The 110,058-nt window shown below is 54.0% G+C and overlaps 3 protein-coding genes and 1 long non-coding RNA gene across 6 annotated transcripts; 2 read left to right on the top strand and 2 right to left on the bottom strand.

Annotated features, from left to right (window-relative positions):
- Positions 1-6,332: 6,332 nt before the first annotated feature.
- COL5A3 (collagen type V alpha 3 chain) lies at positions 6,333-45,498 on the bottom strand. 2 transcript variants are annotated; one of them, XM_036459678.2, is made up of 67 exons: positions 45,219-45,498; positions 41,563-41,721; positions 41,274-41,463; positions 41,043-41,199; positions 40,001-40,105; positions 39,574-39,726; positions 38,430-38,543; positions 38,186-38,332; positions 36,908-36,955; positions 36,793-36,834; positions 36,417-36,479; positions 34,978-35,052; positions 34,814-34,897; positions 34,523-34,579; positions 34,381-34,434; positions 34,135-34,188; positions 33,521-33,574; positions 33,387-33,440; positions 33,110-33,163; positions 32,410-32,454; positions 32,260-32,313; positions 32,043-32,087; positions 31,846-31,899; positions 31,622-31,666; positions 30,714-30,767; positions 30,566-30,610; positions 30,365-30,418; positions 28,735-28,779; positions 28,576-28,629; positions 28,325-28,432; positions 27,860-27,913; positions 24,501-24,554; positions 23,568-23,612; positions 23,309-23,362; positions 23,154-23,198; positions 22,694-22,747; positions 22,548-22,601; positions 22,400-22,453; positions 22,156-22,263; positions 21,906-21,995; positions 21,598-21,651; positions 20,587-20,694; positions 20,394-20,501; positions 20,256-20,309; positions 19,611-19,664; positions 18,868-18,975; positions 18,738-18,791; positions 18,481-18,534; positions 18,308-18,361; positions 18,151-18,204; positions 17,568-17,675; positions 16,450-16,503; positions 16,116-16,169; positions 15,784-15,837; positions 15,503-15,556; positions 15,201-15,308; positions 14,981-15,034; positions 14,485-14,538; positions 14,223-14,330; positions 13,913-13,966; positions 13,801-13,836; positions 13,305-13,358; positions 11,936-12,149; positions 11,747-11,859; positions 10,295-10,363; positions 7,599-7,838; positions 6,333-7,506 (listed from the first exon to the last, which is right to left on the bottom strand). In XM_036459678.2, the coding sequence occupies exons 1-67, from the start codon at positions 45,304-45,306 to the stop codon at positions 7,360-7,362; spliced, it is 5,244 nt and encodes a 1,747-aa protein (XP_036315571.1). In that variant the 5' UTR covers positions 45,307-45,498; the 3' UTR covers positions 6,333-7,359. The 2 variants fall into 2 exon arrangements, with proteins under 2 accessions (XP_036315571.1, XP_036315570.1); XM_036459677.2 differs by having other exon boundaries at positions 41,563-41,724.
- A 1,428-nt stretch (positions 45,499-46,926) lies between these two features.
- Positions 46,927-54,333, top strand: RDH8 (retinol dehydrogenase 8). The gene is made up of 6 exons (XM_036459419.2): positions 46,927-47,249; positions 51,049-51,210; positions 51,816-51,995; positions 52,942-53,035; positions 53,258-53,441; positions 53,535-54,333. The coding sequence occupies exons 1-6, from the start codon at positions 47,147-47,149 to the stop codon at positions 53,748-53,750; spliced, it is 939 nt and encodes a 312-aa protein (XP_036315312.1). The 5' UTR covers positions 46,927-47,146; the 3' UTR covers positions 53,751-54,333.
- Positions 54,334-60,901: 6,568 nt separating this feature from the next.
- LOC123653319 lies at positions 60,902-76,241 on the bottom strand. The gene is made up of 3 exons (XR_006743050.1): positions 76,107-76,241; positions 61,140-61,146; positions 60,902-60,912 (listed from the first exon to the last, which is right to left on the bottom strand). It is a non-coding gene; the product is annotated as an uncharacterized LOC123653319 (long non-coding RNA).
- On the top strand, positions 66,523-96,251 carry LOC118731142 (complement C3-like). 2 transcript variants are annotated; one of them, XM_036459395.2, is made up of 42 exons: positions 66,523-66,661; positions 66,782-66,989; positions 67,589-67,763; positions 67,937-68,007; positions 68,113-68,201; positions 68,300-68,382; positions 68,622-68,709; positions 69,523-69,625; positions 69,733-69,853; positions 70,126-70,241; positions 70,883-71,023; positions 71,104-71,313; positions 71,519-71,728; positions 72,313-72,474; positions 72,740-72,869; positions 73,976-74,053; positions 75,813-76,010; positions 76,158-76,269; positions 76,596-76,687; positions 76,790-76,929; positions 77,783-77,989; positions 78,829-78,880; positions 79,054-79,140; positions 79,353-79,556; positions 81,118-81,193; positions 81,451-81,619; positions 84,535-84,630; positions 84,787-84,940; positions 85,798-85,970; positions 86,117-86,275; positions 87,875-87,934; positions 88,834-88,924; positions 90,810-90,855; positions 92,404-92,491; positions 92,790-92,876; positions 93,087-93,192; positions 93,669-93,758; positions 94,028-94,114; positions 94,198-94,287; positions 94,373-94,511; positions 94,924-95,395; positions 96,061-96,251. In XM_036459395.2, exons 1-41 carry the CDS (start codon positions 66,591-66,593, stop codon positions 95,054-95,056), a joined length of 4,992 nt encoding a protein of 1,663 aa, XP_036315288.1. In that variant the 5' UTR covers positions 66,523-66,590; the 3' UTR covers positions 95,057-95,395; positions 96,061-96,251. The 2 variants fall into 2 exon arrangements, with proteins under 2 accessions (XP_036315288.1, XP_045445147.1); XM_045589191.1 differs by lacking the exons at positions 92,790-92,876; positions 93,087-93,192; positions 93,669-93,758; ... (3 more) ...; positions 94,924-95,395; positions 96,061-96,251 and having other exon boundaries at positions 88,854-88,924; positions 92,404-92,497.
- Positions 96,252-110,058: the final 13,807 nt, after the last annotated feature.

The following is a 110,058-nucleotide window of genomic DNA, read 5'->3' on the forward strand; positions in this document are numbered from 1 at the left end:
TTTCCCATGGTGCCACCCGACATCGCCTGTGTCGGCTTACTGCCTATCAGCCCCACTGGAGTGTTCATTCCAGGACAGGCACCTTTGTTTTGTTCACTGCGGGATCCCCTGAGCCTAGACAGCCCCTGGCACATAGTAGGTGCCCAGTAAACCTTTGTTGGATGAGTGTGTGTGTGTGTGTGTGTGTGTGTGTGGAGAGGGGGCAGGGATCTCGGAGATGGTCATGTCGAGTTCACCTGGGGTCTGTGGCTTGTGTGTTGGTGGCTTGTCTCTGTGCAGGGCTGTGTCCCTCTGCATTCCTGGCGTGTCACCCTGTGGTGACAATGGGTGTCTCCCTGCAGATGTGGCTCCGTCCCTGGGTGCGAGTTTGTGAACACACTTGTTTGTGTGTATGTGTGTGAGAGGGCTCTGGATGTGTGTCCAGGCACAAATGGGTGTGTGCCACTGTGTGTGTGGCCTGCTATGTGTGTCAATGTGTCTGATCTGGCTGCGGGAGTAGGGGTGTGTATAACATGGCCTGCCCCCTGGGAGGCTGCTTGTGGGCCCTGGATGTGGCCTGCAGCTGTGGCCGGGGAGTAGGGAAGTGCGTGACAAGATGAAGGTCTGGTTCCCGGGCTCTTGGTCCGTGTGTATGTGTGTGTAAAATCTGCAACTCCACACACTCCCCTCCCCCTGCCCAACCATGTCTGTACAAAGCTACAGATGCCTCCAAACTGGCTGCCTCACCCAGCTCCGTGCTGGGAACAGTGGGTGTAATTGCTCTGGAAGCACAAGCAGTGATTAATTGTGGCCGCTGAATATGCAAATCAGCTGGGGGCTTTCCCAGCAGCGCCGGGGCTGGCTGTGCTTCTGAGTAAGTACACGGGGAGCTGAAGGAGCTGAGCCTGGGAGGTTGAGAAGTCCCTCCTTACACCTTCGTCAATTACACTTTCATGTAGCAGCACCCCGCTTTCTTAGTTCTTTAATGAGCTTTTAGCTAATTAAAGAGTTCTTATGACACTATTAATTGTTCCTCCCTCCAAAATACCTGCACCAGGGTGAGACTGGAATTACAAAAGGTAATGCCAGCTGCTCTGTATTCAAACCCTGGGCGGTGTATTTAGATGTATATTAATATACATAAATATATGTGCTTTTCATCCTCACCTGGGGATATATGTTTATTGATATTATTTTAGAGAGAGAGAGAGAAAGAGATGTGAAAGAAAACAGGGATCGGTTGCCTCCCATACCTGCCCTGACCAACTGGGGATGTATTCTGACCGGAAATCAAATACAGCTCTAACCAACTGACCACCCAGCCAGGGCAGATGTCATTTTTAAAATGACAGGGAAGAATTCTATCAAAGGAGATGATGGGTTTTTGTTGAGCAAAATTTCTCCACCTCTTTGTTCCTCAGTTTTCTCCTCTGCAAAATGGGGATAGTAACAGCAACTTCCTTTAAGGTTGCGATGAGGAACAAGTACATCCACCCAGGGAACACATGTGATGAACAGTGTTTGGCATGTACATGCTCAGACATTATCATTATCATTATCAACAGTGTCAGTTGAACTAATCATGGATCCTGTGGGCGTGAAGATATGGTCTGTAAGAAGGGCTGAGTGAATGGTTTTTCATAAGAAAGTGAGAAAGATCTGCGTGTAGACAGCCTTAGAGGAAGGGGATGAAGTGGGTAGGCGGGGAGAGATGTTGGGAGGGAGAGATGAGAGAGGGAAGCAGAATGGCAGGAAATGCAGACTTGGTGAAAGCACATCTCCAGTGACAAATTCACAATGACGGGCAGTTTTGAGAAAAAGGATATTCCATATTAAATTTTAACTTGTTAATTGTCTTGCAATGATACCTCCTGGTTCACACCCATGTTCACATGCTGACCTTCAGTAAATGTCAGATGCATTCACTGTAGCAGGATAATTAATGTTAGCTGCTATAACAAGCAACCCTTAGAAAACTCAAAGGCTTGGCCCTGGCCAGTGTTGCTCAGTGGGTTGGCGCATTATCCCATGTACCAAAGGGTCTCAGGTTCAATTCCTGGTCAGGGCACATATCCAGGTGTCAGGTTTGATCCTGATTAGGGTGAACAATCAATGCTTCTCTCTCACTTAGATGTTTCTCTCTTTCTCTTTCTCCCTTCCTCTCCAGAATCAATGAAAAACATATTCTCAGGTGAGGATTAAATATATATATATATGTATCTCAAGGGCTTAAAACTGTTGGGAGCCAGCAGAGTTGAGGCAAGCAACTCAGTCTTAAGGAAATAGAATTAAGTTCCTTCTAGCAGAAGTTATGCGGTGCCCTGAGGGCTTGGCCAGAAGATAAGATTAACCTGCCGCTTAGCATCTTCCTGCCGCTTCCCCTTCCTGATCCTCCCCCCTAGATAGCCCAGCCTTGGAATGTTGCACCTTGGAATGTTATGCAAAGACCCCTCTGCATAAGCAACCCTGCCCCCCTTTGTTTCTGCTGTATAAATACAGCCATTTCAGAGAATAAAATTGAGGCTTGATCAGAACCTTGTCTTGCCTCCATTCTTCCGCGTTCCTTGTTTGCTTCATTCTCTTAGGTGGTTCCTGCGTGCCCCCGTTGTTGCCCCGCGGGCCGGGACATAAAACAAATTATTTCTTGGTCATATCTGATGGAGGTCTCCTTGGTAGCATTCCTCCAAGCAGTTATGCAGGGAAACAGGCTCCTTTCTAGTTTTGTAACTGACACCTCCGTCCTACATATTTATGGGATCTCCAAAGTCACTATGGAGTCACCATGGAATGGGGAGAAAGATCATGGAGGACTATGGACAACTATGTAGGAAGTTTTATCGCTACCCACACCCCCATTAGCCCAAACTCAGTCACATGGCCCAAATCTAACTGCAAGGGAAGATGGAAAAGGTGTTTGTTCTCACGTGTACTCAGGAAGAGAAATAACACACAGTGTTGGTGCTACCATATACATTCTTGAGGTAGAGATGTTTAGGAGAGCCCTAGCCAGTCTGGCTCCGTGGATAGAGCATCAGCCTGCAGACTGAAAGGTCCCAGGTTCCATTCCAGTCAAGGGCACATGCCCGGGTTGCGGGCTCGATCCCCAGTGGGGGGCATGCGGGAGGCAGCCAATCAATGATTTTCTCCCATCACTGATGGTTTTCTATCTCTCTCTCTCCCTCTTCCTTCCTCTCTGAAATTAAAAATATATGTTTTTTAAAAAGATGTTTGTGAGATAAACTGAAAGGAAAGCAAGTCCAGTCTACATTTGGGTTGACAGAAGAAAGCACGGGGTGAAGAAATCAGCAAAAGCAACAAATCAGGAGAAGAGGTGACCAAGAGAAACGGCATCCCTTCAAGAGCCTTCATTGGTATTGGAGGGTTTCTGGGTTCTTCACTGTGTGTGGAATACTTCCTCAAGAAGCCATAGACTCTACACGGCTCTCCCCTCACATCCTACATGCCTCCACTCAAGTGTCACCTCCTCAATGAAGCCTCTCTAGCTGCCCACCCCATCACTCCCTAGCCATGCAACCTGTTTGACTTTCCTTCACAACAACCACTACTTGAGACCACATTTATATAGAACTATCATCTCCTTCAGGAGTAACATTCTGAGGGCAGCAACCACATTGCTCTTCTATTCCCAGCATCTGGAACAGTGCCTGGTACTGACTAAACACTCAATAGAATGAAACAAATAAATGTGTGATGAGTGAACTCATCAATCAGCCTCTGGACATCAACACTCTACATGGTGGTAAGATTCTTAGTGACATTTATTGAATAAAGGAATCCAAGACAATTATTCAGGTGACTTTAGGGGGTCTGGTGGCAGGAGAAGTAGGGTAAGTTCCTGGTTTGGTGAAAGCATTCACTCCAACCTACAACCTCTACCCACCCAACCTCATTTGACCCAATTCAACACACATGCTCTCCATCACTCCTACCTCAACTCAGTAATCTCCATTAACTGGTGAATGGGTAGACAAAATGTTGTCTATCCAGACAATGAAATATTATCTATATATATAAAAGCCTAAGTGAGTGAACAACTGGTCGATCAGTTACTATGACACACATTGACCACCCTGAGGGCAAATACTCAACATAGGAGCTGCCCCCTGGTGGTCAGTGCATTCCCACAGCCAACCTCCTGCAGCCAGCCAACCTCCCACAGCTGGCCAACCTCCAGAAGTCCCCTCCCCCTCCACCAGCAGCCCAAATTGGCCCCGATCGCCAGCCAGGCCGAGGTATCCCACCCATGCACAAATTCGTGCACCGGCCTCTCATTCAACAATAAAAGGAATGGCCGAAACCGGTTTGGCTCAGTGGATAGAGCATCAGCCTGCGGACTGAAGGGTCCTAGGTTCGATTCTGGTCAGGGGCATGTACATTGGTGGGGAGTGTGCAGGAGGCAGCTAGTCGATGATTCTCTCTCATCGACGTTTCTAACTCTCTATCCCTCTCCCTTCCTATCTGTGGAAAATCAATAAAATATATTTTTAAATAAATAAATAAATAAATAAATAAATAAATAAAAATAAAAGGAATGAAGTATTGATGTATACTACAGCATACGCCTTAAAACAATTAGATACAAAGGACCACATAGTGTAAGATTCCATTTATATGACATGTCCAAAATAGGCAAATCCATAGAGACAGAAGATGAGTGGTTGCCTACTGCTGAGAGGTTTGGAGTGACTGCTAATGGATATAGGATTTCTTTTTGAGGTGAGGAAAATGTTCTAAAATTGATTGTGGTGATGGTTTCACTAGTGTGTGAATGTACTAAAAAACCATTAATTGTATACTTCAAATGAGTGAATTATATGGTATTGAATTACATCTCAATAAATAACTCAACCCAACATCTAATCCCCAATTCAAGCCACCTCAAACTCAACTCTCATCTTAACTGATCCAATCTTGACTTACCAAACTGACAATTCCCACCCCCTACCCATAGCAACTGCTACGTACCTCTACTCGGTTCATCCTACATCTCAAAGCAACCCTAATTTAATTTAATCCAACATCCATTTCCAATCCCTGAACTCAATCCACTCATTGTCCAACCTCCACCTCAACAGATATCATTAATTCACAATCCCAAACTCATTCAACTCACTCCAAACCCACCTCCAATTCAACTCATCTTCAACCCATTTTCAACCCCTAAATTCCAGCCCCAAACTCACTTCAAGGCTCAACTCCTAACTAGGTTCTCTTCACTTCCAACTCATCCCCCGACTTTCTACCCAGACCTTTGACATCTAGTCCTTTCATTTCAAATCAAAACCACATCCCATGTCATCTCTCCATGAATCCCCTCAGCTTAGCCAGTGTCTCCTGGCCTAATCAAGATTAACATGGAGATCTGGCTGTCTTTTATTTCTTTCTCTTTCTCTTTCTCTTTCTCTCTCTCTCTCTCTCTCTTTCTTTCTTCCTTCCTTCCTTCCTTCCTTCCTTCCTTCCTTTCTTTCTTTCTTTCTTTCTTTCTTTCTTTCTTTCTTTCTTTCCTTCCTTCTTTCCTTCCTTCCATTCTCCCTCCCTTTCTTCCTTCTCTCCTTCCCTCCCTCCTTCTCTTTCTTCTTTTCCTTCTTTTTTCAAGTTTGATGCCTTCTTAATGGGTTCACATTTTTTCCAGCTTTACTGAGATGTAATTGACATATCCTACCTAATAAAAGAGTAATATGCAAATTGACCATCACTCCAACACACAAGATGGCCAATCCATGTGGTCAAAGATGGTGACCCCCATGTGGACACAAGATGGCCACCACAAGATGGTCAGCAGCGAAGGGCAGTTGGGGGCGACCAGGCCTGCAGGGGAGGGAAGTTGGGGTGGACAAGACTTGCAGGGGAGGGCAGTTGGGGGGGACCAGGCCTTCAGGGGAGGGCAGTCGGGGGGACCAGGCCTGTAGGGGAGGGCACTTGCGGGGGACCAGGCCTGCAGGAGAGGACAGTTGGGGGCAACCGGTCTGGCAAGGGAGGGCAGTTAAGGGTGACGGGGCTGGCAGGGGAGGGCACTTAGGAGTGACCAGGCCATCAGGGGAGGGCATTTAGGGGCGATCAGGCTGGCAGGGGAGCAGTTAGGCATCGATCAGGCTGGCAGTGGAGTGGTTAGGGGGTGATCAGGCTGACAGGCAGGCGAGCAGTTGGGAGCCAGCAGTCCTGGATTGTGAGAGGGATCCCAGAGGGTGCAGGCTGGGCTGAGGGGACCTCCCCCACCATGCATGAATTTTGTGCACTGGGCCTCTAGTATAACATGTAAGATGCAAGTCTAAGGGTACAATGTGGTGATTTGATCTCCATATATATTGCAAAATGATTCACTAACACCTGTATTACATCACATAATTATTCTTTATTTTTTTGTGGTGAGGAAAGTTAAGATCTACTCTCTTAGAGATCTAGTATTTTCAACTTTTCCTGAGTTAACGAACAGGCCCACCACCTCCAGTGAGTCCCATTATAGCTGGGTTCCCCCGCCCACCTCCACCTAACCACCTCCACCTAATAACACAGTTAAGATGGGTGGTGATACAATAGACAGACCCTAAGGAAGATGCGGGCAGCACCAGATGAAGGACACAGACAGGGACACAGTTCAGTGGTTTATTCTCAGACTTGAGATGCCAATTGTGCCCTGGGGAAAAGGGTGGGGGGTGGGAATGGGGGCGTCATGCTAGAATCTCTTTCATCATATCCCAGCCTTCTGTAAGGAGGAAGCAGATTAAATATATAACAGAGGGGGGTTTTCCCTTTTAATGTAGATCCCGGTATAAATAGGACAGCACCATCAGGATCCTGATTTACCCCGCACCTTGGTCCCCAAACCATCTGGCATAGTGGGCAATGAGGGGGCCTGTGTTCAGAGCTGGGCCTAGGCAGCGTCCTTCTCTCTGAACCCACCTGAAGAGAGGAACGAGGGGAGGGGCCCAGACTGGGATCAGGAGAGGTCCAGTGCTTAACTAGTGGGGAGGGTAGCACCAAAGGGTGTTGGGGTACTGCCTGGGAAGGGAAAGACAGGGGCGGAGGGCACTCATCAGCTCTGGACTAGAAGTTCATTGCGTGGGGGATCAGGCGTGGGAGTTGCAGGAGGAATGGGCACAGAGGGTAGAAAGCCTGCATCACTCCAGCAAGGGTGAGGAAGGGAATAGGAAAAGGGGGGGAGGCTGGACTCCTGGGCCAGGGGAGTCCAGCCCGCAGCCCCCAGAGAGTGGAGCAGGGACATTGCTTGACCATGACGAGCAGACTTCCCTCTGAGTCCACAGGCACCGGAGAGACGATAAATATGGTGGCTTCAAAGCCTCAGCACCAGTGTGCCCCACCTGGGGCTCCCTCGTGGCCCCGTCCACCCCCTCCAGACGCTCAGCTGCTGAAGCAGACAGGGCCCAGTTCAAACCCGAACTTCTGGTTCGTCTGGCCAAAATCGACGGCGGCCATGTCCCACAGGGGCAGAAACCCCACCCGGGAAGAGCTGAACTCCAGGAGGGTTTTCTCCTGTCCCTTCCGGAGCTGGCGGTGGGAAGACACAGGCGGGGAGTCAGGTGGGATGGGGGATCGGGGCCTCCCCTCCCTGCCCGGCCAGCCCCTGCCCTCTCCCTGACCTGGCAGCCGTCGTAGGGGACAGTGACGGTGGCCAGGGCCGTCTGGTTGAAGGTCAGCTCTTCTCCGTTGGTCCCCAGGAAGCGAAGGGAGCGGCTGTGGTCCCCGGCGGCCGCATCCAGCCAGGCGGCGGCGTTCTGGCAGGAGAAGGTGAAGCTCTGGCGGGCGCTGGCACTCAGCAGCTTCAGGAAGGTCAACTGCACCACGCTCACCGGGGCCCCATCGGCGTCCACGTAGGAGAACTGGGGTGGGGCAGAGCAGCAGGTGAGGACGCCCCCTTCGCCCTTCATCACTCTCTTGTGAGCCCTTGGGCACGGTGGCTACTGAGCACTTAAAATGTGGCTGATGAGCCCTGGCCAGGGTGCTCAGTGGTTAGAGCACAGGCCCATGCCCTGAAGGGTCTCAGGGTTGGATTCCTGGTCAAGGGCATGTACCTGGGTTGCAGGTTCGCTCCCCACCTCCCCAGTCAAGGAGAGATGGCGGAGGCAACGTGCAGAAGGCAACCACTCCATGTGTCTCTCTCATCCACGTTTCTCTCTCTCTCTTTCTCCCCCTCCCGTTCTCCCTCCCACTGTCTCTGAAAAGCAATGGAAGAAATATCCTCAGGGCCTAACCGGTTTGGCTCAGTGGATAGAGCATCAGCCTAGGAACTCAAGGGTCCCAGGTTCGATCGATCCCGGTCAAGGGCATGTACCTTGATTGAGGGCACATCCCCAGTACGGGGTGTGCAGGAGGCAGCTGATCGATATTTCTCTCTTGTCCGATGTTTCTAACTCTCTCTCCCTCTCCCTTCCTCTCTATAAAAAATCAATTTTATATATATATATATATATATATATATATATATATATATATATATATTTTTTTTTTTTTTTTTTAAGAAGAAAAAAAAGAAATATCCTCAGGTGAGGAGTAACCCAGAAGAAAAATGTGGCTGATGAGACTGAGAAACTATTTTTTGACTTTGTTTCATTTTAAATTTTTTATTTAATTATTTAATTCAAATTCTTCACTTAAATTCCTAACTCTTCACTTAGCCTCCACCCAGGTATCTGAAAACTTAGGCTTGGAACAAACTGAGTATGGAGATCTACTTTCCCAACTGCAGGTTTTATGAAAGCTAAGTACGGATCAAGCATTTCCGATGAAATTTAACTTCCAGATTACAATGTCCTGTGAAGGTAAAAAATGCACAAGACTCTGAAGAACTTCTATGAAAAGAAAAGGAAAAAAAAGTAAAATGCCTCCATGATCTTCATATTGCTCTGCCAATAATCCGGATACATTGGGTTAAATAAAGTATATTAAGAACGTCTCACTGGCTTGAGACAATGCGCCCGTAATGCATCGTTTGACTTCCTTCTCTTTCCTGTCTTATATCCACTTTCCCCGGCTGATATTTTCTGGAATCACCTCCTCGATTTGAGAGGAATCCAAACCAAGACACCGACTTACATTATACCACAGCTTTATTTGTTTCCTTGGGCCGTCTGTTTCCTTGGTTATATTCCCAGGAGAATATCAACTTCATGAAGTCAAGAACTGTGTTTAATTTGCTGCTATGTTTCTAGTGCCCAGCATATAAATATACATTACATAAAGGAGTCCCAAACTGAACCCAAGGTCCCTGGCCCCTTAAACCTGGTCTTCTCACGTATCTCAGCATCTCAGCAGACACCATATTCCCCAATTGGGAACCAGGCCATACCTGTCTCCTCCCGCCCCTGCAGCTCATCAATTACTAGGTCCTATTAGCCTGCCCTCCTGGATATTGTTCCAAGTCACGCCCTCCTCTCTGTCCCCATAGCACCAGCCCCGGCCTAGAGCCCCTCCTCCCTCTCCTGGATCAGCACATCTGCCTCTTCCTGGTCTTCCAGGCTCCAGTCTCAACAACCACCAGCAGCAGCAGCCCCAGAGGCATTTTGCTAAAACGGAGATTTGCTCTGGGCCCCTCCCTCTTTCAAACATGTCCTAGGACTCCCTCCTGCCCACGGGTCTTTCTGGGGAGGCGGGCCTCGCCTTTCCCTACCTCCCAGCCTCTACTCTAACCACATCCCCCCTTGCCCTCTCTGAAGCAGAGCACGTAGCTTCTTCTTCTTTTAAAAAAATATATTTTATTGATTTTTTTACAGAGAGAAAGAGAGAGGGATAGAGAGTTAGAAACATGGATGAGAGAGAATCATCGATCAGTTGCCTCTTGCACACCCCCTATGGGAAATGTGGCCGCAACCAAGGTACATGCCCTTGACCGGAATCGAACCCGGGACCTTTCAGTCCGCAGGCTGATGCTCTATCCACTGAGCCAAACCGGTTTTGGCGGCTTCTTCTTCTTTAATTTCACCAGACCCCCTCTTGACTCTGGGCTTTTGCACATGCTGTCCCCGTGCCTGCAACACTTTTTCTCGTTGTCCTGAACTCACCAACCCAGCTCACTCTTTCGGCCTCAGCTGAGCTGTGGCTCCGCCCAGGGAGCCGCAGGTCCTTCCAGCACTGACTCCGGGTTTCCGCCATGCCCTGGGCTTCCCCCACCACACATCGGATGCCGCCCCACTCACCTCCCTCCCCAGCCTACAGCTCACCCACAAGGCAGAGGCAAGTCTGTCCTGTTCCCCTCTCCCCTCGAACCCCCTCTCCCGACACCACACACTGGTTCCCACACTTTTCATACCATCTGCCCCCTCAGCCTTCAGCAACTCACCTTCCTCCCTCGACGGAACGTGCTATACCAGCTTCCCGGCGTTTCCCTGGACCAGGAGGCCAGTTTCACCTGGGAAAGGGCGGGAGAGTCAGTAGCAGGCACCCACCATGTCCTTTCTGCATCTACCTCCCATCCAGGAGGGCTGCAGCTTGTAAGTATCTGGGACGGTGGGGCCGTGGTCTGGCCATGGGAGTGGGCTTGGCTGGTGCACAGGGCAAGGCCCAACTGGTGACTGACAAGAGGGGAAGAGGTGGTGGCTGGATGCCCCGGCTCCCTCTCTGCCCGGGTGGGACAGCGTCCAGGTGCTTGCTCTCCACGTTTCCCAGAAGTCCTCAATACCCGCTGCCTCTCTCGATCCTTCCCGCATCCTCCTCTCCCCTCCTGCTGCCTCCTAGGATCGCCTCCTCAATAAATGACTTGCCCAAAGTCTGGGCAACCCAAACCTAGACCCTTCCTCACTCCCTCTCCAGCTTCTCTCTGTCTGAGCAGGAAGATGGTGAGCTGGAGTGGGAGCAGTCCTGGGATGTCAGCAACTGTTTAGCGATCAAGTCCTGCCTTCCAGCCCCTGTGCCTAGGAGGTCTGAGTGCCACACACCCAGGACTCCGACAGTTAAAAATAATAACACATCAGAAGAGCATTGCCATGCATTTTTGCAGGATCTATGCTGGCTGCGTGTTTTACTTGCGGTAGAGGTATTAGTGCCAAGTCGGTGTTTCATGAGTATCTCCTGATATGTGCATCAGTACTGCGATTGCACAACCACCCTGTGCGGTAGGTACTTGCTTAGGCCCATTTTACAGATTAAAACACCGAGGCGACAGGCTTGGATTCCAATCCAGGCGGTCCAGAGCTGGTGCTGCTCGCCCTCCTCTAAGCCTGGTGCTGGGTGTGAGAGGTGGTTAGGCTCAGGGCTGCCTGATGGAGGAGCCCGGCATTTCTGGGGTCCAGCGGATGTCACCTCTCAGCCTGCAGCCTGGAGGACAGTGAGCCCACGGGGCCTATAAGATACCAGGTCGGAGGAGGCAGTAGCCTAGTAGTTAAGGGCTGGGACTCCGGAGCCAGACTGTCATGGGTAGCCTGGCCTCCTCCCTGTGCCTTGGTTTCCCTGTCTGGGGGGATGAAGACAGAACTAGCACATCTGGTGGTTAGGGCTCAGTAAGTGAAGGCACCTAAATGATTAGAATGGGTCTGACACATGTCAGCATTGCTTAAAGGTTTGCCTCCATTCGTGATCTCTCTGCTGGGTGTCCTTGCCTGTCTTCCTCCGAGAAGGCAAACTCCATAAAAGTGGGGAGGTGGGGGGGGGGGGGGGAGTTTTATTCTCCGTTGTAGCCCCAGCGCTTGGTGCACACTAGATGCTCAATAGACCTTGGTTGAAGGAAGGCAAAGTCGGGGGGCGGGCGGGACCAGTCCCGGTTCCTCCGCCCACGATCGCCCCCAAGGGCACTCACGGTCTCGAACTTCTTGTCGGGGTACAGGCAGGTCTCTCCTCCAGCCGTGAAGTTGCAGAAAACCCTGAGAGCGTCTCGCACGCAGCCCTGGTTGGGGTCAATCCAGTATTCCCCTGCGGCAGACCCGGGGCCGGTGAGGGGGCGCCCCGACGGCTCCCGCCCGCCCGCCCCGGGAGGGCAGGACCTCACCGTCCGGCAGGTGCGGGTGGTTGCGGTGCAGCTCGCCGCACACAAGGCCCGGGCGCTGGGCAGTGCCGGGAGGGCGCCGCAGCTGCTCCAGCTCCAGCTCCAGCGACGTGAGCGAGGCCAGGACCTCCTCCAGGCCGCCCTCCGGGGCCTCCAGGGCCCGCGGGCTGCGGACCGAGCGGCGCCGGCGCAGCCCGTGCAGCTCCGAGGGCGGACCCTGAGCAGAGGTGGGGATGGAGAGCAGGGCAGGAAGGGAGAGACAGGGAGAGAGCCGGCAGAAATGGAAGAGGCATGGGAGGCAGAGACACAAGGGCGGGCGAGATGAGAAAGGTGAGGGGGAGAGTCAGAGGAGGGTCAGACAGAACAGGGACAGGAGAGTTGGGAGAGATAGAAGTAGGGGGTGGGGGAGGGAGAGAGGGAGAGAGGGAAATGGAGAAAGGGAGAGAGGAAGGAGAAAGAGAGAGAGAGAGAGAGAGAGAGAGAGAGAGAGAGAGAGAGAGAGAGAGAGAGAGAGAGAGAGAGAGAGAGAGAGATGGTAAAATAATGGAACAAGTATTTGAGACAAAGACAGAGAGGCAGGCAAGACAGAAGAGTTGGAGAAAGAGACAGGGAGGAAGGATGGATTGGAGAGAAGACTCAGTCAGCATTCCATGGATATCCCCCTAATCTCTCCACACACACACACACACACACACACACAGCCCAGATCCCTCTTCAGCTTTCAGAGCACCTGCCTCTCTGAACATCTGGTATGTGCCCTGACTCCTCTGAACATCTGGTGTGTGCCCTGACTCCTCTGAACATCTGGTGGGTGCCCTGCCTCCTCTGAACATCTGGTATGTGCCCTGACTCCTCTGAACATCTGGTGTGTGCCCTGACTCCTCTGAACATCTGGTGTGTGCCCTGCCTCCTCTGAACATCTGGTGTGTGCCCTGCCTCCTCTGAACATCTGGTGTGTGCCCTGACTCCTCTGAACATCTGGTGGGTGCCCTGACTCCTCTGAACATCTGGTGGGTGCCCTGACTCCTCTGAACATCTGGTGGGTGCCCTGACTCCTCTGAACATCTGGTGGGTGCCCTGACTCCTCTGAACATCTGGTGGGTGCCCTGACTCCTCTGAACATCTGGTGGGTGCCCTGCCTTCCCTGAACATCTGGTGGGTGCCCTGCCTCCTCTGAACATCTGGTATGTGCCCTGACTCCTCTGAACATCTGGTGTGTGCCCTGACTCCTCTGAACATCTGGTGGGTGCCCTGCCTCCCCTGAACATCTGGTGGGTGCCCTGCCTCCCCTGTACATCTGGGTGCCCCACCTGGTTCTGAGCACTGGGAGAACTAGTGGGTACACTCCAACCCTCATCCCTGGGGAACTTACCGGGGGACCTGGGGGGCCTGGAGGGCCAGTGTCTCCACGGGGGCCGAGAGAACCCTGTAGGGAGAAAACTGTTTATGGAGACCCCTTCCTGACAACACATGCATGTATGCGCACGCACACGCACACGCGCACGCGCGCGCGCGCACACACACACATACACACACACAGAGCCCTGGGGTAGGGACATGCAACTTTTAGCACCAAGAATAAAGCACACATTTTCCTTTCATGTTTCAACATCTCTGAAATCAGCATCTTAACATCTCTGGCAAGTCATAGTTCTTTGGCAGAATTGTTCTCGTCTATAGCAGTTTATAAAATAATGGTGTATTTTGCAACTGATGGCAGCTTAGATTTGATGAAATACAATGGTACGTGCTGAATGTGTGACAGTGACTAAACAAATGGATGAATGCACAGGAATTATTGAGGGTTCTGGCGCAGTGGAGGGGTGGGGACCTGAAATGTGGGAGCCCAAGGGAGAGGGCGTACTTACCGGCCCCCCCTTGGAGCCCTTCTGTCCCAGAGGGCCCTGCGGGCAGAGACAGAGATGGAGTCCCGGCTGGATCAGTGTGGTGACCCCCACCTCACAGACCCTTCATACTCACTGCCACGCCTGGGGGTCCGGGGGGGCCCAGAGAGCCACTGGGACCTGGGAGACCCTGGAGAAAGGACACCAGGGTCATCGCTGACAGGGCTCATCTCTCCATGTTCCAGAAAAGCCTCCAGTTCCCTCAAGACACAGCCTCCAGCCTTCAGGTTCCCAGGTAGGACCCCATTTTCCCCAGACACAACCCCTATCGTTCCAGACTCGGGCTTCCCTCACCCCCACGGCCCACAAACAAGCCCATCTCTGCCTCCCCAATCATCCCCTCCTTTCAACACATTCTTCCCACTTGGGGCAGGACATTCACTCACCGGTTCTCCCTTGGGGCCAGGAGGGCCCTGCACGCCTGGCAGCCCCTGGTCCCCTTTCTCGCCAGCCTCCCCAGGAGGGCCAATGAGGCCGATTAACCCGATGTGGCCCTGGAGGACAGAGGAGGCGTGTGAGGAGGAAGAAAAGGGGTGCTGGGAGGTTTTTCTCCTAGAGCCTTGGGGTAATGCATTCTGGGAACAGAGGAGACCCCAATGGGAATAGAGGTGCATGAGGGAAGGAAATAATGGAAGGAGGAATTCTTACCTTTTCCCCCTTGAGGCCAGCATCTCCCTTCAGCCCTGGGAGGCCAGAGGGCCCCTGGATAGAGAAGGAGCATCCGTTGATGAGACTCACACATTAAATCTTAAGATCCATGTGGGTGACTGGGGGTGGTCAAATGGGAAATTTCCCGGACTTCAAGGGGAATTGCTAGGGAATGTGATCATGGGGATGGTCAGGAGGGAGGAGGAATGACAAGGAGTAATGAAGGGACTGGCTGGAGGGTGACCAATATGGATGCTCAGTGGTGGAGATCAGCGTGGTGGCCGTGTAGACTATCAAGATGGATGGTCACATTGGCCTATAAAGACGGAGGGGCACTGTGGTCATGTAGACCATCAAGATAAGTGGTCAGGGTAGATGGTAATCGTGGTCAGGGTAGACCTGCAGATAGTCAGTGAGGGGTCGTCAGCACCATGGTCATTCGCTGGTCACTGAGTGGCTCTTGTGCCAGAGCCTCAGGGACAAGGAAGTCTCTTACCAGGGGACCAGGAGGGCCTGTCTGTCCAGGAGGTCCCAGGAGGCCTGGTTCACCCTGGGATGAAACACAACATGGGGAGCTGCACCGCGCCAGAACCCAGTGTGAATGCCCGACCCCAACCAGGGCCAGCCCCTCCCAACTGCAATGGGAAATTAAAAGTGTGCGCACACAGGGAGGACCTGATCCCACCCCCACCAACCCCTGTTTTCACCCCACTCACCACAGGGCCGGGGATTCCTCGAAGACCCTCAGGCCCAACATGTCCAGGGGGCCCTCGAGCCCCCACGGGGCCTGTCCTCCCTACGGGCCCATCAGGTCCTGGCTCCCCCTAAAATGGATGGGGCAAGGGAGGGGGGCAGAGAGAGTCAGGGTGCAGCTGCCTCCTGACCGCTAACCAATCTTCAGGGCCGGGGGAGGGAATTGGGGCACCTGTGGTGGTCACCAGGCCCCTCCCCATTCTGACGGCCCAATTGCTGGCTGGGGGGTCAGGGCAGGGACCCCTCCCTGGGCAGGTGCACTCACCTTGGCCCCTTTCTCCCCTTCTCTGCCTTCTTGACCCAGGCGGCCAGGAGGACCCTGAGAAGGGAGAGACAGTTATAGGGGGCCCTTTAGGGGTGAGTGGGAGGTTGTGAGAGTGAGTGGGGATCTAAGGGGTGAATGGGGGTCTTTGGAGGTGAGTGGGAGCCTGTGGGGGTAAGTGGGGACTTGTGAGGGTGGGGAGCCTGTGGGGGTGAGTGAGGGACTGAAGGGGTGAGTGGGATAAGGTTGGAGCCAGGGCAGCCAGGAGGCAGGTCATCACTCACCCTCTTTCCAGGGGACCCTGGGGGACCGGGCTCCCCAGAAGCACCAGGCGGACCCTGTGGAGATTACAAAACGAGGAGAGAATTCGCTAACATTGGTTGAGCATGACTACGTTTCAGCATGCCTTTGACCCAAAGACAGCCTTACCCAAACATCACCCAGCACCAGCTTCCTCCCTCAAGCTCCTCACATTCATGGCGAGGCTCCAGAGAGGCAGAGCAGGCACACCTACAGGGGCCCCGGGTATTGCATATCCCACTCCTCTGGCCACCCAATGTGCCTCCTCACCAGCCCTGCCCCTTCTCCCAGCATCACAGCCTGTTCCCTCGCTCACCGGTCCTCCAACATCACCAGGGTCTCCTTTCTCCCCTGGGGGACCATCTAGACCCTGTGGTGGGAGGGAGGGAACAGAGTTGGGAGGGCTCCTGAGGGCACATGAGAATTTGGGGGTGAGGCTTGGAGGATGATGAAGGTTATTTGTTCTAGTGACCTTGAACATCTAGGTCCAAGGGGTGGGGAGACGAAGACACCTGGTCTGTGGGTGTGAGAGGGGGGCCTGTGGGTGTGAACGGGGGCTTATGGGAGTGTGTAGGGGTGAGTGGGAGCCTGTGGGGGTGAGAATTAGGGAACTTGATGGGTTTGGTGGGGACAGGAAGGCTCACACCCACCGACACTCCAGGGTCTCCAGGGGGTCCTGGGTCTCCTGGGAGCCCTCTGGGGCCCTGGAACACAGAATGATGAGTCATCGCCTCTCAGAACCATTGCACATCCATTCATGCATGCATGGACAGATATATGGTGCCAGGCACAGCCCTGGTTGCTGGGGATACATGGTGAACAAAACACAACATTTCCACCCCAGTCGGGAGAACATGCTGGTGTTTAACGGGGGCAGGTGCTGAGCTAAGAACCTGACATGCATCATCTCACTTCATCCTCCCAGCAGGACTCACAGATGGAACTGACCCAGAGGAACACAGTGGGTCGTGGGTGGGGAGATCCAAATGGAGGTCCCACTGACTCTGACGCTCCTCACTGCCCTTCACCCAAGCCGGATACACACACACACACACACACACACACTCGCACACACACACACATACACACTCACACACACACACTCACACACACACACACTCACACACACACACTCACACTCTCACACACACATACACACTCACACACACACTCACACTCTCACACACATACACACTCACACTCTCACACACACACTCACACACATACACACACACTCACACTCACACACTCACACACTCACACACACTCTCTCACACACACACACACTCACACACACTCACACACACACTCACACACACACACATACACACACACTCACACACACTCACACTCTCACACACACACTCACACACACACACTCTCACACACACTCACACACACACACACTCACACACACACACACACACTCACACACACACACACACACACACGCTCTGGCAGGAGGTCTCAGCCTCGGGCTGAGGGCACAGCCCACATCAGCGCCAAGCTTGACCTTGCCGTTCCCAGCACTGTCAGAATGATCCCGTGTGGAAGCAAGTGTCACCCCCACAGTGACATAGAACCACTATATTTTCATGTTGATTCATTCATTCAATCAACCATTGAGCCATTCATCCAGCCACATTCTGGGTTGCTCATGGAATCTGCACACAGGAGGACAGGGCACCTGGCTGGAAGCTGAGGAGCGGGTTTGAGTGAACACGCATGCCCCTCCCCCAGCTGTCCCTCCTCCTCCCCCAGGACTCACCACACTCCCTTTGGCTCCATCTTCTCCAGGGGGGCCCTTCTTGCCTGGGGGTCCTGCAGCCCCAGATGGGCCTGTGTCCCCCTTTTCACCAAATTCTCCCTTGGGCCCCTTTGGAGAAACAGAAGTCAGAAGAGCCTGGACTCTCCAGGGGTCAAGGTTAGCATGCCTGGACTTAGGAATCTGGGCGGTCTGGGATTTTCCTGGAGTCAGGGGTCAGAGTAGCCTAGACTTCCCAAGGGTAGGACGTCAAGGGGATCTAGGACTTAACAGTCCAGTTGCCTAGAGGTCATGGGTAAGGTTGGTCTAGCCCATGTGCCACCCTTTACTGAATTAGAAAAGGGCCCCCCTGTGGGGAGCTCATCCCCAAACCAGGGCTTATGTTAGACCCGGGCCCCATTTACCCCTCAGCCCCACACCCTCGTGCACTGACACCTTCCAAGGCTCTATCATCAAGATAAGCCGAGGTGCCCATGTGTTCCTAAGTGGGTGACTTAGGACTGCCCAGAGGTCAAGGTGGCCTGAGATACCCAGAAAGCAGGGGTTCCCTGGGGTGGGTGCAGGGGCACAGAAAACAGTCACTCACTGGGATGCCTGGGGCTCCGGGGAGTCCTGGGTCTCCAGCCTCCCCTGGCTCACCCTACAGGAGGCAAAGTGAGGGTTCAATGTCCAGAGACAGGCCACCCCCAATCTGAACTGGTTGTGCCTCCCCAACCCTGTGGAGTCCTCTCTCTCTCTCTCACCTTCTCACCCACGGCGCCGGGCTGGCCGACTCCTCCACGCAGCCCTGGAGAGCCCTGAAGGGCCACAAGGGATAGACGTGAGACTGGGATCCCAACCTCCCCTTCTTGAAAAATAGATGCGTGTCTCCTCCCCCCCCCCCCCCGAAGCTCTCCCCCAGCCCCAGAGTCCTCACCTCGGATCCACTCGGGCCATGGGGACCCCGAGGGCCTGGAGCTCCATGGGGACCCTGTGGGACAGTCAGAGCAGCATCAAGTGACCCCCTGCCCCTCCGAAAGGCTCCAGGAACCACAAACACCACCCTTGATGCTTATGACCCCCCTGATCCTTAAAGTGACAATGTGTCTTATGATACCACCCAACATCAATCTAATGGTCACCCTCCCCCTGCCACCTCTCTCCCCCTCCCACCCGCTCCCCCATTATCCATACCATGGACCCCACGTCTCCAACCTCTCCCTTTTCTCCAGGAGGGCCTGGCAGTCCCTGTGGAACAAAGAAGCAAGATTGGGGCATAGGGTGTGGGGAACCAGAGGCCATCCCCTCAAACTCAGACACCCACCTGCAGGCCAGGGGGGCCAATCGCCCCCACGAAGCCTCTCACGCCATCATCTCCTTTCTGCCCAAAGAGGCCTGGGGGTCCCCGGCGTCCCTGAGCTCCGTCTGCTCCCTGGGAGAGGAAGAGGGCCGGGCAACGTTAGGGTCCGGGTCAATGGTTGGAAGTAGGCTCGGGGTCAAAGTCAGGATGGAGGATGATGGTTGGAATCAGGGTTGGGATTAACTGTGGGGAGGGTTAAGGTTAGGTTTGGAGTTAGGGGTGTGGATTAAGGGTCAGAGTTTGGGAATGAGTTCAAGGGTTGAGTCAAAGTTTTGAGATGGACATTGGGTGATGAGTAAGGTTCAGATTAAGGTCAAGATCATGAGCAGGGTTCAAATGGGGTTGAGATGGAATTTCGGGTTGGGTCTGAGGTTGAGGCCAAGGCCAGATTCAGAGTCTGACCTCAGGTTTGAGGTCAGCATTGCCAGGCGGATCGAGGTTGGGGTTTGGGAGGACTGGGTCAGCGCTTGGCTAATGAGGCATTTGAAGACAAGGTGTGAGTTGGGATTGAGGTTAAGGTCTCAAGCAGGGCTGAGATTGGGGCTGAGGTTCTGGATGGAGCCAGGTTCTGGGACGAGTGCATACTGGTTGTCAACATGGAGGAGCAGATTAGGGTTGGAATCGAGTCTGAGCCTGAGTCCAGATGTAGGACACTGTCCCTTCCCCCCAGGGACCCAGTGGATAGTCACAGAGCCAGGAGCACCTACCGGGGGACCTGGGTGTCCCACAGGACCCCGTATCCCTGTTGGTCCAGGTGGGCCCTGGAGGAGGAAGCAGAGTTGAAAATCTCTCAAGATCAAGATTGGGGGGTGGCACTGGAGATGTCAATAATTGTCCCCCACCCACTGCCCCCACCAGGAAGCCATAGCGGCGCACACACCCCAGGCCTGTCTTCCCAGCCACCAGCTGACGGGCTCGGACACAGACATCTATCCTAAGTGTGGCCCTTCAGACTGCTCCCCAGACCTCCCACCAGCACCAGGGAGGTCTTGCAGCGGTGGCTGAAGCCTCAACGGGAAGCTGGGGATGCGCTGCCTCGGAGCCGTGCAGAGTCACAGCCAGAGAGAATGACATGCCCCCAAGGAAAGGCAGAGGAGAGAGGAACTGCCCCCCAAGGAAAGGCAGAGGAGAGAGGAACTGCCCCAGCGCCCGCCCGCCCTCCTGGGGCCCCAGCGACTCTGTTGGCCCCATCACTTCAGGTAGCGTGAGTGGCTTCTGTTACTTGCAGGTGTCAACATGGGACTCAGGGAGGCAGGAAGCTCCATGGCCTCCCCTCCGTCCCCCTACCCTGTCCATCTCCACACGCCTCCCCGCTCCCTGAGGACTCACCCTCAAGCAGGGCTCCCACTTACCGCATCCCCCTTATCGCCTTTGCTCCCCTTGTGGCCAGGGGTGCCCACTTCCCCCTACAAGGAAACAGGATGAGGTAGGACCCCTACCTCGCAGCCCCCCCCCCCTTCTCCTGCCCCTCCCTCTCCATGAACTCTCACCTTGTCGCCTTCCTCGCCCGAAGGCCCGGCAGCTCCAGGGGGACCTGGAAGGCCCAGGGGCCCTGGGATCCCATCTTGGCCAGTGGGGCCAGGGGGACCCCGTTCGCCCTGGTGTGGGAGTACAAGGAGGGGCGTCAGGGCTAGGGCAGGAGTGGGGTCCTGGTGTGCGGAATGGGGTGGGCAGAGCACTTACCGGGGACCCCTTCTCGCCTGCAGGGCCGACAGGGCCTTGGCCTCCACTTTGGCCAGGAAGCCCGATGCCTCCTGTGGGGCCCACAGGCCCACGCTCCCCAGGGGAGCCCTGAAAACAGGGGTCAGGAAAAATAACAATAGTAGTTCTCATTTCTGGAGGTTTTCCAAGCTGCCAAGCACTGAGTTTAAGCGATCACCAGCACTTATCCAATCTGTTCCCCCAAGAGTGGACAGAAGCTGCTGTGAACACCTAAGTCAGGGCAAGTGCCTCCTCAACCATAGCCCTCAAGGCTTCCTCTTCAGTGAGAGAGAGAGAGAGAAAGAGAGAGAGAGAGAGAGAGAGAGAGAGAGAGAGAGAGAGAGAGAGAGAGAGATCCTCCTGGCAGCCCACCAGGTCCTGCACAACTTCCCCCGGACCCCTCCCTGCCCTCATCTCCTCCTACTCTCACCCCAGCTCACCCCCCTCCAGCCACAAGGTCTCCATGCTGTTTTCTCCAATAGGCCAGGCAGGGTCCAGCCTCAGGGCCCTTGCACATGCTGTCCCTCCACCCAGAACGCCTTTCTCTGCACATCCACAGGCTCCTTCCTTACCTCCTCAGGTCCCAACTCAAATTCTCCTTCTCAGGAGGCCTTCCCTGAGCAGCCTGGCTCAGCTGCTCTTCCCCCTCCCTCTGCTGCTTTGTTTTGGGACATTCATCATTGCTCATTGCTCGTCTCCCCAACTAGAGCGGAACCTCCAGGAGAAAGGAGGTTTTATATGTATCTGCCTGGCACACTGGTGAGCATGTGTCAAAGCGATCATCTGGTTGAGTCATCTGATAGCCAATGAGATGGGCTATGTTACAGATGAGGAAACAGAGGCTCAGAGTGACATGACTGCCCCGCCAGTGAGTGACAGAGTTGGATGCGGCCCAGGCCTGTCTGACTCCAAAAATAATGACAACGCCCAGCTTTCCAGACACCCCAAGTTCCTCCACCCTGCTCCCTACCCAGCAGATGGGGTTGCACTTACATTGGCACCGATGGGACCCGGTGGGCCCTTGTCACCCTTCAATCCAGTAGGTCCCTGAGGGAGGAGATGATTCACAGTCAATAGACAACCCACCCCCAGGTACCTCCCAGGTCCTGTCTTCACGTTGGGGGGGCCCACCTCCTTCCAGGCACTGAGGTTCAGGGGGATCAGTCTCCTCCAGGCCCCTCCTGCTGCTATGCCTTTATTTTCACGGTCACCCCCCCCACCAGGATGCCCTGCCCTGAGCCCCCATCTCCTTCTCTGCTTCAGGACTCAGCACCCACAGGAGGGCTCCGGAGGGTACTCACAGGGTCCCCTGGGGCTCCTTGGGGGCCAGGGAAGCCCCGCGGTCCAGGTGGTCCTTCCTTCCCAAGGGGCCCCAGCGGCCCCAGGTCCCCCTGCAGGAGAGCAGAGGAGGAAGGTCAGGCTCAGAGAGGATTGCCGCCCCAATCTGGAGGCCTGCCCTCCCCTGTGGGGCTAATTCTGAGCCCTCAGGAGGCAGGGGGCCCCTGGGGGGCTTTGGGCCCCTCTGCCAGGTCTCCCACAGGCAGGTCTCACCTTGGCCCCCTCTCTGCCTTCCAGCCCCGGGAGACCTTGTTCCCCGGGAGGGCCGGGCGGGCCGGGCGGGCCCCTCTCACCCAGCGGGCCTGCTTCTCCTGTCTTTCCCTGGAGAGGAAGAAGGCGCATCTGGAACGGAGGTGGTCTGGGGTGGGGGGATCTGTCTGAGATCCACTCCCATCCCCCCCAAATACTGCCCCCCAGCTGTCACAACACTGGGGGGACTTGTGGGGTCCCGTCTGACCTGAGGACCCACAACACCGGCTGGACCAGGTGGGCCTGTTTGACCTTGAAAGCCCTGGGAAGAAAAATTAAAAGAAGTCACCGTGGGGGGGCGGGGGGGGCCAAGAAATGGAAAGCCCAGTGGGGTCAGAGGTCAAATCATCACTCACCAATTCTCCTCTCTGTCCAGGGTGCCCAGGTCGCCCGTCTTTCCCCTGGGGGCCCTGAAGGACAAGGTGGGGGAGAGTCGAGGCACAAATAAGGAGGCTCTCCACGCCCAGCTCCCTCCCCACCTCACCAGGGTGAGCTCACTTACAGGGGGACCCTTTGGCCCAGAGAATCCAGGGGGCCCTTGTAGGCCTGGGAGGCCCTGAAATGGAAGCAGAAGTCATTACTCACCCCCCTTGCCCGGCTATCCTCGGCTCCACATAATGACAAGAGCTGGCACCCACTGAGCGCCTTCCGCATGCCGGCACAGGGCCCGGCACACAGAAGTCATTTCATTCACTGCTGCGGCCCTTGGGGTGGGGACTGTGGTTATTCCCATCTTGCAGAGGGGGAAACTGAGGCCCAGAGAGGTTCAGTGATTTGCCCAAGGTCACACAGCAGGTAAGTGGCCAAGGTAGGACTTGAACTCATGGCTCTGACCTCCGAGGCTGTGCTCTTTCCTCTGCGTTGTAATGTCTCCCTACCTCCTGGATTTGTCTCCTCCCCAGAAACACACACACACACACACACACACACACACACACTCACACTCACACTCACACACTCACCTTTTCACCAGGGATCCCAGGAGCCCCGTCCTGGCCCACATCGCCCTAAGACAGAGAGAATGAGATTCAGGCCACAGAACAAACTCAACTGGGAGGAATTTGGAGGGGCTTGGAGGGGCTGGGGAGTCTGGGGAGCCTGATGGCCCACCCCATACCTTGGTGCCTGGTGGCCCTGTGGGACCCGGTTGCCCCCTCTCTCCACGGGATCCCTGAATAGAAAAGAAGCAAAGATTGGAAGTGAGGGGTGGGGGGAGCCGAGGAGATGAGATCAAGTCCTCTGGGTCCCACCCCTCTTGTCCCACCAGGGACACCGACATAACCCTAATGCTCTTCTCCCCAACTCCCCTCTCTAGTCCCTCCTTCCAGCCCTGCCCCCCAAGACCCTGTGGGGTGGGGAGGCTCCCCATTTCTTACAGGCAGTCCCCGCTCTCCCTCCAGTCCTGGCTGCCCGGCCTTCCCCTGGAAGATCAATCAGGTGAGGGGGAGCTGGTTACAGTGAAAACACATGACACCAACACACAAAGGCACCCAGTCACAGACCTAGAAAGATATCTGTCACCATTTATTCACAAGCCTTTCACACACACACACACACACACACACACACACACACACAGAGTCACGCAAAGATCAGGGCATGTATGATTGACCCACGCATATAAGCATGTTTGTCCACGCAAACACCTATTTATCACAGTTGCACACATGTCTTCATGCCATCGTGACAAGCACTGGGTGATCGCAGCCTCAGGCTGAGATGTGAAGCCTGACATGCAATATGTCCCTTGAACACGCGTACACTTAGTGTAAACACATACATGCATGGGTTTATGTGAAGGTGCAGTCCTGATAAGCACAGCACATACATGCACTCATGTACATATACACAATGTCCATTTACTCAGCAACAATGCACACAGAGCAGAGTAATGTGTACAGAGCACGCATGTGTACACAGTCGCTCAATGTACACAGAAATACACACACATGTATATAGTATCCTTTCACACACATATGCATGCCCCTCACACACATGTATGTCCACAATCACACACTGTGCAGGCTCATGCCCCATTCACTCGGTCACAGGCCCACAGGCTGCAGCACCCAGACCTCATCTAATTTGCACTGAGAGACACACGGGACACACGTGCACACATATATGCAGAGGCACCTGTGCCACAATGCCGGGCGGGGTCACCTACATGTGTCCTGCATTGCACATGGGATGAAGTAGGCCCTCAAGTGCTTCCAGGCATAGACACAGACACCCAGCCCCCCCGTCATGCACAGCCACGGATGCTGTCGTCCAGGTAAGCCCTTCCCTCCCTGCCCCTCACGACTCACCCGCCTCCCTTTCTCTCCTATTGGTCCCAGGGGGCCAGGCAGGCCAGTGGATCCCTGAGTGGAGAGAATCAGAGAGAAGAGGTGGGGTGAATGGCCCCTAATCCCATTCAACCACCCCATCCTTTCAGGCCTGTCCAGGCAACTGATTCCAGAAGCTTCTTTGGTCCTCCAGCCCGTCTCCTCCAGAGCAGCCTTCTGCCCTCCACTCCCCTCTCTCTCGCCCTTGCTCACTCCACTGCAGCCACACCGCCTCCTTCTCCGTGCTCCTCAGAGGACACGGATGTGCTCCTGCCCGAGGCCTCTGCACGGCTGCTCCCTTCGCCTCAGATGCTCTTCTCGCCCGTCCCCACGGGGCCGCTGCTCCTCATCCCAAGCCATCATGTGGACGGCTGGCTTCCTGCCACTCTCCTGACCACCACGTCCGCTGAGTCACCCTCCGTCTACCACTTGGCCTACTTTGTTTTCCCCATCATATATGTATGGAAACGACTTCATTCGCTTGCTCGCTTATCCAGCATCTGTTTTCCCCACGAGGACACAGTGCTCCGCTCTTATTCCTGCCGTCTGGCATGCTGTGGGGCCTCCTGGCTGTGTTAGCTAACCCGCTGCAGCCCTTCCTGCTCTGCCCATCTGGAGGCCCATCACAGGCTCTCACGGTGTTTGCAACCCCAGACCCACCGCTGTGCGGCCCTGGGAAAATGGCTTAACTCCCTGGGAATTGGCCTCCTGTAGCCAACCATATCCTCCTCGCAGGGTCCTGGTGAGGCTTAAGCACGGTGAAGTGTAGAAAGTGATTTACACAGTGCTGGGAACACAGTAAGTGCTCAAGCAATGCTAGCTGTCACTGTTGTTATTTCTGATGATTACGGTCCGCTGTGTGCTGTTTAGCCCCCTCAGCATTCACATCTGACGCTCTATCCCCCTGTGGTGGTATTTGCAGGTAAGATCTTTGGGAGGTATGAAGGCATGTCAGTGGAGCCCTCAGGAGGGGATTGTTACCCTTAAAATAAGAGACTAGGCCTCTCTCTCTCTCTCTCTCTCTCTCTCTCTCTCTCTCTCTCTCTCTCTCTCTCTCTCTCTCTCTCTTCTCTCTCTCTTCTCCTCCCCTGACCCTCTCCCTGCCCCACCATGTGAGGATACTAAGAGAAGACAGACGGTCATCTATAAACAAGGAAGAGCCTTCACCAGAATCTAAGCATGCTGGCATTCTGAACTGTAAGAAATGCATTTCTTCCCTGGCTGGTTTGGCTCAGTGGATAGAGCGTCAGCCTGCAGACTGAAGGGTCCCAGGCTCGATTCCGGTCAAGGGCACATGCTCAGGTTGCAAGCTCGATCCCCAGTAGGAGACAGCCAAACAATGATTCCCTCTCATCATTGATGTTTTTATCTCTCTCTCCCTTCCTATCTGAAATCAATAAAAATATATATTTTTAAAAGAAATAAATTTCTGTTGTTTGAATCACCCAGTCTGAGGTGCTTTTGTTGTAGCAGCCTGAGCTAAGACCCTGACCTCAGTTTAACAGACACACCAGGCCTCCTGTGATGTACTCCTCACTGCCCAAGACGGTCTTGGCTTTGCTCTAACTTCCATGAACTCCTTTGACAAGCTGGGTTTTATTCTTAGCTACTAGAATAGTAGGACACAGTGCTCCACTCTTATTCCTGCTGTCTGGCATGCCGTGGGGCCTCTTTGGTACACAAATTTGGGCATGGGTGGGGTCCCTTAGCCTGGCCAGCGATGGGGGCCAATCAGGGTTGGCCAGCCAGTGTGGGGGAGGGACCGTGGGAGGTTGGCTGTGGGAGCGCACTGACCACAGGGGGCAGCTCCTATGTTGAGCAGCTGCTGCCTAGTAGTCAGTGTTTGTCATAGTTTCCGGCCAGTCATCTGGTCTTAACAGTCAGTCTTTTAGGCTTTTATATATATATATATAGTGCCATGAGTTAATTCCCAAACCTAGTTATGTCAGTTGCCCTTGCTATTGGAGTCGTGTGGTTTAAGGAGAGTTTACAAAAATTGATGAAACATAGAAAGGAAAAAAAAGAGGTCTATCAAGTCTAAGTTAAATGGAAAAGACTTGATATAAAGGGGGAAAAAGAAAAGAAAAGAAAAAAAAAAGAAAAGAAAAACACTGTCAGCAAAGCCAGTGTGGCTCATGGTTGAATGTCGACCTATGAACCCATCAGGGCACATGCTCCATGGGGGCTCGATCCCCAGCGGCGGTTAAGAGGGTGCAGAAGACAGCTGATCAATAATTCTCTCTCATCATCGATGTTTCTATCTCTCTCTTCCTCTCTGAAGTCAATAAAAATTGCTGTCGCCAAAACCTGTTTGGCTCAGTGGAAAGAGCGTCGGCCTGCAGACTCAAGGGTCACAGGTTCGATTCTGGTCAAGGGCATGTACCTTGGTTGCGGGCACATCCCCAATAGGGGGTGTGCCAGAGGCAGCTGATCGATGTTTCTAACTCTCTATCCCTTTCTCTTCCTCTGTAAAAAAAAAAAAATCAATAAAATAAAAAAATTTAAAAAAACTTCCCTGAACTTGTGAGAAAAAGAAAAGAAAAAGCTTTTTTTAAAAAATTGCTGTCCGATTACGCATGGGCAGGATAACTGTGCCAGGAGGAGAGGGCAAACGCAAACGCATGGATCTCGGGAAGGATCCTACACTCAGATTTCTTCCCAAGCGTCCTTAAGCGTCTGCTCCACTTCACATAAACAAAAACTATAAATCATTGATGATGCAATATGGGTGTAGCTTTGGCAGAAAGAGGTGTCTAATCAGTAGCCTCATCCATCAAAACACTGGCAAGCCATGTACATTTTTGCATAAGTGCGTTTTATTGTAACTTATAACTAATTCAAGATATGTAAGAAATGTATTTTTTATGATTCTCCTCCTCGTTGACTTTGTTTAAACCGATTTCAATCACACCAAGTAAGAAGGATCTTATAAATTGTTTTATCATAAATTTTGTCACTTTTATATCAAATGGATGAAATAAAGAGCACTGGTATCTCCATTCTGCAACTGGAAAAAATGGGTCAAGAAACTTGCCCAGAGAGCATTTGAGATCTTGCTTCCAGGCAATTGCGAAGTTTGGGCTTCAGTAAATTCTTATAAAAATTCAAAAAGAGAGAAAGAGACTTGCCCAGGGTTACTTAGCAAGTAAGGGGTGACTTGCCCAAGGTCACATAGAGGCTAATGAGTGGGTACTGGAGCCCAACTCTGTTAGTTACCAAAGCCCGTACCTCATGCTGTTTATTCATGGTGGAGAGCTCAACTCCCAGACCACGGCCCAGACCTTATGTTAATCAGCCTCTGGCCCCTGCCCTTGCCCACCCTCAGCCCCTTAGCTCCTTACCTTAGGGCCTGGACGTCCTGGGTAACCTGGGAGACCTGGCACCCCAAGTTTGCCCTACAGAGGAATTATGGAACAAAGTTTAGAAATTGCAACCTGGAGGTCAGGGGGGCAGGGGGGGAGGAGAGGGCAGGATGGCTGGGCATGTAGAAGGCACAGCAGGGTGAGATTCTCTCTCCCCTCTCCCCTTTCCACTCTCCAAAAATCAGTGGGGGAAATGTCCTCAGGCGAGGATTAACCAAAAAAGAAAGCCTGTGGCCTGTGGTGGTTATGGGAACAAAAAGCAGGCAATGCGCATGGCACTGCTCCGCAATGCTGAGCAGAGGAATCAAAGGAGAAGCTTCCTGAGGTTGGAGAGAAAAGGGCAGAGGGCAGAGGGCAGAGGGCAGAAGACAAAAGGCTGGGAACCCGTGACCACAGGATGAAAAGCTGAAGAGCAGACTGGAGGGGTGACCAAGGTCCATTCACCTTCTCCCCAGCTGAGCCTGGGGGCCCCTCCTCACCAGGCAGCCCCTCCTGCCCTTTCAGCCCCTCAGGGCCATCCTCTCCCCGGGGACCTGGGGGTCCCGGGTGGCCCTGGAATAGAAAGGAGAGGCCCTGTTATCAGTTCCTTGTCACTCTTACTCCATGAAGCCCCCAGTCTCAGCCCCAACGCACCCCACCCTGCCCTCCCCAAGCCCCCCAACCCCACAAGACCCTTGACCGGGAGAGCACCTTACCCGGTCTCCTTTAAGCCCCACGTCACCCTTGAAGCCTGGGAAGCCGTCCTCTCCCTGAAGGGAGAGAGTCCAGAGGTCAGAGGGCAGGGTTCAGGGAAAGTTCACAGGCAGAGCCCCAGTATTAGGGCTCCCCTCCCAAGAAATCCCCTCCCTTCTCACCTTCACACCTTTCTCCCCCTGGAGGCCCCGGTTGCCAGAGGTACCCTGAAAAATAAAGAAGCTCTCAGGTCCTTCCCCTGCTTAAGTAAGGAGGGCCCCAAACTCAGTCCCCTGCCCCCCCAAAGCAGGTTCCCCAACGCCAAGAGGACGCTGGGCTGGGGCAGGGTAGGGGCAGCCCACTAGCGTGCTGTGCAGGAAGCGGCCTCTCTCCCGCCCCTTCTCACTGGCAGCCTCCCAAGGTCAGCTGCGTGGGGATGCGCAGGGAAGGCCAGATTTCCAAGTAATTCCTTCCCGTCTCCCGGGGACACTCTGTCCACATTTCCTTCTGGCAGGGGAAGGAGGATGAGCATTCCAGGCCCCGGCCTCGCTCCAAAGGCAGAGGCATGCTCCCCATTGTACTGGCTACAGTGCGACTCTGTGCCTGGCAACAAGGCCAGCCTGTGCTCGGGGACAGCGAGACCGCTCCGCGCGATCCCAGATGCCGCTCAGGCCGCACTCTGGGCTCGGGCCTCAGGGAAAGCTGCGCTTGGCCACAGCGTAACCGAGCTCAGAGGGACAGTGAAGTGACAGCGGGATACCATCTAACCATGTGTCCTGACAGTAGCATGACTGGGTCTCCTTCCACGGAGAGACACCGCGTCACTGAGCTCGGCGACTACAATGAAACTGCACTTGGATGCAATCTCCTGTGTGCTTTGACAACCGCGTGGCCTCCTCCGGGTACAGAGCGATTCACAGAATGACCACAGTGTAACTGAGCTTGCCAACAACTGTCCTCTGGCCCGGGCCACAATGTAACTGGAATCGGCTGCTATCACAAAGGTCTCAACTACATATAACTGCGCCTGCCTACCATGTCACCGAGTGTGGCCACCCACAGGGCGCTGTGGCCTGCTGTAACATAGCCTCCTCCCCGGGGATTGTGTCACCAAAGGTGCCTACGATGCAAAAATGTGAAGAACTAACTCTTGGCTACCACCACACTCCGTTCTTAGACCTCAGGTAGCGTGTGCCTGTACGTGGCTACGGTGTGACTGGGTTTAGCGACCAAATAGATGCGAATCCCAATATCCCTGTGTTCAGTCAATGGGGACCTCTGTTTAGCCACGGCGTGGCTCTCAGATGGTCCCCACGTTGCTGGGCTTGTAGATCGTGTGACTCTGGGCTCGAGCTTTAAAGCCACCTCTGCTTGATGACCGTGTGCTGCCCTGGACTTGGACGTGGCATTGGTGCTCACAGTGAAATGGGCTCGGCCTCGAGTGGACTCAACTGTTCTCAGCGACAAGGCAACGGCTACACTGTAAGGCTGTCCTTTGGCTGTTCAGCTCCGAAGTAATACACACGCTCCTGAATATTGCCGCTCAGACCCAAACCCCACTCTCCCTCTACACTAGGGGTGTCGAACTCAATCAGAGAAGGGGCCAAAATCTAAAATCCAGCCTAAATCGCGGGCCGCATGGTTTACGGAACAGTCATAAACTGTCATTGTGATGGAAACGCAGCGGAGTGCAGTGATGACAGCGCGGTGCGGGCCACACTGCAAGGCCTGGCGGGACGGATTTGGCCCGCGGGCCTTGTGTTTGACACATGTGCTCTACACCGCGCCTGGCCAATGTGATGAATCACCTACCTTCACACCCCGAGGTCCAGGGTATCCCCGAGGGCCTGCAGACCCTGCTGGGCCCTGCGGTGAAGATAAGATTAGTGCCATCCTGTCCTCCCCCCGCCCCCATGTTCTCAGGGCCCTCCCCTCTCTCCTCATAAGGCCCTGACTCCCGGCCCTGACTTACCAACCCTAATCCCCAACCCAGCCTCTCTCCAGATCACTCACCTGGGTCCCCTTCTCTCCTGTGGGGCCCTCGTGGCCTGGGTGACCCTGCGGGGAAAGACGTTCTAAGTTATCAGAGACCCACACGTACCACCCAAATTCCCAAGCCTCCCTTTCTTCTTCCTCCTTCTTTCCAGCATCCAGGTCTCACCGGAGGGCCATCCGATCCCGTGAGGCCTGGAATTCCTGGGTGTCCCGGGGGACCCTGAAAGATAATGAGCAGGAGGAGGAGACAGAGTCCAGATTCCACCAGGAACACGCTGCCGCCACATCAAGATTCCAGAACAAGCGGGTCCCTCGGGCCGGGAAACCTAACCCCAGCTCTGCCCGGACTTGCCTTGTGGCCCTGGCTAAGCCCCCTGGCCGCTCTGAGCCTCAGAAATCCTCTGCCTCTGGGACAGCTGAGCCGGGCCGGGCATGGAGGAACAGTGTGGGAGGAGTGGAAGCGGGGCTCCCTAGCCACACCCTTTTCTTCAGAAGTACCTCCCGCCCACGGCTTCATCTGGAGAGACCAGGGCCTTGGCAGCCAGGAGGTGACTCCCCGCACAGGCAGGCCATGGCCCAGCTAGGACAGTCAGAGTCTCTCCTGAAGTTTACCTGGATTTAGGTAAAGGATCAGCTGGATTGGGGCAAAGAAACTACAAGGTCATAAGGAGTGAATGAGAGCTGGGGAAAGGACACACTGAAACTGAACAACGTGTGGCGAGCGGCGTGCCTGCCGGGGGAGACAGAAACATGTGCAGAGCAGAGCTGGCCGCACAGGGCCCCAGAGAAAGGGCTTTCCTGGCCCATGAGTCTTGGTAATCTTCTCTGTGACTGGCGTCTGAGGGCCCCCTGCACCCCGACAACACCCCCTTGGCTGAGCTAGCTTTGGTGGCTGTCAGTCTCTTGCCGCCTCCCCTTCGCCAACAACGGCACGGTGCCCTCTGGCCTCGTTCAGGAAATGTTGTGCTTTGTCATTATCCAGAGCTCATAAACGGGGCCACAGGAAGCTTTTCCTGCAGACAGCACTGAGCAAGACCTGGGTGGGGGCGGGGGAGGGGCAGAGCTGTCACTCACCTTCTCTCCAGGAGTGCCGATGGGTCCCTGGGGGCCAGGGAGTCCCTGGGGACAGAAAATAAAAAGCACAGAGTGCAAAGGGGGGGCGTGAGAAAGGGGTGGTGAGTGCTGCCGGTGGGAAGGCAGGGGGCTGGGGCCAAGGGGGGGGGAGAGGGAGGGGGGAGGGGCGGTCTGTGGCCTGGGCTGGCCTCACCACCCACATTATTGGGAAAGGTAGCTCAAACCTGGGACCCGGGATTCCCCTGCTGTCCTGGGGGTCCTGGTTCTCCTGGAGGACCCTGGGGAGAAAGGGGGGTTTGTGAAGCCGGAGGGGGTCACGGTGTTGAGGTGTCGGTGAAGCTGGCGCGGGAGGAGGAGCTCATTGGGAGTAGACAACGATAGGGATGGTCCTGGGGTTCGGGTTGGAGGGTAGAACACATACCACGTTTCCTTTGGCACCTGGCGCACCATCAATGCCCACCGCGCCCTGCGGGAGAGAAGCCGTGAGGTGGGGCGACACACCCGCAGGAGCCAGCGCCCGAGACACTGCAAGGTGGGAGGTGCGTGTGGGAGGTGAGCGCGCAGAGAAGGGGGAAGGGAGTGCCATGCAGAGCGAGGTGAGCAGGCAGCACGGATGCGAGAGACAGAGACATTCTCACCGGGCTGCCCAGGAACCCAGGCGAGCCTCTAGGGCCAATCAGTCCTCGGGGGCCCTGCAAGGAAGTAGGAGCATTAGCCCCTCGTCGCTGCTCTGAGGCCCCATGAGTCCTGGGCACCAGGCAAGGGGTCCACGGGTCCCTGATACTCACCGGCTCCCCAGCCTGGCCAGTGGGCCCTGGAGGTCCCTCTGCTCCCTGTGGGAAGGCATCATCACTTGGGGAGGGGGGGAGGGGAGAGGGAGAGAGAGAGGGAGAGGGGGAGGCGAGAAGGGGGAGGGAGAAGGGAAGGGGGGAGGAAGGACCCTAGGAGAACTACCATCCCTCATCTGGGCAGCCCCTCCCAGCAACTGACATGGAGGGCCTCTGACCTGGACCCTCCACCCTGAGTCTCACCTCCTAAATCCTAACGCCAGTGCTAGTCTGCAGCTCTCCCTCTGTCATATATATATATATATATATATATATATATATATATATATATATATATATATATATATATTTTTTTTTCCCCCCCAAGAGGAAGAGAGAGGGAGAGAGAAACATCAATGATGAGAGAGAATCATTGATCGGCTGCCTCCTGCACACTCCCCACTGGGGAATGAGCCTGCAACCTGGGCATGTGCCCTTGACTGGAAACGAACCTGGGACCCTTCAGTCTGCAGGCCGACACTCTATCCACTGAGCCAAACCAGCCAAGGCTCTCCCTCTGGTGTGAGCCTCACTGGGGGGCCTCCGGGCCCTCCAGGTCAGACCCTCACCCCTCATCCTGTCCTGTGAACACGCCCCTCCTCCCTGACTCTCACTGTGGCTTTCCAGACCAAGCCATCTCCTAACTCTCCGATAAACTTACCTTCTGACCATCTTCTCCGGGGGGACCAGGCCGCCCCATAGGGCCAAAGTCACCCTAGGGTGGGACCAGAAGAGAGTTCAGTGTGGAAATGTGGGGGTAGAGATTAACACACACACACACACACACACACACACCCCGTCACCCCCCCAGGGAAGAAGATGGGACGTGAAGAGTGAGGACTCGGAACCAGGGTTAGAGGTTCTCATACTGAGGATGGGGAGGGGCTCATGAATATTGGGAGGAGTTTGGGCACACGGGAGGGACCTCACACACTCACCCTTTGGCCCTGCTCACCAGGCAGCCCTGGAAGGCCATCAAAGCCCCTGTCACCCTGCACAAAGAAACACCAGCTGAGCCTCGAGTCCTTGACCCTGACATCTCCTCAATCCCGGTCCTGGCCCCACCACCTACCTTAGGTCCCGTGTCCCCTGGGAGGCCTCGAGCCCCATCTGCTCCAGAGCGGCCCTGTGGGGGGAGTGACATCCTCAGGATACCCACCACCATTGACTGGGCCCGTTCTCGTGCAGAGTCCTGCGCCGGGAGCTTCTGTGTTAGTCTAACCTCCCACACGTACCTCAAACCCACCCACTACTCTCTACAACCACTGCCCTGTCTCTAGTCCAAGTCACCAGCGTCACAAAGATTAAGAACCCTCAGCTGCAGTCTCCGTCAGCTGGCCTGCTGTGTGTGTCTCCGGGCACTCTGGAGGCATCTTGTTCATTATTTCCTGCCATGCGCCAGACTTCTGTTCTGCACCTGCTGTTTCTTCTCCTGGGATGCCCTTCCTCTCCTGTCTACCTGGTTCTAGCCCAGATTTCAGCTCCACCTGGTTTTCTCTGGCAAGTCCTCCCTGCCTCGGGACCCGGCCAGACTCCTTTGTCACACACGCAGTGGAGCTGCCATCCTTTGCCCTCTATTCTAATCCCACCAGTGACACCAGCACACCCTGGGAGCACAAGGCTGAGGCTCGTGTTGGGTGTTGGGGGGCGGATGCAAGATGACCTGAGGACCTAGGAGTCACTCACCATCTTGCCCTGCCGGCCAGGGGGCCCAACAGGTCCCTGAAGGCCTCGGGGACCCTGGAAGAGAAAGAAAAAGAGAATGGAAAGAAAAATGAGAAGCAGGAAGGACTTGTTTTAAATCATTCCCCAGGGAGGGTAGTCATTGAAGAGTATCCCAGCCCCTTTGTCATTTTCCCCAGCTAGCGCTTTTTCCCGTGGCCCTAAGGGAAGACCCTTCCCATGCAGTCCTGTCCCCACCCCCGATCTTACCTGTGGCCCCATTTCTCCCATCTCTCCTTTCTGACCAGCATACCCAGGGAGGCCCTTGGAGGAAGAGATGGGGAAGTGCCATTAAAGTAGCTTCCCCTTTCCACTGACGTATCTCCCTCTTTCAGGCAGCCTCTATACTCACCACAGGGCCTGGACGTCCAGTGAGGCCTATCGGGCCAGGGGGGCCTTTCATAGAAAGCTGGAAAGACCGAGGGCAACAGACTCCCTTACTCTCTACTCTCCCTTACTCTCTACTCCCTCAACTCTCCCCCAAGACTCCAGCACGCCCACCCCACCCACCACACCCCCACTCCGCCAGAGCAGATTTTCGGGAGACAAATATCTACCTGTCTCCTGACTAGCCCTTCATTCCCAATCCCTCAATGTCCTTCCAACCCCCTCCCCCCGTCAGTCCCGATTGTCCTCCACGCACCTGAGCCTGCTGCATTATTGCCTGAGCCTGGGCCTGCTGGAAGGAGACTGGGGGTCCTTTGAGGGAGCCGCTTGCAAACTGGAACTATCAGGCAACTGGCAGTGAGAGGAGCCCCAAAGAGAGGCTCCACCTCCCAAAGCTGTGCCACCCTATCTCCTTCTTACCGGCATCATGATCACAGTTCCTGGTAGGCCCCGGTGTCCATCCATGCCAGGGATTCCCGGGAGGCCAGCAGGGCCCTAAGAGAGGCAGAAGGGCACAGAGAGAGGCTGAGGTCAGAGACGGAGATGGAGGATGAGAGGGGTGGAGACAAAGAAAGGAGAGACAGAGATAGATGGAGGCAGGGAGAAAGAGAGAGAGAGAGTAGCAAGAGAAAGACGTAGAGAAGGAGGGAGAGAGCCATAAAAAGTAGCAGAGCCCCTAGCCGGTTTGGCTCAGTAGATAGAGTGTCAGCCTATGGACTGGAGGGTCCTGGGTTGATTCCAATCAAGGGCACATGCCTGGGTTGCAGACTTAATCCCCAGTAGGCTGCCAACCAATGATTCTTTCTCATCATTGATGTTTCTATTTCTCTCCCTCTCCATTCCTCTCCAAAGTCAATAAAAAAGTATATTTTTTTAAAGGTAGCAGAGACAACCAAAACCGGTTTGGCTCAGTGGTAGAGCGTCGGTCTGTGGACTGAAAGGTCCCAGGTTCGATTCCGGTCAGGGGCATGTACGTTGGTTGCGGGCACATCCCCGGTAGGTGTGCAAGAGGCAGCTGATCAGTGTTTCTCTCATCGATGTTTCTAGCTCTCTATCTCTCTCCCTTCCTCTCTGTAAAAAATCAATAAAATATATTAAAAATAATAATTATAAAAATAAAAAGGTAGCAGAGACAGAAACACACAGAGAGACAGACAGAAGAGAGATAAAGAAACAGAGACACAGCCAGGTTGACATGGCTCAGTGGTTGAGCGTCAATCTATGAACTAGGAGGTCAAGGTTCAATTCCCACTCAGGGCATATGCCCAGGTTGCTGGCTCAGTCCCCAATGTGGGGCATGCAGGGGGCAGCCAATCAAAGATTCTCTCTCATCATTGATGTTTCTATCTCTTTCTCTCTCCCTTACTCTCTGGTGTCAATAAAATATATAAGAAAGAAAGAAAGAAAGAAAGAAAGAAAGAAAGAAAGAAAGAAAGAAAGAAAGAAAGAAAGAAAGAAAGAAAGAAAGAAAGGAAGGAAGGAAGGAAGGAAGGAAGGAAGGGAGGAAGGAAGGGAGGAAGGAAGAGAGGAAGGAAGAAAGAGAGGAAGGAAAAAAGAGAGGAAGGAAGAAAGAGAGGAAGGAAGAAAGAGAGGAAGGAAGAAACATGAGAGAACAGAGAAAAAAGATACTCAGAGAGAGAAACAGGGAGAAAAGCAGGAGACAGACCCCTGGGGACAGGGGAGGGGCCAGAGCTCCTGAGTGACAGTTCCCAGATGGAGAGAGAGGAGTGGGAGGGGCCTGAACCAGCTCCAGGACCATATCCCCAGTCCTGCCTCTCAGACCGATTCAGACATCCACCTCAACCCCACAGCCTGAAACCTCACCCCCCAGACAGGTACACCCTGGGGGAGTCTCTTACCGGTAGGCCGGGGTCCCCAGGGTACCCTGGGGGTCCAGGAGGGCCTGAGGGGCCATCCACCCCCTGTTGAGAACAGAAGAACAGAGGTCATGAGAAGTACAAAGTTGAAACCAGCCTGACTTCTGACCAACCACTGACCCTGACCCCATGCTGACCTCTATGGCCAACCATGGAGCCATTCCTGGCCCCTAATCCTATACGGACCCACAGCAGTCCCCTTTACACCCCAATTCCTATTCCGACATCCTTTGAGCCTCAAATGTCCAATAGTCTTCAAATGACCTGACAATATCACATTCCAACTCCTTACCCCAGGGGCTCAAACACCCCAACTGGAAGAGAAAGATGGGAAGAGAGGAATGCAGCCCTGACTCACCCGAGGTCCTGGGGCTCCTGGGGGTCCCTCAAACTGCTGCCCCTGAAGGAAAAATGTGTGTGACTCCCCTTCTCACCCAGACTCCACCGCCTCCTCCCAGCCCCAGGCCCCTCACCTGCTCAATCACAGCAGGTTCTCCTTTGGCTCCCTTCTCTCCAGCGCCCTGGGACAGGAGGTGGAGAGAAAAGAGATGTGAGCACTGCAACTCCGACAAAGAACTCCCAGCCAGCCAACCTCACAGTCAACATACACACACGCGCGTGCGAGTGCACGCATGAACACACATGCACACATACAAGTGCACACATGCACACAGAGCCCATCCTCTGAGCTGCCTGGGCTGTCCTTTCTTCAACCAAGATGTTGAGCAGCTCAGCTCCCAGCTGCCGCCTGGCCAGGCAGCGTCAGGGGAACAGCCCGCTCTAGAGCCTGTTGTGCGGGCCTGATCCCAGAGCTAGCTGCCTCTCGCTAGCTGACTGATGGACAGCAACTCCTTCAACTTCCCTGGCCTCCCTGCAAAGCCAGTGGGTGGATGGTGCCATCCCATGCAAAGAGGAGTCCCATGAACATAGGAATAAGTTCAAACAGTGCTTGGCACGTCACAGGGAGAGTTCATTAAAATTCTTCCCCTCCACCCAGTCCAGCACCAAAGCTGGAACCTGAGCCCTCTTCTCCACCTGCATTATTTCCCTCGGCGATTCTATCGAATTCCTTGGCTAAAGAAAGCATCTCTCGGTGGATCAGTCCCAAGGGTTTATCTCCAGCCTAGACCATCTGTCTCCCTTGAACACCAGAATCTTCTAACCAATCACCCGCTTGACATCTCCACTTGGAGGCCAAAGGGGGGCTGCTGAGTTAGCACATCCAAAATGAGATCCTTGGCACTTCCTACTCGGCCCTCCCTCGGGCTTCCCTATCTCGCACCATGGTCCCATTGGGAGTCTGCTGTCATCCTTACATCTTCCTCCACCTCCAGCAGCAAGACCAACATGGAGCATGACCCAAATCTGTCCACTCTTTTCTATCCCCATCTCCGCTGCTGCCCTCCTCCAGGTCACCACAGGCTGTTGCTGAGACTACGTTTCCCTGCTGCCTCTCTGGCTCCCCCTATGGTTCACATGCTGCTCAGCAGCCAGAGGAGCTGTTAAAACTCCAAATCAGACCTTGTTCCATCTCCAGTGGCTTAGTCGAAAATCTGAATGAATCACCCCACCCACAGAACCATCTATTAGCACAATGTCTGTCACATTAGCACAGTGCCTGTAGATAAATATTTGTCAGCTCCACTGGGATGGTAGGAAGGCATTCCAGGCAAGACAGAAACAAGGCAAGAGGAAGAATGTGGCCATGGGCGGGTGCGCCCCCTGCGCCTAACCCAGTCGCCCAGACTCACAGGGAAGATGTGGAACTCAGTCTGCGACGGCTGTTCCGCTGCCCGGAAGTTGGGGCCCATGGTGGGGCCATCTCCTTCCTCATCCTCTCTGGCTAAATCAGTCTCCAGGGTCCCCAGTTCAGTTTCACCTTCAGGGTCCAGCCCCTCCTGAGGACATTAAGACAGACCGAAGTCTACTCCTGATTACCTGCCACCACCCCTGCCCAGGGGCCTTCCCTTCCAGCCCCACCCACTTTCCACCAACCTCCAGGACGGTGACATTGCGGCCAATGGCCACAGTGGTGGTGAGGACCACGGCCGTGGGACTCGGAGGCAGAGTTGGAGCTGTTGTCTCTGTCCTGGGGGTGTCAGTAGAGGTCTGGAGGAGGGACATGAGGGTATCTGGTTTAGGGTCAGGCCAATTAAGACAAAAAGGAGAAAAAGGAGGAGTGAGCCCTGCCCCCTCCCAGTCTGGGGAAGTGGGTGTAACAGGATTCCCAGAGAACATAAGAAGTGGGGGAGGGGCTAGCCACTAGAGGCCAAGGTGTGCTGGCTGGACCAAGACAGCCAGCAGGGGGAGCTCTTATGTGTGGAGGAGGAGGGCCGAGCCTGGTGTCCGAAGCCTGGAGGACAGAGCCGGGCTGGCTCCAGGGCCCAGTGATCAGGGTCAAGGTCCAGCACTCAGGGCCAGGCTCCCGGAAGCCTATCCCACATGTTCTCTCCCCAGGCGAGCTCCCATCAGCCGGCCAAGCCACAGTCAGCGAGGGAGCGGCAGCTCCTCTGGCCTGGACAGCTGCAGAGGAACTGGGTCAAGAGCCACAGAGAAGGCGGTGGAGGCCCAGGTAAGGGGCTGGGGCCGGGGCTGAGGAAGGGGCTGGGGAGAGGCTGCTACCCAGGGTGCCCCTGCTCTGGGTCTGAAATAATAAGTCTTTCTCCCAGCTAATACCGAAAGCAGATGTAGTACAACCAGTGACCTTGCCCTAATCAAGGACCCCAGCCAATGGCCTTCAGCAAAGACCCCTGCCCTGTGACACACCAACTATCGATCTTTATCAGGAAAGTCAAATATTGCTCCCCGTTTCAATTAGTGACTCCCCAGTAAATAACCCTCACCAATGGCCCCAACAGTCAACCCCAAGGAATAACACACTGATGAAGCCCCAGCTACTCTTAAACAGGACTCTCATCAAGATCCTTTTAATAATAAGGTCTCGTCCTGATGTGGGGGCAGAGATGGAGAGCTCATAAGACAGAACCAGCACCCCTGCCCCACCACCCAGTCATCAGTCAGCTAAGGTAAATCCAAAGTCAGGGATTGGAGACTGAAAGCAGAGACCTTCATCAGCGGGAATCAGGAACCAGAAGTCAGGCAGCCATCGATCAGAGGTGAGAGGTCAAAGGTCCCTTACCTGGTTCTCCAGGGAACCAAGAGAGGGATCCAGGGTCAAGGTCTCTTTGTTCTTCTTCTTCTTGCCCTTCCCCTTACGACCTCGCCCTTTTTTCTTCCCCTTTCCCTTCCTCTTCCGTTTGGGGGGAGGGGTTTCCGGCTCACCCTGGGGGACCTGGGAAGAAGACCCCAGTCAGATCCCGAGGCCCTCCGTGGGGGCCTCATCACTTGGTCCCTCGAGGCTATGTTAGTTCACAGACCACTCATCCTGTGTCTTAAAGCCAGGAGTCACTCAACTTTATGATCCTGGGTCAAGGTCACCCATGCCTATGATCTGTGTGAGGGCAGGAGTCACTCAGCCCCATTGATGGGGCTCAGAATTCACTCATTCCTGAGACCTGAAGCCAGGGCTGGCTCAGCCTGTGGTCTAGGACAAGCCTCTCACTCACCCCTGAGGCTGTCGGGTCCAGGTGGTCACAGCCCGGAAGGTAGCGCTCACAGGCCTGGAAGGCAGCCTGGGGATCCGTGCTTATCAGCAGCTCCTGGATATCTCCCTGGGGAGAGGGTGGGAGAAGGGAAGGAAGTCACAGGCTAACTCTGGCCCCCAATCCACGCATCGAGGCTTGGTGCTTCTCCACCCAGAACACCCTAAGTATAAGGAGGGGGTGGCCCCCACCACAGCCCCAGTGACCCCCTCGGTTCTTCAAAACTGAGAGAAGACAGATTCTACCAGGGTCACAGCAAACCACAACCGCAAACCACAGCCCACAGCATCCATCCCATCAGAGGCACATTTGTTCCCCGGCTCTCGGGTGTCAGGTGACCTTCAAGGTGCCAGGGAGAAGGGGAACAGCAGGATGGAGGAGGTCGAGGCCTCCTGGAGGTGGCACACATCACAGTCACACGCAGCACAGCCACCACACCAAAAACACGCCTGCCCCATGGCCACTCAACGCCATGCCTTGCCAGCACCCAACCTCATAACCACCCCACACACAAGCAGCCCGCCACCACAGAGAGCACAGTAACGCGTCACAGCCTTATCCTCCCACCACACGCCATATGCGCATCACAAATGATCATTGCGTCGTGGCTCTAGAACCTTCCTAATGTCGCAACCCACAGGTTGAGAACCGCTGCTGTAGAGCCTAAGACCATCGGAAAACACAGATATTTACATTACAATTCATAACAGTAGCAAAATTACAGTTACGAAGTACCAACGAAAATAATTTTATGGTTGGGGGTCACCACAACAGGAGGAGCTGCATTTTAAAAGGTCACAGCACCAGGAAGGTTGAGAACCACTGCCTAGAACCTCAGCCACACGCCACAGAGAGGGGCAAGGACGCATGGCGCTCCCTTCTCTCCGCTGCCCGGCAGGAAGTGGCAGCCAGACATTCCCCTCCCCCTATCTCTTCTCCGGATCAGCCTGTGGATAAAACGCCTGCCCGCCCTCTGCCTGGGTTTCCCCTGGCATTGAACAGCTACCTCAAAAGTCTCCTCTCCGAGGTCCTGGCTCCCCAACATGGTGAGTCCAGCCGTGCTGATGAATCGAGGCCCCTGGCCCAACACAGGGGGCTGGGGCTCACAGTCAGCCACCAGGGTCACCATGCCGCCGTCCACACTGACTGCCACGCGGTGCCACCTGCAGGGAGACGTCTCAGCGGGGGGTGCTTCTCGCCCCACCACGCTGTGGGCCCTCCCTCTGCCTCCACTCACCTGCCATCCAGGAGGTTGACCTGCTGGGGGAGGGGTCTAAAGGAGCCACCGAGGAGGCCCAGAGCTGGCCCCAGCGCCAGGCCCAGCTGCCGGACCCCGTCCTCGTCATAAACGGACAGAAGGACAGACTGGTTGGCTGGCTGGCCCCGCAGAGTGAGCAGCACAGAGAAGTTCTCGGGAAAGTGCTCATCTGATGGGGGTATGGAGGGGAAGGGGCAACTCAGATGACCTGGCAGGGACCCCTGCTCCCAGGATGACCCCCCTCCCCGTCCCTCCCACGCGGACTTACCTGGAAAGAGTTCCCACGTGGGGACGCCCAGAGCGCTGGCCTTGCCCACCTTGAATGCCCGGTCGCCCCCTGGGGCCCTCTGGGGGCAGAGGCCAGGCCCCTCAGGGACCCCAGCCTGGCCCCCCCGCACACCCAGAGCCTCCAGCACGTCCACGGGGTCTGCTGCAGAAAGAAGCGGGGTGCATGGCAGTTAAAATAAGCCCAGGACTCCATGCGAGTGGCTCAGGTTTGGGGACTCGGCTCCCCTGCCCCCCACTGTGTTTATAGGTCAGGGAGAGGGAGCAGGTCTGGGACCCTCATCCCCCTTTCCAACAACCCACAGCTGTTCCGGCCCCATTAGCCTGTTGACTCCTGCTTTGTTGTGTTTTTTTCCCCTTGGTTTTGGTGAGAGAGAAAAACACTGACCTAGTTCTGGGATGAATCAAAGCTTCCTGGCCTGAGCCCCAGAGCCAGACTGTCCCCCTCTCCGCTCTCCCCCGCACGAGCTCCCTGGGGCTGCTTCCAGGCCCGGAGCCCCCTTGCCAGGGGAAACCCACTCAGAGAGAATGGGGCCTCTTGAGTGCTCCTTCCCCACCTCCTCCCTCTGACCTCTTCGTTGGACCACCACTTCCTATGAACTGCTCCCTCTGACCACGCCCTCTCCTGACCGATTTCTTCTGACCTCCTCCTGGACCACCGTCACCCATGATCTCCCCTCTGGGGTCACTCCTGCTCTGCCACCCCTCTGACCACCTCCCTCTGCCTATCCCAGTCATCTGACCTGTGACCTCCCTGTGTTAGTTCCCTCTTTGTCTTCATGATGAACACCTCTCTGATAACCTCCTGCCCTTCTCCCTCTGACCTGCTCCCTCTCACCCCAGCAAAGGAAGGAACTGGCCTGGCCCAATCACAGCCTAATCCAAGCAGTTGTACCAGCCCCACCCCTTGCAGCTCAGGCTGTCCAGCAGTAAGTGGAACCACATGGCTTGGGCAGGAGTGGGCGGGGCTATGCCTGGCCCAAAGCGCCTGCCCCATCTCCCCTCCTCTCCACCCCCAGCAGACGTCCTACTGACCCCCTGACCCAGCCTCTTGGCAGGAGTCAGGTTCTCCTGGATCTGCCCATGACCTCACCCTGGGGGCGGCTCTGCTGACCTCACCGTTGGGAACCAGGATAGGGGCCAAGAGTTGAGGGAAATAGGGGCTTGGATGAGGGACCCCATTCCAGCTTCTCCTGGGCCAGACTCTTCATTCTCCAGACTACCGTAGAGCCTGTTTCAGCCTCAGCTCCCTCTTACCCCCAACTTCCTTCTGCTCCTATTTTTTATGACTTCTCTCCCCCACCCCGCCCTCTCTCTGTCCCACTTTCTGTCTCGGTCTTTCCGGGTCGCTCTCCGAGTCCAGCTCTGAATCTCTGGTCTCTCTCTCTCTCTCTCTCTCTCTCTCTCTCTCTCTCTCTCTCTCTCTCTCTCTCTCTCCCTCCCTCCCTCCCTCCTCCTTTCCCATCCTGCAACCATCATCAGCCCCATCTCTAATTGCCTGTTCTGCTGGGCTATCATTAAGAGGTATTTGGGTTACAGACCCCTGGGGCTAAGATCTGGGCTCCCAGGCTCTGCTAACCACAAGGGTCACTCTCTCCTGCAACGACCATCCAGCTGCCCCCTCTCCAGGCTGGGGCCCAGGGGAGGGCTGAGATCCAGCATCTCAGTGTGGCTCTCCCAGGCTCTCCCCTCATCCAGACCTCAGTCTCTGTGCAGTGGGGAAAATCTCCTCCCTACCAACTGCCCATTTTTGTTTCAAAAGTCCTTCCCAGCATCTAACCCAAATGCCTCTTGCTTCAATCTTGTGTCCCTTCTGAAGTGACCTTTCAGAAACTGACTTCCCTTTCTTTTCATGGCTGGCTTTGTGACAAGAAGACACACAAGAGGCATTGAGTCTTGCCTGCAGGGTCAGGGCTGGGAGGGGGGGGGCGGGGTGTCTGTCAAGGACCCAGCCCACCCTTCCCCCACAGACTCTCCCTGTGATGGTCAGGGCCCGGGGAGACGTTGGGTGGGGTCTAGGGTGTGGAGGGAGGCAGGCAGGGACCAGGCTGGGACATGGCTGGGACACCCTCAGAAGTGTAGGGAAGCATAGGTGTGCGTGTCTGTGCCATGTGTGTGTGTGCTACTGTGCATGTGCATGAGATTGTGGATGTATGTGACATTCACGGAGCAGGGAATGGCTGAGTGTGGTCTGCGGTGTCAGTGTGTGTGAGTGTGAGGCCTGGGATGGAAAGATTGACTTGTGGCTGTGTGTCCGTGGGAGCCGGCCCGGCAGTGAGGTCTCACAGGTGATCTGTGGTTGTGTTTAGACTCCAGTCGGGGGCCTGTGGTAATACCGGAAAGCGTCGCCAGGCCAACGTGCTGGTGACTGGTTGTGAACGTTGACCATGTCGTATGGATGCCAGTGGGAGCGCGTTGAAACGTGTAGGAGGGTGACCAAAGCTGTAGCCCTGGGGCCGGTGACTGGTGGGGCCGCCTCAGCGTGGGCACCGGTGTTTAACATCCCGGGTGTCTCAGGGGCTTGCATTCTGAAGAATTGCCGGAGATGGAACGCTAGTGTGGATGAGCGAGCGTGGGAATGGGGCGTAGGCCAATCTGGGATTATCCACGTGAGCAGGCACCTCCCTGAACTTCAGAGAAAATGGTGTGTGTGTGTGTGTGTGAGTGATGGAGGGCTGAGTTTATCTTAGGGAGGGGTTTCCTAGAGGGCCTGCCTGGAGTCTCTCAGACCAGGGAAGCCCTCTCAAGCATCACTTGAGGGTCCAAAATCTTCCCAACCCCCAGATGCTCCGCACCGGGGAACCCTGCTTGGGGGCGGGGGGGGGGGGGGGGCATGGCACCCCGCCAGAGGAGCGCAGCTGGGCGTGCGTCAGCGCTGACTCACCCGTCCGATGGCCCCCGGGACCCTTCGGAGGGGGGAGGGCCTCCTGAGAAATTCCTGGGGAAAAACACCCTGGGCCCGCCCTGGGTAGGGACCAACTTCCCCTCCAGCCCCCGCCGGAGCTCCGCCCCGCCCCTGCCCCGCCCGGCCTCGCCCCTCACCGTGGCCCTCCCCGGGCCCTGTCCGTGGTGCTGATCCCGGCTCTGGGGAGCTCGGCGTGGGGGGAGGGGGAAGGGGATGGGGGAGAGGAGGTGGGAGCGCCTCAATCGGGGGCAGGGGGAGAAGAGGGAGAGTAGGGTGAAGGCATTTGGGGAGACGCAAAGGGAAGTCTGAATGCCCTAATAGCCCCCTCCCATACTCGCCCCCACTCACCCATCACCCTTAGGATCATCCGCTTATGTCCTCCTGGGCAATCACTGACTATCACACGCTCGCTTCGGGATCAGCCCACATCCATGCAATCAACTCTCACTCTCCAGCGCACACAGTTTCCTTCCAAGTGGCCAGGCACCCATGGCTACACAGAGCATCTTGCACGCTTATACATTGCATCCGTTCCCCTGCGCCCACCAGCAAAACACGGTCCCTCGTTTCCCCGCCCCCCGCCCAGCTGTCACAGTCGGACAGTCGAGCCGGACAGTCGCACACGGTAGCGGCCACGCGCAAAGAGCACGCCTCCCCCTTCCCGGCCCCACCCCGCCGTGGGGCGCCCCGCTGGGCTCTGCCCTCCGCGCCCTCGGCCCTCCCTCCGGGCTCACCCGCCTGTGTCCGGGGCAGAAGCTGCAGCAAGGCCAGGAGCAGGCAGAGGCCGGCCCGTGGCTGGCCGAGGCCGCGGCGACTCCCCATCCCGGCGGGGCCCACACCCAAGGTCGGGGACCGGCCGGGGCGGCTGCGGGGAGTGGCGACTCCGCGGGCTCCGGGCACGCACTCCGGCGGCCAGCTCCGCTCGGGACCAGCGGGAGACTGCCCGAGACCCCGCCCTGGCCTCGCCCTGCACGCCAGCGCCCGGCCAGGCGGGACCGCGGGAAGGGAGGCGGCTGACAGCTGGTGGGGGGAGTTTGGAAAGTTTGCGCTGAGCGCTGATTGGGTGGAGCCTGGGCCGGCGCTGGGCCCCGCTTGCCCCGCCCCACGCTGGAGGAGGAGGAAGGTCACTCAGCACCCGGCCTTAGCATTCAGGGTTCCAGGCTCACCCCAAACCCTTTCCTTCGAACAGGCCCCTCAAAGGAGATCTTAGCCTCATTCAAACGTCAGCCTCCATCCAGGCCCTGCTATTAGGAGGTTCAGCTTTATACCAAGTTCTTCCTGTGCCACGGAGGGTCCCTAAATGGGATCTCAGCCTCCCACCAAACGCTTACCCACCCGCCTTACCCCAATCGCTTAGCCCCACCCAAGAGGTACTGCCTCACCCCAACACCTTCCCTTCAGGTTCCTAAATAAGGGATCCTCTTCCCACCTTAACCCTCACCCCAGATTCTACAATGACACTCTCGGGCTTGCCCCAAACCTTCATCTATACTCCCACATTCCAGAATAGGATGGCCCGGCCCCCTCTCCAACCTCCCCACAGATTCCCAAGCACCCGCCTTGATTTCCCCCAAACTCTTAATCTTCCAATAAAGGGTCCCACCTCCATCCCTAGACCCCTCTGCCCAGCTCAGGTCCCCAAATGGATGCTCTACCCCCAATTCCAAGTCTGCACACATACCCCCCTTTAAATGTGGGTGTCTGACTGCACCCCTAAACAGAGCCTTGCCACAGGGAGGAGCAGTTCCCTGCCATTTCTGGGGTGAGGCAGAGCACCCCCCACCACCCTACCCCGACCGCCCAGTGTGAAGAGGTCCCCCCAGAGGGTCAGGCGAAGCTGTCTGTGCATCTGAACAAGAGCAGACATGTGGGATCTGAGAAAGCTTCCGCGGGGAGGAACCCCGGGGGCGGGCGCGGCCTGGCCCTGAGCTCTCCCCTCACCACAGAGAGAGAGAGAGAGAGAGAGAGAGGAGGAGAGGAGAGAGAGAGAGAGAGAAGCCAGCAGTGCCTCCCTCCCAGCCTCTGGCTCCTCAGACAAAGAGTCTCTGTGTCCCTGGAGAGGAGGGGGTGGGGCCCGTGGGGGGAGATGGGGGCGCCCAGGGTAGGGGCAGCAGAGGGAATCTCCCCAAGCTGCTCCTCCTCCCTCCCAGGGACGTCTGAGGCTGAGCCTCTCATCGTTTCTGCGCTGCCTTGCCCTGCCTTGCCGGCAAGTTTCTGCTGTATCTAACAGCATCTCCTGGCATTCCTGCGCACATCCGAAAGGACCCCACTGAGACCATGCTCTCTGCCACCTCCTCTTCCTCTCTCCCTCCAATCAGAGACTCTGCCCAGAATAGAGACAGCAAGAGAATCCCCCCTCTCCCTGAAACTCCCTCCACCCCGAATAATAAATGCACAATCATAATAAAAAGCCCCCAGGTATGAGTGTAGCAGTGAGGAGAAGACGTTTTTACAGATCACAAACACATTTTTACAGATAACAGAAGGGGGGGGGGGGGTTGGAGTTAAGGAATTCCCCCCAGTGCCTGGCCTGGGCCAGCTGAGAATCGGGGCCTCGTGAAGACCCTTCCCCTGCAGGCGGCCGTTCTGAGGGTGTTCAGGGAGATGGGAGGCAGGAGACAGGTGCTGCCAGCAGAGGTCATGCGTCTAGGGAGGGATCAACATGGCTGACCTTCCCCGGACGGTACTGATCTCAGGTTGCTCCTCCGGCATCGGCCTGGAGCTCGCAGTGCAGCTGGCTCGTGACTCCAGGCAGCGCTACCAGGGTGAGGGGCCCAGGGCAGGGCGGAGAGGGGCAGGGGTGGGCACAGCCTCCAGGACCCTCAGCCCCCTGGGCACTGGTTCCACCAGCCCTTCCCTTCCAGCTGCGTTTGTGAACTTGGGGAGGACCCGGGACCGTGGTGGCCCCTTCCCGCCTCTCCCTGGGAATCAGCCCCTCCTCCAATGAACATTTCCTTAGCACCTCCTGGATGCCAGGCTCTGTTCTGGGTGCTGGAAACACAGCTGTGAACAAAACAGACCCTGATTAGTGGCGTAGTGGGTGAGGGGAGGGAAGACAGACAATGAACAGATTTTAATTTTTTAAAATATATTTTATTTATTTATTTATTTTTACAGAGAGGAAGGGAGAGGGATAGAGAGTTAGAAACATCGATGGGAGAGAAACATGGACCAGCTGCCTCCTGCACACCCCCCACTGGGCATATGCACGCAACCAAGGTACATGCCCTTGACCAGAATGGAACCTGGGACTCTTCAGTCCACAGACCAACGCCCTATTCACTGAGCCAAACCAGTCCCTGCCAGATTTTAAATTTTTATAATAGGTTGAGTGCTAATGAGTGCTAAGAAACAAAGGGAACGTGGTGGGCAGGGCATGAGTTTAGGAGGGCTGATCAGGGAGGTTTCACTCGGGCGGCCCCTAGGACTCCCCTTCTGCAGCCCGCCCCAGATTACTGCTCCAAGATAAGCCTCTTAAGTGAACCTGACCTTGAGGGCTCAAGGAGGTGGGTCCTAGAGGACTTGGCTCCCTGCAGTTCTGGAGTCAACTGCCCCAGTCTGCACCCCTCCCATGGAGCCCTCTGGCCCAGAGCAGGCCGGAGTCACAGTGGACAGAGGGCTGTTACTTAAGAGGAGGCTGCAGGCGGGGTGGGGAGGGGTATTTGTCCCAGTTGGCAAAGCTGCTTCTCCCAGCCCTCTCTCCACCCTCTGTCCTAGACACAAGCACAGCTCGGAGTGTGCCGGTCTGAATGCCGGTAAGCAGGACAGCCATGGGCAGCGTGTGTCTCTGGCAGGCAGAGGTGTGTATGAAGCTGCTGAAGGATACGTTGACTGGGTGCTTACAGCGTGCCAGGCTGAGTGTTTTGCATCTAGTTAGAAATGTAATCCGAGCAGCACCCCTCTGAGGTGTTCCCTGTCATTTGGCCCACCTTAGAAATAAGGAAATCCCTGGGATAGTTCAGTTGGTTATAGTGTCATCCGGATACGCCAAATTTGGGGGGGTTCAATCCCTGGTCAAGGCACATACAAGAATTAACCAATGGATGCCTGAATAATTAGAGCCATGGATCTCTCTCGCTCTTCCTAAAATCAATTTTTTACAAGAAAGAAGATGAGGAAACTGAGGCGCAGCTGCCAAAGGTTCTTGCCCAAGTCACCCAGCAGCAGAGTGGCAGAGCCTGGACTGAGCCCAGGCAGCCCAGCCCCGGGACCATCCTTGTCACTGTGCTGCATGTAGATGCATGCGGCCCCATCGTCTGGGCAGCACCCTGAGTCCCACCGGCCTACAGGCAATGTGCCAAGGCCCCCTGGGAGCATGCATGTGCGATTGTGGGTGCACGCATGGGGGGCGTGCTTACATACAGGCCTGTGAGCTCAGCACTCTGATAAAACCAGGTTCAAATCTCAGTTTTAACGCTAAGGGTGGGACAGACAGGAAATGTCACCTTCTTGAGCCTTAGTTTGTTCATCTATACGATAGAGATAGCTTTACCTACCTGTTCTGGTTACCATTGCTAAATAATAAATCAAAACTTATGGTGTAGCCCTAGCCGGTTTGGCTCAGTGAATAGAGCATCGGCCTGTGGGCCGAAGGGTCCTGGGTTCGATTCCAGTCAAGGGCGTGTACCTTGGTTGCAGGCTCCTCCCCAGCCCAGGGCCTGGTTGGGCTCATGCAGGAGGCAACCAATCTGTGTGTTTCTCTCACATTGATGTTTCTCTCTGTCTTTCTCTCTCTCTTCCACTCTCCCTAAAAATCAATGGGAAAATATCCTCGGGTGAGGATTTAAAAAAACAAAAAAACTTCTGGTGTAAAAAGCTATCACCATTCATCTCACAGTTAACAAAGGCCATGAAGTCAGAAGGGCTCAGCTGGGTGGCTCTGATTCAGGGTCAAAGGCGACAGCTAGAACAGAGGAGGCTGGGACATGTCAGGGTTCGGACAAGCTTCGCCCTCTCAGGAACCTCAGGGCTTCTGATGTGGTCTCTCTGCCTGGGCCAGCTTGAGTTTCCTCCCAACCTGGTGAGCTCGAGACAGCCGGGCTGCAGCGTGCTGGGTGTAGTAGCTGAGGGGCAGGGTGCTGGGTGTAGTAGCTGGGGTGGGGCAGGGTGCTGGGTGTAGTAGCTGGGGGCTGCAGGGTGCTGGGTGTAGTAGCTGGGGCTACAGGGTGCTGGGTGTAGTAGCTGGGGGCTGTAGGGTGCTGGGTATAGTAGCTGGGGGGCAGGGTTCTGGGTATAGTAGCTGGGGCTGCAGGGTGCTGGGTGTAGTAGCTAGGGGGATGCAGGGTGCTGGGTGTAGTAGCTGAGGGGCAGGGTTCTGGGTGTAGTAGCCGGGGGGCAGGGTGCTGAGTGTAGTAGCGGGGGGGGGGGTGCTGGGTGTAGTAGCTGGGGCTGCAGGGTGCTGAGTGTAGTAGCGGGGGGGGGGGGTGCTGGGTGTAGTAGCTGGGGCTGCAGGGTGCTGAGTGTAGTAGCTGGGGGGGGCGGTGCTGGGTGTAGTAGCGGGGGGGGGTGCTGGGTGTAGTAGCTGGGGCTGCAGGGTGCTGGGTGTAGTAGCTGGGGCTACAGGGTGCTGGGTGTAGTAGCTAGGGGGCTGCAGGGTGCTGGGTGTAGTAGCTGGGGCTGCAGGGTGCTGGGTGTAGTAGCTAGGGGGCTGCAGGGTGCTGGGTGTAGTAGCTGGGGCTGCAGGGTGCTGGGTGTAGTAGCGGGGGGAGGGGGGATGCTGCAGGGTGGCTGAGGCATCAAGAGTGAGTGTCCCAGCAGACAAGACAGAGATTGCGGCACCTTTTCTGGCCTCATCTCCGAAGCCACACAATGTCACTGGCACGTAGTCTATTGGTTCACAGTGAGTAACAGGTTCAAAGACAGGGAAAGAGAGTTCATGCTTGATGGGGAGCAGCAAGGTTCTGGTGAGCGTGTGCCATGAAAGATGTGACGGCCATCTTTGGGGAAATGTTAGCGTTCCTGTGAGGATTCGAGATGGCGCTTCTAACAGTGTTTAGCACCGTGTCTGGCACATAGTAGGTATTCAATGAGTTGGAACTCATGCTGATGATGTAAATGTGTATATCATAGCTGCATGTGCACATAGCACATGTGTTGACCCTAGGTGTATATGCATTTCTCCTCGAGGCAGTCTGTTTTATAGTTATTTTATTGTCTGGCCTACTAGGCGGTAAATTCCATGAAGGCACAGAGTTTATCTTATTTTGTGCAAGAATGTCAGCACTTAGAATAGGACATGGTATATAGTAGAAGCTCAATGAACATGATAGGTGGATGGATGGATGGATGGATGGATGGATGGGTGGGTGGGTGGGTGGATGGATGGATGGATGGATGGGTGAGTGGATGGATGGATGGATGGATGGGTGGATGGATGGAGGGGCGGGTGGATGAGCATGTAAAGATATGTACACAGTGTGAATCTATGGATGTGTGGTGGATGAAGGTGTGCAAGTCTCTGGGTCTCCATCCCTCTGCGGCTGCTCAGGCAAGACCACAGAAGCATGCAGGTCCATACATAGGGGAAAGGAGCCAGTTCCTGCCCCATCTGTGTTCTGTCCCCAGTGGTGGCCACCATGAGAGATCTGGGGAAGAAGGGGACACTGGAGGCAGCTGCCGGGGAGGCTCTGGGTCAGACCCTCACGGTGGCCCAGATGGACGTGCGTAGTGATGAGTCAATGGCCCAATGTCTCCGCTGCATCCAGGGAGGAGACGTGGACGTGCTGGGTGAGACTGAAAAACCCCTGAGGTCACTCACCCCTTCCCTGGCCTAAGCTCAGATCCTTACCACAGCAAGGCCCTTCCGGGACTGGGCACCAGCTCTCTTGCTTCCTCAGTATCCTCTAGCCCTGAACAGAAGGGGTAGACCAGTTGGCCAAAAGCCCAAGGCTTAAGAGGAATACAATAAATAAGATAAGATCTGAGGTCGGAGAGATTTTACTTAAGAAAAATTCTCACACATGGAGAAAATCATATGTGGTTTGATGAATCATTTGGGGAAGGGAGCATGATGAAGAAGCAACTCATGATTCCTCAACGTCTAAGGATGGGGGTGATGGCTGTTTTGATGCAATTGGGGTCAGAGTTAAATTGCTCACTCATTAAAGTGGAGGTTGTTCCCGGCAGCCCTTCCCCTCCCCGGGCTCAGGGTCCCCTATGACAAATATTGATTTATATGTAAAGATTATCAAGGCTCCACATTTGTCCACCCAAGATACCCTGCACTGACCTGGATCCGGAGTGGGCGGATGGGGTGCTCAGGGAGTGTCCCCTGAGGAATGACACTGGAGGGTTGGGGGATGTCGGAGTAACCCTCCGCATCTCTCCCTCAGTGAATAATGCTGGCGTGGGCCTGGTGGGGCCCCTGGAGGGCCTCAGTCTAGCTACCATGCAGAGAGTCTTCGATACCAACTTCTTCGGAGCTGTCCGACTGGTCAAAGCTGTGCTTCCTGGCATGAAGAGAAGGCGACAGGGCCACATTGTGGTGGTCAGCAGTGTCATGGGGCTGCAGGGTAAGCTCTGGGACCCACCCCCGAGGAAGTGTGTCCCCCCCCCCCCCCCCCCCCCCGTGTCTGGTCTTCCTTAGCTGGAAGGATGGCAAATAGGTTTTAGCTCATATTCCAAAGGAGGATTCTGAAGCTCGGAAGGGAAAATTCTGGGAAAGATTAACTATGTCTGCCCTGGTGCAGGTCTAGGCAGTGGTGGTTATAGATGCTGACACTGGCCATCCACTTCCAAACACCTCCAAAAATCTCTCCCAGCCACCCCCCAACACACACACACACACACACACACACACACACACACACACACCAGAACTCCTGAAATTCCTCCTTGACAAACACTCGCCACCAGGCCACAGAGAGGTCTAGATGTGGGATGCTGAAGTTCCTCAGAAAAGAGAGCAGTGATTGACTAGTGATGTCTGCTATGGCCTGCAATGGGAGCCACCTACTTGCCATCCATGCATTTGGGTTTCTCCTCCTCGAACCCCTCTGGACCCCCTTCCTCCCCTGGACGTTCGTTCAGATCCGCCCCTCTCCCCGGCTGGCCCCTGGAGAATGCACCCTGTTCCTTATCCTGCCACTAGGAAGCTGCATTTCCTTCGCTCAGCCCTCTGGCCCCTCCTCCGGCCACAGTGACTGCTCCAAAGGACTCAGGGCCCTGGGAGCCCAGACACAAGCGGCCCCAGGGGTTAGAGGATGGAGGGAAACCAGAGAGTTTCCTGGGCTGAGGGCAGAGGGAGCAGGGCTGGGAGGAAGCGGCACCTGGCATCCCAGGACAGCCTGCACCTGGCCCCATAGGCTCCACACACACACACACACACACACACACACACACACAGCTCCTCATTCCAACCCTTAAATCCTCTTCATCTGTCTCCCAAAGACCCCTTCCCTCTGGACCCACAAAACCACCACCCAGACCCCAAGAGTCGCCTTCCTCCATCCCTCTCAGGCGTCGTGTTCAACGACGTCTATGCAGCCTCCAAGTTCGCCCTGGAAGGGTTCTTCGAGAGTCTGGCCATCCAGCTGCTCCAGTTCAACATCTTGTGAGGCGGGCCCTTGGGCGACGAGGGGAGAGGGGAAGGGGAGAGAGTTGGGGGAGACTGCCTGGGGGCAGGGGGAACAGACAAGGAAAAGAGGGTAATGAGGAGACGGGGCAGGGAGGGATGAAATAATGATGGGAGAAATGAGGGGTGAGAGGGAAGAGGGACAGCAATGAGCCAAACGGGGCTGAGAGTGTTGGGGCTCCTCCCCTGCCCTGCCCCCAGCATCTCCCTGGTGGAGCCCGGCCCCGTGGGCACGGCCTTTGAGGAGAAGCTGCTGGAGCAGGTTTCCGCCGCCCAGTTCCCGGGCGCCGACCCCGACACCCTGCACTACTTCCGGGACCTCTACCTCCCCGCGTCCCGGGAGCTGTTCCGCTCTTTGGGGCAGAGCCCCCAGGATGTGGCCCAGGTGAGTGGGGGCTCCAAGGCGCGGGGTAGGCATGGGGGACCCTCCCTACAGAACCGCGCCCCTGGGTCCCCAGCTCAGGGCTCCACCCCACAGGCTATTGTCAAGGTCATCAGCTCGGCCAGACCGCCCCTGCGCCTTCAGACCAACGCCCGCTACTCCGCCCTGACCGCGCTCAAGGCCGCCGACCCCTCCGGCCGCCTGTACGTGTGGTCGGCCCACCGCCTGCTCTTCCGCTGGCCTGGCCTCCTCATCCGGGCCCTCCGCTGCCTGGCCTGCGGCTGCTTCCCCTCCCGGGTCCTGCCTGGGTGAGCCTCGCCCAACCCTGCCTGCTCCTGAACAGCCAGACCTCCCCAGGGCACACCCAGATCAGAGGCCATGCAGGCGATTCACTCATTCATTCATTCACTCACTCATTCATTCATTCAGCAAATTCAGCCTCCAAGCACAGACCCTTGTGGTCAGGGCTGAAGCAGAGAGAAGGAACCTAGGACCCTGGGCTGAAGAATCCAGAGCAGAGAGCTGGTGCTGCCTCGGGGAAGGCCAGGGGGGGCTTCCTGGAAGAAGGGCATTGTCCATGGACATTGAAGGGTGAGGCAGGCTGTCTCTCAGCATTTCATTATGTTGGGCCTGGGATACAGGAAAGATCTAAACACCTCCATCTCCCCTACCCCCCAATACACACACGCACAGAGCTAGGTTCACTCGGGGATCTCCAGACTTTCCTGGTCACACACACACTCCGTCAATAGGAAGTGTTTGTGCACACACCAGAAATGTACATGTGCTTTTCATAAAATATAGATTTGTAACCATTAACAATCTCTATATTAAATCTGTAACAAAGCTCGATTTCTCATGTATAAATAAAAAATTAAAAGGCAACAAAGTCTGTTTCACACCTGTTAGAATGCCTGATATCAACAACAAAAAACGAAACAGAAAATAACAAGCTCTGTCAAGGATGTAGAGAAAGTGGAACCCTTGTGCATTGTTGGTGAGAATGTAAACTAGTGTCGCCTCTATGGAAAACAGTGTGGCAGCTCCCTGAAAAATGAAAAATCCTATCTAATAAAGAGGGAATATGCTAATTGACCTTCATGCCATCACAAAGATGGTGGCACCCACAACCAATAAGGTGGAAATATGCTAATTGACTGCCCCACCCTCAAATATGGCAGCACCCACAGCCACAAGATGGTGGTGCTCAGCCCCCCAGCCATCCAGGGCCAGCCCAAAACTTAGGAAAGCCTCAGATGGCGGCTGCCCAGCTGCCCAGGGCTGCCAGAGGCTCAGGTACCCAGGATCAGCAGAGGATTGAGCTGCCGGCAGTGTCAGCAGCAGAGGTGTGATGGGGGTGTCGCCTTCCCCTGATGGCCAGGTCGCCTCCCACCCCTGAGGGATCCTGGACCATGAAGGAGGGCAGGTCAGGCTGAGGGACACCCCCCCTCTAGTGCATGAATTATCATGCACCGGGCCTCTAGTTATTATATAATCCAGCAAGTTCATATCTGGGTGTATGTTTGCACACCCATGTTCATAGCAGCATGACTCAAGCCAGCAACTCAAATGTCCATCAGTGGATAAATGGATAAACAAATATGATTGGTCCATACAATGAAATGTTACTCAAACTTCAAAGGAAAGGAGTTGACACATGTATGTCACGAATGAAACTTAAGGACATTATGCTAAGCGAAATAAGCCTCCACAAAAAGGCAAATACTGTAGGATTCCAATTATTGAGGTCCCTAAGCTAGGCAAATTCATAGAGACAGAAGGTAGAACGGTGATGCCAGGGGCTGGAGGGAGGGGGGTGGGGAGTTGGTGTTTAATGGGGAAAGAACTTCAATTTTGCAAGATGAAGAGTTCAGGAGATGGATAGTGGTGATAGTTACACGACATTGTGACTGTACTTAACACTAATGAACTGTACACTTAAAAACATTAAGATGGGCCCTGGCTGGTGTCCTCAGTGGTTAGAGCGTCAGTCAAGGGCACATACCCATCCGGTCGCGTGTAGGAGGCAACCAGTGAATGTATCTCTCTCACATCAATGTTCCCCTCCCGCCCACCCCCTCCCTTCTACTCTCTCCGAAGAGCAATGAGAAAAATATCCTCAGGCCATAACTAACAAAACAAAACAAACATGCTATGATGGTAAATGTTGTGTTAAGTATCTTTTTACCACAGTTAACATTATTTTACACGTGATAGGGGTCCCACCTGAGTCCCCGACGAATGACCCCAAGTTTCTCGGCCCTCCTCTGGAGAATCTGGGAGCAAACGGACTCTGGTGTGCATGCTGGCTCTTTTCCGCAGGGTGGTTCTGGGCTGCTGACTCCCTGGTTTCATCTTCTTTCTTTTTAAAAAAAAATATGTTTTATTGATTTTTTACAGAGAGGAAGAGAGAGGGATAGAGAGTTAGAAACATTGATAAGAGAGAGTCACCGATCAGCTGCCTCTTGCACACCCCCTAGTGGGGATGTGCCCGCAACCAAGGTACATGCCCTTGACTGGAATCGAACCTGGGACCTTTCAGTCCGCAGGCCGACGCTCTATCCACTGAGCCACACGGTTCTTGGCTCCCTGGCCTCATCCTCCATGAAGCAGGGTTCGCAGCGATGAGGCTGAGCCGACGGGACAGGCCCCTGCTCCGTTCCCCTTCACTTGGAGTCTTGCTGTGGCTCAGGGTCAGTGGCCACGGTGGAATGCCTTTCTCCAGGCAACGTTTTCTCATTCATGTTCGCTCTGCGGCCGCCTCAGATGGAGACACTCAGAACCTCCCAGCTCGTGAATGAAGTTTCGGAGGTTGTCAGGGACAGAGGAGAGGGACAGGAGTCAGGTGTAGGGCCTCCCAGCTCCGTTTCTGCTGGTCTTCAGGGGTCTCTAGTGACCTGGACAAAGGGAAACTGAGCCTGGGGCCCTGGGAAGAGATGTCTGAGAGACAGGGGGTGCTTTGTATGTTTTATCAAATTAAATTCTCTCTCCTCTTCCTTATTGGATTTTTAGGACGATGTTGCAATACCTTTCAAAGAATATATGAGATTAGACAGTGGGGATGTTTGCACAAACTTGTGGATATACCAAAATCCACTGACTGCACTTTAAAATGGCAAACTTTATGGTATGTGAATTACACCTCAATTTAGAAATTAATTTTTAAAAGGATATGGAAAGCGCACAGATGCAGGAGGCTCACCCCAAGAGTACGTCGACCACCCTCCTCCGCCTTTGGCTCCCGGTGCTGTTGGGTTCTGCATTGGGAGGCGCGGGTAGGAGACCAGAGGTGGGAGGGGAAAGACCCGGCCTCCATCTGGGTCTCTGTGGAGCCGCAGAATCTCTCCAGCTAAGGCTCAGCTCCAGCTTCCCAGAACCAAGCCCTCCCTTTGCCCCTTCCAGCTAAAGATGATGAGGGGACCCACAGCTGCCAGCAGAGGGCGCTGCGCCAGCCGCCACAGGTCTCCCTGCCCCTGCCCTTTCCTTCACAACTGCCCCGTGCACCCGCCTGAGTGTGCTGTCTCCCCCATCCAGGATCCCGGAGGACGGCACACGTGTGCGTTAGACAGCAGAGGGGCAAAGAGGCACCCTCCCTAGACCCCCAAGAGAACATGCTGGCATTCGCTGCCCGCCTTCCCCCACAGGTCTCCAGCTGCCCTGGTTTTCAGGTCCAACATTTCCTTGCTTCCTAAAACCTCCTTTAACTGCATTAGCTTAAAAGACAAATTGCTCTCCTTGTCAAGAAGGAAACGCCATCAGAGTCACCATAAGAGAAGCCGGGCTGGATATTCACTTGCGGGTGGGGCACACAGGAACCCACCCCCCACCCCTACTCATAGACTTGCTGTGCAGAAAACACACCAGCTTCTCTCCCAGCTTCCCTTGCAGCTAGATGGTGAGCGTGCGAGCCCCATTCCGCTCGGCAGATGCGTATGGTTTAGAACGGAGAGGCGGCAGCCGGAGAAGGACCCGTGGCAGAGGAGGCAGGAGCCCTGTGCTGCCAGGCTTGACAGCAAAACCTAGAGCCGCCGGCTGGTTCCAGGGGCGATGGCTTAAGCCGTGGCCTTGGCTGCTGCTCTGCACCCCTATTTTGTTCCTTTTCTCTTTTTTCTATCCTTACCCAATGCTATGTTTTCTAATTCGTTTTAGAGAGAGAGGAAGGGAGAGAGAGAGAGAGAGAGAGAAACATCAATGTGAGACAGAAACATCCATCCGTGGCCTCCCATACATGCCGTGGATCAAACCCAGCACCTCGGTATGTGCTCTGCCCGGGAATTTTGGTTGGTGTCCGGGATGACGCTCCGACCAACGGAGCTTCCTGGCAGGGTCACTTTGCTCCTTCTTATCTCCCGAGGCTGGCGATTGCGCGAGCCCCCGGTACCCAGCCAATACATTCCTTTGCAGCTTAAATCACCCTGAGTCAGTTTCAGATGAATTTAAGGAGGATACATCACCAATCCAGATGGCAACTGTAAAAATAAGTGTATGTATGTGTGTGTGTCAGGGGGGAGGGGGGGAGACAACTGCTATGAACTCTAGTGGATGCCAGTTCTGTTTTATTGTTTACCACCGAGTCCACGAAGACTGGCAGTTCAAAGACTGTTCAAGACACGCCAAGCTGCCAAAGCCGGTTTGGCTCAGTGGATAGAGCGTCGGTCTGTGGACTGAAAGGTTCCAGGTTCGATTCCGGTCAAGGGCATGTACCTTGCGGGCACATCCCCGGTAAGGGGTGTACAGGAGGCAGCTGGCCGATGTTTCTCTCTCACCCATGTTTCTAGCTCTCTATCCCTCTCCCTTCCTCTCTATAAAAAAATCAATAAAATATATATTTTTTTAAAAAGGCATGCCAAGCTTTGCCTCTTTATTTCAACACTCAGACCTGATCCCCTGTCTTCCCCACCGGAACAAAGACAGGTTCGTTCCTCCAGTGGCTCTGGCCAAAACTCCTGGAGCCACCTCTAGCTCCTCTCTGTCTCACCTCGCAGCCAGTACATCAGGAGGTCTTGTTCACGTGACCCGCAAAATACATCCAGAACCAACCCCTTCACACACCTTCTTGGCCTCCACACTAGTCCAGCCACCATCATTTCTCCTTGGAGTACTGCACCAGCCCCCTTCCCTCCCGCCTTCTGCATTAGCCCCCTGCAATCTATTCTCCACAGAGCAGCCCAGGGGAGCCTTAAAAAGATCTTTTGAATAAGTAAAATGTTCACAATGGTGGGGTTGGTTTGGGGGGTGTGTGTTTTGTTTTGGGTTTTTTTTCATAATTAAAAGATTTTTTTAAAACAATTCTGCCCTGGCCTGTGTTTCTCAGAGGTTAGAGCGTTGGCCTGAGCAACAAAGGATCCACAACCAATTGATGTTTCTCTCTCTCTCTCTCTCTTCTCTCTTCCCTTCCCTCCCTTCCACTCTCTTTAAAAATCAATGGAAAATATATCCATGGCTCTCCTGGTGTGGCTCACTGGTTGAGCATTGACCTATAAACCAGGAGCCAGGAGGTCATGGCTCAATTCTCAGTCAGGGCACATGCCTGGGTTTTGGATTTGATCCCCAGTAGGGGGCGTATAGGAGGCAGCCCATCAGTGATTCTTTCTCATCACTGATGTTTCTATCTCTCTTTCTCTCTCTCTCTCCCTTCCTCTCTAAAACCAATAAATTATATATATATATATGAATGTATATGTATATCCATGAACAATAATTTATGCAATCAATCCTGTACTGATAAATTTTGAATTTCAAATCATAGTAACAAAGGACATACCCAAAATGATTTTATTAAAACAGAAAAATAATGTCACCCCTCTGTTCAACACTCTTCGACAGTTTTCCCCTCTTAGATTCAAATCACCAACTGTCAGGTCTCCTACGTGATCTCACCCCTGCATACCTGTCTCAAATCATCTGCTGCTCTCTCCCCTGCAGCCCCTTCATTCCAGGAACGCCGACCTCTCTGCTGTTCCATAAACTTGTCATGCACACGCCCACCTCAGGGCCTTTGCACTGCTGTTCCTTCTGCCTAGAGCGCTCTCCTCAGATGGCCACATGGTTTCCCCCATCACCTCCTTACGTCGCCAACTCAGAGAGGTCCATCCCCGTAAGCCACTTTATTTCTCACCAAGGACATATATGCTGCAACTGTGGTCACAATTTGGTTCTTGCCCATCTCTACCCACCGGAATGTCAGCTTCATAGAGAGGAGATTGTTGTGTTTGCTCAGCCCCATCCCCAGGACCCACTACATGACAGGTACCCAAGGATCTGATAAATGAACGAATGGGCGGGTAAGTTAACACATTAAAATGAGACTCCCCTAGCCCTGGCCATTGTTGCTCAGTGGTTAGCACCTTGCCCCAAGCAATGAAGGGTCTCAGGTTTGATTCCTGGTCAAGAGCAGTGCCTGGGTTTCAGGTTCAGTCCCCAGCCCTGGTCAAGGCATGCATGCAGGAGGGAACAAATCAATGTGTCTTCCTCACATTTATGTTTCTCTCTCCCTCTCTTTCCCTCTTTCCCTCTCTCCCTCTCTCTCCCTCTCTCTCCCTCTCTCTCCCTCCCTCCCTTCTTCCATCCCTCCCTTCCACTCTCTCTAAAAATCAGTGGAGCCCTATCAGTTCGGCTCAGTGGACAGAGCATTGGCCTGCAGACTGAGGGGTCCCAGGTCCAGGGCGCATGCCGGGGTTGCAGGTTCAAACCCCAGCATGCAGGAGACAGCCAATTAATGACTCTCTCTCTCATCATCGATGTTTCTCTCTCTCTCTCTCTGAAATCAATAAAAATATATTTTTAGAAATCAATGGGAAAATATATATCAGGTGAGGATTAACAGAGGGGGAGAGAGAGGAGGAGAGAGCGGATCTCCTTGGCCTAATAAGAAGGGTTTAAAGATTTTCTCTGCTCCCCAAACCACCAGCTCCGTCTCCCTTCCAGGTCTTTGCACAGGCTGTTCCCTCCCCTTAAACAAAGCTGCCTTCCTTCCCACCCTAACCCTTCACCTGCTTAGTGACCTGCTGACTCTTCCACTAAGGATCCAGGTCTCAGCCTGAAGACCGCCTCCTCCGGGGAGCCTTCCTGGACTCCCAGGCTGGTTGGGTAGGAGGAACCTCTGGCCCTCTTGGCTGCTTAGTTAGGGGTCGTCCTCCTTGATGGGTCTGTGAGCTCTGTGGGGGCAGATATCGTTCATTTCTCGGACCTTTTTCGGACACAGTCATCAACCCTGAAGGTGACACTGACTTATCCCCTCATCCTCACCCCACCCACTCCCAGCGTAGCAACAAGCTTCTTCTGAAAATTCTCACTGCCAGTCAAGACCTCCCTGGACCCAGGGGGGGAGGCAGGCCAGCTGCTGAAGCCGGGAAGGTGGGGGGAGGGAGGGGGGCATGGAGTGGTCAGAACCAAGAAATGACAGAGGAGCCTGATGGGACTGGAAGTGACTGGGCTGGCACCCCCTGGCCGCAGGGTCCAGGCTAAGAGCTGCCTGAGCCAGCAAAGCACTCTCCTCTTCTGCGAAGCAGGGGCGCGGCTGGAGAGAAAGGCCCTACTGAGTGCCAGGAGTTAGTTGCTGTTTCAGGAATGACAGCCCTTCGCGGTGATGTTCATATGCGTGTGAGTCCCTGCCTCCTGGGTCCAGCCCGGCCTTTCCCTGGAAGCCTCGGCTGGAAGCCCTTGTGGGGGGAGGCGAAAACAGGGACCACACATCCCTACAGGGCCGCTCCCCCGCCTCTTCGCTGCAAACCCGGGCTTCCAGGGGGAGGAAGGCCAGGCCGGCGGAATCCGAGCGGCCGCTGCTCCGGGCGGGCGGCCAACTTCCCCGCCCGCCAGCGCCCGCATTCCTGCGGGAGGGGGCCGCTACCTACTCGGCATCTGAGCGGAGGCTAGCTGGCGCCCTCTCGTGGCCAAGCGGGAGACTGAACTTGACCATCACCGGCAGGAGGGGGCAGGGTGGAGCCCAGAGCTACTCTCCCACCTCCTGCCCTCCTCCTGCTCCCTCCTGAGCCCAGGTTCAGGAGCTCTGCTGTGCAACCCTGGGAAGGTCCCTCAGCCTCGCGGTGCCTCAGTGTCCTGGCTGCAATATTTGGGGCAGGGCGCTCCACCTTCCCGTGCCTGCGTTTTTTCATCAGGAAAATGGGGCCTTGGGTTAAATTGCTGAGAGGATTAAAAGAGACAGTCCTGCCCTAACTGGTTTGGCTCGGTGGGTAGAGCGTCGGCCTGGGGACTGAAGGGTTCCAGGTTCGATTCCGGTCAAGGGCATGTATCTTGGTTTCGGGCACATCCCCGGGGGGGAGAGGGGGATGCACAGGAGGCAGCTGGCCGATGTTTCTCGCTCATCAATGTTTCTAGCTCTCTATCCCTGTTCCATCCTCTCTGTAAAAAAAATAAATTAATTAATTAAATTTTATATATATATATATATATAAGAGAGAGAGAGAGACCGTCCTGATCGGGCCCACTGGCTTAGTCAGTGGTTGAGCTTTGGCCTAGGACCCAGGAGATCAAGGTTCCATTCCTGGTCTGGGCACATGCCCCTGTTTCTGTCTCTGATCAGTGGTTCTCTCATCGTTGATGCTTCTATCTCACTAGCTTTTTCTCCTTTCCTCTCTGAAATCAACAAATATATATATATATATATATATATATATATATATATATATATATATATATATATATGTATATGTGTATATATATATATATATATATACACACACACACACCGTATTTTCCAGCGTATAAGACGACTTTTGAAAGAAAAAAAGTCAACCGAAAATCGGGGGCAAAAGACCAAAATTGCACAAAAATTACCTGCAGATCTTTTTTTTTTTTTAAATATATTTTATTGATATTTTACAGAGAGGAGGAAGGGAGAGAGATAGAGAGGTAGAAATGTCAATGAGAGAGAAACATCGACCAGCTGCTTCTTACACACCCCCTACTGGGGATGTGGCCGCAACCAATGTACATGCCCTTGACCAGAATCCAACCTGGGACCTTTCTGTCCGCAGGCCAACGCTCTACCACTGAGCCAAACCGGTTTCGGCTACCTGCAGATCTTGACGGCAAAGTAAGTCTTTTCTTTGAAGTGGGAGGGTAGTCTTATACAGCGAATATAGGCCTAAACCTATGTTTTAACTGTAAAATTAGGGGGTCGTCTTATACGCCGGAAATACGGGGTGTGTGTGTGTGTGTGTGTGTGTGTGTGTGTGTGTGTGTGTGTGTGTTTAAGGAGAGAGCCAGTCCCGGGGACATGGAATGTGTCTACAGTAACTATCCACTCCAAAAGGAGAAGCTTTTGTCATATTCACTGCTATGTCCCCAACACCTACAAGGCCAGGTACACAGTAGGTGCCTCATACACAGCAATTGAGCAAACACTTATCATTCTTCTTTGGGGGGATCTGGGGTGGGGTGGGGTAAGTGGGAACAGTTGCATGAGATGTGAGTGCAACCGCTCACTCACCCCACCCCTGCTTTTGTCTCCATCCATTGTTCATTGGTCCTATCCCAACAGGCACCCCCCACACACACACCCTGTTTGCTTTCAGTGTTTCCTGTTGTCCATCAGCACCCAAGGGCAGCTTTTTCCTTCCTGGGACCACCCCCAAGTCAAACAGAAGCTCACGGAGCCACAGGCCTGAGCATGCTTCCAAACAGGCTGGGAGGTGCCCACCAGCAAGGATCCGTCTTGGAAGGCAGAGCCACTGCCCGAGGGAGCTCGGCCGGGAGAGGACGTGGAAGGGACTGAGGCTCTCTCTGTGCTGCTTGCCTTTGGACAATGCCCTGTCCTGGACCTGGGAGGCCCCGGGACGGAGGAGGGGGCACACGGACACCTGGTGGGGGACAGAGACGGGAAGGAGAGGGCTCATCCCAGCCCGGGGAGAGCTGGACAGGACCGGTGAAGGCTCTCGGAGAGCCTGCGACAGCCGTGGAACATGCTGCCCAGATGAAACCGAAGTTCTAGAACCTCCTAAGCCAGGGGTCGCCTGCTTCACCAGTCCAGGCCTTAATTTGCTTCTGTTGATTCTTTGCTTCCAAAGACATTGTTTACCATAGATTTACCCTCGCCGGCTTGGCTCAGTGGATAGAGCGTCAGCCTGAGGACTGAAGGGTCCCAGGTTCGATTCTGGCCAAGGGCACATGCCTGGGTTTCCCGCTTGGTTCCAGTAGGGGATGTGCAGGAGGCAGCCTGATTCTCTCTCATCATTGATGTTTCTATCTCTCTCTCCTTCTCCCTTCCTCTCTGAAATCAATAAAGAAATTATATATATTTTTTTTAAGTTTAAAAAAATAAATATTTTTTTATTGTTATTATTTTTTTAAAGAGCGAAAGGGCCTTGCCCATTCCCTTAGCTCATCTGCATGCCACAGGGCAAGTGGCTCACCCTCCTGGGGCCTCCGTTTCCTCATCTTTACCACGGGAGCTCATTCTTACGTCCGCGCAGCTGTGAGGCTTATGTGATGAACACAGAGCACGTAAAACAGCGTCTGGCACATAGTAAGTGCTCAATAAATGCCTGAGGAATAAGTAGCTGGATGCTACCTGCCCCCCTTGCTTCTGACACACTTGGGTTGCCGGCGCTCTGCAAAGGCCGTCCGGGAAGCCAGCACGCATTGACGCTGACGCACAGAAGGCGAGGAGGTTTAAGAAGAAGGCACCCTGAGGCCCAGTAGAGATTTTGTCTGTTGTGGGCACTGCTGTGTCCCCAGCATGCTAAGTAGGGCTGTGCTCCTGGTAGATACTTAATAAATCCTTGTTGGATTAATGTATATTATCATTGGTTGGGGAGATCGGGGGCCCTCCAAGAGGCAAGACTCCCTGTTGGTGACAGGATGTAAGCTGACAAGGTCCTTGCATTCGAGGGGGCAGCAAGGCTGGTGCCCTACCCAAACGGTTTTCCTGACCTGTTTGGATGGCGATCATCAGTAGAATGAGAGCAACCTTTCATGGCTTGCCAAGAAGTCTGTAATTATCTACCGAGATTTACTGTACTACAAAGTTGTCCTTCGGCTCTATCTCTCCTTTGGAGAGTAAGAGGAACAAAGGGCACGTACCTCTGAACAGACCTCCTATTCAGTGTTCTGTGTATAAAAGACGTTCCATAGTTAATGAACTTGCTACAGTTCCTGGATGACCTGTAGTCCTCCCCACCCCGCTCTTCTGTCTCTCTTTCTTTCCTCAATTCCCACCTCCCTACCTCAGCCCGGTTCACCTGCCAGGATGGCCCGCAACTCTCCAAGCTGGCGGCATTGTGTTCCCCGAAGAAGGAAAAACCAGACAACCTTGCCTGCAAGCCCGCCTGCTTCTGAGAGGCAGACACCGCAAAGCGGGCTCTTCGTCTCTAAAGGGCTCTTTAAACAGCCAGGGAGAATTATTCCCGAACAGAGAAAGCTTCCTTCCAGAAATGCTTCAAGCCTGATGTGTTTTTGTCCCCGGTTTAATATGTGTAATTGGCCGTTGGAAAAGGAGCCCAGAAGAGCTTGGCATGATTTAGGGACAAAGGACAACAACGGTCAAGTTTACCACGCATAACTGGCCTGCTGCAAAGAAGGAGAAAGATGCCGGTGCAGAAAGATCAAGAAAAAAGGCGTGGCTCCGAGGAGTGAGGGTGGCCAATGCTCCGTGAGGTCACTGATTCAATTCCCGCAGGGCACGCAGGAGGCAGCAGATGGATGGTTTCTCTCATGGAGATTTCTTTCTCTCTCTCCCTCCCTCTCTTCCTCTCTCTCTTTCCCTCTCTCCCTCTCTCTCCCTCCCTCCCTTCCTCTCTCTCTGAAGTCAATTTTTTTTTAAAAAAAATTTTTTTAGTTTAGCCCAGTCATGGTGGCTCAGTGGTTAAGTGTCAATCTATGAACCAGGAGGTCAGGGTTGGATTCCCAGTCAGGGCACATGCCCAGGTTTCAGGCTCGATCCCCAATGGGGGGCATACACGAGACAGCCCATCAATGATTCTCTCATCATTGATGTTTCTATCCCTCTCTCCCTCTCCCTTCCTCTCTGAAATCAATAAAAACATAGATTTAGCCCTAGCTGGTTTGGCTCAGTGGATAGAGCATCAGTCTGTGAACTGAAAGGTTCTGGGTTCAATTCCAATAAAGGATACATGCCCAGGTTGCAGGCTGGTGGCCAGTCAATGATTCTGTCTCTCATCATTGATGTTTCTGTCTCCCTCTCCCTTCCTCTCTGAAATACATAAATATACCCTCACTCCATGGGAGATAGATAGATAGATAGATAGATATATATATATATATATATATATATATATATATATATATATATCCCAGAGGCCCGGTGCACAGGATCTGTGCACTGGTGGGGAGAGGGGTGGCCTTCAGGGATTGGCCTGCTGTGGGAACAGACACTCTTCCAGGTCAGCCGAGCAGCTGTGAACCTGCCCTCTGAGCAACTGCTCCCAGGGGCAGCTAGCTGCTCATCCTGGCCAGCTGTGAGGCGCCCTCACTGTGGGAGTGCACTGACCACCAGGGGGCAGCTCCTGTGTTGACCGTCTGCCCACTGTTGGTCAGTGTGCGTCTTAGCAACTGGTCCACAGGTCATTCTGGTCATTCTGCCGTTCGGTCACTGGACTTTTATTATACAGGATATATATAGCCCTCACCAGCTTGGCTCAATGGATAGAGCGTCAGCCTGCAGACTGAAGGGTCCCAGGTTCCATTCTGGCCAAGGGCACATGCCTGGGTTGTGGGCTTGATCCCCACTAGAGGGTGTGCAAGAGGCAGCCAATCAATGATTCTTTGTCATCATTGATGTTTCTATCTCTCTCCTTCTCCCTTCCTCTCTGAAATCACTAAAAAAATACATGTTTTAATTTTTTTTTTTTTTTAAAGAGTGAAAGAGTCTGATCTGGGCATTTCTCAGAAGGTTCTATCATGGTGGATCCTGGGGCCAGAGGCCTAAATGCCTTATGGCTGCTCCAGTCTGTGAGAGGGAAATGAACACATCACTGTCCCCACCCCCCAATGGAGGCTAGGCTGAGAAGGGAGGAGCAGCCCTCTCTGCTCCCATTGGGTCTCTGGAGGTTCCCTCTCATGTCCGTTTAGATATTAACTCAGCCAGGACAGGCCAAGACAAACAGGCCGGAGCTGGGGCGGACAGGAGGACAGGCATCTGTGGCCGGGGCCCCACATCACCGCCCCACTGCCATGGACGTGCCCTGCTCCCTGAGGCTGGTTCTGCTCCTCTTGGGGATCCCCCTCACCCACGCTGAGCCACTGTGAGTCTGGGAAACTGAGGGCAACCTGCCCGCTGCCTACACATCTGCGGGGACCCCATCTGTCTCTGCTGTTGCTTCCCCGACTGGAGCCCCGGGGCCCCCGTGTCTGTCTCCCGGCAGGTACATCCTGGTGGCCCCGCGAGTCCTGCGGGTGGGCAGCCCCGAGAACGTCCTCGTGCAGGCTCACTCGGACTCCCAGCAGCCCCTCACCCGGGCCCTTGAGGTGAACCTCACTGTGTGGGACTTCCCCACGAAGAAGAAGGAGGTGGCCAGGAGCCAGCTCACCCTCTCCCCGGAGAACAACTTCATGAGCCAGGCCTCCGTGACGGTACGGGACGGGCCAGCGCGGGGGGCCGCCAAGGGAGGCTCGAGGCCAGCAGCAAGGGTGGAGGCTGGCAGACTCCAGGGGGGGTTTCCACTAGAGACGCTAGGGCTGTGGTCGGCAAACGGCGGCTGGCAAGCCACATGCGGCTCTTTGGCCCCTTGAGTGTGGCTCTTCCACAAAATATCACCACCACGGCCTGGGCGAGTGTATTTTGAAGAAGTGGTGTTGGAAAAAGTTTAAGTTTAAAAAAATGTGGCTCTCAAAAGAAATTACAATTGTTGTACGGTTGATATGTGGCTCTGTGGACTAATGAGTTTGCCCACCACTGGCCTATAATAGATGATGCCTCTGTGCTAATTAATCGAGGCGCCCTCTGCTGGTGACTTGGAAAACTGACCATGGCCTGGATTATATCTCCACTTGGAGGAACTGTCCTCGGGCAGGAGCACACTGCACAGCCACACGAGGGGAGGGGACCGTGCTCCCAAAGGCAGAGCTGGAGGGCCCCCATCCAACCGGCTCTCCTAAGATCTGGCCCAGGGCTCTGCTCCCAGGCACGGAGACCCCAGCAGGGCCTGAGGAGTGTGGGCGTCTCTCCCCAGATTCCCGAGAGCCTGATATACCCCCCACAACCGGGGCAGCAGCATGTCATCATCCGGGCATCCTGGGTACCCACCTCTACCTCCTCATTCATGGAGAAGGTTGTGCTGGTGGCTCCCCACGCTGGCTACATCTTCATCCAGACGGACAAGACCATCTACACCCCTGAGCACACAGGTACCGCCTCTGGGCGCTTGGCCTGGAGCAGACGTTGCCTCTCACCCCCGGCCTCCCCCAAAGGCCCAGCCTATCCCACCTGCCTAGGTCCTCCCACTGCCCAAGATTGTGGTGACTACAGCCCCTCTCCAAACGCTACCCAACACTCAGAGTCCTCCCCCCTCCTCCTCCAGTTCAATACCGGGTGCTCACTGTGGACCACAAGATGGATCCTGTGACCAGGACATTCACTCTGGACATCAAGGTGGCCCCTGTTGGCAGGGCAGGTCCTGGGCACTGGGGTTATGGCGTGTGCCGAGGGCCTGGGGGCATGAATCACCACCCCCCTCCCCACCCGCTGTCCCCACAGAACCCGGAAGGGGTCACTGTGATCAGCCAGGATCTGCTGGCCAGCAGAGGAATGTTCTCGAGCTCCTTCCACCTCCCAGAGCTCATCAGGTGCCCGACTGGGAGCCCTAGGGACAGAGGGCAGCGGTGGGTGGGGGAGAAGAAGGGGACCCCTCAGTCTCCATCTCTCCTAACTTTCTGTGCCTCAGTTTTGGGACCTGGATCATCGAAGCAAGTTACCAAAGTGCAGCCAAGCTGAAGTTCAAAGCAGCCTTTGACGTGAAGGAGTACGGTGAGCAGCGTGGGACGGGGAGGGCGCGGTGGGACAAGCCGGAAGCAGGGCTGGAGACGCAGAGGAGGCCTTGTGGCACACCTACTGGGTGCCAGGGCCTGAACAGGGTGCCGGTGAACAGGGATGCCTGTTCCAGTCCTAGGGGGTGGCCAGAGTCACCAGGGAAGGAGCAGGACAGGGAGGGGATGAGGGGAGGACGGTGAATTGCTGAGGGTGTCCACTGCCTTACCTCCACCCAGTGCTCCCCTCTTTTGAGGTCCAGCTGACCCCAAAGAAGAGCTTCTTCTACCTCAGTGATGAGTCCCTGTGTGTGGAAATCAAGGCCTGGTGAGTCTCCTTACTCTTAGCCCGGCCCAGGGACCACGGACACCACAAAACTGAAGGGCAGAAAGTGGGTCAGCCCTATAGCACCTGGGGCTTAAGAAAGGCGCTTTCTGACACCCATCAGATATTCCCGGTCACCCACATTGCCCCACGAGGTTGTACAGACCATGTCTGCCACCTGTGAGGTTGGACAGATCGTCCCTTCAGGCTTGTGGGGTTGTACAGGCCACCTTGTCTACCTAACCGGGCGCACCGCGCCTCGTGGTGTGGACCACCTCTGAAGGTCCGCGAGGTTGTACAGGCACATCTCGTGAGGTTATCCAGATCACCTCTGCAGAACTGTGAAATTACAAATGCCGTATCTGCTGCCTGGTGGGGTTCACTGACCATCTCCACAGCTCCAGGAGCTTGTATCGGCCACGTTGTCCACCCAAGCTTGTAAGGGCCATGCCTGCCACTTCTTAACATTATACAGACCATTCCTGAAGCTTTATCAGGCTGCACAGGCCACCTCTGCCATCCCACGGGTTGTCCAGACTCCCACGTGGCTCCAAATGGTTGTACAAGATACCTCTGCCATCTCATGAGGTCTCTCAAGTCACATTTACAGCCCAACAAGGTGTTATGGGACTTCTTTGTCACCTCCCAGGATTCTGTGGGTCAGCCAATGAAACCTGAGTTTCCAGGGGCCACCTCTGCCCCTCCCCCCATTTCACAGCCATCGTTGCAGCCCCGTGAGATCACACAGGCCATCTCTGCAGCCACCGGAGGTTGTGCGGTGCTTCAGAGCCAGCGGAGCGTCTCTTTATCCCCCAGGTATATATTCAACAAGCCCGTGGACGGACATGCCCTGGCCATCTTCGGGCTGAAGCTGGATTCCCGCCGGATCACCATTCAAAGTTCTCTACAGAGGGTGGAGGTAACCGACTCAGACCCCTCCCCAGCCTCCCTCCTCCCCCTCCCCCCCAGCTCTCCTTCACTTCCCCAAGAAACCATCTCCTCTCCTCTCTCCTGCCCTGAGAGCAGATCTCTAATGGCCAAGGCCAGGTCTCCCTCCAGAAGGACACGCTGATGGCTGCATTCCAAGGCCCAGAAGAGGACTTCATAGGGGCCTCCATCTATGTCAACGTCACCGTGTTCTCCTCAGGTGCTGCCCTCACCCAGGCCCATGGCTGAGTTCAGGACACTGTGTCCCTTCCCGGCCCCGACATCCTGCCCATGTGACCTCCAGTGACCTCCTGCCTGTGTTTCCTCATCAGAGAAACAGGGACATGCTGGAAGGGCTGGCAGGAGTGGAAACTGTGTTACTGTCTTCCCCTGTCATCGTCACCAAGATGGGCCTCCGGTCCCTGCAGCCCTGCCACTCCCCCAAGAAATTAAATTTGCTCCACGGACTTCATGGTCCCCCTCTCTCCACAGGGGGTGAGATGGTCCAGGCTGAGACCTCAGGGGTGAAGATCGCCCAGAACCCATACAACATCAAGTTCATCAGGACACCCCAGTATTTCAAGCCGGGAATGCCCTTCCTTTTCAGGGTCAGGGTCTGGGTTCACTCTGCCCAAGGACTCAGGGGCCCCACCCTCAAACAGCCACACCCACCCTCAAACAGCCACACCCCAGAAATAAAAACCCACATTGGATTCACCTGCCCTCAGTCTTTCTTAGAGTTGAGTCCATCATGCCCCCAGATTAATCCCAAGGTCTCCTCAAATCTTAAGCCATGTCTTCCCGAAGCACAGTGAGGGCTCCAGAATGTCTCTATGGGAACTTAGGAGCCACAATCAGGCTGGAACATGGTGCTTACAGATTTATCTTGGGGCTACATTTCATGCTGTTTTCTCATACATTCATTTGGGGTGGCCTTGGGATGTCTGGTGGGCATTATTTCAGTCCTAGTCCTGCTCTGTTTCTCCCCCCTCCCTCCCAAGCCCTCTATGCCTCCTCCTACCTTCTCCACTCCTAATCCCACCTGATACCCAGGGCCACCACATATGGATGTGCGTGGCAACGCTCTAGGGGTGCCGTGTTCATAAAGACTCACGTGAGAACGGTATCCCTGGTGTTGCTCAGTGCACAACTGGCACAGCTGTCTCAGGCAGTCCCATCTGGGTGGTACTCACAGCTCCCACCTCTCCCAGCAGGCCTGTCCTTTATCTCACCCCACGTTCCTCCTCAGGTCTTCGTCTCAAATCCTGACGGGTCCCCAGCCTCCCGCGTTCTCGTTAGCTGCCAAGACCACAAAGTGTACACCTCAGACAGTGGGGTGGCCACTCTGACCATCAACACAGACGCGAAGATGAAGCAGCTCCCTATCCTGGTACCAATCCCCACGGGGCAGAAGCAGTGGGGTTGTGTCAGAGAAAGGATGGAGCGTTAGTTGCCCATCCATCTCCCCAGGTGGAAACGAAAGAAGATCTTCGGCCGGAGGACCAAGCATCGGCCAGGATGACAGTGTGGCCTTACTCAACTCAGGATGGGTCAGGGAACTTCCTGCACATAGAGGTGAAGACGTTTGGCACAGAAGTTGGCAACAACCTCCAGCTGAGCCTCAACACAAGGCATTTGAACCATCCAGCCAAGAACCAGATCACCCATTTCACCATCCTGGTGAGGGACGAGGACCAGGGCTGGAGTCAAGGAATTCTTGCCCTGGAACAGTCTTGGGTAGCTGAGTTGGAGGAACTATGAACAATGGCGTGAAGGTGGGACCCATTTGGGGTAGGCTCAGGCCAAGGAACGAAGCAAAGGGACTGAGGACCTCTCTTGTGGGCTGGTCCTACCCTTCTCATCCTTGGCTTCCCCTGTTTTTAAGGTCCTGAGTAAGGGTCAGATTGTGTCTACTAAACATCAAGTAAAAAGTCAGGGGAGTATCTACACGTCAGCCATCATCGATGTGACTTCAGAGATGCTGCCCTCCTTCCGCATCCTGGCCTTTTATTTGCTGCCCAAAGGAGCAGGCAAGGACCCTGAACTGGTAGCCGATTCCATCTGGATTGATGTGAATGACAGATGCATGGGGACGGTGAGCCAAACTCCCTGAAGCTGTACATCACCATCATAAAGTTCGGGAGAGGGTCTGTCCAAGTTCAAGGGCTCCCAGCCCAGAGGCAAGTGAGTGTAAGAGGAAGAGATGTGGCTTTAAAGGCTCAACCTAGAGATGATGTGAGGAAATGTGTGGAGCTGGAATTGGTCTGGTGCAGTTCCCTAATGCTCCATCAGAGTTGTAAGGAATCTGAACCTGAAAGTGAACTTGGGCTCCTGGTCAGGGTGGCTCAGTTGGTTGGGCATTGTCCCATGCACCAGGAGGTTGTTGGTTCAATTCCTGGTCAAAAGCACAAGCCCAGATTACAGGCTCAATTCCCAGTAGGGGGGCATGCAGGAGGCAGCCAATTAATGTTGTACTCTCACATCAATCTCTCTCTCTCTCTCTCTCTCTCTCTCTCTCTCTCTTTTTCTCTTTTTCTCTCTCTCTATTATTCTCTCTCTCCTTCTCCCTTTCTCTTTGAAAATCAATAAACTAAAAATAAAATAAAATAAGTGGGGTTGGGGAAGCCCCTTGGCAGTCTATAAGCCTTTTTTATGACATACCTATTTTTCCTGGCTTAGCTGAAGGTTGGCTTAAATAATGAAGATTCCTTCGGTTCTTTGGAGCCCAACACCAAGGTGAAAATAAAGGTGACAGGTGATGCAGAGGCCACAGTGGGGCTTGTGGCCGTGGACAAGGCTGTGTACGTCTTGAACAGCAAAGACAAGCTCACACAGAAGAAGGTGAGTACGTCATGCGCATTTGGGTCAAAATGTTGCCTGAACATTCTAGCTGGAGCTTCAGTCTTCTTCAACTCCAAAATGCAACATCAGCGGTTGCAAGGATGTAGGTAGCTAGTGCACAGCATAGAGACTGCCAGATGGGGAGGACTCAATGAATGGCGGATAGTGTGAGCATTATTGCTTGAGCCAGCAATTACGGTGCATTATTGCTCCTCCCCTGGAGGGTCATACAGGCTCCAAGTCCAGGCTCTCTCTGGCCCCCCAGGTCTGGGATGTGGTGGAGGAACACGACATTGGCTGCACCGCAGGCAGTGGGAAGGACGGGCTTGCTGTGTTCAAGGATGCTGGCTTGGACCTGAAGATGAGCACAGGGATGGGCACCTTGGCAAGCTCAGGTACAGGCAGGGGTGGGAGGTGGGCAGGAAGGTGGCAGGGGTGGGGGCAATGCTGTCTAGTGGTTAAGAACATGGGGTTTGGCATCGAACAGATGGGATAAATTCAGGATCTTGCCACTTCCCTTGGGCCAGTCACATTTCGAGTCTGAGCTTCTCTGTCCATAAAATGGGCATAATAATACGAGTGACTCGCTCTGTGTTAGTTAAGGTATAGATTTGTCCATATGAATCAGAGATAAAATAATAGTAATTCAAATAAGATATAAGTTTATATCTCACTCAGTCACCCTCCAGAGGTCATTCTGGGACTCAGGCTGCTTCTAGCTTGTTGTTCTGCCATTTTCCAAGATAGCACCTCATCAGAACCTCTCTCCAGGCGGTAGGATGAAGGGAAGAGGGAATGAGAGGACCCTGCTCTCACATTCTTTGGCTAGTGCTCAGTCACATGGCCCCACCTAGGCCCAGGGGAGCGTCCTGGGAAATGTACTCTTCATTCTGAGCAATGGGTAAAGGTGGAGGTTTAGTTGCTACAGATGAGAGGAGGATTGTGGGTACTGGGGACAACGAGGAGCGTGTTCTCTCAGCTACAAAGAGTTATCTCATGAGCTTCTATCTACTGCAAACTCGGTACCTCTATATGCACGATTCCATTGGTGGAACTCTATGCTTCCACTGATTGTACTCGCTTTGCATAGCTGGAGAAAGTGACCCCCAGCACCCGGCCGGTGTTGCCCAGGGGTTGAGTGTTGACCTAAGAACCAGACAGTCACGGTTGCATCCCTGGTCAGGGCACATGCCCAGACTGCAGGCTCTGCCCCCTGTAAGGGAAGTGCAGAGGCCAATTGATTATTCTCTCTTATCATTGATGGTTTCTATCTCTCTCTCCCTCTCTCTTCCTCTCTGAAATCAAAATTTTTTTTAAATAACTACAAGAGAAGTTATGACTTGTTGAAGACTGCATAGCTTTTCAGTGGTGAATCTTAAGTATGAGGTACCCAGGGAATGAAATGAGTGACGGGCGTAACACACTGGGCATACAATGAACTTCACCGAGGGTGTTGGGAATGATCTTGACCCTTGTCCTCATTCTTCCCTCTGGCCTCCAGACTGGCTCTGTCCCCAGAGCCGCCCTCCCAGCCGCCGTCGCCGCTCGCTGAAGAGCCTGGAGACCAAGAAGAACGCAGGTCAGAGTGACAGCTGGATGACCCCTCTTGGCTCCCTGGCCTACCGGATTCATCGGGGCTTAAACAGAAAACTGAACCCGTGCTAGGGACTTCAAGCAGGGAGGGAGGGATTTCATCCTGGGAATTCGGTGCTTTCAAAAGTACTTGACCGGGCTATAGGAATGGGAAGTGGAAGGCTGCTCACTGGGGCTCAGGATCACCCCACTGCGGTGCTGGAATCTCGGGAAACGTCTGGCAGTATTTCTCGGGAGACAGTGGAACATGGAATTGTCCCCGCGAAAACACCACTCAGCCTGGGGCCCGCTCACCAGCTACCACCGCTGCAGGGCAAATGCTCTCTGCTTCTCTTTCGCAAGAGCATCTCGGGGGCGGAATCTAATTCCATCCAGAACTCTAGCAGCAAGGGAGTCTGGGAAGCCTGGTTTCCAGGTGTCAGGTAGAGGAGGGAAGGCAGACAGACGGAGAAATCGGTGCTGAGTGCCAATGGGTAGCGTTTAGCTCCGGACCTGGAGTTCAAGGACCGTGGAGGCACCACTGGCTGGTGTTAGAAGCACGCATTCTACGAGCATGGGACTTTTCTGTCTCTTTGAGCAATGCTAAGACTTGGTGGAACTAAATACAAATAATAATAATAATAATAATAATGATAAGTAAACTCTAATAAAAAATCAAGGTAAAACCCTAATCCAATTTACCCTAACCCAAGGTAAAACCCTATGGAATTTGGTAATTCCATACCAAAAATCATGCTAACCTTCTGGAGAAAGTGCATCGTATGAACTTTTGATGGCACTGACCCGTCATATTATTTAACTATGGATCTTCTAACCGTGTTGCATGGTGGACAATAAGATTTTTAAATTGCTATTGTTATATCTTTTTTTAAATAAATTTTATTGATTTTTTATAGAGAGAAAGGAAGAGAGGTAGAGTGTTAGAAACATCCACGGGAGAGAAACATCCATCAGCTGCCTCCTCACAACCCCCACTGGGGATGTGCCCACAACCAAGGTGCATGCCCTTGACTGGAATCGAACCCAGGACCTTTCAGTCCACAGGCCGACGCTCTATCCACTGAGCCAAACCGGTTAGGGCTATTGTTTTATCTTTAAGTGCATTCCTTAGGTTTGCTTGACGGCGAGGTTTATGTTGTTTACCAATACATCATGAGAATTGGGAGCCGAAGTGGCATCTTTTATACGTAAACATGGCGTTACCCACCTCATGGAGAAGGACAAGGAGGAGGCAGGGAGGGGAGGAGAGGACAGGGGAAGCAGCAGCAGCCTGGAGTCTAGTCCCAGCCCTGCCACTGTGAGGTGTGTGACCCTAGGCCACAGTGGGCGGCAAACTGCAGCTCGCAAGCCACCTGCGGCTCTTTGGCCCCTTGAGTGTGGCTCTTCCACAAAATACCACGTGTGGAAGTGCGATTGAAACTTTGTAGCCTGTGAGAAGTCTGTTTTCGGCTCTCAAAAGAATTTTCAATCGTTGTCCTGTTGATATTTGGCTCTGCTGACGAATGAGTTTGCCGACCACTGCCCTAGGCCAGGGGTCGGACCCCTCTGTCACTTAGCTTCCCGATCAGAACTCCCCCTATGGGATCCATGAGAGCCTTTAGGAGGAAGACACAGGCAAAGTGCCAGGACCCGCCTCTGCGGGAGTGAAGGCCAACCAAGGCCCCGGAGGCACGCACTGAGGGGGGGGCACCCAGCTTCCTCAGCCCCTGCTCAGCCCGCCCCGTGCCTCTGAACCCGGCCCGCAGTGAACAAGTTCAACACCGACCTGGAGCGGAAGTGCTGCGAGGCCGGGCTCCGGGAGAACCCCGTGGGGCTGTCCTGCGAGGAGAGGACCCGGCACGTCCGCCCTGAGCCGGCCTGCGTCGCCGCTTTCCTGAGCTGCTGCCATCTGTCTGCCAACCTGACCCGGAAGGCCCTGGAGGACGAGCTGCTTCTGGGCACAAGTGAGGGGGACCGGGCGGGAGGCAGGGGGAGGGGGCCTGCACCAAAGGGCCTGGAGGGCCATGGGGTGAACGGGGAGATGGGGCCACGGGGGAGACGCCCAGGGGGAGACGCCAACAGCGATGCCAGCCCACGGCTGCTCCCCGCAGCGGATGAGGACGAGGACTTGGAAGACTTCTTCCTGGACGACCAGCCGGTCCGGACTTTGTTCCCTGAAAGCTGGCTCTGGAGGACGTTTACTCTGCCAAAGAGTGAACCTCGGTAGGAACACGCTCCCCTCCTCCCCCCCGCTGCCCCCTCACCCCCGGCAGCATCCGGTCCCCGGCCCGTCCACCAACCAGTGGACGTCCATCGTGGCCAATGCCCGCCCCCCCCCCTGTGGTGCCACTGAGTTCTCAGCATAGTCCATGACGGCCACCGCCCCAATGGGAATGCAGACCCAGTGGTTCCCCCCGAAGGAGGACCCTCTTGTGAGGATGCCCCTCCCGGGGTGGCCCACGCACCCCTCCGTAGTGGTGGCCACCCCTGGATGGAGGCTCTGTCCAGGCAGCACCTACTCAGCCACGCCCCTGCCCTGCCTCTCCCAGGAGGAGCGTCTCCCACCACACCTTCGAGGTGGACCTGCCAGATTCCATGACCACGTGGCAGCTCGTGGCCATCAGCCTCAAGCCCGGGAAAGGTGACCCAGCGAGCCCAACGCTGAGGGCGCGCGGGACGCCCGGCCCCAGCCGGGGCCGCGGGCTTCTGCTCAGCCTCCCCACTGTCCGTCTCCCGGCTCTAGGCCTCTGCGTCTCAGAGCCCTTTGAGATGACCGTGAGGAAACCGTTCTTCGTGGACCTGAAGCTGCCCTTCTCCGTGGTCAGGAACGAGCAAGTCCAGATCCAAGCCGTGCTGTACAACTTCCTGAACCGCCAGGTCAAGGTGACGCCCCCGGCCCGCCCTTCCGGCCGGAACACCTGCCCGCGTGTCTCACAGAAGGGGGCGGGGGAGGACAGGTGTCATTATTCGAAAGGACCAGCGACATGGTGGCCTTTTTGAAAGATTTCTAGGATATTTTCTTTCTTTTTTCTTTTTTTTATATATATTTTTTATTGATTTTTTTTACAGAGAGGAAGAAGAGAAGGATAGAGTTAGAAACATCGATAAGAGAGAATCACTGATCAGCTGCCTCTTGCACACCCCACACTGGGGATGTGCCTGAAACCAAGGTACATGCCCTTGACCGGAATCGAACCTAGGACCTTTCAGTCTGCAGGCCGAAGCTCTATTCACTGAGCCAAACTGGTTTCAGCTTTTTTTTTTTTTTTTCTTCTTCTTCTTTTAAACATATTTTTATTGATTTCAGAGAGGAAGGGAGGGTGAGAGAGAATCATTGATCGGCTGCCACTGGGGATCCATGTGGCACATGCCCTGACCGGGAATGGAGCCGTGACCTCCTAGCTCATAGTTTGATGCTCAACCACGGAGCCACACCAGCCAGGCGAAGATATTTTTCATTTTTTATTTAACCTCTTAATAAACTCAGCAGATGGGTGCCATTATTGTTCTTTTAGAGATGAGGAAACTGAGGCACCGAGAGGTCAAGGGGCTTTCTGAGATCACCCAGCACATACATGACAAGGAGGGGTTTGAACCCAGACAGGGTCTTTGCTATCAACCCCTAGGCCGGGCTGTTACCTGCTCAGGATTGTCAGGCCGGGGCAGGAGGGCAGTGTGACTGCAGGGTCCTGGGCCACCCATGCACCCGGACCCCTCCCCTGCCCGCCCTGCCCAGGTCCGCGTGGAGTTCCCCCACAAGGAGCCGCTGTGCAGCGCGTCAAGGCCAGGAGCCCCATCCCGCCAGGTGGTCGTCATGGCCCCCACCTCCACCAAGGTGGTGCCTTTTGTGCTTCTCCCACTTGAGACAGGCAAAGTGGATGTGGAGGTCAAGGTCGTGGGCTCCGGGCTCCAGGACCATGTGAAGAAGGTGCTCCTGGTCCAGGTAATGGGCCCGCCCACACCATGCTGCCAGTGCAGACAGAGGCGCTTCCCCGGTGAGGGCCTGGGAGGGACAGGTGGGCCCAGGGCCAACAAGCAGGCCTGCCAGAGGGGAGTGAGCTGAGGAAATAGATTTGGAAAAGTTCAATTGCAGAGCCCCCACTTCACAACGTTGGAGTCAGACCTGAGTTCGAATCTTGACTCTTCTGCGTGACCTTGGGCAATGCCCTTAACTTCTCTGAGCTTCCATTTCCTCATTTTCAGAATGGGGGTGATCATCATAGCCATGCATAATCAGAGGCAATGACCCATCAATAATACTATACTTTCTTAACATGACTAGGTCTTACAATATAGTACTTTAAGAATATTAACTCAGCCCTGACCGGTTTGGCTCAGTTGGCCTGCGGACTAAGGAGTCCCAGGTTCGATTCCGGTCAAGGGCATGTGCCTTGGTTGCAGGCACATCCCCAAGTGGAGGGTGTGCAGGAGGCAGTTGATAGATGTTTCTCTCTCATAGATTTTTCTAACTCTCTACCCCTCTCCCTTCCTCTCTGTAAAGGATCAATAAAACATATTTGAAAGAAAAAAAAAAGAATATTAACTCATTGAGCCCTCAGAACAACCCTACCAGGTAGGAACTATTATTATCTCCCTTTTATGGATGAGAAAAATGAGGCACAGAGAGGTTAAGAAATTTGCCCAAGGCCACACAGCTAAGGAGTAGAAAAGCTGGGATTTGAACCCAGATATTAGGGCTCCAGAGTCTGCATTCTCACCAGCTGAGCAAACCTTCCTCTCATTGTCATTACGATTGTTATTTTTGCTATTGTTTTTTAACAGGCCGGGGGCAAGATAGAAAAAATATCTCATAGCTTCGTCCTGAACCCCCAAGGTTTGTGGAGTCTGCAAAGGGCATGTGGGATCCGGGGGACATGCCAGGGCAGAGGGAGGGGTTAAATGAGGTGCTCAGGCCAGGGAGGGCAGTCCAAGCTCCTGCTGGGCCCGGTGCCCTCTGACCTCCCTCGCCCCAGAGCCTGCTTGTCACAGAAGGTTGTCTCTGCTCAGGTCGGCCCCAGGTGGAACGGGTGCCAAAAGCAGACTTCCTAAACAAGATGCCCAACACAGAGGCAGAAGTGTTTGTCAGTGTCCAAGGTGCTTGATACACAGCTGGCTCCTGGGGAGGAGGGAAAGGCGGGGGGCGGGGGGGGGGGAGGCGGGGGAGGAGGGGAAGGCGGGGGAGGAAGGGGGAGGCGGGGGAGGAGGGAGTCGGCTAGGCACAGGAGGGGCTGGGAGTGCCCGTGTGGAGCGACCAGAAAGCCTTGGTGGCTCAGGCCGTTCCCAAGACGACCCTGCCCACCTGACAGGTGACATCCTTGGCGAGACCATCCTGGGCAGCCTGACCTCCAGAGAAACCCATGAGCTGCTGAGACTCCCGACTGGCTGCCCCGAGCAGACGCTGAGCAGCCTGACGCCTGTGGTCATCCTGACCCGCTACTTGGACGCCACGGGCCAGTGGGGCAAGGTCGGGGTGGAGCACAGGGACCAGGTGATGAAGAATATCGTCAGCGGTGAGGCCCTCCTGTGACCCTGAAGAGGGTTTCTGGGGCTCTGTGGGGGGGTGAGGAGGGTATCCCCAGGTTTGAGGGAGGTCCCATGGGACCCTCCCAGATGATAACACCCAAACTCTGACTCCTCTCCCAGATGGCACCCTGATGCCAACCCTCAGGGGACCCCTAAACAGTGACCGCAAAGAGTCATCTCAAGGTGACCCCTAGATTGCCCTTGAACTCTGCAGCCCCAGGTAACCTCCAACAGTGACCCCCGGGTTATTCCTTCGCCTGGACCCCCTGGTAATCTAACAACAGACCCCCTAGTGTACCCCCAAAGCAGCAACCCCCCAAGGCTGTTCTATTCAGACACTGTCTCAGATTACACCCAGTCAGTGCCAAGCCCTGGGTCAACCCCAGGGAATCAGCAGAAAGTTCCAGAATAATCCCAGTTACATCTGAATGCTGACATTTCCTGAAGTGACACCAAAACCTCCAGGTAACAACCAGAGATGAACGCCTCTAAGCCCACCCAGAGCCCTCAACGTAATTTGGACATCGAACCCCCTTTTCCCAGTTACCCCCAGACCCTGACTCTCCATTCAGGCACCCTCACCAGTAATCCCCAGGGGACACCCAGGCATTGTCACCCCGATGTCACACTCAAACAGCAAACCTCAGGTAACTTCAGATAGAGTGCAAGCAGCCAGGTTCAGAACGTACCTGAGAGGCGTCCCAACGAGACTACACCCATGAGTGTCCCCCTTGAGTCTACACAGACTCACTGAAACCTCTAGTTTGCAGCCAAAAAGGAACCCGCATTCCCGGCCCAGCTGGTGTGCTTCAGTGGTTGAGCATCAACCTATGAACCAAGAGGTGACGGTTCAATTCCTGGTCAGGGCACATGCCTGGGTTTCAGGCTCAATCCCCAGTAGGGGATGTGCAGGAGGCAGGTGATCAAGGATTCTCTCTCAACACTGATGTTTCTCTCTCTTCCTCTCCCTTCATCTCTGAAATCAATGAGTGAACTGACGATTCTCAGGGGAAAGGGGAGTAGGGAGTGCGGAAAGAGACTGAACTTAAACTGTGCACCTATGGATGAGGACAATGGGGGGGTGGGGAAAGGGCAGAGGGTGGGGTGGGAACCTGGTGGAGGGAAGCAATGGAGCAGGGGAAAAAATGAGGAACATTTGTAATAATAGGAACAATAAAGATTTATTTTTAAAAAAAAGTGCCCAAGGAGTGGCCCCTCAGGTACCACCTTTCCTGGGTTTCACCTCCCACGATCCCTCTGAGCGGCAGCTCCCAGCCTCACCTCTGCCAGGTGGGTGGTCTCCCAGGTTTCTCCTGGACACGTGCACTCTGCCCTGGGGGTCACGCCTGGCTGAGACCTGCATTTCCGTCTGTCTGGACGCTGCAGCTCCCACGTTATACGTGTATAAGTCCCCTCCTCCAGGTTGTATGTGGATGGCATGCATCCCCAAGCCACTCCCACACCCTGCTCCTCCAGATGATCCCTGCTCCACCCCCACCATCAGCTCTCTGACTCTCCTGCCAAAACCTCCTCCATCTGTTTCCCCAGGATACACCCGGATGCTGACCCACCGGAGCGCAGACGGCACCTACCACATCCACAAGGGGAAGCCGGGAAGCACCTGGTAAGGACAATGCTGGGGTGGGAGGAGGGAGGAAGGAGGGAGGGAGCTCAAGGGGCCAGCCTGGGGCTTGATGACCCCGGAGCATCCACGCCGTGGGTCCTGGGCAGGCAGCCTGCAGGCCAGTGCATGGCACACACAGGGCTCAGCGTGAGGCCGTGGGGCCCACGGTGTAGATGCCTGCAGAGTGGGGCTGCCCCTGTCCAGAGCCCTCTTGGCTGTCCTTCCCAGTCTCCGCTTGCCCCTCGCCCTCCCCACAGGCTCACGAGCTACGTGTTCCGAGTTTACGCCCTGGCCTTCTCCACCACGACCTTGCGTGTGATTGACCAGCACTCTCTCTGTGGCATGGCCAAGTGGCTCGTCACCGAGAGGCAGGCCGAGGATGGGCAGTTCTTGGAGAAGGGCCCCATCATCATGGCGTCCATGCAGGTGCCCACGCCCCCACCCCTGTCTCAGTTGGTCAAACAAAAACCCAGGGCTCTGCCCGGTGATGGGGGAGTCTAAGGCCCTGCCCTGTGCTCGGGTAGAAGGAGAAAAGCAAGCAGCCGAGGCCCAACGCCCAGTACTTTCTCCCCTTGCTCCGGACCACCCTGAGCTCGTTTACAGTGTGAGGAAAGCTGGAGGTCCATCTGGGACCCCATCTCTCCCTCACCCTCACGTCCAGCAGCCCTCCATGCTGGCCCTCCTCCCACTGAGCCTGAGTCCTCCCTGGCCCCAGCCAACACGCCCGTCCCTGCCAGGTTTCCTCCACAGGAGCCTCCAGAAGCAGCTTTCTCACAGACTGGGCGGACTCTCCTGCTCAAACACCTTCTGTGGCTCAAGTTGCCTTCAGCAGTATCTCTACTATAGCTCTTCTGTATCTCTTCACAAGCCTCTCCCCTCACCACCCCCGGCTCATGGGTCCCTCCAATTCACCTCCGTGTCTCTGCCTATGCTGCCCTCTTTTTTTCACCCGGCCAAATCATATTTTCTTATTAGATTTAACTCAGACATCGCCTCCTCCAGGAAGTCTCCCCTGAATGCCAGCCCTGTACCTGTCTCTATCATTGCATCTTACACATATTATTCATTCACTAGGGGCCCAGTGCACGAATTCATGCACCTTGAAAGGAACTGTGGGCCACTAGGCTGTGGTGGGCACAGGGGCGGGTCTTGCCCCTCCTCTGCACCCCCACCTGGCCCCTCGTGTTGCAGCCCCCAGTCCCCTGTCTGCCAGCAGGCCCACTCTCACCGCCTCTGCTCCCACATGCTGACTGCACAGAGCAATTGGGGCCAGCCGCAATCATCCCTCAGGAGTAGAGGGAGGTGGAGAAGCCCTCAGGGGCAATCGGGCCGGCAGCCGCCACTCACACCTGCTGACAGCACCGAGTGATCGGGACCAGTGCTGGGCACCCAACAGAGGAAGGCCCAGACCAGCAGCTGGAAGGCTCTGATCGGTCCTGATTGCCTGCCAGGCTTAGGGACCCTACCTGTGCATGGATTTCATGCACTGGGCCTCTAGTGTTAATATAACCAATTATGTAAATTTAAATATAAAACCAACCTCCAGCAGGTTTAGAGATGGCACTCTATGTATCAAGTCCAGTCATATTTTTAGACGGGGAGGACAGTGATAGCACTTGCTGAACCGAAATTACCATCGAAGTTCAAAAAGCTGCCCTCGCCAGTTAGGCTCAGTGGATAGAGTGTCGGCCTGTGGACTCATTCCCTGGTTGGGGCTCATGTGGGAGGCAACCAACTAATGTGTCTCTCACATGGATGTTTCTTTTTTTCTCTCTCTCTATCTCTCCCCCTCCCTAGCACTCTCTAAAAATCAATGGGGAAAAAATATCCTCAGGTGAGGATTTACAACAACAAAGAGCTGACCATGTTCATTTAAATTTTTTATTTTTTTTATTTTTTTAATATATTTTATTGATTTTGTACAGAGAGGAAGGGAGAGAGATACAGAGTTAGAAACATCGATGAGGGAGAGTCATCGATCAGCTGCCTCTTGCACACCCCCTACTGGGGATATGCCCGCAACCAAGGTACATGCCCTTGACCGGGATCGAACCCGGGTCCCTTCAGTCCCCAAGCCGACGCTCTATCCATTGAGCCAAACCGGTCTTGGCAATTTTTTAATGTTCTTATTGATTTCAGAGACTAAGGGTGAGGGAGAAAGAGATAAAAACATCAATGATGAGAATCATTGATCAGCGGCCTCCTGTATGACCCCGACTGGGGATCCAGTCCACAACCTGGGCACGTGCCCTGGCTGTGGGAATCAAGCCATGGCCTCCTGGTTCATGGGTTGATGCTCATCTACTGAGCCACACTGGCCAGGATGATCATATTCATTTAACCACAAGCCACTCTGATTTAATTCAGGACTTCCCAAAAGAAATGCTCTATCGGCCATGCATGATCTGACTCTGGTGTATGAGATCAATTTAAATACGGTACACATAAAAAAGCCACGAGACATGTGTGATAAATGAGGCCATACCAACCATTACTCCTTAATAGTTTTTTTGAGGTAAGCTATCAAGTCTGCCCTTCTGCACTCCTCTTAGTGAGAGCAAAGATCGTGTTTGCTTCAGGGATGTACTTCTTGGGATCCTCCAACTACTCCATCAGTGTGGCCTCTCCCCAGGCGATGTCTTGGGATCTGTGTGAGAAAATCCAGGGGCCTGACCTGTCTTTCACCCAAATAGACCAGAAAGAGAGAGAGATTGAGAGAGAGAGAGAGAGAGAGAGAGAGAGAGAGAGAGAGAGAGAGAGAGAGAGAGAGAAACATTGATGTGCGAGAGACACACCAGCTGGTGCCTTCCACGTGCACTCTGACCAGGACCAGGGTTCAAACCTTGACCAGGAATCGAACCTGCAACCCTTCAGTTCATGATGCTCTAACCACTGAGAAAAACCAGCCGGGGTTCACTATCACCCACTTTTAAGTCTGCTATATACTCTGTGCCCTTGGCTCGCTCACCACTCTTTCATAGCACATGACACAGAGGCTCCCGTTCATAAGCGAGCATCCCACTTTCCAAACTGACCCTCCGTTTCCTTCTCAGTAAGTGGAGCTGCTGCAAGAATGCTCTGAGGTGGTGTAGCGAGCTTGGCACGCACTCCCTATGACTCTGCTAGTTCTTGATAAAATCTCAAGTTTCTCTCTCTCTCTCTCTCTCTCTCTCTCTCTCTCTCTCTCTCTCTCTTTCTTTCTCTCTCCCTCCCCCCACCCTGCCCTCAGTATAATTCACTCCAGAGTTGAGCACCTGGAAACTTTGTAAGATCAGGCAGGAGAGGTGGGGGAAGGGTCTCCAAGAGGCTCAAGGGGCCACGGGTGTGTTCTGCATCCACAGGGTGGCTACCGAGGCTCCGAGGCAGACGCAGGCCTCACAGCCCTTGTTCTGATCGCCCTGGATGAGGGGAAGGAGCTGTGCGGCCCAGAGATACCGGTAGGACCCAGGGAGGAGGGCAGGGCGGGATGTGCCCTATCCCCCGCACCCAGGGATCCCCACCCTCATGTTCCTCTCAGTGCATCCCTCTCTTCTCACTCCCAGACCCCCTTCCTCTGACCACCTCCCTCCAGCCTCCTCTCTCTGACTCTCTAGGAATTGACTGCCAGCATGAAGAAAGCCAGAGCCTTCCTGGAGAGACGCCTCCCTGACCTTCAGAAGACCTTTTCCGTAGCCATAGTGTCCTATGCTCTGGCCCTCGCGAAGAGCCCTCGGGCCAACGACCGCCTGGACAGCTTTGCCAGCCGCAGTGAGTGTGTGGGGTCACTTCGTCTGCAACTGTCTGTTCACCAGTCATGGGGGCGGGGGGGTGGGGAGGGGAGAGACTGTGTCCAGTCATGTATGGCTCGTCATCTAGTGTCGATTGAACACCTACAGTGTGCTGACCCTTAACCTCAGACCCTGAGAAACCAGGGTGAACCAGATTCTATGGTCATTGCCCTCCAAGTCCCCGCCACCCGTGGGGAGTCAGGCAGAAGACAAACAAATGAACAGAAAATTACAAATTGAGATAAGTGCTGAGATGAAACATATGAAGTGGGTGGGAGAGAGGATGAGGGGAGAGAGGTATGGACTGGGGGGCTTGGGAGGGCCTCTGTGAAATAGGGGACCCTCTCAGACTAAATGAAAGGCGAGAAGGCCCACCTCTGCGAGAGATCAAGGGCATTCCAAAGCAAGCAAATGGCAGGTGCAAGTGCCCAGATGGACGTGGGGAAGAACTTGGCAAGGTCAAGGACAGAAAGGTCATTAAATGTGGAGCCCTGGAAGGCGTCTGCCTCCCCTGGCCTGCTCCATCTCATCCTTATTCCATCCTCTGCATTCCCCAAGGCGAGAGAAGTGGAGTTAGGAGAACTCCCTTTCAGTGGGTCTGGAGGGACCTGGAGCGGCTTCTCCGTGGCTCAGTTTACCCATCGCTAAATAGTTAGAGTCTATCTCTTAGGGCCATTCTGAAAACACCATGTCCACGTGCCTCCTCAAAGAGGTTCACGCAAAGTAAATGCTCACCATGGTAGCAGATGAGGAAAACGGAGCGAGATAACACAGGAAAGGACAAGTTTAGGTAAGTGGGCCCAGATCCAGGTAACAAGGTGGGCATGCATCTTCTAGACAAAAACTACTGGCCAGCGAAGGTCCGGGACTCGAACTCCCTGTACACCATCGAGGCCACCGCCTACGCACTGATGCAGAAGCTGGAGCTGGATCTGCATAACGAGACGCACGCCATCGCCCAGTGGCTGCTGGAGAAGCGGGAGCTGGGAGGTGGCTTCAAATCCACCCAGGTGACCAGAGCCTCGGAAGGGTGGGGGCTGGGCCGGAAAAAGTAGGGGGAGGGAATGCTGCCAAGGACGGTCCATCAGAAGCTGTCCGTGGTGCTGACTCCGAGGCGCTGTCTGTGGTGCTGATCTGAGCCCATCCCAACATCCAGACCACGGTGGTGGCCATCGAGGCCCTCACCCGCTACCGCCAAGCTGTCCCCTTCGAGGGTGTCCAGGATCTCCGCGTCCAGATCAGCGCCCCCAGGAGATCCCTGAACGTGGAGTGGCACATCGATCAGAACAACGCTTACCAGCAGCGGTCGGCAAAGGTAAGGCGCTCGGGGGCAGACAAGAAGTCCGCGCAGAGGAGACATTGGGTACGAGGCCAAGAATCATATCCCTGCCAACCTCACTCCCCCCCCAAATATTCTCTCACACCACTGGTTATACTGTCAATGCATTGATCCATTTATTCTACAAACATTTTCTGAGCACCTACTGTGTGCCAAGCATTCTTCTGAGCACCGGGGATATATGAGGAAAGATCTCTGTGGCCAGTGCTCTCGTGGAACTAACCGTGTAGAAAGAAAGACAGTAAATATATTTTATTTTAAGCTTTCCTGAAACAAGGGAAAGAAACAAATGTGTAAAGAAAATAACTTGGTGTGGCGAGTAAGGTAATCTCCATGACCTTACTCCAGGGAGGAGGTGATATTTACCTTCAATCATTTGATACATCTTTATTGAGGACTACTGCATGCCCATCATTGTTCTAGGTACTAGGAATATGGCCATGAACAAGAGAAAATATCCCTGTCGCTGTAGAATTTTATATTTTGGTGAGCAAGGCAGAAAATAAAGAGATGTGAATAGCCCTGGTGCCGTTTCTCAGTGCTTAGAGCGTCCACCTGCACACCAAAGGGTCATGGGTTCAATTCTCTAGTCAAGGGCACATCCCTGGGTTGCAGGTTCAATCCCTGGCCCAGTCAGGGTGTGTTTGGGCGGCAACCAATCAATGTGTCTCTCTCACATCGATGGGAAGGGTTTCTCTCTCTCCCTTCCCCTTCCCTCCCATCCACTCTCTCTAAAAATCAATGGAAAAAATATCCTCGGTGAGGATTAACAACAAAAATTTAAGAGATGTAAATAAGTAGAATGTAGTGTGTTAAATGGTGGCAAGCTCTATAGGGGAACATTAAGCAAGAAGGGGGATGAAAACATCAAGGAGTTGAATTTTTAGACAGGATGGGTAGGGAAGGTCTCATCCAGAAGATGACATTGGAGCTAAGACCTTACGGAAATAAATAATGGCTATCCAGGCAGAGGAAACAGGAGGTACAAAGGCCATGTGACAGGAGTTTTCCAGGAACAGCAATGAGGGAAGATGGGATTGGGTGTGGATTTGTAAAGGTTTGCTCTGCCTCATGAGGGAAACAAGAGTCAGTGCAGAGATGCCAGGCAGGAGGGGCTTTTGGGGGCTTCACTCATGCAGAACTTTGGAGACGTTGCAAAGTGGACAGAAGGGACACAGCCTGAGTTGGCAGCTGTAGTTGCTCTGTGACCGAGTAGACACCACAAGTGCTCCATCAAGAAGACAGAGTAAGCCGAAACCGGTTTGGCTCAATGGATAGAGTGTTGGCCTGCAGACTGAAAGGTCCCAGGTTCAATTCCAGTCAAGGGCATGTACCTTGGTTGTGGGCACATCCCCAGTGGAGGATGTGCAGGAGGCAGCTGATCGATGATTCTCTCTCATTGATGTTTCTAACTCTCTATCCCTCTCCCTTTCTCTCTGTAAAAAAATCAATAAAAAAAATCTTTTTTTAAAAAGAAGGCAGAGTAAAACTACTGTCCTCCCCACCCATCCTCCTACATTTGAGCCATGTTTTGCTGCTTCCTCTGCCCTCACATCCTCCTCCCTTTTCCTTCAGTTTTCTTCTGAAGACGACCTAGAGATCACCGCCAGTGGCAGCGGGAGAGGCACCATATCGGTAGGTCAGGTGTCCCATCCTCGAGATTCTTAGCTGGAGCCCAGGGTCCCCCTAGTTGATGGGAATAGGGGCAGGTCTAGACCCTAAGACAAGATCAAAATCAGCAACAACAACAACAACCAAAAATTAGCTACTGTTGAGGGCACTGTTATTTGTTATGAGCCAAGCTAGGGATGGGCTCCATGCAATGGGTGGGGAATAGAGGACCAGAAAGGTTTTGCACTTGCTGAGTCAAGAATCAAAGAAGGTAGAGGTCAGAGATCATTGGACCCCTCTGCCCCTCCCGTGCTGAGTCCCTGAAGGGGTATCTCCTTCCTTGCTCCATGGAGGGAAGACTCTCCGTCCAATCCCCAGAGGCTAACTCCTAACTCCACCCTTCCCCAATAACTGAGTCAACAGCTTCATTACATCTTCCGGTCCGTGCCCTGGGCCCAAGAGAACAGCCCTCTTGTGCACCAAATTTAAGGCAGCCTCTTCTTGTGTTTCTGCCAATGGAGTCATGATTGAATCCCTGCCATTGTGTGACCTTGGGCATGTCACATTTCTCCTTGAGCTTCAGTTAAATTTAAATTCATTAAAGTTAAATACAATTTAAAGTCCAGTTCCTCAATCACACTAGCCTCATTTCCCGTGCTCAATAGCCAAACGTGGGAGTGGCCACCATATGCACAGGACAGATAGAGGCCATGGCCATCTTGCAGAAGATCAAAAGATTCTATTGCATCGAGCTGGTCTAGGCTCTGTAAGGTGTTCTGACCACTAACTGCACTCGGGGACTGAGGAGGGCAGACATGGCTGTGAATCCCCCACAGGGGCAGGTCCCTGGGCAGGCAAGGACTGGACAGAGGAGGAGAGGGAATGTGTGTGGATGAGTTCTGACACCGTCCCTACCCTGGCAGATCTTGACCATGTACCACAGGTCCCCAGAGTCCTGGGAGGACACCTGCAACCTCTATCGCCTGAACGCTACTCTTCACAGTGCCCTGGAAGGTAAGCCTGGACCCCAGGATACCCAAGCCTTCTTTTCTGCTTTTTATTTTAGCTGTGGTTCAATACACACATTTATAGCTTTATTAGCCATGCAGCAAGTATTGATTGAGCATTTACTATGAGCCATGCCCTGTCTCCTGGCCCTGAGAACATAGGCATAAACAAGAAAAATATCTCCTCTTCTCTTGTAGTAGAGAGAAACAAACAATGATACAACAATAAAAATGTATTATTCCCCTATTGTTATTTATTGATAACATAAATGAAGCTGCATTATAAAAAATAACCATATAACATAATAGCAGTTGACAATACCATAAAAAATAAAGCAGGGCCGAAACCGGTTTGGCTGAGTGGATAGAACATCGGCCTGCAGACTTAAGGTCCCAGGTTCGATTCAGGGCATGTACCTTGGTTGTGGGCACATCCCCAGTAGGGGGTGTGCAAGAGGCAGCTGTTCTCTCTCATAGATGTTTCTAACTCTCTCTTCCTCTCTGTAAAAAATCAATAAAATATATTTTATTAAAAATAAAAAATAAATCAGGGGGAAAATTGACACAGATTTGGAGTGGATTCAGGAGAAAACTCTCTGAGGAAGTGGCACTTGAGCTGAGACAAGAAAGAAGTTTGAGAGTGAGCCATGAAGGATCTGAGGGGAAACATTGCAGGCAGGCAGAACAACAGCTGTCCAGGCCCCTGAGGCAGGAAGGAATTCCCCTGATCTGAGGAACAGCGAGGAAGTCAGTGTGGCTACAGAGAAGCGGTGGGTGGAGTTTTAGCAGAAAAAGTTGGAGAGGTGACGGAGGCAGATGGTGCAGGGACTTGTGGGCCACAGTGAAGACGGCAGTGTTTGGACAGAGTGTAATGGGAGCCGTTGGGAACTTCTGAACAGAGGGATGTGACTTAGTAGGCTCCGTCTGGTGGCTGTAGAGGGAACAGACTTGTAGAGAGCAAGGGTAGGAGCTGGGAGACTAGGAAGAGGCGGCTGCACTGGTCCAACAAGAGACGATGGGGGATGGGAGGGGAGGAGGACTGTGGATATGGTCAGAAATGGTGGGATTCTGGAGTCTCCAGTTTGGGGGACCAAGGAGGAGAGAGGACACTGCCATGGGGACCTCATGTGTAGGAGTAGGAAGAACAAGTCTCACCAGGCCCAGGACTTTTAGGGACTGAAAGTGACCAAGGCTTTGGTTCGGACCCCATTTCTTTTTTTCTTTTTTTTCTTTTTTTTTTTGGGGGGGGGGGGGGGATTTCTTTTAATAATAATAATAATAATAATAATAATAATAGATGGTTACAAAATGCTGATCAGATGCTGTGTTAAATGCTTTACTTGTATTAACTCATATAATCCTTACAACTGTAAGGTTTGAGGCGCAGGAAACTGACCACCAAGAAATTTTAAAGTTTATTCCCCAGTAATGAGCGCGACTCATTACAGAGGTAGAGAAATCAGAATTGAAGGAGTAGGGAGGGGACAGGGGACCCAGCTGGGCTGCCGCCTGAACATGGAAGACAAGCAGCATGTGGGCTGGTCTGGGGGTCTTTTTAAGGGGAGGAACAGGAGAGGGTTGGACCCAGGGCAGAACAGGAAGGGGTGGGCTCCAGGACACTTTGGCAGGCACTGATTGGTGGATCAATGTCTTGGGGATGTTCCTGTGACAGATGCCAGTAATGTCATAACTCTGCCCACCAGTTGGGAGGAGGGAGAACCTTATAACAACAACCCTAGTGGGTTGGGAATATTATATTCAGATGGGAAACTAAAGCACAGAGAGGTTAAGCAGCTTGCCCTAAGTCACACAGAAGAGCAGGGGTTTGGACCCAGAAAGCTAGCTCCAGAGGCTGTGTTACCCAGCCTCTGCCTTCTGCCTTCTCTCTACAGAAAATAAAGGTGGGAAAGAGACCTTTCGACTCCGGATGGAAACAAGGTCAGGGTACCAGGGTCTCGGATTCGGGGGTGGGAGAGGGAGAAGGCCTCACTTCCTGGTATCCAGACTCCTTAGCAGCTCTCCCTGTGTGCTGAGTGGAGGGTGGGAACCAGCTAAGCCTGCCTTTCTGTGCCTGCCCCCTCATCTTATCCCCCATCCTCCCCTCCCCTGCCCATTCCCCAGTCTGCCTCCTGCCCTGCCCTCCATGCTTGTCTGCCATTCAGTTCCCATCCTGCTATGTCCTGGGCTGGGATGGGGGTGGGCCTACCATAATGAACAACTCCCACAGGCCCAGAGCTGTCTCCAAGCCCCACAGCTCTTCCTCATCCTCATCCTCCATCGTCTCTCGACACTCCAGCCCCCAATCCAGCTCTGCTCAGTCTCCCAAACGCCCTCTCTCAGGTCTGCCCCAGAGAAAAACATATATTGAGCACCTACTGAGTGTCAGGCTCTATTCTAGGATCTTGGTGCACAGATGTGAGCAAGGCAGTCCCTCCCTGCCTGGTGGAGCTCACAGCTTATCAGGGGGGACAGACATTCTATACTAGTAAAAGGGTAATATGCTAATTAGACAGGGAGACCTTCCAAAAGACCTTCTGGATGTCCTTCTGGACAAAGTCATGGTGGTGGGCTGAGGCAGAGGCTGTTAGGGGCGATCAGGCCAGTGGGGGAGCAGATGGGGGTGAGCAGGCCAACAGGCAGAGTGGTTAGAGGTAATCAGGCAGGCAGGCAGGTGAGCAGTTAGGAGCCAGCAGTCCCAGATTGTGAGAGGGATGTCCAGCTGCCAGTTTAAGCCTGATCCCTGTGGACATCCCTCGAGGGGGTCCCAGATTGGAGAGGGTACAGGCTGGGTGGAGGGACACCCCACCCCAACCCACCCTACCCCCATGCACGAATTTTGTGCACCGGGCCACTAATCTGTAATAATAAAAGCATAGTATGCTAATTAGACCAGACATCTTCCCAGCGGGAAGTCGGTACTGGCAGCCGGGGGAAGGAAAGCCTACTCTTGCACAAATTTCATGCACTGGGCCTCTAGTAACCAAATAATCACCCAGAATCGATCTAAAGTGACAACTGCGATTAAATGTGGCGAAGGAAAGGTCCAAGAAGCGACAACAGGGAAACTTAGAGAATGCTCTGACGTGTGGACTGGAAAAGGCCTACCAGAGGGAGTGATGCATCAGCTGAGACTGCAAAGATGAAAGGATGCTTCCGGGCAGAGAGGGAGAAGTGCGGGTCCCAGGCTGAGAGAACATATGCCAAGGTCCAGGGGAAAGAGGGAGACTGGCACTTCAGAGCCATCAAATGGGGGCTGGGATGGAAGAGGTGACGTGGCAGGGCAAGACAAGGCCGATGGTAGAGGTTGCTAAGCAAGGAAGTGACACATCAGATTCTTGTGGAGAAAGCTGTGCGCTTTGGGGGGGCAGCGGAGTGATGGGGGAACCCCGGAGGAGGCTACTGCACTGGCCCACGTGAGCGATGGCGGCAGGGGGAGCATGGGCGAAGGGGCAGGAGGAAGAGGGACTGGAGCTGTGAAATTCCCAGGTTCCTGGGCGATCGAGAGGCCACAATGACCATCGTGGAGGTGTCCCTGCTCACTGGCTTCTACCCCAACCATGATGACCTCAAACAGGTAACGCTGAGCAGGATCGGTGCCCGGGCTACATCCCACACTCAGAGGTCGCACAGGGCAGACTCTATCCCCTCGCCAGTGACCCATGGTCACTTCTGGTTGCCTCCCTGCCTGGCCTCTGCCAAGTCCTGCCCTGAGTGTGCCTCCGTTTCCCCAACACTGGGATTGGTTGGACAAAGACCTGGAGTGCTAAGAATGACGTCATGTCGACTGGAGCTCCTAGGGCTGCTCGGACCCCCCCCCCCCGCCAGGGAGGGGGGAGTCCCAGCAAGCCTGCAACCCTCACCCTGTGCCCCAGCTCAAGAGCGACGTGGAGATGTATGCGTTCCAGTACGAGACCAAGACGAAGTCCAGCGACAGCTCCGTGGTCCTGTACCTGGAGAAGGTGAGGAGGGCCGGCGCCCACCACAGGCTCGTGGGCAGCCTGGTGGGCAGAGAGCGGCGGGCAGCAAGGTTCCCCTGGGTGGTGGAGCCAGAGGACCGTGCCATCTGAAGTCAGCGCCCGGTCGTCAAGGCCACGGGTGCGGTCAGTGGCCCTGAGCAAGGCCTCTGTGGTCCCTGGCCTGGTCGGCTCAGACAGGACTCCCCTCCTCAGCTCTCCCACCAGGAAGACACGGTGCTGGGCTTCCGGGTCCACAGGATGCTGCCCGTGGAGTTCCTGCAGGCCGCCCAGGTCACAGTGTATGACTACTATGAGCCCTGTGAGCAGGGGGCTGGGGATGGAAGCGTGTCCGCGAGGGGGAGAGGCCTGCGAAGGGCAGGGCCAAGAGGGAGGTGGAGGAGCCAGGCCAGGAAGGAGAAGTAGGGCGTGGCCGAGAGGGGCCTGGGCATGGGGAGGGGGTGGGCAAGAAGGGTGCCAGAAGGAACCTAAATGGTTTGGCGACAGAGGGCATGGCCTTCATGGATGGTCCACGTGGTGAGTGTCCTGGAGAAGTTTGGGACGGAGCCTAGAAAGAACTGGGCAGTCCTGGGCGAGGCCTGCTAGGAATGGAGCGGGCGGGGGGTGGGGGAGGAGGCGGAGAGTCTTCCAATGGGCGGGGCTTATTGAGGGGTGGGTGGGCAAGGCCAGGTTGGCGGGGTCTGCGGAGGGCATACACGCTGGGGGAGGAGCCAGGCGGGCACCCAGCCCCAGGCCCACTGGCCCGAGCCAAACCCAGGCCCGCGCCTGCTCTCACAGCCCGCAGGTGCAGCTCCTTCTACAACCTGCCCGCGGAGCGATCTGACCTGCGGAAGATCTGCCTCAAAGAGGTCTGCAGATGTGCTGAGGGTGAGATCATGGGGGCATTGGGCCGCGGCTGCCAGGCTGGGGGTCCAGAAGCTCTTCCGTGGTCACCTCCTGAGTGCTGATGAGTGTAGGCAGAGAGACAGCACGATAGGAAGATAGAGAAAAGGAGACCCAGGGTCAGGTGGGCACACATACACGCAAGTCTCACCGAAGCTGGAGGAAGGCCAGACCCAGAGACCTGGGGCCCGATGGGGGTCTGGTGGGAGGAAGCCCTCCCCCAGTGCCCCAGGCAGCTGCCCCTCGCCCTCCAGAGCAGTGCCCGACCCCAAAGAAGGACAGCAGCTGGATGAAGCAGGAGGAGCTCCAGCTGGCGGCCTGTGAGCCCGGCTTGGACTTTGGTGAGTTGTGGGGATGGCAGGAGGCAGGAGGCCCACCTGCAGGCCAGACACCAACCCAAGCCCTCCTGTCCCGCCTTCCCCAGTGTACAAGGCCAGGCTGGAGTCGGTGGAGGCCCCTGCCTCCAACCCCTACATCTACTACAGCATGCAGCTGCAAGCCGTCATCAAGATCGGTGCGTCCCGGGCGGCAGGGGTTGGGTCCCTCTGGGGGAGGGCCATGCCTGTGGGCACGTACACACTGGGTTTCCTCTCCTCCAGGCACAGACACTGCTGCCACGCCCCTGGCCGTGAAGAAATTCGTCACCCATGCCACCTGCCACGACAAGCTGGAGCTGCAGGAACAGGAGACCTACCTCATCATGGGCCGGACATCAGACCTGTGGAGAGTCAAATCTGAGTACGTGGGGGCCTCCTGGGCCCTGGGGACTCCGCCTGGGCCCCCTCCCCTACTGCAGCCCCGGCTCTGGGGTCAGCATCTCCATTGCATTTGTCAGCGGAGTCTTGGGTTTGAGAGCCACACTGAATGGAGGTGCAGGGAATGCCATTCACACAGAGACATTGTAGAAGGAGATGTAGGCTCGGTTTTCCAACGGGAGGTAGCAAAGAGGCAGAGGAAGGGGAGCCTTTTTCCATCCCCAGATGAATGGACGAGAGGCTGGGGGACCCAAGATGGCCCTGTGGAGTGGACACCATAGGCCGAGGCCCTGGGAGGCTGCCAAGCAGGGCAGAGGGCAGGCGAGGCAGGGGAGTCTCCATGCTCCTGGGGGCACAGGACTCTCCTCTCCTTCTTGGCTCTCCCTTACCCACAGTTACAACTACGTCCTGGGCAAGGAGACCTTCCTCATGCATTGGCCAGCAAACGGGGACGTGGACAAGAAGGAGCTGCTGGGCCAGCTGGAGGGGTTTGCAGAGTACATGAGCACTCATGGCTGCGAGTCCTGAGACCCGGGGCGTCCGCTGCTCTCGGGATGTCTCCACGCAGGCCCAGGCCCGTGGGCCTCGCCCCCGATGAAGAACATGGAACATCGTACGGGTACTCGGGCTCCAGACAACTGCCCCTGTTTCACGTTCAGCGAGGGCCCTGCAGAGCCTGCCCTGGCATTGCTTGCACCTGCCTCCTCCCCTCTCCTACTCCATTCCAATCACACTGGCCTCCCTTGTGTCTTTTCAACACCCATGTTGCCTCCCACCTCGGGACCTTTGCACTTACTGTCCCCTCTGCAAGGGACACCCTTTCTCCAGATATCTGCATGACTTGCCCCCTTCCCTTATTTGGAGGAGGTATTTAAATGTCACTGAAATATAGTGGCAACCATACTTTGGTAAAAACGGCTGTTTGAATTTTAACCCTTCTAGTATGGCTCCTGCACCTGATTAAACACGGAATATTTACCTTAGCTTTCAGGTGGAGACCTGGAGGCTAAGGCAGTTTTTCCCTTGCCTGGGACCAGGACCACAGGAGATTAATTCCCACTGACTCAGTAACCTTCAGAGATAGAAACTGTAGATAACCTCTGAGCTCTGCTTCTGTGTTATCGGCTATGGCAAGATAGGGCCACATTCCAATGTCCAGCAGGATGTCACTGGGAAAGACCCTGCGGGCTGACCCCAGTCTTTAGAATGTAGTCTTTAGGATTTAGAATTTAGAACAAAGGAAAATTCCTGTGGTTTGAACCTTTAAAAAGGACTGCCTACCCCTGAAATGGTGCGGTTATGTGGAGTCCACCTGCGTGTGGTGCTCTTGCGACTGTCCTGGCCAGTCAATAAACCCTTGCCTGCTTTTTTAATCAATCATCAGCCTCCGGTGGTCTTATTTTGAACCCAGGGTTCGACCCCACAATATTTGGAGGCCCCCAGCAAGGACCTTTGCACTTACTGTTCCCTCTGCAAGGAACACCCTTTCTCCAGATATCTGTGTGACTTGCCACTTCCCTTGGTGGGAGGAGGTATTTAAATGTCACCTCCTCAAAGGTACTTGCTTCAATAACATATCGAAAACCGACCCCCCTCTCATCACGCTCTCTTCCCTTACTCTGCTCTATTCCCTCAGTAACACTTATAAATATATTGTGTATGATGTCCACTGGTTTGCTTATTAAATGAGAGTTACCCCTGCCCAGCAATGTCAGCTCCTTAAGACCAGGGGTGAATCTGTCTTGCTCACTGCAGTATTATGTTCCCACATCAGGGGCTGGTATACAGTAGGTGCTCAAGAAATTATTGTGAATGAGTAAATTTGGAGCTCACCCTGCACCTGGTCCTGAGGGAAGCTTGAGGGGTAACCCCAGCACCTGGGGAGCCAAGACAAGGGGCAAAGGAGGATGAATGAGTTTCATCAACGTGGATTTGGGTGGGAGTGGGGGGCCTGGCAAGCCAAAGCAGCAGTCCATGTGGGCCCAGGGACACCCCAGGAATGCTGGAGGGACTGCAAGACTTCCAGAATGGCTTGAACCTGGTGCATGGAGGGACTGAAGGTGAGAGGGAGGAAGAGAAAGATGGGACTGGGGAGGCTGCCAGGCAGGCTGACTTCATAAAGGACTTTGAATAGCAGGCTAAAGGGCTTGGTCAGTGGTCAGCAAACTACGGCTCTTTGGCCCCTTGAGTGTGGTTCTTCCACAAAATACCATGTGCAGGCGCCCACGTACAATGCAATTGAATCTTCATGGCCCATACACAAAAGTCGGTTTTTGGCTCTCAAAAGAAATTCCAATTGTTGTACTGTTGATATTTGGCTCTGTTGACTAATGAGTTTGCCAACCACTGGCTTGGTCATTACCAAGGGCAGAGGGTGCCACTGAAGGCTTTTGAGCAGCAGAGGAATTTTCCAGTCCTGAGGCAGAAGGCCCAGCTGGTTGATGGGTGGAAACTGAGTTGATGGCCGAAGACCTGAGGGGGAGGCTGGAGAATTGTTGTGAGTATTCAATAAGCATTCACACCTGGCCGGCATGGCTCCGTGGTTAAGCGTCGACCTATAAAGCAGGAGGTCACAGTTCAATTCCCGGACAGGGCACATGCGTGGGTTTCAGGCACCATCCCCAGTAGGTAAGAGGCAGTCGATCAATGATTCTCTCTCATCGTTGATGTTTCTATCTCACCCTCTCCTTTCCTCTCTGAAATCAATAACAATATAACACACACACACACACACACACACAGGAGGAAGGAGGAAACTAGTGGTTCTACATTCCAATGGTAAACTATTTTAAGTAGGCCATGCAAACTTCAGTATGTATATTGTGGTCACTGGAGCAACCATTAAAGAGAGAGAGAGTAAAAACTCAGTAGCTAAACACACACTAAAAATGTTCAAATAATCCAAAAGATGTTTGCAAGGAAAAAAAAAGAGAATAAAAAGCAAAGGAAATAGGCAGAACATAAATAACAAGAGGGTGGACCTACATGCAACCATATCCATGGAACCTGGAGATGGTGGCAGTCCCAGCTGCCACTGCGGCTGCCACCGTGAGAAACTTCAACGCTGAGGCACTTTGCCAAGCTGTGCCCAGATTCCTGGCCCTCAGGAACCACGAAGACATAACGGTTTGTTGTTTTCAACTGCTACCTTTGGAGATAACCTGTCACGCAGCAGTGGATGATTGACACAGTGGCCATCTTTGGAAAATACAGCCCGCCGCCACCTGGTCCCGCCCAGCACACCTATGTTGTTGAGCTCTCTAATGAGCCTGCGTCAGTCTTGGCTTGCAGGCCTGGTCTCTCTGCCCAGCCCAAGCATGGCGAAGCTGCACCGATCACCAAATGGCCCGTGGTGAAGAAGGGAGAGGATTTAATCCCAAGACGGTTTTATCCCAGACCTCCAGCACCTGGTCACATTGGCATGCATCTTACTTCTCTAAAAGGAGATGTCTTAAGAATGATCACCAGCCCAACCCGGTTTGGCTCAGTGGATAGAGCGTGAGCCTATGGACTCAAGGGTCCCGGGCTCGATTCTGGTCAAGGGCATGTACCTTGGTTGCAGGCACATCCCCAGTAGGGAGTGTGCAGGAAGCTCCTGATCGATGTTTTTCTCTCTCATTGATGTTTCTAACTCTATCCTTCTCCCTTCTCTGTAAAAAAAATCAATAAAATATTTTTTTAAAAAGATGATAACCAGCCTTGGACGGTGTTTCTATTTTTTGTTTGTTTTTAATATATTTTTATTGATTTTTTTTTTTACAGAGAGGAAGGGAGAGAGAGAGTTAGAAACGTAGATGAGAGAAAAACATGGATCAGCTGCCTCCTGCACATCCCCCACTGGGGATCGAGCCCGCAAGCAAGGTACATGCCTTTGACCAGAATCGAACCCGGGACTCTTCAGTCCACAGGCCAACGCTTTATCCACTGAGCCAAACCGGTTAGGGTGTTTCTCAGTGGTTAGAGCGTCAGCCTGCGCACTGAAGGGTCCCAGGCTTGATTCTGGTCAAGGGCACATACCTGGGTTGCAGGTCCGATTCCCAGCCCTGGTCAGGGCCCCTTCAGGAGACAGCCAATCCACGCATCTCTCTCACATCGATGTTTCCTTCTCTCCCTCCCTTCTTCCCTCCTTTCCACTCTTTCTAAAAATCAATGGAAAACATAAAAAAGAAGAAAAAGAACGCTAACCACAGTTTCCCTGTGCGCTGCCCACGTGCCCACCCGGTCTGCCTTGTCCCACAGCCTCTCAGCAAGTCTCACCGTCGCTCTCTCCTCCACTGGCATGGCAGCTCCTCGGCTGCTTCCCTCACCACCGAGCCATGTGGGGGAGCACTGTTCTGTGACGTGACCGCTGCCAATCCTCAGGCCAGGGCCAGCACAGAGGTCAAAGACAGTGTCTGACCCTCCCTCCCCTTGGCCCCAGGCACGCTGGTCCCGGGAACAGGCCCTGGCCCAGCCCCGGGCAAGTATGTAAGGCATTTTCTCCTTATGTTCTCCCCTTCTCTGGGCAGCTCATGCCCCAGGCCCATATCCCCCTGCCCTGTCCTGCATAGCCCCCCAGTGCCTGTCACTGGGCACCGCGGCTCTCCAGTCGTCTTGCTGCCACCCAGGGCACTCGTCCTGTGCGGCTCCCGTACTGAACTCTCGCTGTGATGATGGAGGTGTTGGCTCTCTCTTTGGCCTCTCAGCCCTGGGACATTTCGTGTCACGGGAACATTGGCACTCAGCGTTTACTGAATAGAGAAGACCCGCATCCGGCAGGGGGAGTGGCTCCGCCTCTCCAGTGGGTGGGGGAGGCACTGAAAAGTCCTGAGTCTGTGGACGGACGGACGTTTGAGATCTAGTTCAGCTTTTCCTCCTTCTCCCACCCCAGCTCCATCCAGGCCTGGAGATCCTCACACCTCGCACACCACCTCCTCCACCCCACCAGGACATCCTAGGGGGCGCTGTGATTTCCGAGGGGGCTCCTGGGAAGGAGGAGTGGGTGTTACAGAGTGGGGATTTCTGAGCATGCTTTCTCCTAGTCCACTTGGCCATAAATCCCAGCTGCAACTGACAAAACAGCCTTGCAAGGCAGATCACTGCCAACTTCCCTGATAACAGGACGCAGTGACTTCCTCCACCAGCGCCAGGACCCTGTAAATGACATGTTGACTTTAGCTAAGAAAAACTACTTTGTTTAAATTGTTTTACAATTGTTTGCTCTGCAAAAACAGGAGGTAGTGACTGGGTTTAAATAGTCAGACACAAAGGGCCGCGGCTGCTCTCGGGGCTGCGTGGGGAGAGCAGTCAGCCGGCCGGATACTGAAAGGCTCCCTGCATTTGGATTTGGCCTGGACTCCAGTGGTTGTTTACTCACGTTCGCTCCACCACAGTGGGCATCTCCTGCGTGTCTCCTTCTCTCCTCCAGTCCTGCAAGAGGCACAAAGCGCTTCTGTGGGTTCCGTCATAGGCTCAGGGCTGTACAGTGGCAGAGAGGCATCTTGGACTTGATCTGAACCCCCCTCCCCCGTCTTAAAACAAAACTCAACACAAACTTTTTTAAAAAAATTTTTTTTATTGATTTCAGAGAGGAAGGAAGAGACAGAGACATCAATGATGAGAGAGACGCATTGATCTATTGTACTACCTCCTGCGCGCCCCCTACTGGGGATCAAGCCCACAACCCAGGCATGTTCCCTTGACTGGAATGGGAACCTGCGACACTTTAGTCCACAGGCCAGTTCTTTGTCCACTGAGCCAAACCAGCCAGGGTTCAAAACAAACATGTACTGAGTACTTAAGTTCAGGCTCTGGTCTGAGCACTTCACACACATTAACATCTTTTCTTCTCCCAGCAGCTCCATGAGATGGGGTTGGGGCGGGGGGGGGGGGGGGGGAGAGCCTGCTATTTCTCCCACTTTGCAAATGAGAAGGCAAAGAAAGGCCCTGAAATGGAGTGCCCAGCAACCCCGATCCTCTTCTGATCCCAAACCTGCCTGCTCAGACACCTGGGCATATTTTAAAGCTGCTGTTTTCCTTTGGATAGCATTATCATGAAATCAGGCAGAAAAATCAGTAGTTTAAGGAAAAACTGGGATGAATATAGATACAATTTTTAAAATATATTTTATTGATATTTTACAGAGAGGAAGGGAGAGAGAGAGAGAGCTAGAAACATCGATGAGAGAGAAACATCGACCAGCTGCTTCTTGCACACCCCCTACTGGGGATGTGCCCGCAACCAATGTACATGCCCTTGACCGGAATCGAACCTGGGACCTTTCAGTCTGCAGGCCGACTCTCTATCCACTGAGCCAAACTGGCTAGGGCTAATCCCCATTAAATTGTATCTATAGCCGAAACCGGTTTGGCTCAGCAGTAGAGCGTCGGTCTGCAGACTGAAAGGTCCCAGGTTCGATTCCAGTCAAGGGCATGTACGTTGGTTGCGGGCACATCCCCGGTAAGGGGGTGTGCAAGAGGCAGCTGGTTGATGTTTCTCCCTCATCGACCTTTCTAGCTCTCTATCTCTCTCCCTTTCTCTCTGTAAAAAAACAATAAAATATTTTTTTTTAAAAAAAGAATACGTGAAGAAATTCTAGCAAAAGAATTCCCCCGAAGGGAGAGATACAGGAAAGAGGATGTGCCCCCACCTTCCTTCCTCCTCAGGAACAGAGCTGTCCACTGTTTTCTCCCCCGTCCTGTGTCCCCTGGGCCCTAGGGTTACTGGCAGAACCATAACTTAAGGTTTTCTTTTCCTGTGTACACACATTTCCTTTTCTAAATCAAACATTTTGTAATGTTTGACTTTTGCAATCAGGGAGGAAAAGGCAAAGCATCCTGCTGTCTTGTTTTGCGGGGCGCGAGCTCCCAGTACCTTTCCTGCCAGCTTTCTGGACTATAGGGTCAAAGTTTAACCGTGAACCCTGGCTGGTGGTGCTCAGTGGTTAGAGCACCAGCCCATGCACCGAAGAGTCCGGGGCTCGATCCCCAGTCAAGGGCACGTACCTGTACTGCAGGTCAGGGTACATACAGGAGCCAACCAGTTGATGTATCTCTCTTACATCAGTTTCTCTCTTTCTCTCTTTCTCTTCTGCTTCCTTCCCTTCCACTCTCTCTGAAAAGCAATGGAAAAAATATCCTTAGCTGAGGATTAAGAGCACAAAAAGAAAACACAGGTCCTTGGTGTACTGTTTGACATCTCCTAAATGCAGTGTGCATGTGACACTAGCAGCACATCTGGGCTAAGCCCTGCCACGTTGTGCCCTAACCGGTTTGGCTCAGTGGTAGAGCGTCGGTCTGCGGACTGAAAAGTCCCAGGTTCGATTCCAGTCAAGGGCATGTACCTTGGTTGCGGGCACATCCCCAGTAGGAGGTGTGCAGGAGGCAGCTGATTGATGTTTCTGTCTCATCGATGTTTCTAACTCTCTGTCCCTCTCCAATCCTCTCTGTAAAAACTCAATAAAATATATATTTTTTTAAAAAGACCTGCCACGTTGCAAAGGCCCAGATGCCAATGGCTCCCCCGTCGGACGGCACAGGCCTACGTGGTTTCTCCATATCAGATCCCGACACCCTCACAGCAACCCTATTCCCGCCTCAGATGGCAACACGGAGGCCCGGGGAGCTCAGGAACTTGCTCAAAGAGCCAGCACTTGCCTCAACCCCAGGCTGCCTGGTCCCAAAGGCACCCCTGGACCTTCGTGTTTCTCATCTTCAGTTTCCGTGTGAAGGGCCATTGCACCCAGCGGGCTGCGCCACCTGGTGCCCGGCACAGGGTGCTGCATCACTGACGCTGGGGTTCCTCCTCCGTAGAAGGGGCAGCGGCGCCTAAGAGAGAAGGCTTGACCGGCTCAAGCCCAGGCACCCAGTCCGCCTGGCACCCAGCGAACCCGGGGGACACTCGGGAGGTTGAGCTACTGTGATTCCTCCACTCACCGAATTCACGTGAGCAGAGCCCCAGACGAGTTACCCAACTTCCGCCCAGAATGCGTTCCTGGAAATGCGTTTGAAGCTGATTGCGCAAAACTCAAACAACAGATCCCCGGGTGGTAAAGGCGATCTGTTTACCGAGCACTACGCAAATTATGAAATCCCGAATTACCTCATAGCGGTAATTGTCAAAGACACGTTTCCGAGCTCCGTGCACCGAGAGGTGGTGGGTCCAATTCTCCATCAGGGAACATTCCCAGGTCTCAGGCTGGATCTCTCATCAGGGCTCATGTGGAGGTAACCAATCAATGTTTCTCTCTCATATGGATGTTGCTCTCTCTCTCCCCACTTCCTCTCTCTTAAATAAAATTAAAGTTATATTTTACAAAACCAAAATCAAAACACAAAACAAACAAAAAAAAAGTTCTAGCCGAAACCGGTTTGGCTCAGTGGATAGAGCGTCGGTCTGCGGACTGAAAAGTCCCAGGTTCGATTCCTGTCAAGGGCATGTACCTTGGTTGCGGGCACATCCCCGGTGAGGGGTGTGCAGGAGGCGGCTGATCGATGTTTCTAACTCTCTATCCTTCCTTCCTCTCTGTAAAAAATCAATAAAATATATATATTTTTTAAAAGTTCTATTGCCAGGGTTTCATACATATTATTAAAAAAAATTGGATTTATCACACTGTATATTTTGCTTCTAATTACAAAAGTGATGGAAGTGTGTTGCTGAAAATAATTCAGTTGCTAGAGAAATATGCAGTGTGGAGAGGACAGGCGGTGTGGAGACCCACATGCAGAAATGCCCACAGGGGGCTTATGGTGCCCAGGGAGGGACCGTGCCCCCAAGGCTGGCAAGGCCCAGCTGCCGGAGCGTCAGAACACAGAAAGTGAAAGAGGTGGTTAGTTCCGCAAGGATGCCTTCGTAGGTTTGGCCAAGTTGCCTCTCCAAAGGCTTTGCCAACCCTTTGGAGATTGTCTATTTCCCACACCCCCATTGCTGGCCACTCCCAATGTCTTCATTTGGTCAAATTCAGGAGAACTGACTAGATTGCAAACAGCACACACACACACACACACACACACGCCCCAACTGTGTCCACTTCCCCCGTAATTAAACAAATGGTCACCAGCTTAGGGAGTTCAGCTGAAGATTTGCTTTCAGGTCAAGATTTGCTGCTTTTGGCAAGAGCCTTACCTCCCTCCTCTCTCCTTTCTCCCCAATCACACTGACCTCCAGCTTCCTGCATAAGCCAAATCCCTCCCCACCTCAGGACCTTTGCACATGCTGCTCCCTCTTCCCTGAACCCTTCACTTAGGCAGCTCCTGTTCACCCCTTGAGCAGATTATTGCAATTAGAAGAAGAAGCCCCCACTGTTTTTCCATTTGTAATAATACTAGAGGCCCAGTGGGGTCCTTCGGCCTGGCCTGCAGGGGGATTGGGCTGAAACCAGCTCTCTGACATCCCCCAAGGGGTCCCGGATTGCGAAAGGGTGGAGCCAAGCAAAGGGACCCCACCTGTGCACAATCCGGGCCAGAGAGGGACCATGGGAGGGCTCCAGGGTGTGTCCAGCCCATCTCCCCAAATCCTGATCAGCCAGACCCGAGCAGCAAGCTAACCTACCGTTTGGAGTGTCTGCCCCCTGGTGGTCAGTGCGCATCATCAACGGGGCTGGCAACTGATGGAACGGTCCAATGAATGGTGGGACACTTAGCATATTAGGCTGGTATTCTATAGGATGACCAGCTTCGTAGTGTTGCTATGGGACCAGAGGAGATGCATAGTTTAAAACACTTGGCACAGTGTTTCAGAAAGTTTTAGGATTCAGCTCAAGAAGCACCTCCCCAATGAAGCCCCCCCTGACCCCCCTACTCAGGTCAGGTTCCCATGTGTGATCCTTTCTCATGGACCTCTCCGTTTGGGAAGCGGGGAAGATGCCGTAAATATAATTAAATAACTGCTTGCAATATTATCTGCTTCATATTTCCCTTTCCCATTACGATCATGACTCTGGAAAGGCAGAAATGGTGCCGGGCACCAAGCCCTCCCCATCAGAAGCACTCGATACATGTCTGTCAGATTCATGAGTAGCCCTAACTGGTTTGGCTCAGTGGACAGAGAATTGGCCTACGAACTGAAGGCTCCTGAGTTCGATTCCGGTTAAGGGCACGTGCCCAGGTTGTGGGCTTAATCTACCCGTAGGAGGCATGCAGGAGGCAGCCAATCAATGCTTCTCTCTCATGACTGATGTTTCTAGTTTTCTCTCCCTCTCCCTTCCTCTCTGAAATCAATAAAAAAAAATTTTTTTTTTAAATAGCCCTGGCTTGTTTGGCTCAATGGATAGAGCATCCGCCTGTTGACTGAAGGGTTCCGGGTTCGATTCCGACCAAGGGCACATGCCTGGGTTGCAGGCTCGATCCCCAGAGGGGGTGTGCGGGAGGCAGCCAATCAATGATTCTCGTCATTGGTGTTTCTCTCTATCCCTCTTCCTTCCTCTCTAAAATTGGTGAAAATATTTTAAAAACAAAAACAAAAATGAATGAGTTGTTGTAGTGTACCCTGAGAGTCGAACAAAGGATGTTTCAGTCTCGAAATCAAATCAAGGAGTCTCTTTAATTCTAAAGCCAGCGGCTGCAAAGGGGCATTGGCTCTCCAAATCTCGCAGCCCCGAGTGAGGGCAGTAGCAAGCTTACAAAGGCGAAAACCACATCCTGCTACACAGTGGAATGTGGGATTATCTTGCAAAAGCAGTTTTTCAGAAGTGAAATTGAGCCAAGTTATTAATCTCTAAAGGTTACCTATAGTTTCAGCTCCTGGAGCCACTGAGTCAAAGAAAGCCATTTTACGGTGCTGGTTCTCAGGCACATGAGAACGAACTCTGTGGAGCCACAACGGGGCTGGCAATAAAATGGGGTGATTTATGTGAGTTTCCAGGTCTCGTTCTGGAAATGGAGGTCAAAATAACCACCCTGTTGTTGAAGCAAGCAAATGTTTACAGAAGCCAGAAGAGCAGGGTTAAAATTTAAAACAGCAGTTTTTTATCCAAGATGGATGTTAGTGTGCTTCATTGCTTCACAATGGATGGCTCAATAGGCTGCAGCTGTGTTTCAATTATACTAAAGTGTCAGAGGCTACCCTTCTTTTTGTTTAATATATTTTATTGATTTTTTTGCAGAGAAGAGAGAGGGATAGAGAGTTAGAAACATCGATGACAGAGAATCATCAATCAGCTGCCTCTTGCGCACCCCCTACTGGTACATGCCCTTGACCGGAAGCGAACCTGGGACCTTTCAGTCCCCAAGCCGACGCTCTATCCACTGAGCCAAACCGGTTTCAGCCGTGGGCTACACTTATTATCACTGTTATCAGCTATCCGTTTTCTTCCTTTCCACACCTTTTTATAAAGACAAAGGATAAAATGCCGTAATGCTCACACCACTGCACAAACAAGCCACATCTGGCCAGGCCAAGATGGCCCCAAATCTCAAACAGAATTATTGGCGGGTAGGCAGCGCCCCCTTGTGATCACTCGGTATGTTTGCTTTTCGTGTTTGTTACAATGCTATTCTGTTTGTCCTTCCAGATCAGCTCTCACCCTCCTCCCCCCAAGTCAGTGCCTGAGGCTGACAGCCTGAGCTGCTCCCTTGCCGGCCTTGTGTTCCGATCCGATCCGGAGGATATGAGGGTGGGAGGATGGGAGGGTGGGAGGCTGAATCTAGTGACTCAATTTTAGAGTTCAGAAGGTGAAACAATGTAACTTCCCAGGCTATGTTATAAAAAGAAGCTACTTTTGCCCTAGCGGTTTGCTAAGTGGCTAGAGTGCCAGCCTGTGGACTGAAGGATCAGGGTTCGATCCCAGTGAAGGGCACATACCTGTGCCGGGGTTGTGGGCTCACTTCCAAATAGGGGGCGTGCAGGAGGCAGCCAATCAATGATTCTCTCTCATCATTGATGTTTCTGTCTCTCTCTCCCTCTCCCTTCCTCTCTGAAATCATTAAAAATATATTTTAAGAAAGAAAAGAAAAATTTTAAAAGATACATCTTTCACCTGGTTTTCCTTCTTTTGGATCATTTGCTCTGGGGAGGCCCACTGCCAAGGTGGGAGTATGCCCAAGCATCTCAAGAAGGGAGAAATTGCCCTAGCCAGCTTGGCTCAGTGGATAGAGCGTCAGCCTGCGGACTGAAGGGTCGCAGGTTTGATTCCAGTCAAGGGCATATGCCTGGGTTATGGGCTTGATTCCCCAGTAGGGGGTGTGCAGGAGGCAGGTGATGAATGATTCTCTCTCATCATTGATGTTTCTATCTCTCCCTCTCCCTTCCTCTCAGAGCATATCTTTTAAAAGAAGAAGGAGAAGGAGGAGGAGGAAGAGGAGGAGGAGAAGGAGGAGGAGGAGGAGGAGGAGGAGGAGGAGGAGGAGGAGGAGAAGGAGGAGGAGGAGGAGGGGGAAATTAAGGCATTCATTCCACCAACAATCAGCAAATCAACATTCAACTGTCAACCATGTGATAGGCCACCTAGGAGCCCACAACCTTTGGAGGACTGCAGCCCCCAAAGACACCTGGATTGCAGCCCTGTGAGAGACCTTGAGCCAGAAAAGCTCAGCAAAGATGCTCCTAGATTCCTAGCCCATGAAAACTGTAGGGGGGATTTGTTATGCAGCAATAAAGACTACACCCTGCAACCGCTAATAATAGCCCCATGCTCCCGCCCCAGGGCCTTTGCACTTGCTGTGGGCTTTGTCTGGAAATGTCCTTCCCTCTCCCCACTTCCTTCAGGTCTTCCCTCAGATGGCATGTCCCACCGCCTTCCCAGACCCCCTTTCTCCCTGCCTCAGTTCATGTTTCACCCTAGCACTTATCTCCTGTCCTGTTGTGTATTTGTTTCTTGTCGCTCTCTGCTAGAATGCCAGCTCTTTCTTTTGTTCCATGCTCTGCCCACAGTACCTGAGGCAGTGCCTGGCACAGAGTAAGCACTCAATATGGTCAGTGGCCATTATTATGAGAACCTAACATTCCTGATTCTTGTCATAGTTAGATCAGTCTCCCGCCTGTTTCCTGCCCACTAGATGTCCACCCTAACCAGGGGACGGGATGTAGCCGCGACCTCCCCCTCCATTGGGTAAGTATTGTAGTAATTGGCAACTATAACGGGAAAGCCCCTCGGTGTCTCCCACTTCCCTCTGGTTAAAAACCCCAGGTCCGCCGAGACCGGTTTGGCTCAGTGGATAGAGCGTCGACTTGGGGACTGAAGGGTCCCGGGTTCGATTCCGGTCAGGGGCATGTGCCTTGGTTGCGGGCATATCCCCAGTGGGGGGTGTGCAAGAGGCAGCTGATCAATGACTCTCTCTCATCGATGTTTCTAACTCTTTATCTCTCCCTTCCTCTCTGTACAAAATAAAAAAAAAAAAAAAAAAAAAAAAAAAAAAAAAACAAAAAAAAACAGGTCCTCCGTACAACCCACGGGCCTCCATCCCGGCCTAAAATCCCACCGTCAGCCACAAAGAACCATGAACTATTTGTCTCCACACCACAAGGCTCTGGGGATGAAGCAGAAAACATTAGTGTAGCTATTTTTTAAAATATATCTTTATTGCCCTGAGCAGTCTGGCTCGATGGATAGAGCATCAGCCTGCAGACTAAAGGGTCCTGGGTTCGATTCCAATCAAGGGCATGTACCTTGGTTGTGGGCACATCCCCAGTAGGAGGTGTGCAGGAGGCAGCTGGCCAATGTTTCTCTCTCATTGATGTTTCTAGCTCTCTATCCTTCTCCCTTCCTCTCTGTAAAAAAGCAATAGAATATATTTTTTTTAAATATATATACTTTTTTATTGATTTCACAGAGGAAGAGAGAAACATCAATGATGAGATTCATAGATTGGACTGACCCCTGCACGCCCCACACTGGGGACCGAGCCCACAACCTGGGCATATGCCCTTGACTGGAATTGAACCCAGAACCCTTCAGTCCACAGGCGAACACTCTATCCACTGAGTCAAACCAGCTAGGGCAGAGTAGCTTTTTTTTCATCTCATTTTTTTGTTTGTTTGCTAAAGAATGTCTTTATGTAATATAATATTATAGAATATAATCTACAGAAGTTATTGGTATAACTGTACTTGTATATTATTTATAAGGAAATACCCACCTGGAGGTGAAGCTTCAACACTTTTTACTGATAGGGGTGCACAATTGGGAAAAACATTTAGAATCATTTATCCTAATGCAATTATCTTCCGTCCCCCTGCCCTCTCCCTATCCCCCTTCTCTCCCCCCCCCCCCAATCTGGCATTGTCTGGAGACATTTTTAGTTGTCAACCCCTGGGGGAGGGGTGCCCCTGACATCTAACGGTGGAGGCCAGGGATGCTGGTCAACATGCTACAGGGCACAGAACAGGCTCCAGCACAAATAACTCTCCAGCCCGAAATGTCACTGGTGATACTGCAGAAAACCAAAGAAAACCAAGGACGTTTCTGAGAGAGAGAGAGAGAGAGAGAGAGAGAGAGAGAGAAAGGGGGGGGGGGGCACTGTTTAATATGCCGGACTCAGGAAACAGCCTTCCAAATCTGAGTGAAGGAACAAGCATGGGGCCCTCCCTTATAGCTGTGGTCCTTGGGGGAGACATAAGGGATTATGCTTCCGGTCTTCGCGGGCCTTGCAAGAAGGCCCCCCGGTGTTGGGGGTCTCCAGGCCCTATCTGATGGCCTGGCCTGGCGTCAGCGTGAATAACCCTCCCCTCCCTCTGGGCAGTGCCTGTCCACAGCCCCATGGCCTCTGTACCTGGTTCTGCAAGACCAGTCCCTGGCAGAGGTAGTGACTTAATTATAGGCTATCGGGAATGTATCTGGGATACCTTGAATGTGCACTGAGCTTGCTGGTTTGGATTCAGGTCACTGGCCCCAAATATCAGGGTTGCATTGGAATTGGCCCTTTTAGCCTCCTCGGAGAGGAGGTTGAGAAGCCCTGGCCTAAAGCACCACCAGACCCTCTCTCTCTTGATTCCGGTGTCTTTGCACCAGCTGCTTCATCTTCCACACTCTATGCCTCACCTAAGCTAAAACCTCAACCCTCACGCCGTCCCCTCCTCCAGGAAGCCATCCCTGCCACCTGGAAGCTGGGCCAGAGCCTGTCCTAACGGCCCCTCCAGCCCCCTGTGCTGAGTGGGTTAGAATCAGCTTGGACCCAGGCGGCCTCCACCTTCAGATTTACAATGCAAACCCCGGGGGCTTGCATTGCTGCCGCCGGCTGGGACCAGCTGCTTTCCACAAGCACCTCCCCCACACCCACGGCCTGGGCCTCAGGGCCCGCAGCGGAGGGAGCCCAGGGGCTAGTGCGCCCACTGGTTTGCATCCCAGGGCTCTCTACCCGGAGTCTCAAATCCTGGCAAATACACACACACACACACACACACACACACACACACACGTAGGATGTAGTAGTCATTCTTTTATTTTTTTTTAATACATTTTATTGATTTTCTTAGAGGAAGAGAGAGGGATAGAGAGCTAGAAATGTTGATGAGAGAGAATCATCCATCAGCTGCCTCTTGCACAACCCCCACTAGGGATGTGCCCGCAACCAAGGCACATGCCCTTGACCGGAATCAAACCTGGGACCTTTCA

The sequence above is a fragment of the Pipistrellus kuhlii genome, unplaced genomic scaffold, assembly GCF_014108245.1.
Source record: "Pipistrellus kuhlii isolate mPipKuh1 unplaced genomic scaffold, mPipKuh1.p scaffold_m20_p_30, whole genome shotgun sequence".
Classification (NCBI taxonomy): Eukaryota; Metazoa; Chordata; class Mammalia; order Chiroptera; family Vespertilionidae; genus Pipistrellus; species Pipistrellus kuhlii.

Excerpts from the sequence above, each read along its gene's own strand:
- COL5A3 (XM_036459677.2), bottom strand. The coding sequence starts at position 45,306 with ATGGGGAGTCGCCGCGGCCTCGGCCAGCCACGGGCCGGCCTCTGCCTG. Across the intron at positions 41,464-41,562 it reads CACGTGGGAACTCTTTCCAG|ATGAGCACTTTCCCGAGAAC; the intron begins GTAAGTCCGCGT and ends TACCCCCATCAG. Across the intron at positions 34,435-34,522 it reads CTGGACGTCCAGGCCCTGTG|GGCCTCCCTGGGTATGCTGG; the intron begins GTGAGTATAGAG and ends TCTTCCTCCAAG.
- RDH8 (XM_036459419.2), top strand. The coding sequence starts at position 47,147 with ATGGCTGACCTTCCCCGGACGGTACTGATCTCAGGTTGCTCCTCCGGC. Across the intron at positions 47,250-51,048 it reads CTCCAGGCAGCGCTACCAGG|TGGTGGCCACCATGAGAGAT; the intron begins GTGAGGGGCCCA and ends TTCTGTCCCCAG. Across the intron at positions 53,442-53,534 it reads GCCCCCAGGATGTGGCCCAG|GCTATTGTCAAGGTCATCAG; the intron begins GTGAGTGGGGGC and ends TCCACCCCACAG.
- LOC118731142 (XM_036459395.2), top strand. The coding sequence starts at position 66,591 with ATGGACGTGCCCTGCTCCCTGAGGCTGGTTCTGCTCCTCTTGGGGATC. Across the intron at positions 68,202-68,299 it reads CACCTCCCAGAGCTCATCAG|TTTTGGGACCTGGATCATCG; the intron begins GTGCCCGACTGG and ends TCTGTGCCTCAG. Across the intron at positions 76,270-76,595 it reads CTGCCAAAGAGTGAACCTCG|GAGGAGCGTCTCCCACCACA; the intron begins GTAGGAACACGC and ends TGCCTCTCCCAG.